This window comes from Ochotona princeps, chromosome 14, assembly GCF_030435755.1.
Source record: "Ochotona princeps isolate mOchPri1 chromosome 14, mOchPri1.hap1, whole genome shotgun sequence".
NCBI lineage: Eukaryota > Metazoa > Chordata > Mammalia > Lagomorpha > Ochotonidae > Ochotona > Ochotona princeps.
The window spans coordinates 10340786-10481426 of NC_080845.1; the positions used below are offsets into that span (position 1 = coordinate 10340786).

The window sequence follows — 140641 nt, forward strand, 5'->3', positions numbered from 1 at the left end:
TTCATGAAGCAGTGGAAGGCTCAGCTGGGCTCTGGCCTGGGGTCCGGGCCCATGGCCTTGGAGCGGAACCTGTCAGACTTGCAACTGCAGGCTGCCGTGGAGGTGGCGGGTGACCTGGAGGTGGACTGCTACCGGGCACCCTGCTCCGAGAGCCAAGAGGAGCTGGCCCTGCAGCACTTCATGAAGGAGAAGCTCCTGACCGAGCTGGAGGGGAAGCTGCGTGTGTTTGAGAACATCGTCGCTGTCCTCAACAAGGAGGTGGAGGCCTCCCACCTGGCACTGGCCGCCTCCATCCACCAGAGCCAGCTGGACCGCGAACGCATCCTGAGCTTGGAGCAGAGGGTGAGTGTGCAAGGCAAGGGCTTCTTCAAGGCTGGCTCACAAGTCTTTCTCCTGATCACTCTCCCTGCTCAGAGTGGGGGCTCCTCCACTGAAACCCAGGTCCCCCTGTTTCCAGAGCTTTCTAGAAGAGTCTTCAGTCAGACACTAGCACCGAGGTCAAACACCCACACTGAGACACTTGGACTGTTTGCTTGAACTTCTGCTGTGATGGGACACCCCTTCTTTTTCCTTGGACAGCTCATTCCATTGCTGGACACTTTTCGCTATTAGTGAACTTTTCCTTATCCCAAGCCACCTGTGTCCCCCTGCATTATTCCTGGTCCTGCCTTTAAGGACAGGCAAGACAAAGCTGACCTCAGGTTCCCACGGCAGCTCCTGAGAGAGGGACAGTCAATGGTCATGTCCATCACTGGGCCAAGCGTCCTGCCTTGCACTTTTGCCCGTGCATCTGAGCATATATCCTGTTGTGCCTGTACAACCAGGCCTGGATTGGCAGGCTTCTGCCTGCCTGCAGTGTGGTACCCCAACTTCCTGAGCCCGCCGGACCCCAGAGGACTTGCTTCTGCAACAGTCCCTGGCACAGAGGATCCACCCCTTCTGGATCTCAGGGCAGACACTGTGTTTAGAGGAGCTGTTCCCATGCCAGTGTTGCTTTTTTTTTTTTTTGCTGCACATTAGATCTCCTACTGCACCAGAGCTGGAGTTCCATTTTGACTCTACTATGAACTTGTTATTAAGGCTCAAGCAAGTCACGTTCCCTCTCAGTCCCCTAGCCTAGCCTTCTGTAGATTCAGGGACTAAATTTTCTTTAAGGACACTCATCCCTTGCTTCCCTACCAGAGCAAGCCTTGATTTCCTTCCATATTTCACTGGGAAAACCTACGAGAAGGGCCAGGCACTGGGCTGGAGTGGCCAAGTCTGGCCTCTGTGACTCCTGACTCAGTGAAAAGCGAGGGTGCGTGCCAGCAGCAACCATGGCAAGGCAAGGATGCCCACAGACAGTGAGCATGGCTCCAGCCCTCAGGGGCCAGGGGTAGAGGGAGCTCCTCAGGCAAAGCAAAAGAATGTAGCTCATGAAATCATTACAAGGTAAGAACTCGGGGGAGGGATACTGGAGCTACATGAGAAGAAGTTGGCCACTCAAGTAGGAAGTACAAGGCATTCCAGGCCAAGGCGGTATGGGCAAGTATGTGAGGAAGGCTTGGTCAGGAAGACTCATCTCCAGACCCTGCCATCCCCACCTCCGCCTCCAGCTGAAAGCTGTGCCCCGCAGGTGGTAGAGCTGCAGCAGACCCTGGCTCAAAAAGACCAGGCCCTGGGCAAGCTGGAGCAGAGCCTGCGTCTCATGGAGGAGGCCTCCTTCGATGGCACCTTCCTGTGGAAGATCACCAACGTCACCAGGCGCTGTCACGAGTCAGCCTGCGGCAGGACCGTCAGCCTCTTCTCCCCAGGTAGCACCTGCCAGGGCCCGGGAGAACAGTGCTGGGCGTGCAGCCATGCTGGGGATGATCACAGAGACCCTAGTTAGGCTGGGATCCTTCTGGTCCCAGTGTGGAGGAGACATGCTGAGGGGCTACTAGGCAAAGCTTGCTGTGCTGTGTGGCTCTGCCTCTGTGGAGGCCTTTGTGCTTAGGCCTCCAGGTGGCTATGCGCTTCCTGTGGACAGGGTTCCCATGAGCCCATGCCGGGTGAATGGCAGCATGCCAGCAGTGAGCGTGCACAGGTGGATATCTGGGCCCCCACTCTCAGGGAGCCAAGGAGCTGGGTAAGCCCAGGAATAGGCTAGACCAGCACGTGCATCGTGTGTGACTGTGGGGAACGACCAGTGGCATTGTGAAAACATGACCGGTTCCTCACCATTGCTGGCTCCCTGGGCTCGGCGCAGTGACTTGTGTAACACGACTACACCTGTGTTTGTACGTAGAAGGTTCCATTTAAGCTGTACCACAAGCAGGCCCTGGGCTGCTGCTGGATTGGAGATGTTTCAATATCATTTCACAGATAAACAAACTGAGGCCAGGCTGGACTCAGATCTGTATGGTTTTCCCCCATCCCGCTCACGTGCATCTATGTGCACCAGTGGGTTTCTGCTGGTTGGGGCTTCGGCCCCAGCTTCACAGCTTTCCTGCTCATCAGCTCCTCTGTGACACCCAGGAGCTATTGTACTGATTCCCCTTCTGCCCTGGACTGTGTGGGGGAGATGCTGGGCAGGGGAGTCCGGGGTCTCCCACAGTCCAGAACATAGCTGGCCCCAAAGCTGAGCCGCTTGCCCCAGGCCCAGGAGCAGCAGTACACAGTCCCGAGGCCTGAACAGCCCTGGGCAGCTCTCCCATCCGACCAGCACGCCTTTGCTCTATGATTCTGTCCCTGGAGGGAAAAACAAGCAATGCCTCTGGCTTCCTGTTCCACAGACATGGAACAGGCAGGCGTGAGTCAGATTGTGAGCCCCGCCCCTCTCCACCCACCTCCTGCTCACCCCTGCACACTGGCCCCACCCAGGGAAGGGTCATTGGAAAATGACGTGCTAGAACCCACACTTGTAAGACAGACTTACTGGGGACAGGGACAGCCTTCAGGGTCCTTGGCCAGCAGTGGCTGCTGGGACTGACAGCTCCCCCTCACCCCCAGCCTCCTGGAGACTCTCACCACTTAGCCTGGGGCAGCAGAAAGAAACCAGTGTTTGGAGGAAAAAAAAAATGTTAAGGAGTTGCCTGCAAGGTTCATATTGGACAGCTAGTTTGAGTCCCAGCTGTTCCACTTCGCATCCAGCTCCGTGCTTATGGACTGGGAAAGCAGCAGAGGATGGCCCAAGCACTCAGGTCCCTGCACCCGTGTGGGAGAATCGTATGGAGTTTCTGGCTCCTGGCTTCAGCCTGGCCCAGCCCCAGCTTTTGTGGTCATTTGAGGAATGAACAAATCAATGGAAGATTCTTTCTGTCTCCTTTTCTCTCTGCCTTCCATATAAAATAAACACCCTTAAAAAAAAAAGGCTGGAGGTAAGAAGGTCCATCTCTAGCCATGTGCCAATGATGCTGTGACATTTCCTGTTACCAGGCTGCGTTTCTATAAGAAGCTTCTGGATAGATCAGGAGTTCTCCAAGTGGTCCGAGGGCCAGTGGCATTGGCAGCTCCTATGAACATAATGGGAATGCAAATTCTGTGTCCTCACCAGTGGGGGGACCAAGTGAGAACCTCTGAGGGTGCTACCCTAAGCTGCGCTTGCACTCAGCAGTTGCCAGCCCCAGGGCTTGCTGACTTCCGACAGCCTTTCCTGTTGGACACCATCACCCCCAGCCTTCCTGGATTTGAGTCTCTGACCTAATGCTGTCTAATGGCTGGACCTTGGCTTTCCCACCAGCCAAGCCCAGCACTGCCCAGCTGACTGTGGCTTCTGTGTTTCAGCTTTCTACACAGCCAAGTATGGCTACAAGTTGTGCCTGCGCCTGTACCTGAACGGAGACGGCACAGGCAAGAGAACCCACCTGTCTCTCTTCATTGTGATCATGAGAGGGGAGTACGACGCTCTGCTGCCGTGGCCCTTCCGGAACAAGGTAGGAGGAGCAGTGGTGACAGACGGAGGGTAGGGTAAGGGATGATGGAATTGAGGTGGGGACATGGTCCTAGTCCTGGTTTAACCTTGAACTTGACCTTGGGACCTGGCAAGTCCCCTACCCTCTTTCATGATCAGTTTCCCTCTTATAAAACAAGAAGCTGAGTTCAGATTCAGTAGCCAGAGCATTCCAGCTCTGTAAGCCCAGGAGTTCAAGTGTCTGGGAACAGACCTCTCCCGAAGGACCTGTACAAATGCAGTTTTTCTGGTGGATTGAATACAGAGAGCTGCCTGGAGGAAGGGCAGTGAGGCCAACCTGCAGTAGCGGCACGCCTACATGCCTGCAGATGCCCAGATCTAGAACCCTGGCAACACTGGGTGCTCTGTAGGAGCACTCTGTCATGGCTGGTGCACCAACTGGTTGGTTCAGCCCTTTGGAAGAGAGCCCAGTCGTACTTGTAAAAACTAGGCACGCCCTTCCCTTGGAACTCAGCAGTTACACTCCTTGCTGTTTTCCCGAAGATATCCATGAGAAAACCTGCACACGGTGCTTATAGCAGCCGTATTCATAACTGCCAGAACTTGGAGAAAACCAAAGATGCCCTTTGGCAGATAAACTGTGAGGCATATGCATGAATAATCATGCAGCACTAAAAAGAAAACAAAACAAAACACTATCAAGGCTTGTAGGAACCTGGAGGACCCAGACATGCATACTGCAAGAAGCCCATCTGAAAAACCAGGCTGATTGTGTGAATCCAACTCTATGACATTCTGGAAGAGGCAGAATATGAGCAAGCAAGTGGCACTGCACATTAGAAACACCAGCATCCCATGTCACAGCGTCTGATTGAACCCAGGCGACACCACTCTCTATTCAGCTTCCTGCTAATGCGCCAGGAAGGGCAGCAGATGATGGTTCGAGTATTTGGGCTCCAACCACTTACATGGCAAACCTAGGTGGAATTTCTCTCAGCTATGGCCTGGCCTAGCGCTGGCTATTACAGCCATTTGGGGAATAGTGGAGCCCAGGGACTTGGGGGAGGAGAAAGTCCTCGCTGTGCTGGCGCCCGGGGGGCCAGATGATGTGATGCGTTCACCCGTGTCCACACATACATCTTGGTTGTTACAGGTGTGCCAGCCTGGGGGCTGGAAGTCTTAACTGGGGAGAAACCTCTCTGGTACAGGGCACCTACCAGAGTTTTATGAGAAATCTCTGTACTTTCTGCTCAGTGTTGTCCTGAATCTAAAACTCCCCTAAAAATAAAGTCTATTTAAATATGTTAAGTGGGGGTGGGGAGCAAGCGGGATCTGGAACACTGAGGCGGGCTAGTGGGGGGGAGGCAGGTGCACCCCACTGGTCAGTGGGAAGTGGTTTTCAAAGGTTCTAGGAGGCTTTTTCTTTTTTAAGATTTATTGCTTATTTTTATTGGAAAAGCATATCGGGCTTACAGAAAGAAAGAGTCCACTCAGTCCACTCCCCAAACAGCCAAAATACCCACAACTGAGCCCATCTGAAGCCAAGAGCCAGGAATTTCCTCCAGGTCTCCCACGTGGGTGCAGGGTCCCAAAGCTTTGGCCATTCTCCACTGCTTTCCCAGGCCACAAGCAGGGAGCTGCATGGGAAGTGGAGCAGCCAGGACATGAACCAGTGCCCCTACGGGATCCCGGCACTTGCAAGGCAAGGATTTAACCATCAAGCTATTGTGCCAGGCCTTCCAGGAGGCTTTTAAAACACCAGCAATGGGGGTACATCCCAGTGAGCCCAAGGCCTGAACATCAGATCTGCAGGCTCTAGGCAGCCAAGGTTAAAACTTGAGGCTCCTGATAGGCAGGCCGGGACTACAGGCCAGGGTGAAAAGGTTCCTCACTTTTGATCATTTTATTTCTTTCAATGATTTCTTTTTATCTACTTGAAAGGTGGAATTACAGATAAAGAAACATCTATGCCCCAGTTCATTCTCCAAATGGCTGCAACGGTTGGGGCGGGGTGCCTCCAAAGCCTGGATTCTGCACCTCCTCTTGGAGTGTCAGGCACCAGTGTGCTCCAGTTATCTGCTGCCTCCTGGGCTGAGTTAGCAGGAAGGTGGATCAGAGGCAGGAGGTGCCAGCACTTGAAGAAACACTCCAATGTGAGATGCAAGCATCCCAAGCCCACCGCGCAGTCCCTAATTTTAAAAATTTTTAAATAACTTTATTTGTTTGAAAGACAGAGAGAGCGAGAGAGAGAGAGATATCTTTCATCTGCTGTTTCACTTCCCAAATTACCACAGCAGCTGGGGCTGGGCCAGGCTGAAGCTAGGAGCCTAGAACACAACCCAGACCTCCCACATGGGTTCCACGTGCTTCCTCCCAGAGTCACATTAGCGGGACATTGGAATCAACAGAAGCAGGTCCTTCCACAGGGCATGTGGGCACCCCAAGCCATGGCTCAACAACTGCCCCACCAAACAGCTGCCCACTCGTGTGTCACTTGCAGATGACCAGCACTGTTTCAGGGCGTTGATTGACAGCCCCTCAATAGAGGACTTACCAGGCCTTACTCTGCTGCCTTGTCCCAAGAGGTTCTGGCTGGAATTGATGCATCAAAACTGAGCCAGAAAGCACACTGAGGTTTTTGAGTCCAGCCTTTTTGTCAGCGCTCCAGCCTCACCTTTAGCCCCCAACAGTCAACCAGCTGTAGATTCTGTTGGGTAGAACATGGGATCCTAAGCTTGGGACAGTCCCAAGACTGCTCAGAATGGCAGGTGCAGGCCTTTTGTCAGCTCTTATTTTATGCTCTGAGTTAAGGATCCAAGGGGCTACCTGGGCAATGGGCACAGAGCTGGCTCTAAGCCAAGCACTTGTTGGTCTGGTCTGAGTGCCACTGTCCAGGCCTAATCTCCTCCCACCTCTCACCCTGCAGGTCACCTTCATGCTGCTCGACCAGAACAACCGGGAACATGCGATTGATGCCTTCCGGCCAGACCTCAGCTCAGCTTCCTTCCAGAGGCCCCAGAGCGAAACAAACGTGGCCAGTGGCTGCCCACTCTTCTTCCCCCTCAACAAGCTACAGTCCCCCAAGCATGCCTATGTGAAGGACGACACCATGTTCCTCAAGTGCATCGTGGAGACCAGTACTTAGGCAGGCGGGCAGGTGGGGCTCCTCGGGGAGTTCAAGAGGATGACTGTGCCATCTGCCCTTGACGTGTAAGATCCTGGAACACAGAACTAAACTGGCACTCACAGGACCAGCAGGTTGACCAGCTGGCCATCTGCTCACCTAAATGGGCAATGCTATTCCTTGTAGTTCTAACCACAGCACTTGGAGGCCTTGGAGCCACCCCAGCCCTGACTGTTGAGCTGGACTTGACCCAAGATGGGGACAGAATGGGACCCAGCCTGGGGCGCAACTAGTGAATCGGAGCTGTAGGGTCTAGGTGGAGAAGCTCCTGGGAAGGCACGTCTCTGTAGGGACTCCAGAGAGAACCAGCCGTGAGTTTGCTCTCTTCCTGCTCAGGGTGCCAGTGTGGCCTCAGTCCATCCAAGCCTGGACCAACTTGTCTGTCCTGGAAGCAAGCAAGCTGATCCAGGGGGCTGCGCTGGGAGGTGGGGAGGCCCTTGCACAGAATTCAGATTTGAAGACCTCCACTGCTCTCTTCAGTCCAGAAAGCTTAACTCAAGGTCTTTGTGCTGCAGGGGTTCTGAACACACACAGGAACCTCAGCCGTTAGGTTCCCCCCTCAATTCCGGGACCACCAGGCAGGCTGAGCTGGGCTGTGGCACACCTGCAACCCCGGGCCTGGCAGCTCAGTTTCCTGAACACAGGGTCCATGCCAGTCCCTGCATCCAGTCCCTCCTGGAGTAGAGCACCTTCGCACATCATCCAGGTGGGACCCAGGAGCTTGTCCAGAGCTCCCGGGAGCTGGAAAGAGGGTGTAGGCAAAGATATGGACTTGTCGCCCACCCTGCTTGGAGGCCCTACCTTTTGTGCTTGCCACAATTCCACATCAGCCATCCACTGAGAACCAGGGCACTCACCTCCCAACCTTGAAAAGCCCATAGCTGAGTTCCAGGCAATGACATCACTTTGGCTGGAGGCATTGGAGCCTGGGGTGCTGGCAGGGACACCCCCCAGCCTGTCTTCCTTTCTCTGTAATGGAGAGATGCTCATATTCTGACACTCAAACGGGCTGCCCTACAAGAAAGCCAGGGACACACACCCTGGGCACTGCTACCTGTTGGGGCTCAGCAGTAGTCCAGACCCATGCTGACAGTCTCTCCCTGATGGCTTCAAGAGTGAAAGTCACTCATCTGGGGCCCAGCGCGGTAGCCTAGTATTTAAAGTCCTCGCCTTGCACGCTCCGGGATACCATATGGGTGCCAGTTGGTGTCCGGACACCCAGCTTCCCATCCAACTGGGGCCTGGGAAGGCAGTTAAGTATGGCCCAAAGCCTTGGGACCCTGCACCCATGTGGGAGATCCGGGCTCCTGGCCTTGGATCGGCTCAGCTCTGGCCATTGTGGCCACTTGGGGAGTGAATCATCAGAAAAAAAGATCTTCCTTTCTATCTCTTCCCCTCTCTATATATCTGCCTTTCCAATAAAAATAAATAAAATTTTTTAAGTCACTCACCTGGTTCATGCAAGTGCCAGAAACCCAGATCAAGTGCCAGAACCAAGATCAGGCTATGTCCAGGGCAAACCTCTAAGTCCATCACTTTTTAAAAAAAGATATGTTTTATCTATTTGAAAGTCAGAGCAAGAGAGAGACATTTTCCATCGCTGATTCACTCTTCAAATGGCTGCATCAACTGGGGTTGGAGGCCTAGGCAATGAGCCCAGAACTCCATCTTGGTCTCTCACATGGGTGGCAGGTGGGCCATGGTCCCCTGGGGACTGAACTCTCGGGTGAGGTGTGGGGTGTGGAGGCAGATCATTTGCAAAGCCAAGTTCATGACTGTAGCACAGAGCCAGAGAAGTCCCAGGCAGAGGCAGCCAGGGGGCCCCAGAAGCGGCTTGGTAGTTTTACAGTGGAGCCTCCCGAGCCAGAGGCCAGAAGCTGAGGAGCATAGGGTCCCCTCGAGTACCCAGAGGGAACACAGCCCTGCCCATCCCCTTGACCTCAGCCTTGCAGCCCCCAGGATCGGAAGGCTGCATGTCTGTGCTGCTTTAGGCCCTGAACCTGCAGCACTGAGCTAGTGCCACCAGAGAAGGCACCTGGCACACTCCAAGGGCAGCTACTGCAGGCAGAGACAAGCTCTAAGTCTAAATCACACACAGATTTGGAAGGTCCCATGCCTCAAAAAAGGAAATTTATTGTGTTCCTGTTTTATATTGATGACATGTTGAAATGGTCAACATGCTGTTAGATTGCATGAAATATATTGTTGACATGTAAGTTCACCTGTTTCTTTTAAAAAAAAAAAGTGACTATTAGAACTCTAGTACTCTGTCACTTACTTTTTATATTCCCCCTGGGCAGCAGAGGACCTTCCTCATTGTTGTGGCCAGATGCATCTGGCACTAACCACCCTTATGTGGTCCCAAGCCAGCATCTCTGTAACAGGAGCTGGGAACTATGTGCTGGGCTAAGGAGCCACCTGCCCTCCCCCACCCACCTAGTCCCCCCCCACACACACACACACACTGCAGGTTGAAGGGGTCCGCGGGGTGAGTGGGTCTCCGCCTCCCCTTGCCCCACTCCCATCTACCTGTGGCCCGGCCCAAGTTCCTGACAGACTTTCATTTTTAGCCCCCCTGCCTCTGCGCAGCTGGCCTTGCGCCCGCCCCAGCACTGCCACCTCCCCGCCAATAGGGGTCTCCGGAGAGCCCAGTTTCCTGGCTCCGGGCACAGCCTAGGCGCAGACTCCCGACATCCCTTGCAAGTAAACAGAATCTTAATGCACTCTGAGGTCGAGGTGAAGCTGGGGAATGGCAGGGCTGGCGCTTGGAAGCCTTTCATCAGCTCGAGCCTTGCTTCCAAAAGCCCAGCCCTTGGCAGGGGCTGTGCGCCACGCCCTGTTAACTGGGGGCGGCTTCTGGCTGCCACGCAGCTTCTCTCTTGGAAAGTGTTCTAAGTGAGAGAGCCGCAGGCGATGGAGTTGGAAGGAAAGCGGAGGGTAGGGGAAGGCTGGCATCAGGGTGTGCAGCTTCGCGGCTCAAAATGATGTGAGTCAGAATAGCAAAGAAGGTGCCCACCAGCTTTGAGCAAAAACTAGTGCAGACGCCAGTGCTTTGGCGATTGGGAAAATCTGGGCTCCAATCCCAGCCTGGTCCTTCAGGGCTCTCTGGCCTGCCACCACCAACAACAACCACCCGCCGCCCCTTGGCTGAGGCCAAAAAGAGTGGTCACCCTACAAGGTCACACAGCGAGTGAGGGGACAATAGGGGGGTTCTGCTAATAACTTCCTTAAGATATAACCTATCCTCTCTACAGTTTATTTATTACTTGCAGCTATGCAGCCATCACCACAGTCAATTCCAAAACATTTCCATACCCCAAAAACAAATCCTGGACCCTGACCCAAACCCTCCCCAGCCACCCCAGTTGCTACCTCATTGGAGCCTTCCAGGCTGCCAGTAGCACCTGGCAAACAGTAGAACCCAAAAATGGAGTATCTGGAGCCCCATTTTCAAAACCTGGACACTCATCATCTGAGTTGAAGGTATAAGTTCAAGATTAGCTATTCTATCAAGAGGCTGTAAAACAGACACAAATTCTCCTAATTCAAGAGGGTTGTTCTCTGGCCAAGTTATATCTGATCAGTCCCCTCCTAACCCTGCCCTTAGGATGGTACTGACCCTCACCCATCCACTCCCAACACCCAACCTCAGCCTCCTTATCCACACCCCATCAAGGCTGTCTCCTTCAGTCACTGGCATGGCACAGTGGACTGGGGAGACCTATGATTTTATGTGTGCCCCCAGGGGTCACTATTAGGGTATATGTGAATAACGTTTATTCATAATCAGTTGGCTTTAAGTGAGAATCAACCCTGCTGGTCTGGGTGGGACTGACCCAGTACCATGCCCACCAAAGCCCCTGGTCCTGCAGCTCACCTGGCAGAGTTCACACCTACCTTACCAGATCCTCCTCCCAACAACCAGGCAAGTAGGCCCTTTCACTCATTTGGATGCAGTCTAGAATGTTCAGTTGGAAGCATTGTCCTGTTTTCTAAACACAAATGGATTTTGAGTGGATGAAATACATAATTAAGTAAAGGCTGCCCATTTCATGGTAAGTAAATGAGTAAATGAGTAAATGTATAACCATTTAAATAAGGTACATGAGGGTCTATAGAGCATTAAGGAGGGTTATAGAAAAAAACTGGGGCCAACATTTGGCCTAGTGGGTAATGCTGCTGCCTGCAATGCCGGCATCCCATACAGATGTGCAAGCTGCTTCATTTCCAGTCCAGCTCCCTGCTAACGGACTGCAGAAAGCAGCGGTAGATGACCCCCGCCACCCACATGGGAGACTTGGATATAGCTCCTGGCTCCTGGCTTCAGCCTGGCTCAGCCCCTGTAGTCATCTTGGGAAGGAACCAGCAGGTGGAAGATCACCCCCCTCCCACTCTATAACTCTGATTTTCAAATAAATGAATACAGGTACTTCGTGAACATCACCGACTCCTCTTAAAGGCGATTTGCTCACCTTCAGCAGCTGCAAACCTCTCAGAAACCTTGTGGAACAAGAGGCTGGCACAGAGTAAAGCTTTCTGGAACTTTCTGTATATTGTTTTCTTACTTTAGGAGTCTTAGTAACCTCCACCCCACTCCAGAGGCAGGGGAAGGGGAGGCGGGGGATTGTCAGCCCTGAGCTGGAATGGAAAGAGTCCTTTACACTGGATTCCTGCTCTGGTGTGCTGCATACCAGCCGCGTGGACTCAGGCCTAGACGGCATCTGCCATGAGCCCACCTGTCATGATGAGCAGAGGATGAAATCCTGCCCAGGAGCTGGCGCTGTGTGGTAGAAGCTTAAGCCTCCGCCTGCAGGATTGACACTCCATATGGACAATGATTCAATCTTGGTTGCTCCACTTCCCATTTAGCTCCCTGCTAATATGTCTGGGAAAGCGGCAGAGGATGGCCCAAGACTTGGGTCCCTGCACCCGCATAGGAAACCCATCAGAAGCTCCTGGCTCCTGGCTCTGGATAGGTCCAGCTCCAGCCCTTGCAACCATTTCAGGGGTGAACCAGCAGATGAAAGATCTCTCCTTTTCTCTCTGTAACTTTTTACCTTTCAAATAAAAAATAAATAAATCTTAAAAAAAATTCCTGGCCAGTGGGTGCTAATGAACCGGCTGACCTCAGGCTGGCCTCAGGCTTAGGAAGGGCTCCCCAGGCACAGGTGGCCACAAAGGGTGGTCAAGGTAGGGCGGGGACTGAGGCTGGGGCTCTGCGGGGATTGGGCTGATTTACTTAAGACAGTCTCTGAAGCGTCCCACCAAGAATCCCGTTTCTCTGATATTGGCTCACGCGGCAGCGCTGGGGCTGCCTTCATGCCGCCCACTGCACCGGTCTTTATCTTCCGTGGGAACCCGCCAAGTCTACAAGCAGGTGAAGCTGAAGTAGACAGCCAGAGGACGCCAGCAGATGGATGTGCCTGGCTGCAGCCAGGCAGCCCAGGAGCCGGAGCGAGCGACTGAGAGCTTCTCTGGCTCCCTGGGGGCGGCCCAGCCGCTCAGCGCCCTCAGCCATCTGGAAGGCATTCGGTGGCGCTAGCCTCCAAGCGCGCTCCCAGGCGCCTGTCCCTGGAACACTCCCAGCCCTCTCTTGGCAGCCAGGACCTCGGCGCCTGATAAGGGGGCCTCTCTTCGGCTCCTTGCCCCGGAGCCTGGCCAAGGCCAGCGCGGTTGCAGGCGGAGCTCACCCTGCATGAGCAACATCTTTCCCCAGCTCTCCAGCACTAGCCCTGGACAGCTTCTCTGACAGCCCCCAGGGGACCGGGAGGTAGCCTGGGGAGAAGGGAGCCACATGCTGCCAGAAAGGCTGCAACCCCAAAGTCCTATAGCAAAGTGTTACAGGCCGAGTAAAAGAAAAAAGTCCTGGGTCAGCGCAGTAGCCTACTTGCTAAAGTCCTTGCCTTGCATGCGCCAGGATCCCATATGGACACCAGTATCCTATGTGGGCACCAGTTCGTGTTCCCAGCAGCCCCGCTTCCCTTCCAGCTCCCTGCTTGCGGCCTAGGAAGGCAGTTTAGGACAGTCCAAAGCCTTGGGACCCTGCACCTGAATGAGAGACCCAGAAGAGGCTCCAGGCTCCTGGCTTCGGATCAGCACAGCTACAGCCATTGTAGCCACTAGGGGAGTGAATCAATGGATGGAAGATCTTTCTTTCTGTCTCCCCTTTTCTCTGTATATGTGCCTTTCCAATAAAAATAAAGTAAATCATAAAAAAAAAAAAAAAGCCCTGGGCCCGGTGATGTGGCCTAGCAGCTAAAGTCCTCGCCTTGAATGCCCCGGGATCCCATATGGGTGCCGGTTCTAATCCCGGCAGCTCCACTTCCCATCCAGCTCCCTGCTTGTGGCCTGGGAAAGCAGTCGAGGACAGCCCAATGCCTTGGGACCCTGCACCCGCGTGGGAGACCCAGAAGAGGTTCCTGGTTCCCGGCTTCGGATTGGCGCACAATGGCCGTTGCAGCTCACTTGGGGAGTGAATCATCGGACGGAAGATCTTCCTCTCTGTCTCTCCTCCTCTTTGTATATCTGGCTTTGTAATAAAATAAATAAATCTTCAAAAAAAAAAGTCCTATGCTTTAATTTCAGGGCCCCGGGCTGGCTTCAGATGGGGTCTGCCTTACCTTTGTTCTAGTTGTCATCCTGGGCCCCCCAGCACCAGTCCTGTGCCAGGAAGAGCTAGTTGGAAGCCCACGTGTTGCCTACAAAAGCCTCTGCTTCTGTGAGTCTGGACCCAGTGGGCAGATGAGACGACTGAGGCCCGGAACTGGAATCTTCCAAGATGCTGCTCTGCAGACTGGCCGCACCCCTTCTCGCGCCTCCCATGGGTGAAACAGTGTGGGCCCCCCTCTGGGTTATTTGATTCATGATTCTGGGGTGCTGCTGGACAATTTGCATCAACCACAGGCTCCCCAGCTGGGACCATACTTTGAGACACCCGCCCCCCCCCCAGCCCTACAGACAGTGCCTTTTTAAAATCAGGGTCTGGCACTGAGGCTGATCTGAAATCCATTGTCCATCCTCTCCCACCACAGGACCTCAGATGGATGGTATCCCGGTTGCCTACCTGGCATCATGTCCTTCAGGGAGGAACCTCAGGCACCCCTGGATGCTCTTCTTGTACCCTGTCTGAAGGTGTACACATCTGTCCATCAGGAAGGTCAAGTTGTCACTCATGATGGATTTGCTCACTTAGGGGATTCCCAGGAGAGGAGCCGCCCTGAGCTAGGGAAAGCCCAAAGCTGGGATTAGAGAGCTGAGGGGTGGCGCAGGCAAGCACTGTCCACAGCAGCTGAGCCTGCAGGAAGGGACAGCCACTCCTGAGTGGGTCGTTCCCTGCTGGCTCTGCTCTGACCTGGGGACCCTAAGGAGGCATGGTGAACCTAGACGTAGGACAAGAGCTTCCAGAACGCCTTTGTGTTTTACTCACCCAGCCAGGATGTGGGACTGCTTTGTCACTCTCTCCAGCTCAGGTGGGAGGCCATGGTCCCCAATCCTGCTACACACTTTGTTGGGTCATTCAATAATGACCTGGGTGTATGAGGATCAAGGTTATTTTTTTTGGGGGGGGGGGGAGAAAGGACAGTTAATCCAAAACCATCTGCCACTTATTAAGTGCAGATGAGACAGCAAACACTTGACCTCCGTGGTCGCATTCGGTCTTCCCCACAACCCTGGGGGAGCAGGTGCTGAGATGATCCCCTGTGCACATGAGGAAAGCGAGGCTAAGAGAGGTGTAAACCACGTAGCTGAGGTCCTGGGCACTAGGAAATGACAGGGCGATTAACTCTAAACCACCGTTTTCCACTCCATCATGCTGCCCTCATTTCCTGAACACCTGTTCTGTGCCGATTGAGCCCAGGGCGGGACCACAAAATGAATCATTCAAGTAGTCACTTATTCAATAATCTTTCTCTTTTTCGAGCACTTACTATTTTTATAGGCTGATTTATTTATAGTTGGCCTCATTCCAGAAAGCACTTAACGTCGTTAGTTGGTACACAAGAGAATACAGTTCTGAAGGAGCAGGCAACGTGACAAGTCACAAATGTAAAAGAGACATTGGCGACATCAGAAGACCCGGGAATGAGAGAGAGGTACACTGCGTGCTGCTGTGGAGAGTACATGCTGTGGGGTCAGGCACCAGAAAGTGTTCTAGCAGGCCAGACTCGATCCCACCCACTTTACACAGACACACTGGTTCCTGGAGTAAAACCAAATTCACAGGGGCCCTGAGACCTCTGAGACCAGAACAATCATTTTCCAGTGAGTTGGCACAAAGAACTCTGCTGCACATAAGCAGCCATGTTCCCACACAGCGTGCTGATGGCACGTGGTGCACACGTCTTGGAGGCTGCCTCCCCAGCCTGCCTCTGTGCTGGCTCAAGTCCCGAACGGCAAAGGCAGCTCTGAGACCATAAAGATGGGTGGCCCGGGGCCAGGGCTGCTCCCAGAGTCCCTGCCCGGGTCTTCAGCAAACGCTTGGTAGAGGTTCCTTGCAGAGCTCAGGTGAGCTCTGGAACCTTTGCGTTAAAAGCATGTTAAAAGTACCAGATGAGCCTGGAACTTTTGCGTTAAATGGTTTGAATAAATTGTCCTGTATCTCACATTTGAATGTACAGATTGTGTGTGTGTGTGTGTGTGTGTGTGTGTGTGTTTGAAAGAGAGTGAGAGAGAAAGATTTTCGAACAAATTAAGATTTCCCAGAAGTCAAGCACTGCCGGGGCCTAACTGGGCACCCTGCAGCCTTCCACACATGCCTTCTGTCCTTCAGCTCTGTGGGGAAGCAGGAGCACGCATCCCTGTTGCTGCTTTGTGCAGCCCACTTACAGAGCAGGTCAAGGGTCGCTGGTGAAGCTCCCTATCTTTGCAGTGGACATGATCACTCTGGACAGCCCCAAGAACTGAAGAGCCCCCTGGGGTCAGCGCCTCCACAGGTTTCTTCCACACATCTTTGGACAAATACAGTGGAGTATGAGTTCAAGGTAAGCACCGCTCCCCTAAGTGGCTGGGTCAGCACTGACGCACATGCTGTAAATTACAGGGGGCCCCACCTTGGCTGGACACAAAAGCCATCTGGCAGGGCTTTGTAAGCCACACTCCCCAACCCAGACCAGAGAAAGCGGAGCCTCCAAGGATGAGAACACGCACAGCCACGGCTGAAGGCTCCCAGGCTGACCCCATGTTCCTGCCAGGAGGGAAGATCTGAGCTTAGGAAGAGTGAGTGGCTGCCCTGGGCCAGGTCCAGAACTGGCTGCAGATTGGGACTGGAGAGGCTGCGGCAGGGGAGGAGCTAGACTGCCAAGGCAGGGGTGATGGGAGGAAATGAGGCAGAAGTTACCCAGTCCAAGGCACCCAAACCCTCCCTGGACAAAAACAAGACCTGAGTCTGGGGGACGAATACCACGCAGCCACACGAAGAAGGGAAGTATGGGACCAGCACTCTGGCATAGTGAGTAAAGCAGCTGTCTGCCTTGCTGGCATCCCACATGAACACTGGTTCGAATTTCAGCTGCTCCACTTCCGATCCAGTTCCCAGCTAATATGGTTGGGAAGGCAGCAGAGGATGGCTCTATACCTTGGGCCACCAAGCCCACTGAAGCGGACCCAGAAGAGGCTCTTGGCTCCTGGATTCAGGTCTGACTATTGGGGCCATTTGGGGAGTGAAGCACTGAGTGGAAGCTCACTGTCTCTCCCTCACTCTTTCTGCAAATCTTCCTTTCAAATAAATACATTTTAAAAAATGAAGATGAGGAAAAAGAAGAGGAGGCAAAAGAAGAAGAGAAAGGCAACCCCAAACAAGGATAGAGTTTAAGGCTTTGAGGCCCAATGTGGGGGGGGGGGGCGGGGTGAGCAGACGGTTGTGGGAAAAGAGCAGGAGGCAGGTAGGAAGGGACTGAATCCCAAGGACCTTGTTTGCTCATTATGCATGAGCAAACCCATGATAGGCTGGGTTAGCAAGGAGGGCTTCCTGGAAGAGGTCCTACTTGAGTTGAGAAAAGGCTAGGATTTAGGAATCTGGCTCCTCCATGAACTACCCCCACCCTTTGAACTGGATTGAATCACAGATTGGCTGTGTGGAAGATGGGCTTGTCTCTGCTTTGAAGCTGTGGTTTCCCTGTAACTAAGTCTGGGCGCCATTCTTGACTAGGAACCAAGAAGAAATGAAGGGCACATCCCCCTGCCCAGAGCTCATTATCGCAGCCCCGCGGGCTGCCCCAGCGCCGTGGTGTCATCAGCCTCTTCCTCCAACGGCTCCTCCTTTCTAATGGGTCCAAGTTTGCAGTACATTTTTATGGCTGCCCCTGAGCCAGCTGGAAGTTCTTTTTCCATAAAACCTCCGGGATACAAGTAGCCAGGTTTCACATTTTAAAGTAAAAATGTCTAAAGGATTGTTTTTTTTTTTTAAAAATGAAGGCACATTTGCAGGGCCTCAATTTGCAAAACTGGGTCTGCCCAGTTCATTTCCTGCAAAGCCAGAGGTCCAGTTAGAAAGGTCAGAACCTTCACTGGTTGTCCATTCACTCCACAAGCAATAACTGGGCATTGCCCGGGGGCTGGTACTGGTGCTAGGTCCTGAGGGGCTGCCTCTGGCACAGTGGCTCCAGCCCCAACACTTTCCCCTAAGAGCAGAATACATCCTAATGTGCAAATGAGTCCCCTGTGGGCCATCCAAAAGTGGATCCCAAGTTCTAGCCGCTTTAACTTGTTCCTTTTTGTTTCTTTAAGGATTGAGTGATTTGAAAGGGGATGACAGAGAAAGGCACCCACCCACCCACAGACACACAAGAAAGAAAGAGAAAGACATTTTTATTAGCTGGTTCACTCCCCAAATGGCTGACACAGCCAGGGCTAGGCTGGGCTATGCCAGCTGCCACCTGAAGCCAGGAACTCCACTGGGTCTCCCACATGGGTGCAGGGGCCCAAACATTTGAGCCATCTTCTGCGGCTCTCCAGGTGTGCTAGCAGAGAGCTGGATCAGAAATGGAATAGCCAGCAACTAAACCAGTATTCATATGGGATGTAGGCATCTCAAATGGTAGTTTAACCCACTGTACCTCAATATTAGTCCCATCTTGCTCATTTTTAAGCAATACCAACACCATCTATTGTTAATAGCTTAAGGTGAACAGCAATTCAGGAAAGTTTAGCTGTGATTTATAATCTGCCCAGAATCTACCCCCACCTTAAAACTGATTTCTCTTTTGGGGTGTTCACATTTGGAGGGAGGAAGAACTAGTTTTCACTTCCCACTGCTGTTATGCAAGCCTGTGGAGTCAAATCTACCTCAGAATCTCTGCCTGCCTGGGTGACAGACAGCGACCCACGAAATCCAACCACAGCCAGTCAGATTCTCCTGTTCAGATCGACTCCCCAACAAGTGCTAAGGGGACTATTGGTGACTAAAGTCCTCAGTAGAGGACCCTGAATCACACGGTTCCTGCCACCCTCCTTTGCCTGGAGCCCAGTGGTTCTGTGACTCTCTTTTGTCCGAGTCTATTCCTCATTATCCTTTACTAAGATCCCCTTTGCTTAAGATGGAGTTGGTCTTGACTGCTCCTAACCCAAAATCCTGTCTGAGAGAAAGGAGGGCCGAGGTCCCCGTCTTACACACAGAGGAAGCAGACAACAGCCAGCTCCCTAGGTGCTATAAATCCTGACACAAAAGTTTCTTGCCAGGAAACCCATTTTAGGATGCTGTAAAAATATGGGCACAACCTGAGACACATCACAGCAGAGAGACTCAGGTGTCCAGGCTGTACCCCCAAAGCCAGGCCCAACCTCCTGTTCGTGGCTGGGTACCAACCCTCCCTGCTCTGCTGGCTGTCACCAGGCTGGTTCCCCTTGCAGTTCCATCCCCATCTGGCCCTTCTGGCCCTTTAAAGGGTCCACGTGTGTGGAGAAGGAGGCTGAAGTCCAAGCTGTGGGTGTGGGCTCTGCTGACAGAGGGACATGTTGGGTCTGTGGACAAAAAGCCAGGGGAGAGGAGGGAGGGAGGAAAAGGAGGTCTAGACTGGCACATGTATCCCTGGGCACTCCGGAGAGGAGCTGGGAAGGGCCAGATCATACTGCCTTCTCAGGACTGTGGAACACAGCCCAGCCTCCAGTCCCCGGGGAAACAACCAATAGGATGTCTGGACAGGCTTGATTATAAAGAGATGTGTTTATTTCAGAGTTGGCTCACAGGAGAGTGAGGATGGCAAGTCTGAAATCTACACAGCAGTCCAGCCATGGAAGCTTGCGCAAGGATTAATGCTCTGTCCTCAGGAAAAGTTATGGGGGATTTAAAAAAAAAGGATTTTTTTTTGGCTAAAAAGCAGAGCAGTAAAAGGAGGAAGAGACAAAAGAGAGAATCATCCATCCGTTGGCTCACTCCTCTAAATATCTCCACCGCTAGGTCTGCGTCAGGCTGAAGCCAGGAACTCGACTAAGTCTCCCACATAGGTGGCAGGGGTCCTGGCATTTAGGCCATCTTCTGCTGCCTTCCCGGGCACATTAGCAGGGAGCTGGATCAGAAGCGGAGCAGCCAAGCCTCAAACTGGCACTCATGCATGAGATGCCAACATCATATTCAGTGGCTTAACGTGCTGTGCCACGATCCCGGCCCACTGAAACCAAACTGTTTTACTCCAGGAAACCTCCATGTTTAAGTCCTTCAACTGATTGGCTGTAGCCCACCCACAGGATGGAGGGTAATTTCCTTAAAGACAGCTGATGGTGGGTGTTAACCACATTATGGGAGGCCTTCACTACAACGCCAGCTTTGGAATTTGATGAGCTCCCTGGGTACGGTAGCCTTGCTGAGTTGACACATCCATCAGCCTTCTCAGATGGGTGAGCACAGGGTGGTAGTACCTGTGCTGGTTGACTGCAGGCTGGTGAAGCAGCTGGGCATGGAGGTGCTGGGCTGCAGTAAGCCTGAACTTCACAGTCACACAGAGGGTGCACTGCCAAGTGCTAGGGTTACCATAAGGGGTGGGTAGTTAGCTGGGGCATCGTTTGAGCCTCTAGCTCTTCTTTGCTCTCTCTCTGTGGCCTGCCCAGACCAAGCCCCTGGCTGTAGAGACCTGTCCTTGGCAATTCTTTATTATCGCCTGCTATTCTTTATTATCGCTCTGGTTTGGCTCCATGTTCACGCACAGCATGCCTTCCATGTCCCACCAGCTCTATCTAACTCTTGGAGATCCTTGCCTGCCTGCTAATGCTCCCTTATATTCTGACAACCCTTCTTCAGCCACTACACACCTACTCTGGGCCTGCCACAGCCTCCCAGGTGGGACTGGGATCCCATTGGGCTGAGCCACATCTGAAATGAAGCACCCCAGCTCATGGACACCTACCCCAAGGCAATCTTCCACTCAAGCCAGGCTCCATGCACACAGCTCTGGCCCAGCTGTTTCCGCTCTATTGTGGCAGGAGGCCGACATGACCTTGATTGTTGGGCTGGGAAGAAGCAACCAACCAGAGACACAGATGTAAGCTTTTCAGACATCAATGCCCCCACAGAGATACAAGGTCGGAACGCAGAACAGACAGCGGAGCAAGAGCAGGCTTACGCATCTCCTCTGGGAGCTGCAGAGGGCCAGAGGTTATCTTGCAGCGGCCGTGGGATTCTAGGGGCAGAATCTCCATGCTCCCAAGACCACGTAGGCTACCTCTCTCACTCAGGCAGAGATTCCTGCTAAGACTCCTGGGAATGTGATATGTAACAGAGTACTCAACCACAAGGCTTTTTAAGTAGATGGTGGCGACCGAAAACTTCAAGAGGACACCTGGGAATCAGCTAAAGCAACCGAACCCACGGCTCTGGATGGGGAGGGCGATCCACCACGTGACCTTGAACAAGTCTGCCAAGCCCTTGGGAGTCCTCTTACAGCTCTCTTCATTCCAGCATTCTAGAATGAAAGTTGGGCGACTTGAAGTCCGTTCCAGCTGTGACCCCAAGTCGTGCACCTGACACTACCTCCCCACCCACCTACACCCGGTAGCTTGGGTGCATCCCTTAGTATCCTCACTCCTAATTTCATCACCCTGCACAGGGAAGGAGCCAGCACCTCACACTGCTCTGTGGGTGAGATGAGAGACACGAGGTTCTTTATTTAAACTCCCAAGAGTTAGTCATACATGAGTTATTGTGACAAGATGTCATATGATATCAAGCTCATTTTAAAATCTGATCTTATTTGTTATTAAACTTGAAGATGTATTTTTATTTGAAATGCAAAGAATAGTTAGAAAGAGAAATGGTTTTTTCATCTGTGTCTCTCCAAATGCCCTTACTAGCCAGGGCTAGGCCAAGACAGAACTCAATCTGCCCATAGGCAGCAGGCTGTCTCCCAAGGTATGTATTAACAGGAAGCCCTGCCACCTGCGAAATGACCCACCATTTCAAACACACAGACAGTAGATTCCACGTTTCCAGCATGGCCAGACCATCACACTGAGCCAGGTGATCCAGACCTCTTCATTTTGCGCTGAGAAAGGAAGCATTGCAAGTGCAATTTAACCCCGAATGTTCTTCTCTGAACCCATTCCCAGTCCTTCCCAGACGCAGCCCCATTCTAAACCCAGCGTATTTCCCCCTGCACTTTTTAATACCTTCACGGCTTAACTCTACTCCTAAAACTATAAACTCAACCAAGCTTCAAATGTTTTTGAAAATTTGTATTGCGAGATAGAAAACGATGTTGGTGTTGCGCCAGAATGTGTCTCTGTGGTGGCGCTACCTGAGTCACTATCACTCCCGTTGCAGGAACACATCACAACTTCTCTATCAAGCTGCTGTCCGTAAGCAGTCTCTCATCTTTTGTCATGATTTGCCATTGGCTGCAGTGGAGTCATTGCATTGTATATATATATGAGCACCTTTAGCATTGCTAGACACTGCCGGCCTGCCCGCCGAAGTTGCCGAGCCTCTTTCTGCATCCAGCAGTGGTGCCCAAGGGTCCCACGAGGCCTCCCCTTGCCGCTCTGCCCCCGAGGGACAGGCTTCTTTCTGTGCCCGTGAGGAGGAGATGCATCTTTGGATCACAGAACTTTTCATTTGCATCTCTCACATGATCAATGAGGCTGAACATCTTTTCCTATATTTGGATGCTTTGGACATTCAGATTTTTTTTCCTTGTTTTGCCAACTGCCTATTGATATTCCTCAGCTGTTTTTAAAAAGTAGGTTGTTTATGACACCACACTCCTTCCCTCTGGAATATCCACCCTCTACATCATCTTCCTGGATAAATGCTGTCTTTTCCATCAACCTTAGCTTCTAAACAAGCGCTAAAGGACACCTTTCTTGTGACATTTATAATTTCCTGTTTTGTAGCATTTTAACTACTTCTCATTTTGCATGCTACTTTTTCGTGTTCAGAACACCTGTTCAAGACCCAACTGCTCCACTTCCTATCCACTTCCTTTCCCTGCTAATACACCATGAAAAGGAATGTAAAATGGGACCAAGTGCTTGAGTTCCTGCACCCATGTGGGAGACCCGGATGGAGTTCTTGGCTCCTGGCTTTAGCCTGGCACAGCTCTGACCATTGTGACCATTTGAGGATAAGATCCGTCTCTCTCTCTCTCTCTCTTTGCCTTTCAAATAAATAAATCATCTTTAAAACACACACACTTGATCTTTTGTGACTGTATTTTAATTATGCAATGATCCAGTAAGATGGTATCCTATCACAACTTGTTTTGAAGAGATGGGAAACATGGCCTCAGCCACCCAGTGTCCACAGCTCTCCGTGGTCACAGTCAGCCCCCTGCACAAACCTCTCCTACTTGTACAAATGTGTGGGGCCACCTGTTTAGCACCCACTTCTCCCCAAGATTGTGGGCTACTTGTCTCCTGCACACCTCGCCCGGATGGTTCAAGCCCTCTGCTCCAGTTCCACATGAGGGAGCATGCAATGGAAACAGACTTTCTTGGTGCAACGGAACCATCACCTTATGGACACCCACTGGGTACCAGGGGCATTAACTCTTGCCTTCCCAACAACTATCTTGAGCTCAGGAAACAGGCTGCAGAGGTGAAGTGACACACTGAGGGTGTCTCCCCAGGAACAGGCGGAGCTGGCCCGGCATGCTCAGAATGGGTGTCCCCAGCATCCCAGAGGCAGATGCTACCAGCCTGGAGCCAAGCAGAGCAATTTGCTCCCCTTCAACAGCGCTGCCCCCCGTTGGACACAGGGTCCTGGCAGAGCCTAATGAAGTAGCACATTCCTGCAGGCCCTTTGGGGACTTGAAGATCTGCCCTGGCAGACTGTGGGACTGCTCCCAGCTTTCTCTCCAGGCTCAGGCCGAGGGCAGGCAGGTCTGTCTTGACAAGAGGGGCAGCAAGACCAAGGGGCACAGGGGAGGGAGGTGAAGGCAAGTCGGGATCTCAGGCTGGGAAAGTGCAGCTCCCTGGCTGGACAGACCACACCCTAAGGCCAGCAGGCTGATGGCCAAGATCAGGCCACTTGACAGCCCTGGGAGGAAGGGAGAGGGGAGAGAGATGTAGCATCTGTGGGATCAAGTGCCATGGGGGTGGAGGTGGGGCCGCAGGGATTGGAGGGGATTCTGCCAGTGTTCACCCCCACTCCCAGCCCCAGAGTGAGTCCGGGGCTGGGATTTGTGAGCTAATCCCACAGCAGCCATGCCCCATTGCCCCCACATGCCCTTTTGGTGCAGCATCTGCTCCCTCTCCTATGCCTCCCGAGAGCGCTCCGTGGGTCCGTGCCACGGGCCCTGTACCTATCGGAGTGTGTATCTGAGACCCCTCCCCGCGCGGAGCGCACTTGCTTCCACCCCACCCACGGTCTGCGTGGTGTACCCGATGTGCTGGGACGCGCGTGTTTGGGCCCCTGGACCTACTCTATGCTTTCCTTACTAGGAAAGGCTGCGGGAAGTGCAAGGTGCTGTGTGGGTTCCCGCCCGGGTCGCACTGAGTTTGCGACTCGGACCTTATGTATGTACATTGGGGCAGCCGAACGCCCCGGTCCGGAGCGCGCTGCCGCTTCCGTGTGTGCCGGGCTCGGGCGCGGGCTCCGCGTCCCAGTGCGCCCGAGGCTGGCGGGCGGGGACCCGGGGGCGGGCGCGGGCGGGAGGCACTGCGGGGCCCGGCGACCGCGGGCTCCAATGGCGAAGCCGGCGCGGCCCCTGCTAATTACATAAGCGGGACGTCAATAATTCGCGGGAAAACGCGAAAAAGATGGCGCCCCGCGCCCGGGGGGCCCCTTCCTGAGCGCCCCGGCCCCTCCCTCCGCCGCCTCCCCCTCCTCCCCGCGGCGCCCCCGCCCCGCCCCGCCCCCGCCGAGACCCCGACCCCGGCCCCACGGGCGGACACTCGGCCAGGCAGCCGCGGGCCGCGCGCAGCCGCCTCCGCCGCCGCCGATGCGCCTGGTGGCCAGACTCCAAGTGGGACCGGCGGACACGCAGCTCCGCGGTAAGTGGCGCTGCCGCGGCCTCCCGGGAGGGGACACCCCGCCGCACCTTCCCCGCCTGCACGCCTCCCACGCTTCGCCGACTCGCGCGCGCTGGAGAGGGCACGGAGCCCAGCGGAGCCTCGCGCGGGACCCAGGGGTGGCTGCGGACGAGGCTCCTCCGGGCCCGAGCTATGGGGGTGGGGGGCGTGGGCTACAGATCCGTTGCTGGCACCCAGCCTCGTCCCTTGCCGGTGAGGGCTGGAGGGGGAGCAGAGAGGGAGACGTTTGGGGTTTCGCTCACGTCCAAAGTACCGCTGCGGCGGACCGGGGCGGGGTGCTGCCTCCGAGGGGAGCGCGTGCACCGCAGGGGGTCCCCCTGAGAGCTGGGGCCCCCGCCCCAACACCCTTTTAAAAAGCCAACGGCCGCCCCGGGAGAGGCCCCGGCGCATGAATCATCCTCGTTTCCTGCCCCCGCCCGGCCCCGCGCTCTGGGCGCCGCGGATTTGAACTGGACGCCGAGGGGAACCCGCAAACAGGCACTGCTTTGCCGATGGGTTTGAATCAGCCAATCACAGCCCGCGGGGGCCCGCTCCAGGAGGACGCGGGCGGGGTGGGGGCCGTCCCCCGGGGGCCCCAGCCTGGCCAGGAGGGCGGCGCGGCGGCCGGGCCGGCTCCCAGGGCGCCGCGGGGGAGGAAGTGTCAGTTTGTGAACCTGCCGCGGCCAGGGCCCCAGGCTCCAGGCCAGGCGGGCGGGGACAGCCAGGTGGCAGGGAAAGAACAGGGGTTCAGACCACGTCGTTTCTAGCCCGGAGCCTGGCGCTGAGCCCTACAGAACAGACAGACCGAGAGGGTGGGGGCTGGGGCCGTGGCCTTGCTGCGGTGCGGGGAGCCTCCCTGGGACTTAACTTTCACACCCGCATCGGCGCCGCTCTGGACAGCGGTCCACACGGGCTCACAGGAGTGCCACAGAGAATGCCAGGTGCCTAGCACCACGGCACAGAAAGGAGACCGCGCAGCACAGCCGGAGGACAGCCAGCGCAGTGGTGCTCTGGCTGTAGCTGGGAGGGCAAACGGGGGGCATGGAGCCAGGTGTACCCAGAAAAGGGAACTGGTGGCCCTGGGTGCCGGCAGTGCCATTCCTGGCCAGTGCAAGGGGAGCGCCAGGCTCAAGCAACAGGTATTGAAGGAGTGAATGAATCCACAGATGAATGAGTGAATGAATGAATAAATGAATGGCCTAAGCCCAAGGATGCCCACACCACCACCTCCCCCCCCCCCCCCCCCCCCGCGCTAGGGCCACGGCAGGAGGATGGCCAAAAAGGCAGGGATGCCAGAAGTCGGTGGGCTCTGGGAGCTCATTGGTTGGGGAAGCCCGAGGTGGGTGGGGTTACAGATGGGAGGACCTGGGGGATGCTGAGATGCTCTGAGCCACAGAGCACTTCTGAGGGCAAGGAGAGAGACAGGCACAGACAGGCTGGCAGGGAAATGACCTAACCACCTGGAGAAAATCTGCATCTGGGTGAAGGCAGCAGCAGGGTTTAATGTCCCAGAATCCCCATTCCCTCATTCTGTACATGAGCGTAGAAAGGGAGATTACTCAAGCCTCAGATGGCCAAGCTGGTATCCAGGGGTTTCTCTTTGAAGGTGAGTTTTCTCTGTCGAGAGATCTCAGGCTAGGGGTGGGAGGGCCTGAGAACTTTCCAGCTGCTGCCCAGGAGATGGCCCTCCTCCCTGAGGCCAGGGTGTGCGTTTGTCTCAGAACTAAAACTTCAGCCTACTGGAACAGGGAGTGTGCTCAGGCCCCCACCAGGGTCTTGGCTGCGTGTGGGTGGAGGGACCTGTTCTCATGGTGGTCTGGGTGAGGAGAAAGCAAGAGGACTCAGAACCTCCCCCAACCGCGAACCATGGCTCTGCCTCTGGCCTGTCAGCCGCTGCTTCTTCTTGCTACACTTCAGTTTCCCCCCTCTGTAAAATGGGAATATTATCTCCCTTGTAGAACTGTCCTGAGGATTTGATGAGATATTATGCAGAATATTCCAGAATCAGCAGTTCCCTTCCTTTCCTTGGGGGTGCTTCCTGCCATGGGGGAAGCAAAAACCAGAAACTCTCTTCCGTTTCTCTCTCAGTGTCAGCAGAAGCTGATGGAGACTCGAGCTCTGGACCCAGGGACTCGGGGTTCCTATGGTGCCACCAGCCACCTCCCCAAAAAGGCGGCCCTGGCAAAGGCCCAAAACAACGTCAAAGATCTGATGTCCAAACTGACCGAGGGCCAGTATGTGCTGTGCCGCTGGACAGATGGCCTGTATTACCTCGGGAAGATCAAGAGGGTAAACTTTTCCTCCCCATGCCCCGTCCACCCCAACCCTCTGCTCCTTCTCTGGCCTGGTCCCCAGAACAGCACTGGGGGGAAAGGGGACTGTTGGGAAATTACCTGGAGCAGGGAAGGGGGGCTTGGTGCCTGAAAACTGGAAAGAGCAGGAGGGCCCAGCCAGAGGCTGGTCTTGCAGGCAGCAGCCTTGATGTCAATATCAACCAACCAAATCTTTGGAAAAGTGCCCCACGTGCTCACAGAACATATCAAGGCCAGGCAGGAGAGGAACATGAATGGCCATCTGCCCTGGTTGCCCCCGTCCCCAGCGCTCCCACAAGTGTCACCCTGCCTCCCCCGTCCCACTGCGACAGTCCTTGGATGCGGGAGCCAGGCACCTCCCTCCAGTGTTGTTCCCCAGCTACCTGCCACACACATGCGCGTGCACACACACACACACACCATATAGCTTCGCTCTGCTCTCTGGAGCACCAAAGAGAAGAAAAAACTTTGTTCCAGACTGGCTTGCCTCATGCTCACACTGCTCCCTCTCTGTACCCCAGGTCAGCAGTTCTAAGCAAAGCTGCCTGGTGACTTTTGAAGATAATTCCAAATACTGGGTCTTGTGGAAGGATATACAGCACGGTAAGTGTGCTTAACTAACTTTTCAGGGACCCACCCCTCCCAAGGCCTTGCCCTGTGTTAGCTTCAGTGTTCTGCTTTCCTCTCCTTCCCCTTCTGATTCGTGGCATCTGCTCTGGTGCATGGACCCCCATCAAGTCTGAGATGGTGGTCAGATGACCAGTGGTGGAGACACCACTGGGAGGTGGGGCCACTGGGCCTGGGTCTTGGGCCTGAGTTGACTTACTGGCTGTACTTGGTCTCTTGCTCTGAGTCAGGCTGGGAACCAGCAGAGAGTTGTGAAACAGAACTCTCAGTCCTCGAGGAACCCGAATGGTCTGCCCGATGACTTTGGGAGAAAAGTAGTGGGGACAGCTCAGTGTGGCAGGGAGCTGGGCATGAGTGAGAGACCAAAAAAAGTAGAGCTGGCCCGAGGAAAGATGGCTGTGCCCAGTAGAGTTGGACCAGTTCCGGATGCAGAGGGAACCTGGGTCAGGCACCATCCCTGCCTGCAGAGAGTCAACAACCTTTTCCAGAGAAGGCACTTGGGGGCATCTGTTCCACCTTCTCCTTTTCCATGCACACGGCAGACACCAGCAGCCATCCAGCACTCCTGGGTACCCGGTGTGGAGCTCCCAGCAGCTGCTGCCAGAGCTGGCATGGGGTCTTGTCTTTCCCCTCTGATGGGTTTCAGGGTCAGAGAGCCCACGGACCAAGTTCCAGAACTGCCACTTTGAGGCTGCAAGTGACATAACCTCTCTGAGTCTTTTTCTTCATCTGGGGATGATTATATGAAATAATCCAAAAAAAGTGCTTAACCCTGTGCTATTGAGTTACTGGGAAGCAGTTTCTCAAGAATGTGTTACCGGAAGAGATGATTCCAGGAATCCTGCCAAGGAGAAGCTGCATAACCCAGCCAGATAGGACAGCTTTCAGACAGTCCTTTCCTCCAGGAGACAGCGGCCAGGGCAGATGGTCATTCTCCAAGCCCCCTTTGCCCACACTTAGGATACGAAGGGTCCCAGTACTGGTTTCCAGCTGGAGAAGTCGTTGGCTCCCTGCAGCAGGCCTTATGTTGAGAGCCCACTGTGTGCCAGACTCCATCGGGGTGTGGGGAAACCAGCTGTTCCACAGTCGCATGCCTGCTCCCCCAGGCAGCTCAGTGGTGCCCTGGCATCTCCCAGGATGAGAGCATGCAGCTGGGCACTGGCCAAGGTGTTGTTCTATCACTTCATGAAGCCAGCCAAGGCTCACCCAGTGCCACTAGCTTCTTGAGGTATTATTCAGGAATAAGAGGAAAGGTTCCTGCCTGGCCATTTATAGAACACACACATCTTGGGCACCTGCTGTGTGCTACAGTGGCTAGAGACATGAGGAAACATCATTCCTGCCCATTAAAGACCTCCAGGCTGCTGGGAATGAACGAATCATGAATTCAAATATATTTGATGTATACTTACAAACTTTTCACATATAGAGACATATTCATTCTTCCCAAAAGAAAGAGAGGAAACCAGTAGACTTAAAACAGTTATAAAAGCAAATCAGCTAGTCACCATGTGTGGGTTTTATTTAGATCTTAATTCAAAATAGAGCTAAAATTGTTAGGATATTTTAAGAGAAAGTTGGAAATGTGAACACTGAATTTGTTGATAATATTAAAAATATGTCAATTTTAGGTACAATAAAGGAATGCAGCTTATAAAAGTCCTTCAGAGAGATACATGCTGGAATATTTACAGGAAAATGACTAGGTATCTGGAACTTGATTCAAAATAATTACAGGAGGGGTAAGAGGAGAAGGATCAAATTGGAACAAGACTGGCCATGAATCTATAATTGTTAATGAGAACATGGGCTTTGATTGTAGTAGCCTATTATCATCCCATTAATACTTTTTAAAAAGACACTTGAGAGGTGGAGTAAGAGAGAGCGCCCCCAGGTGTTGGTGTACCCCCTAAATGCCTGCGATGGCCAGGGCTGGGCAGTGGGAGGATCTGCTTATGTTAGCAATCTACGTTTGGCCAGAAGCTGAAATTGGGAGCTGGAGCTAAGACCCCAAACCCAGTACTCAGGTATGGGGCATGAGTATCAACCACGATGCCGAACACCTCCACAATAAATTTTTAGCATTATTTAATATAGGAACAACACAGTCTGTGCCAAGTTAGGAGAGGAAACATGAGTATAATTGACAACAAAGGATTTGATGGCAAACAGCTGTGGGTTTGAGTCGCACCTCTCCCTCTTATTGTAAAGAAAGGGAATTCGCCTCTCGGAGCCTGGATTTCTGTTGTCAGGATGGCATTCACAGACACCTCCAGGTGGTTGGGGACACTGCACACTGGAGACCGCAGTAACCCCAGAGGCTCTGTTTTCCAGCCGGCGTCCCTGGGGAGGAGCCCACGTGCAACATCTGCCTGGGGAAGACTTCAGGGCCGCTCAATGAGATCCTCATCTGTGGGAAGTGTGGCCTGGGTGAGTGGCCTGCTAGGCATCACTCCAGTCCATGGGGGCCTCAGCCTGCTCCCAGCTTCTGCGGGAATCCAGAGCCAAAGCGGGGGGGGGGGGGGGGTCATGGCTTCAGTGGGGGAGGGGGACACATGGGGGAAAGCATGAAGGAGCGTGTAGGGGGTTCTCCTAGGTGGAGAGGATGAGTAGGAAAGGGGGTGCCAGCTCGGCCTCCTTGGTGGGCATGGTCAGCCAGCAACTGTGCCACAGCCCTGCCAGCTCTGCTGCCTTGGGAGGGACTGGCCTGGAGCTGCCCCTCCCTAGCAGGCACTCACCGGCCCCTCCTCCACTCTAGGTTACCACCAGCAGTGCCACATCCCCATAGCAGGCAGTGCAGACCGGCCCCTGCTCACCCCTTGGTTCTGCCGACGCTGCATCTTCGCACTGGCCGTCCGGGTGAGCCCTCGCCCTTCCCAGCCCCAGCTCCGGGCAGAAGAGCCACAACTGGGGCTTGGGCACAGAGTATGCCTCTGCCCCCTGCCAGGTCCTCGAGCCACCCCATGCCTCCGTTTCCCCTGCTGTAACATGGACACGGGGTGGATGTCAGCCGGAGGTCCTCTCCCAAGCTACACTCAGTCTTGACTTACTACTAATGAACAGTATTTCCAGCAGCGCCTCCCCGGATAGAAAAGGATGGGTTTGGGGTGTGGGAGAAAAACGCTGTTTGCATGGCTGAGCCCCAGAAATGCGCAGCAGCCTTCACCTTGGAGGCCGAGGTTCTGGGACCCTGAGGTGATTCCCGCCCTCGTCTCGCCCCCAGAAAGGCGGCGCACTGAAAAAGGGCGCCATCGCCAGGACGCTGCAGGCCGTGAAGATGGTGCTGTCCTACCAGCCCGAGGAGCTCGAGTGGGATTCGCCCCACCGCACCAACCAGCAGCAGTGCTACTGCTACTGCGGCGGGCCGGGAGAGTAAGGCACCAGGGAGAGAGGCGGGGAGGCTGTGGAGGGCCGGGACGGGGGTAGGCCCGGGTGACAGCCTCGGATGGGGCCCAGAGTGTCAGCCTGGAGGCAGGCCCGGGGTGACAGCCTTTGGTGGGGCCCGGAGTGTCAGCCTGGGGCGGGGTCGGAGTGACAGCCTGGGGTTGGGTCGGAGTGACAGCCTGGGGGCGGGGTCGGAGTGACAGCCTGGGGGCGGGGCCCAGAGTGACAGCTTGGGATGGGACCCGGAGTGACAGCCTGGGGGCGGGGTCGGAGTGTCAACCTGGGGACGGGGCCCGGAGTGACAGCCTGGGGGCGGGGCCAGGAATGTCAGCCTGGGGGCGGGGCCAGGAATGTCAGCCTAGGGGCGGGGTCCGGAGTGTCAGCCTGGGGGCGGAGCCCGGCGTGTCAACCCCGGGCGCGGGGCTCGGTGCGTTAGCTGTGGGGGTGGGGTCTCAAGGAGCGGAGCTCGCAGTTCAGCCTGGGGGCGGGACCGCAAGGGGTGACCCGGAACATCAGCCGAGTGGACGAAACCTCTAAGGGACAGACCTAGAGTTTCAGCCGTGGGGCGGGGTCTCGAGTGGCGGACTCGGCGTGTGGGCTTCGGGGGCCCTGAATGTGGGCCTCCAGGACGCGTCTAAGGAGGCTGGGTCTCCAGGGGTGGGCCCCCAGGGGGTTGGGCTTGGCGCCTGAGGAGACCTGGAAGATGAAAGATCCGAGGACTGGGCTGCAGGGAGCGACAAGGGGCACTCTCAGGCAAAGGGCTGAGAGCCGAGCACTGTGGGGATGGAGATGTTGAGCGGTTATGGTTTGGTCTGGACGTCCAAATCCTGGACCTCGCCATCCTGAGCCTCTGTCACCAGGGCAACTGAGCCTGCTGCCTTGGGCTCCGTGCACCTGCATGCTGGAAGGAATCACACATCGGGAACTGGGGCCCCCTTCAGGAGTCTCCAAGGCCCTAAATTGCAGACCCAAGCTCTGCTGTCGAGGACTTTATAAAGACCCATAGCCCAACTGGGTAAACTTGACCAAATCATCCCAACTTCATCCAACTTCCTGGAGAGACAACAGAGGGAGAAATGCTTACAGGAATATTTCCTTGGCATACTTCTCCCAAGCTTAGATGGCACAGCTGAGAGGCATCCCAAACCTTGACTAGGACCAAGGCATCAACATTTCAGCCTGAACCACACTTAACCACAGTGTGAACAATGCACTGAGTTATTCAGGGAATGCTGTTTTGCACTTGATTTGTACTCAGTATTTGTTGAATGGTCCTAGTTGGATAGGAAACTCAGATGTAGCCCTGCACCCTTGTGGCTTACAGGAGCCATTATTCATTCTCCCATGAAGCCTTTGCCTGCTGTTGATGTCTGGGAGGCAGCGTGTACGACACAGGCCAGACGTGGAGGTTCCAGGGTAGCCTGGGCAGGAAGGAGAGCTTGGACTTAGAAGTTAAGGAGGCCAGAATTTGACTGGCCATCCACTGCTTGGCCTCTGAATGACCTTGAACAAGCCTCTGCCTCATCCTCATGATGGGGGCTTGTCCTTGACCAGATGGTAAGCTCATTGAGGTAGGTCTGTGCCTGGCTCCCTGGCACAGCCCCTGCACTCACACATGGTGGAATTCTCCTCCCTTGCTGCTGGGGGAGGACGACCTAATGACGGGAAAAGGTTGCTGAGACGTGTCTGTGCTCCTGGCTCCGGCTCACCCCTGCCCCTGTCTCCCCAGATGGTACCTGCGGATGCTGCAATGTCACCGGTGCCGGCAGTGGTTCCATGAGGCCTGCACCCAATGCCTCAATGAACCCATGATGTTTGGAGACCGGTAGGTACTGATCACGTCCAGCAGGGCCTCGGAGTGAGGTGCAGGAACAGGGTGGAGGTGGAGATGAGCGACAGTGATGCCCGGTGGTCCCCACGCAGCAGCGGGAGTATAGACCTGTTTCCTGGGGGGGGGGGGGCGGTGGCTCGGGGAGGGGAGGCCTCAGGTGTTCTGGGCCACTTCTCTTGTTGCTATTGCTTTGTGAAATCACAAAGTCATGCCTTCCCAAAGGCCCAGTCTCTTTTAGTGTCTGGGGAGGGAGGAGTGACAGTCCTTTCTTGACACCCCTACTCAGGGTTGTTGTAGAAGCTGCTAGAGAAGTGGATAAGCTTGGTTCAGCTACTCTGTACTGGAGTTAAGAGAAGGGATTCGGCCAGGCAAACCTGATGTTGTGTGTCATTTGGAGAGAAAGGTGGTGACTGCTACAGCCCAGTGTAGCCCAGAACAATGATACCTGGGAAGGGAGGTCCCTGTCCTGCCCTATCCTTACCACTCAAGAAATTACCAGCTCCAAGTGAGGCTACGGACAGTGGGAAATTGGGGAATGGCCCGGGGGCTAGTCTACGGTGGGCTGTCACAGTCCATCCGGCCACAGGACCCCTCTCTGTACCATCCCTCCCCCCATAGGTTCTACTTATTCTTCTGCTCCGTGTGTAACCAGGGCCCAGAATACATTGAGCGGCTCCCCTTGAGATGGTGAGACGGGAGAGGGAGGCAGCCTGGCCACAATCCACCCACATCCACTCGCTGCAACTACCTGCCCCTCTTCCACCTTGCCCCATCCTCCGCTTGCCCCCAGGAGGCAATGGCCCTGGCTGCACAGGCTGCCACCTCACCTGCCTCCTCCTGTTCACCCCCTGCCCAGGGTGGATGTGGTTCACCTGGCCCTCTACAACCTTGGGGTGCAGAGCAAGAAGAAGTACTTTGACTTTGAGGAGATTCTGGCTTTTGTCAACCACCACTGGGAGCTCCTGCAGCTTGGCAAGGTATGCGGGGCTGCGGAGTGCCTGAGGAACAGAGAGGGTTGCCCATGTCACAGGGGGTGGGCCCAGGAGGAGCTGCATCTCAGGAGTACATCACCGCAAGCTGGAGCTTCCCCGAGTCCGGGTCTTGGAGCCTGACCTCAAATGTTCACAGTGGGTAGGGTGGGGCCTCACCAACTCTTCAGGGAGCTGGGCCAATGGGTCAAATCTGGAACAGGCTGTCTGCTGCTGAGGTCTTTGGCCCACTCCAGGGTTCCTGGCCAGGTGGCCAGTGGAGTGGGCCTGCCCCCTGCTGACCCTGTTTGGAATAGTCACCAGGGCAGCCAAGTTAACAGAGCCTTGGACGACTCCCGTGGCAGTGTGGCTGTGGAGCCTCAGGCAGGGCCTCCCTGACCACTCCCACACTGGGGCTGGCCACCCTAATCCCCAGTGACACCCTAAGAACCCTCTCCAGCACATGCGGAGCGTCACATTTGTCTCTACTGTTGCTTCTTCGATGAGACAGACTTTTACAGCAACTTTTATGGTATCTAACGGTTTCAAATGGTATCTCCCTTTATGATGCCTGATCGCTTACAAGGCATTTATATGATATACCCTTGGAACGTAGACAGGGTTGGCATTTTTAACAATGATGTTTTAACTTTTCGTATTGATAAAAAAAAAAAGACCATATATGTTCCTGGATGAAAATACTTAATATACCAAACAACATGAGGCAGTATACTTTAAAAAAATCTGTGTTGTACATCAGAATAATTGCAGAAATAATGAGACATGCACAGGTACGTTTCCTTCCGGCCTTTGCTGTTATGTACATTTCTTTCTTTGTATGTGGATTACTTTATCATTGGAAATGGCCCCTTTCCGAAGTTACATTCTACCAGAACCACTTTATTCAAGAGTCTCTGTAAACTTTCCCAGTGCTGTGTTGCTTTCTGCTGTAGGTTACTGCTCCTTCCTGTGGGGTTCCAAGTTTCTTTCCCATTTGCCCAGTATTAGCCATGGTGCCACTTCGTCCCATGTCACAGTCATGCCAGAATACACACAGCAGCATCAGGGGTCAAGGGCATGGAGAATTTTCTGGCTCTTGGTGCACTTTGGCCAGGAGTTTTTCTCTCCATTTCTAAACAGGAAAGTGAGCTCATCAGAGAGGTGAAAAAACTTCTCTGAGGTCATGGAGTGAGTCAGAGGCCCTCCGCTAGCACTTGGGCACACCAGGAGAGGGAGGGGTCAAGGGAGGGCCTGGGTGCAACCGCCCTGCTGGCCTGCTCCCTGCAGCTCACCAGCACCCCCGTGACAGATCGAGGACCACACCTCCTCAACGCTCTCAACAGTTACAAAAGCCGGTGAGTGAAGCAAGGGGGAAGGAGGCTGGGAGCCCCAGGCAGGTGTGGCTTCAGCCTTCAGTTCTTCCTGCCTCACAGACTAGGCCCCAAATGGGTTCCCTGCCTGGTCTTCCTCCCCTGCTCTCCCCTGTTCTTCAAGATGCAGGATACGATCCAGCTCCTGCCGCTCCTGAGCGGCAGGGCCATGGACACACTGCACCTGCAGCCCTGCTCTCTGAGCGCCCCTCCTGCTCTAACCAGTTGGGGTGCTGGGCCAGGCATGGAGGGATGGAGTCCATCCCTCAGCTGCTCAGCCTTCAGAGGTCTCAGTTTCCTCACCACCCGGGCTTCCAGGGCTGGCACTGAAGGGCATTGTGGTCAGCCTATAGTCTTGCCTGTTGACTCAAGGCACCAGCCCTTTCCAGCCTCTGGCTTCGCACTCACTGTTTTGCTCCCACCCGTCACCTTCACGTTTTGCTTGTATGAATCCCAGACACAGCCCTGCTCCCCTTCCTGCCCTCTCATCCCAGTGCACAGTCCCCTCCATGCCTGGAGGTGCTTTCAGTCCCCTGGTGAAGGAGGCCAGAGAATAGATGAGGTGGGATCCAGCCGTGTGCACCGGTGGTGCACTGTGAGCTGCGAGAGGCCTTCCTGTAGGAAGTGGCCTGGGGGGCGAGGTGCTGGTTGAGGCTGAGGAGAAAGGGGATCAGAGCTGCAGGGACCACATAGGATGCACAGGAACAAAGAACAACGAGAAAGCACCTTCTCCGCCCCTCCCGGACCCCCTCTTCCATGGACCTGGAGGAGGCGGGGGGAAGCAGTAGCTCAGGAGGCCTCTCGGCTTTTGGGCTCTGGGTCCAGAGAGGTGCGTCCTATGCCTGGTCACCCCTCCTCAGGAGGACACACTGACAGGCTCCAGAACTTTCTCCTCACCAGCTTCCTCTGCGGCAAGGAGATCAAGAAGAAGAAATGCATCTTCCGCTTGCGCATCCGAGTCCCACCCAACCCCCCGGGGAAGCTGCTGCCAGACAAGGGGCTGGTACCTGCTGAGACTGGCCGAGCTGCCTCTGAGCTGCGGAAGAGAGGAAAAAGCAAGCCTGGGTCAGCGCTGGGGTCCCAGGGGGGCTGCCCGGTGGGGTACAATGGCACCCAAGTAATCTGGGACTACACCCAGCCTGTTGATCTGAGGCCCATTCCCTGGCTACTTCCCCAGAATCCTTTAGCGTCCCATCCGGGTCCAGGTTTGCTGGATTAAGGGGGTAAAGGGACCTGCACCCTCCCTCTTGTGGCCAGCTGAGCCCTCCTCCTGGGTGCCAGGGCCCAGGGTATTTCTCCTGCTGCCTCCTGGCCAGTCTCCATGCTTGGAGCCCCAGGATTCACCCTTCTCCCCAGAACCCCTTGCAAAGTGCCCACTCCCCAGGGCTGATTCCAGCCCCCAAGCTGCTCCTGATGGCCCTGTCTCTGGGTCACCCTAGCCCTCCAGCTGTGACTGAGCCGCCCTCTCTATTTTCTGTCTTTGCAGTTTATTGCCCCACGAATTCCAACAACAGAAAAGGCGAGTTTATAGAAGAAAAAGATCAAAGTTTTTGCTGGAAGATGCTATTCCCAGTGTTAGTGTCTGTTTTCTTCCTCTCCACTTTGACACACAGGGTCAGCCGCGTTAGGGGCTCCTGTGGTGCCGAAAGCTAAGTGGTACTTCTCAGCCCACCAGGGCACCGGGGCCTGGTAAAGCTCAGCGAGCAAAAGCCAGACACTCCATTCTCCCCCTAACTGTTCCCAAGAACACAAGGTGGGCAGGAGGAGGGCAGGGTGGGCAGTGACCTTCCCGAGGTCACATGTCAAGGCAGTGGTGGAGCCCAACCTAGCACCAAGGTCCGGGGCAGGGGAGCACTTTCTCAGAGTGGGGTGGGGGGCATTCCCCAGGAACCCAGCACTTAATAGTTTACAACAGAGTAAAGCAGGGCAGGGACTGTGGTCCCCAGCTTGCATTTGAGTTAAATGAGGCCCAGAGGAGGAGAGTACATAAAAGCCACCCAAGTTAGGAAGTTGCAGGTTATGACCAGTGTGACCCGGCTCCCTGGTCAGGACTTGGAATAAAGAGGAAGTGGCAGGCCTTACCCCAGGTGGGGCCCAGGCCCTGGCAGAGCTGACTGGACAGCAGACAGCCCGGGTGGTCCTCAGCTGAGGCAGCGCACATATGGGAGGGCAGATCTGACACCTGCTGACAGACCTCCTACCTCCTGCCCCTGTGTCCACAGAGCGACTTCACCTCGGCCTGGAGCACCAACCATCACCTGGCCAGCATCTTTGACTTCACGCTGGATGAAATTCAGAGTTTAAAAAGGTAGCGGTGAGGGAGATGGGGGGGTGGAGGACAAACGAAGAGGCTCCCTTCAGTTCTTGTGGTGCAGGCAGGGGCAATGCCGAGTCCTCAGAGGGAGTGGAAGCCCCCGATTCAAAGTGTCCACATTGCGAGGGCCTGCCTGAAGGGTCTCTACACAGCAGTCTCCAGCCCTTTGTCCTCTGAAACCCCAAGGAGCGGTCTGGGTAGCCTTCCACAGCGTGGCCTCCTCCCTGACACTTTGTCCACAAGTTGCCATGGCTGCCCCATGTGCCCCCTCAGCTCTGCTTCTGCCCTCTGCAAAACCCCTCCTCTGCATCTGACCTCAGACTCGGCTTCTTCCAGGAAGCAGTCCTCCCTGGCTATGTTGCACACAACACTCCTGGCCTGCTCCCCCCAAAGGAGGGGGCGGCATCCTCCATCATTTTGTTTCCAGAATCACTAGGGGTCACTCAGTTCAGCTAAGGCTTGGTAGAGAAAGCAAGGGTAAGAGCTAAGCTTGGGCCCCTACTTACCCCATGACTGTGTGACTTCAGTTAAATTCCCCAACCTCTTGAATCTCATTAGTGTTTTGAAAGCAAGATCCTGCAGTGAAAGTGCTTTTGAAGTGATGTAGTGCCTCAGGCCATACTCATTGTACCCAGTGTGTATTAGCAAGTGGCACCAGGGAAGCCTTTGACTCCTTGAAGACTGGAGGGCTATTATAGGAAATGGACAAGCAGGTGGTGGTATTGGGAAGCTCAGCCTCTGCTGGGATGAATGGTGGTTGTCAAAGGCAAGGATCTAGTGAAGAGGTCCCGAGGGATGCCAAAAGCCAGGCTGGCAGCTTCATTCTCTCCTCCCTCAGTGCCAGCTCAGGGCAGACCTTCTTCTCCGATGTGGACTCCACCGATGCTGCCAGCACCTCTGGCTCTGCTTCCACCAGCCTCTCCTATGACTCCAGGTGAGCTTCCTGGAGCGGTGGCTGCAAAGGCCATCTTCTTCCCCACTTCCCCGGCCCCACCCAGTCCCCCTACTTTCCAATTCCGAAGTATGGCTCATTCTGTACATCACAGTTGCAAGCTGGGGGAAACCTATGTTTTGTGGCTTCTGTCCCAGGGCAAAGCTCTCCGCCTGCCACAGAATGCTGGGACAGCCTCTGCTATGAGATATCTGACCTCAGGTCCTTGGTCTGTTCGTGCTGATTTTGCATGTCCATATCTCCTGGGGTTTGGGAGGGGACAGAGATCTGGGCAGACTCCCAGAGGGTCCAGGCTGTTAGGGAAAGTGCCAGGGAGGGCGGTGTTGCCAACTCAAGGACCCCTTCTGAACCCGGGACTCTGCTAGCTGTTCTTGAGAACACACAGGGCCCTTGCCTAAATGGAATCCAGAGTACAGTGGCCTCAGAGGTGTGCCTCGAGGGCTCTGTCTCCAGACAGCTCTCTATTCCTTTCTCTGCTCTCATCTCTGGATTTGATTTCGTCTGTGTCCATTGCTCTCCTGTGTCTTCTTGTGCGTTCGTGCACAGGCTCTGGGGTACAAGGTCATCACATCTTTAGACCCTCACCCCACCCCCAGTAGACTCATCTGGTGTCAGGTGAGTTCTGGTGGGAAGCATGCAGGGTCTTCAGGAGGCTCTGCCATGCCCCAGCAGCTTAGCTATCCTCTGGCCTCTCAGCTGTCCTCCTCGCGGGGCCTGGAGCTGGCTCAGGGAAGAGGTGCTCATTCTAAAGGTTCCTTCCTGTTCCCCCCGTCTTCCTCTTCCCCTCCAACACAGAAGGACAGTGGGCAGCCGCAAGAGGAAGCTGGCAGCCAAAGCCTACTTGCCACTGCGGGCAAAGCGGCGGGCGGCCGAGCTGGCTGGACGCTGCCCCTCGGACAGCAGTGCGGAGGGGGCTTCAGGCCCCGAGCGGCCGGACGAAGGCATCGACAGCCACACGTTTGAGAGCATCAGTGAGGACGACTCGTCCTTGTCGCACCTCAAGTCCTCCATCACCAACTACTTCGGTGCAGCAGGCCGCTTGGCCTGTGGGGAGAAGTACCAGGTGCTGGCTCGGAGGGTCACCCCCGAGGGCAAGGTGCAGTACCTGGTGGAATGGGAGGGGACCACACCCTACTGACTGGCCCTCGGGGGGTTTCAGGAGCCCTGCAGACCAAAGGAGGGACAGCAGAAGCCATAGGTTCCCCAGTTTTCTGTGGGCTGCGGTGGGGCAGGGAAGCAGGACAGAGCTCCAAGTGCCTGGCTGAGGCTAAGGTGCCCTTCCTGCCTGGCGGAGGCCAACGCTGTGCCAGTCCTGCCCGTGGGCCTCCTCAGGTCTCTGATCCTCTGCCTTGTCTCGATGCCCCACAGCCTGTCAGTGTCTCTACACACTGCTACACCCCTTCAGCTCACTCTATGCTCCTCTGGTGTCCCCCCGGCTCTCTGACTTTCCTCCCAAGGCCTCCGTCTTCTCCAATTCTGAGTCCCTCTTCCTGTCTCACCCCTGTGAGTTTGTTGGTGTGCACATCTGTCCCTCCACTGGATTCCTTCCTGCCTGTTCCAAGCGGCCAGTCCTCCTGTCATAGAGCCCACAAGGGCTGTAGGATGGCTTGTTGTAGCAGACGCCCAGAGCCGAGGAGTCAACAGCACCAGCACCACAGCCCCCACAAAGGCTCCAAGAGCCAGTTTTGGAGTTCACATAAGTCGCCTTTTCCGGCATAAGCCCCCACGCCCCTACCCCATGACTTTGATGCCATGGAATGGACTACGGCTTTGCTGAGGAACCCGGGGGGTTCTTCCACCCTCACACCCACCACAGACAGCCAAACACAGCTAATAAGCATCCATTACTTCACACTGACGCTTCCAGCTGCACTCATCTCCACACAGCCTAACCACCATCTGTCCCTGTTCACAGACATACACACACAACTACCCAGTCCCTCCAGGGTCGGCCTGGCTCCCGTCCTTGGCTTTTTCATGGCCCTTTCCAGGGACCATATGCTGCAATGAAATGTGAAAGCCCAACCCCAGCCTCCATCTCCGTCTTTAGCCCAGGAGCCAACATGCCTGCCCACCCCCTCTACCCCAGGAAGGCCCAGGAGACTCCTGGCCTCTGCCACACCCCCTCCTCGGATGAGACAGCGACAATCACTCTTTGGGATAGAATGGGACTCCTAGAGGGCCTGTATGGTCCAGTCTCCTCAGAGAGGATGCTTCTGTCAACAGGGAACGTTCCACAGGATTCCTACAACTAATGTTCAAACTTGGCCCCATCTGGAGGAACCAAAATTGGAAGGGGAGGGGGAGTTACCTCTCATTTTTGCTGCTTCCAGAGATACTAGAAACTGACTGCCTGATTGGAGAGTGGAAAAAGTGCCTTGACTGGGGACAGGGGCAACCGATGGGAAGCCAATGTCAGCAGCTGCTGCTCTGGCCCCTGGCGTGGCTGGCTTCTGCTGGTCCCCAAAGCCAAGGGGAAGGCCTTGTTCAAAGCCAAGGTGGGTGGGAATAGGCTGCAGGCCGGAGGAGAAGATGGCTTTTCCCTGCTTAGGCCTACCCCCTCCCCACTGTGAGTGGGCAGGAGTCCCTGAGGTAGGTTAGACGCCCCCTGCTTTATACTTCAACTCCTCTAGTGCCTTTGAAGAGACCTCACCTCCTGCACACAGCCCACCTATGGGAAAACTGGGGTTGGGCCTAATGCTCCGCAGCCTCAGCTCCACAGCTGCTACCACTGAGGCCCCCTGCCTGGAGCCTGTGGAAAAGGAATGAGGCCAGCCCCAGGCTCAGCAGGCACGCAGGACCCACATCCAATCTATGGCTTCCTGCTGGCTCTGGGCCTGTTTTCAGGGTATCTGCACAAGCCTGGGTGAGCAGGGCCTATTCCAGTACCTTTCCTATTCAAACTCCCCAGAGGCTATTGAAAGGAGGGAAGCAGGTGCCTTTGCCACTTGGGGAGACAGCCCAAAGCCTATGAAGGTCACCCAGATTCCCACCCCAGCATTTCATTCATGCCAGATAATAGCTGCAATACTGCCAACTGACCTTATAACCCTGTGCACCTTCTAAGATTTATGGTTTTGAATTGCTGCTTTTAATAACATTTGTTATATTAAAGATATAATGAATGTGTGTGGTTTACAGTGATCACTCTCCCTCTCTCTGAGAAACTGCCTTTCTTCCCAGTGGTGGTTTGTGGGCTGCTGGGAGACAGCAGCAACAGGCTCTGGCTCCTGCTCTTGGCTTCCTGGAAGTTAGGTGGCAGAGGCTGGAGTGATCCGGCCACCCTGTCATTCCTCTCACTGAAGGCAACGTTTTTGCCCTTACCATCAGAGTGGTGGATGCCTTCCCTACTGCGAATAGGTACCGAACCCGTGCAGAGAAAAGACATCAGGTGAAGGCGCAGAGGTAAAACACAGGAAATGAACTTGGGCTCAGAACTGACTTGTTCCAGTGCTAAATGGACTTGCGATGCTGGAACTCTGGCCAGAGCCCTTTACCTCTGTTTTCTGAGCCCTCAGTGTCATGTTAGTGCCTGCCAGGCTCCTGATGCTGGGAGGGAACCCTGCACATACAAAGGAACTTTGAGAAGTTTGTGGGAAATGCATACTTTGGAAAGACCACGTATGGGTTTCAAAACAGATGGACTCGGGAAACAGGGCCCTCCAGGCTGAACAGCACACACTGCTCTGTGGTGATTCAGCTCAGTGTCTCCAAGCCCCTGACAACGAGAAACTGCCTACACTTCATTCTTCATGCTCTTCTCCTTGTTATGGGGTCTCTGGGAAAACATTTTTTACTAGACATATTAAAATCTTAGTAGTTTTTACAAAGAACTGTAATATTTAAAGACTGGGGAATGCCACAGAACATTTATTGTGTGGTATTCAAATAATGTAACATTCACGTATCCTAGAAAGGTTAACGGCAACTTTGTCCAAATCGCCAATTCATTTTGTTTTCAAAATGTTTCTTAGAGCACTACTTAAAGAATTTGTATAAAAAGTGTACATAATATATATAAGAGTGTTCAAAACATTAGCTCTGAGTCAAGCACACACATTTATAACATGGCAACAGCCTAAAAACAAGACCAAGTGACAGTTACTGACATTTCTCTCTTACAAGCTCTTGTCTTGGTTCTCTTAACATTCAACTTGCCAAACTGACGTTTCCTGTTCTTGGCTTGCCCATAGTGGCCCAGAGAGCTGGTCAACTTTGACACTACCAAGGCAAACAGTTTTCTGATAACACACAGAATGAGCATAGAAAATGAATCCATCAAGGCCACAATCCCCTTTGAAATCAATCCTACATGAAGACGATCCATGGAAAAGTTGTTGGGTTCTGCCTATCCTACAACTTAAAAGTAACCAGTTCTTGTAAAGATAGCTTTGGTTGTTGACATCCTGGAAACATTAGTTTTGTAGCCAATCACTTTGCAAGAGCTCAAAGATGTTCAGACATGTCTCCGGCCTTGAGCAGCTCACAGCTGGGGAACACAAGCTGACTGTGACACATAAAGATAACAAACTCAAAGGCCAAAAGGATTTCCTCCCTGCAGGGAGCCAGTCAGCCCAGAGAGCAGGTAACACATTTGTGCAGATGGGCATTGCCGGCAGACAGGCCATGAACTTGAATAATATATAAACTGAACTTTATCCCAAAAGCAATAGAGATGGGTCATGGGTCATTTGGGGTCCCTGGGACATTTTAGGTAGGGTTTATTTTTCACCAAAAAAAAATTGTGTATGATTATATGTATCAGAAATTTACCCATTATAAAAAGCAAGAGATCTCACCACCATCACCCTCCTTGCTCTTCCCCTGAGGCAGCGCCCTCCTAAAAGCATGACCCACTGCATACACCCTCTGGAGCTCAGGACCTCAGTCTGAAGTCCCCACAAGATTTTCACACAAGGGTTTTTGGAGACCCAGCCATATGTTATCTGGGTGGGTCAGGAAGGTCTGACAAACGTGACAGGTGTCAAAGCTAGAGCCTGGTCCCACCTTTCCCACATACCTTCCCTTGAGGAGAAACCCGGGAGATCACAGCTGCCTGAGGACCCTTCCCCAAAACTGCCTGCCATCTCCACAGGGCAGAGCTACCTTGTGGCAAGCTCATGTAAGGGGCGTGGGTCCGCTCTCTTGTACCACTTGGCTCTGCAGCTTCCACCTTCCCTGGTCTCTTCCTGCCTGTGCAGCAGGGACAGAGGAGCCCCAGTCCTGAGCTACCTGGGCTGTTCCACCTGCAGCCAACACAACACCATCCTTACACCTCCCTGACATTTGGCTTTCTCCAATATTGCACCCACAGAGAGCAGCCTACAGCAGTAAGCTCACAAAGCCTTCACAAACTTTTTTTATTAAACCATTTTTTAAAATACATTTTAAAAAAGTGTACCTGAACACTGGTAGAAATTTGAGTAGGAGACCTCTGACCTTTACCCCTCTCTAGGCAGTCCCCACTTGGTCAACCCTGGGGCTTTGTGGAACCTGAACAACACTGGCCTAGCGGTTTCCAGGCTCTGCTTCTGTGATTAAGGGAGAAGGCAGCGGAGTGGCTCAGAACTTCCTCACCATCACAATCTCTTGATGGCTCTTGTAGATCAGGAAGGTATCAACTCCCAACTCCCAATATAGGGTGCTGTGTCTCAGTGCTAATATTCCCCCACCCAATCATTCCCAATACCACCTCTGAGATTCAGGAGCTACTAAGCCTCTAGATCAAAGAATAATCTTGAGTCCTGAAATTCTGCCATTAGCAATGCATCCATCAGGATAGAGCAGTTGTCAGTACTCCTGGGAAGAGGCAACCATCCCGCACCTCCAGCAGGAGTAAGGTCCCCAAGCCCATTCCTCCCCAGAAGAACAGGAAGGCAAACATACCCCAGGCACTCAGGGTAAGCCAGGTGACTAAAAAAGGTGAACTCACTCTCCCTGCTTCCTCTGCGCAGTCCCTACATACAACCATCCTTGCCTTTCCACCTTCTGGCCACATTAGAGCATGAAGCACTCACAAACACATTTCCTTGTGCTCCTGGTTGGCCTGACTGACCCAGCCTTCTCTTCTTGCCTCAGGATCTTGGGACCTTCAGCCTCCACAGGATAGGTGGTGCCTCTATGCTGACAGGAACCTGGACTCTGGAGAAGCTGGGAAGCAACAAGAGGCTTCCTTTTCCCAAGATTGCAGCTGATGGAGGCCGAACCAATGAAGTTGGCCACACACGCAGAAGCTTCTCCCACTTAGTCTTCCTCCATACCCTCCTCAAGCCACTTTAAATACCGTACATCTCCATGGTCCATGGGAAGACTGAAGACTTCCGGGATTTCAAAAGGATGGACCAACCTAGGGAAAGAAAGCACACCCCGGCGAGGGATGATGATTAGAACCAACCCATGCTAAACAGCCAGATGGCCAGCTCCCTGGAGGACTCCCTACAGTCTGCTGTGGCCATCCTGTCCTGCGGTGGCTCAGCACCCCCGAGCCCAGGTCTCATCTGTTAACAGGTGGGCCAGATAGCTTTAGGGGCTCACAGATATGGGCTCAAACTCCAAGTCTGCCCTGAGTAACTGTGGGAGAGACTAGGGGAAAGTTACTAAATGTTTTCTTCAAAGGCCCCTGAAATACAAGGAAATAAGAAAAACCACATGATTGGGTTGTTGAGGGTTAAATAAAGCAAGGTATACAGACCACTGACCATTATATCAACTGGCACTGCATGCATTCAATTATCACTCTCCCATAAGATTGCTGTTCCTTTCCCAAACAACCCTCTCCCAACTCTTTTGAGTTCTCTTCCCCACCTAGAAAACTTTCCTTGCTCCTACTGGTCAGTCAGATGTTGCTGTACCCCCTCGAGACCCAGCTTAACCACCAATCTTTTCTAAGGAGCTTTCCCTGAGCTCTCAAGCCTACAGTAACCTCTGTTTCCTCTTCTGTTTATTTCCCCTGGCCCTCATCATGTGGTACAAGTTCCCTTTGCTTTTCTGGGCTGAGGAAACATGAGGACTTGGATCTCAGCTCCCCATCTGTCTAATGAGGGTTCATGTCTGTGCTTCCCATCTGTTAAGTGAAGTACTTCACAGTTCCAACACACATAACAATCTATTAGTATGATCCTGATTTTATAGATGGGGCAGTTGAGACATACAAAGTATTACTATCTTGCAGGCACTTACGCTACAACTAGCAAGTGTGAGGTGGGTGTGTTTTGACATGGGTCAAGCTCTGAACCACGACAGTGTCCACCAGTAAAGCTGTAATTTCTCAACAGTGATGGCTCTACCAGAGGTGTCTCCTTTCCTCCCTTGTGCTGAAGTGGTGCTAGGGGGACCTTTTCCATAGCTAGATATGCACAGAATCCTAGTTCTTCCAGACATGATGTGAAGGAATTTTATCATCCAGATAGATGGCTCACACCCTTGGCTATACGTCAGAAGCAACTCAGTCCCCACTCCAGCCAACATAAATCAGAATGTGTGAGATGGACCTACACTGGTATGTTGGAACATATCACTAAGTGATTGTGATACTTAGCCAGCATTGAGAACCACTGGATCTGACCAGTGCTTCTCTCTCTTTTTTTTTTCTTTCTTTCTGTTTTTTTGGCAATCCTCTAAATTTTTTTTTTTGATGATTTTTACATAGCTAGTTAGGGTGATAAGGGTCAAGAGCTACAGGAAAGTGAGTGAGACCATTATTTCCACATTCTCTTTGTTTCCTTCCTGTATCTGGGGGAAGAGCGGTGATAAGTGGAGAAGCCACACACATCCTCCCAAACGCCTCTGTATGCTTGAATGGAGGACAGTCACAAGGCACTACCCCAGGGTCCCCAATGTGGGGCATGCTCCAAGGGTCTTGCTCAAGAGGTTTTGATAGTTCATCAGTTCTGAATTACTACCGATCTCACCACTCCAAACACGATGAAATCTCTCCAGAATCCATTGGTTGATATAGTCCACCTTAGAATTTTTGCCCAGATATTCAAATTGATCTACTACCCCAGCCAAGTGTTGGCAGTGAATATCTAGACTAGTGGCTTTCAAAGAGAAGGCTGCTGGCCTTAGGAGTTCTTTGAGACTCTTCATGGGGTCCACCAGTCAAACCACTTTTGAAACAATTTTAATTCATCATTTACCGTTGTATTGGGCTGACAGTTGGACTGACGGTAGCTGATGGAATGCAACAATGGGTGAAACTGCAGCCACGTTAGCATGAGCCAAGACAGTGCCATCAACCTGTACTTGGTGTCATCATGTTTTTCCCCAGCACACTTCCACCGCAGTTTCACTTGACATTATGGTCAAGTTATACAAGATTTTATTTGTATTAAATGTCATCCCTTGAAAAAAAATGACCTTTTCAACATTCTGTGTGGTAAAATGGGAAGCACACAGAAAGCATGTCTGCTCTATGCCTAGGTTCACTGGTTGATATAAGCTTGCCGGAGTCACAGACTAGTCACTCTGGGGTGAGCACCATTTCGCTTGCACCCTGAATAAACCAGTCTGCTGTTTTAAACAATTACTTCACTATTGGGGAGAAATTTTCCCAAACACAAAAGTATGATGCTCAGATGAAAACACCGTAGAGCAAAAACTGTTGCCAAGGATGAAATTCCTATTCTTCAGCAAAAACTAAAGTTTTGGAAATTTTGAATTAATCACTATCAGCTTAAAAATCATACCAACATTTAAAGATGCTTTTGAAGAGAGCTCATTGTCTTATTAAGCCAAATTCTACAAAAAAAAAAAGTCAGACACTATCATCCTCACTTAATTCATTTATAGAAAATATGGTTACTTTCCATTAAAATACATTATGTTAGTACATAATGGTCTCAGTTAATTTAAATGAATTAAAAATTTTAAATCTCTCAGCCCTAATGTCTGACATAATAAGCACTAATGCAAACCACAAATAAAATTATTTAGTCTATCAGTCTTTATGCATGTAAAGGCATTCTGAGGCTAATATTTTGAGGCCTACTGGTTTGAACCATCTTATTCTATGAAACCTAATTTACATATGGACAATCTGAGGCTCACAGAGGGACAAGGACTTGTTCAGGGGCATACACAGGTTGGTGGAGAGACCACACATCTCCACTTGGCAAGCTCACTCACTTGGTACCCAGTCCAGCCCAGGCTGGCCCCGTGGTAAACACATGCGAGGAGAGGCAGCCTTACCTGATATAGCTGGACAGCAGAAGGACCTTGGAAGTCTTTGTTTTTATTAACTGTGAGAGAAGAAAACACAGTCACTGCTGGTAGCACCCGGGCCCAGCTCTGCCACCGCACCTTCATCTGGCTGTACAGGAGATAGCACTCCTCCCACCCAGCTCACCAGGCCCTGTCACCAGCAATTTTTTTAAAAAGATCTATTTTATTTTTATTGGAAAATCAGATATACAGAGAGGAGGAGAGACAGAGGAAGATCTTCCATCCACTGATTCACTCCCCAAGCAGACACATGGTTGGAGCTGTGCCTATCCAAAGCCAGGAACCCAGAGCCTATTCTGGTCTCCCACACGGGTGCAGGAACCCAAGGCTTTGGGCCGTCCTTGACTGCTTTCCCAGGCCACAAGCAGGGAGCTGGACGGGAAGCGGAGCTGCCGAGATTAGAACCAGCGTCCATATGGGATCACAGCGTGTGCAAGGCAAGGACTTCAGCCACTAGGCTACTGCGCCAGGCCCTATCACCAGTAATTTTACAGAAAGGCCTTGGTCTCAGCCCGCGATCTCCTTCCCTCACTCTAACCCCATCCTCACTCACCAACAGGATCTCAGTGGCTTCTTCAATTTCTCCTTTCCAAAAGTATCTGGAGGAGAGAACAAAATCCAATTATGATGTTTACAAGAGGAGCCCAGTGGAGTGTCACCTGGCCTAAGTAGGTGATTGAGGAGACACTTAAAAAATCTGTCTAAGTCTACAGAAAGTCTTGAACTGACCAGATCTCCAGAAGTCATTCAGCCCAACCATTCTGATATGGCTGGAACATTCCTGGAGATGGGAGGTTCACCACCACTCAAGGCCTACAAGTGAGATGTTTTACTGTTGTGGTATGCTACCATCTGCCTCTGGCTTTCTTCCTTAACAGGCTGCAGGAAGGCACACCCTAACTCAGCCCAGAAGAAATTTCTGGGTCTTCTCACCTCCAAACTGGGCAGATGAATGCTAAGGCCTTCTAGGCCTTTTGCGCTGTCAGTATGGTTATTTTTTTGTTTTTTTGCTTTATTTTGTTTTTGTTTATAAGATTTTATTTATTTTTACTTGAAAGGCAAATTTTACAGAGAGAAGGAGAGACAACGATCTACCGTCTGTTGGTTCATTCTTCAAATGGCCACAATAGCCAGAGCTGAGGCAATCTGGAGCCAGGAGCTTTTTCTGGGTTTCCCAGGTGGGCACAGGGTCCCAAGGCATTTGGCCATCGTCCAGTGCTTTCCCAGACCACAAGCAAGCAGCTGGATGGGAAGTGCAGCAGCTGGGACATAAATTGGCACCCATGTGGAATTTTGGCACTTCTAGCTGGAAGGATTAGCCAATAATTGAGCCATTGTGCCAAGCCCTCCTCTAATCCTGCCCACCTTCCCCTCCACTGCCACGCACTTGCACTACTTTAACACTGACTCCTAAAGTCAACTGCCCATGTATCCACTGGCAAACAAAAACTCAGTTCATGGGTAAAAGTAAGCTTCATTAAAGGGCCAAAATTTTAGAAGCTGAAAAGTCAGTGAGAATGTTCAGCAGACAGTATGAGAACAGCATCACAGGAGAGGAAAGAAATTTAGCATGGAAAGACCATGGACACTCAGGGCAAACCATGGATGTCAAGGCTATGGGCCTGTCTGTGTCCCAGGACCGTGGTAAAAGGATTGATCACAAGCAAAAAGGAACATGTGGCTGAATGAAATTCCAGCCAAGTCCCCAGACACAGGCTCCTGGATGGGCTGAACATGAATTACCTGTATGTACAACCTTTGTAAACTCAGAAACGTGGACCCCACTTTCACAGAGACTGAGTGGACCTGGGTTGGAGCTCCCAGGTCAAAAATGTGGCCATACCCTGGTGCCATACGCAGCTCTAGATGGTGTCCACCACTCAGCGAATGACAGCATCGGGGGTAAAGGTGGCTTTTACTATATAGCACTTTCTTCTTCTTGTCTACAAAAAGCACATTCTTTCTCTCTCTTTTGGGAGTAGAGAAGGAAAGAGAATGATTAGGTGGAACAAGACATAAAACTCCTGCACAGCCTGTGCTGGGATGCAGAAATACCCTAACAAGGAAAACGGTGAGGCCAGGCTTCTGCAGTCTGAAGGAAAGACAGCCAGCACCTGTGCAGCCATGCACATATGCTGAATTCCAAATTTTTTCCAAGAACCCCAAGGCCACAGAAATCGTTTTCTCTGAGCCTTTCAAGTGCCAGGCTGTACATCGAATACCTGATGACTTCTACCTTCTATCAGGAACCGTTAGATGGACCCCCTACTGCTGTTACTCAACTGCACCCCCTCTCAGCAGGAAGTACCCAATAACGGACAATGACGTCCTGTTTCCCTAAACAGCTGGGGTCCAGTCCTCTGTTTGGAAATATAGGAGCCAGATGGGATGATAGACAGTTAGGGTCTCCAGTTCCTGGTAAAACTGTCTTGTATACATGTAACATCTTAGCACTAAGAGATTCTTGAATGTTGGTATTTTCAACAATGCTTGTACATTGTTAATTGTATTACTAATTAAAGATTTGATTAGTTACTAGAAAGAGGGGGGGAATGAAGAACCTAGGTGTTTTCTGCCTTTTGTAATTCCTGCCCTAATGGCTTGGCTGGGGGCTGTGTGAACTCCAGGCCTGATAGTCTACGTGACACCCGGCAAGACACCTGGCAGGTCACGTAGGCAGACCACTCCTCAAGAAGGAGGTACCAGGTGTTTGATAAGATCCACCACCCTATAGCTCATCGATTTGTACTTTTTGAAAGGTGCTTGCTTCAAACCCACCAATAGAAGCTTGCTAAATCATGACTGTATAATTAATAGCCTGAAATGTATAAGAACTGGGGGCACAGGCTCTCGCTCTCTCTCTGGCTCGCGCGCTCCTTTTTGCTCTCCTTGCAGATCCTGCACCAGCCTTGGCTGTGGCTGCCCTTTCCCCTGCCCAGCCATGCTGGGCTGGGGGAGGTGGCTGGGAGACCAAGGTTAACCTGAATAAACCACCTTTATGCCTTAAAAAAAAAAAAGAAATTGTTTTCTCTGACACCCCTTCTTGGCTTACAAATATGAATATTTATTTGGCTGCTAATTTCTCATTACACAGAAGACAGAGTAGTCAGATTGCAAATTGTATGTAAATAACCTCAAATTACAATATAGGTTACTCCTTCTCTCCCCCCATTCTGCCCCCAACAGATGATCTTGCCTGTCAAAAGCTGTTAGCATCATTCATTTCAGTCTGTTTGTGTATCCGTGAATCTCTATGTTTAGGGGTCTCTATCGTTACAAATTTAATATTTGCTTAGGCGCTACGTCATAAAGACAAAACCTATTTTTTATAATTTCTGTTCATTAATAACTGAATTTTTCTTTCTTGCCCACAGACAATTCTCTGGCCATTTGTTTTCTATCATGTGTATATTAGGATGGAATGCCTAACATGACTTCCTTGCTAACAACAGGTTAACTAATTTGATCAAAAAATGTGCAAAACAAGATTATCTCTAAACTGTAGTGTCCCCCTTCCCTTCTCTACACAAAAGCTACTTTTGCTTCTCTTCAATGACATGAACCCACGAATGGATTCACCTCCTCTAAACATCAGTTGTCAACTGCTGACCGATTAAATGTCACCGAGTTACTTTTTGACAACCCTGGTTGGTTCACTTGCTTCCCACCAGCCAGAACCTGACCCTAGGATTCCCCCTCCCCCCGAGTGACTGTGCAAAACTCACAGTGAAGCAGCTCTGGGCAGGATGTTCACAGAGGCAGCCAGCTTCTTATCCAGTATTGCTCTAAGAAAAAGAGAGAGGATGGCAGTCACAAGGGAAGAGCCATGATCTTCAGCGATGGGGGATTACCCAGGAAACCAGAGTCTAAATGGGCAGCTGCATGGTTTGGGTGTCCCCTTGCCCTCATAGTCATATGTCATAAACATAATCCCTTGATTCCTATATTAATGATATTTGAGGGTGGGATTTTAGGACTTGATTAGGATTAGATGAGGTCCTGAGCATGGGCACTGGTGGCTTCATAAGAGGAGGTGCGCTTGCTCGTAGCTCCAGGCAATACACTCCATGTGTGATGCAGCAGGAGGAAGACCCTTACCATGCTAGTGCCATGCTCTGGGACTTCCCAGGCTGTAGAGCTATATACCAAACACGCTTTTATTATTTGTAAATTAGCCAAATCTGTGATGGTTCTAGCAACGGAGAATGGACATTAGACATCACCTCATGACCCTCCTCCCTCCAAGTAGCATATTCTATAACCATCATACACTGCCCTGAAGACAAAGTAGATTTTGTTTTAGCATTTATTTACTTATTTATTTGAAAAGCAGATTTCCAGAGAGACAAGAGGAGAGAGAGATCTTCATCTACTGGTTCACCCTCTAAATGGTCACAAATAGCCAGGGTTGGGGCAGGCTAAAGCCAGGGTTTCTTCCAGATCTCCCACGTGGGTGCAGGAACCCAAGGACTTGGGCCATCTTCTGCTGCTTTTCTGGGCACATGAAGAGGGAGTTGGATTAGCTCCCTGCCTGTGGCCTGGGAATGCAGTCGAGGATAGCCCAGAGCTTTGGGAGTCTGCACCCACGTGGGGGACCTGGAAGAGGCTCCTGGCCTCGGATTGGCTCAGCTCCAGCCATTGCGGCCGCTAGGGGAGTGAATCATCGGATGGAAGATCTTCCTTTCAGTCTCTCCTCCTCTCTATGTGTCTGCCTTTCCAATAAAAATAAATAAATCTTTTTTTTTAATTATTTATTATTTAACTTCAGTAATTACATTGTATTATGTGACACAGTTACATAGATACTTGGGTTCTCCCCACCCCTCCCCAAACCCTCCCACCATGGTGGATTCCTCCACCTTGTTGCATAACCACAGCTCAAGTTCAGTTGAGATTCCCCCATTGCAAGCGTATACCAAACATAGAGTCCAGCATCTTATTGTCCCGTCAGCGTGGCCTAGTGGCCAAGGTCCTCGCCTTGATCCCATATGGCCGCTGGTTCTAATCCCGGCAGCTCCACTTCCTCTCTATCTCTCCTCCTCTCAGTATATCTGACTTTGTAATAAAAATAAAATAAATCTTTAAAAAAAAAAAAAAAAAAAAAAAAAGGGCTCGGTGGTGTGGCCTGGTGGCTGGGGTCCTCGCCTTGATCCCATGTGGCTGCTGGTTCTGGTCCCGGCAGCTCCACTTCCTCTCTGTCTCTCCTCCTCTCAGTGTGTCTGACTTTGTAATAAAAATAAAATAAATCTTTAAAAAATAAAAAAAAAAAATCTTTTTAAAAATAAAAATAAATAAAAATAAAAATAAAGAGGGAGTTGGATTAAGAGTGGAGCATCCAGGACTTGACCCGGTGTCCACATGGGAGAATGGCATTGCACACTACGACACCAGCTCCAAAACAGACTTGTTTCTAAGTTCTTCTCTGGGTAAAGAGAAATGGAAAAGTACCCAGGAGAAAGCAGTTTTAAGGACAAGCTAAGGCTGCTTAAGAAACGGGGATTAGGGCCCAGCGGCGTGGCCTAGTGGCTAAAGTCCTCGCCTTGAATATGCCGGGATGAGAAATAGGGCGCTGGTTCTAATCCCGGCAGCTCCACTTCCCATCCAGCTCCCTGCTTGTGGCCTGGGAAAGCAGTCGAGGACAGCCCAATACTTTGGGATTTTGCACCCATCTGGGAGACATGGAGGAAGTTCCTGGCTCTTAGCTCCTGGCCCCAGATTGGCACAGCACCAGCCATTGAGCTCACTTGGGGAGTGAATCATCGGATGGAAGATCTTCCTCTCTGTATCTCCTCCTCTCTGTATATCTGACTTTGTAATAAAAATAAATAGATCTTAAAAAAAAAAAAAAGAAACGGGGATTAATCAACAACAGATTAAAAGAAGTCCTGGGGCTGGGCTGGGGTTATAGCACAGGTTAGGCTACCTATTGAGACAACAGCACCCCATATGGACACCACTTTGGTTCCCAGCTGCTCCATTTCCAATTCAACTCCCTGCTAATGTGTCTGGAAAAACAGTCAAAGACAGCCCATGTGTTGGCCCCCTTCACCCACATAGGAGATTCGGAAGAAGCTCCTGGTGCAATCCTAGAGACTGCAGCCACTCACTGAGAAATCAACTGGCAAATGGAATCTTTCTCTCTTTCTCCCTCCTTCCCTCTCTAAACTCTGCATTTTCAAATAAAATAAATGGATCCAAAGAAGGGAAGAGAAGGGGAGGAAAGGAAATGGAAGGAAAAGAAAGGAAGAAGAGAGAGAGAGACAGACAGACCGACCAACAGACCTGGGAATCATTTCCAAGCTGTTTTTCTTTCCCTTCAGTACTCTCTGAGCATCTATTCCAAGGTAGGCACTTCTTCTCCACCTGACGCTCAGGTCCAGGCTGTACAACTAGAGAACTTGTTCAACATTCACCACGTTTCATTATTCTACCTTGTGTTGTTAACTCGGGAAATTCACCTGGCTGATATTCAGTGCTTCTGACCTGAAGATACTCACCAAGTATCTCAAAAGTTTATGGGAACAGTGGAATTCAAAGATGACTTTATTTGGATGCAAAGAAATTGTAGACAAGATAAAACTTTTTCATAATATGCATTTTCCATAAACTTTTTCAAGATTCCTTGTATAGCTGACACAATTCCAAACCAAAACAAAAAGAAAGAAGAAAAGATTATGCAATGATTATCTAGTATTTGTCTTGGCACAAACATTTTTCACCTTTAAGGTTTCCACCAGAGCTCCAAGAAGCCCATCATTCCTTTTGTAGAGTCAAACACTTTTTGCCACAAACCAGGCTGAAATTCCTGGTCAGATGATCTTAAAATTTCATCCAGCTTCCAATCCCGAGGTCTCTGAGTCCCATACAGAGTGCTGGTGAAAACAGCAGGATCACCACCAAGTCTTCAGCAACCGGAGAACCAAGAGTAGCCAAGTAGCCACTCCCAGCAGCTGGGCCCTCAACAATCATGCTCATCTCTCAGAGGGCCAAGGGGGCCCTGCTTGCATTCTCTAAAGTGCTTGGACTCTAACAAACCAACGTTATCTAATCCTTGATCACAACTCCCTCCTTTCCTTGGCTATTGCCAAGAGAACTGCCTTATTTCCTCTTCCCCTGAGTCCCAGGCTGAACAGTACTCTAGTTTAAGGTTCTATATTAATATAACATTACGATCACTGTGGTCTATCTGCCAAGTTCCAGGAGCTAAATCAATCCCTGATTGAAAAGAAAGACATACGGCACAAATTTGTGAAAGTAGCTCCTCCAGATGTCATTCAATTACGTAATGGGAAATTACTTCCTGCTGGGTCTGAAGGTGACAAGCCAACAGAGGGCAGTAACGGCTCTAGAGAAAACAATCGCGTTGCCTTAAAGTCCTTTCCAACCTCTCCCAGAACTTGGAAGAATGTGCAGAATTGTACAGGAAGACTATTACTCACAAAGCCCCCTATGGCCAAAAAAGAGACAGAGAGAAAAGACAGAGGACACTGATAACTCAGTTTTACAACAGGCACCAGCAGTGCAAGTCACACTTAAGCCCAAGGAAGCAGCAGCAGGAAGCACAAAGCTGCCAGGGCTTCTAGAAACTAGCAAGGTCATGGACTAGCTACATGGTATGGCTCTCTCGGCATTTATAATAATTGTGATTCTGCTAGACCCATTTTTAAAAACAGATTTGTTTGTATTTGAAAGGCAGATGTACAGGAAGAGGAGAGACAGAGATCATCTATCTGCTGGTACACTCCCCAGATGCCTACAGCAGCCAGAGCTGACCAGTCTGAAGCCAGAAGCCTGGAGCTTCTTTCATGTCCCCCACGTGGGTACAGAGGCCCCAGAACATGAGTCATTTTTCATTGGTTTTTCAGGCACATTAACAAGGAGCTGGATCAAAAGTGAAACAGCTAGGACTCAAACTGGCTCCCCTATGACATGCCACCACCACAAGTGGACACTTAACCCACTATGTCATGGCGTCAAACTCTAAATTCATTTTTGGTATCATTAATTTCACACTCAAAAATGTGGATTATCGAGCTTCTCAAGCAAAGAAAAAACAGCGAGTCTTACAACATCAGCTGTGCAGTCCTGCAAGCTCACGCGGAGTGGGGGCCGAGCAGCAGCTACTGCCTCTCGGCATGAAGTCTATCAGTGCTCCCCCTACGCTCTCTTTCCTGCTGAGGCCTTGGCAGGAAAGGTCACCATCTACCATCACACTTGGCTGCTACATCCTGGTTCGCCTTGACTCACTGAATGCACCTGCCGGCACCGTCGGCATTTGTGTTTGTGACCTGGGCCCTCCAGTTCCCTCTTCTTTGCGTGAGACTGAAGCCCAGAGAGCAAAGGGAGAGAGCCAAGTCATATCTGGAGGTGGTAACAGGGAATACAGGAAACCAGGTATCTTGACTCAACTTTTTCACCCAAGTATCTACAAGAGGCTCCTCTAGTCAATGGTGACTCTACAGAGAGGCTGAAGAACATTGCCAGGGGCCAGAACTGAGGGGCAGCAGGTCAAATGCAAAAGACTGAAGAAGAAAGGACATCACACTTTTACCAAAAGACCTGGTCCCAGTGCCACTTCTGCAGCTGAGGTGGGGTTCCTGCTGACTCACTCACCTCTGTAGGGCGTTCTCCATCATGCACCCCTTTATGCTCCTTCCACAAGTCTTGGAAACTAAGCCTGGTTGCCTTTCTCCTACTCAAATAATAAATAATAATAATAATAATAATAAAATACTAAACAGAATAACTGGGGAAAGAGTCCCAGAGTTCCGTAACTGTAGATGCTATGTGGGGTTTTAGTTTAACTTAGTGGAACCAAAACATATGTCAGTATTCTGGACCCAACACATATGGCAGTATTCTCACTATACCAGATCCAAGAAATGACAGAGAAGATGTTTCCTCCAGTGTGTGCAAACAGCACTGAGGACACTTCCTGTAACAGCATCAGTGAGGAAGTCCTGGAAAAAACAAGGAAGCCCTGACTGTCCTGAAGCATGTAGGCACAGTGCCCAGGAGATGAGGGCAACAGGCAACCTCCTTCCATAGAAAGTCAGAGACAACCTCAGAGCAGAAGGGCAGGAGTGCAAACGCAGTAGGCCCTATCCCCCAGTCTCCTGAGGGCCACACAGATGAGCTGGGCTGTTCATCTCAATATAGTGAGCATGAGAATCCAGTACAAAGAGGTAAAGCAGTGTGCAAGTGATTAGTGACAGCCAGAGACAAAGACAAGAATACGCTGCTCTGTCCAGGGAAGCCCAGGCAGTAGGACGCCCAAGCCATGCTCTCACTGAAGGCAGTGAAACACAGTGCACACTCCTTGCAGCTGCTCGTGCACCTCCATACAAGATGTGATGAAAAGATGGGAGGTTCAAAGGAAGAATCACAAATCACTTCAGGGAAGACAAAAAAATTTTTTTGAAGATTTGTTTTTATTGCAAAGTCAGATATATACATAGAGGAGCAGAGACAGAGAGGAAGACCTTTCGTCTGCTGATTCACTCCCCAAGTGACTGCAATGGCCAGAGCTGAGCCGATCTGAAGCCAGAAGCCAGTTCTTCCAGGTCTCCCATGTGGGTGCACGGTTCCGAGACTTTGGGTCATCCTCAGATGCTTTTCCAGACCACAAGCAGGGAGCTGGATGGGAAGCGGGGCTGCCAGGATTAGAACCAGTGCTCATATGGGATCCTGGCGCATTCAAGGCGAGGATTTTAGCCACTAGGCCACCGTGCCAGGCCCAACAAACGAAATTTAACAAGCCAAAGAATTTACAGAACACACAGACCAGTTAATAAACCAATTTAAAAAATCAGTATTTTAAAATAAGTATGGGGTTGGACATTTGGCCTACAGTTTCTGACACCTGCATCCCATATCAGAGTTGCCTGGTTCCACTTGAAGCTCTGGCTGCTGATCTCAGCTTCTTGTCATGTGCACCCAGGGAAGCAGCTGATTTCTGCCACCCACACGGGAGACCTGGACTGAATTCCTGGTTCCTGGCTTCCAGGTGGACTGAGCTCCAGACACTTTGGCTGTCTAGGGTTAAACAAGAGGACAGAAGATTCTCTCTCTCTCTCTCTCTCTCTCTCTCTCTCTCTCTCTCGCTAACTGCCTTTCAAATAAATGTGCACCAAAAAAAAAAAAAAAAAAAAAGGGAATTAAAAGAACTTAAAATCATGTGTGTGTGAAGAATGCCGAATCATAAAGCAAGAAGGAACTGAAGTGCCAAATCCACTACCTTCCTGTCCATTAACCTTCAAGGCTGCATCTACAGAGTGGAAAAGGGAGAAAATTCTGACATTTACTAAGTATCTTTTACATTGCCTATAGTGAGTCTACTCTGTATGTATTTCCTATCATTTAATCTCTCAACAATTCTTAAGGCAGGTGGTATTGTACCCCTGCAAATTTAGGAAATTTACACTGAAAGGAGGGAAATGACTTGCCCAAGACCACCCAGTAAGTAGCAGCATCAAGGTTCAAACCCTGGCTTAATTCAAACCAAGTCTAGCCCACCTCTTTCCATCCTCGGTGGCTTCTAGAAAACCTCCTCCTTCTGAGTTGATGACAGTTGAGCTAGCAAGTAGGAGACCGGAATTCCCAACCCACAGGGTGACACTGTTGTCTGACCTTTACACACTGAGTAAGCCACCCAACCCTACAGGTCTCCCATCTGTTTTATCCCATTATGTGTCACTCAGTATCTCTAGGCCCAGCTGTAGCATGAGTCAGGGGAGCATTTAGCTATGTTCCTGTCACCTCAACCAGACAGGTGTGTTTTTGCCACTGGACCAAGGGGGTTGTCAGAACATAGAGAAAGATGCCAAGTAGCTTGTGGAGCATCCCGCACCTCCCTGAGCCATCAGGAGCCCTCTGGCCTCTTCACCTTACCTGGCAATGTCTTTGGCAATTTGCTCATTGGGACAGTTGACAAAGACAATGGAGTGGGTGCCAGAAACATAGCTGCCAGTGATAGCTGAGTGCAGCTGCAGGCTAATGGTTCTGAGCATGGGGTACATCAGGAAGGAAGTGGTCAGGATCTGTGTGGTGGGAAAAGGAGAGGAGGAGTCAGCAGAAACATCCCCAATCCAATGCCTTATAGCTCAGCAAGGCTGCAACCAATGCTGGGACTATCTTTTCATCCCCACTTCCCACCTGGAAAATAATTACCAAGATCTGCATTGAGCTTTAGTGCTTAAATCAAATTTTCCTGCTTCAGTTACCTTCCTCTGTATTATTGCTGACAGGAGAAGAGAATGGAGGCTCAAAAGTCAAGAAATTTGCTCAGAGAGTCTGTCCCCCAACTGGGGAAGCCATGCTCAAGACTCAAGTTTGGATGACTTGAAATCCATTTTTTTAATATATTAGACAAAACTGCTGCTGGAGGAAATACCAACTGGCATCAACTGAACTGCTATGCTCCTGGAGATTACAAATAAGCTCTTAAATCTATTGATGTAATAGAAAGTAACTTCACCTCCATTCATATGGTATATGTACCAGACACTGTCCAGTTTTATGGAAACCACAGGCTTGCAAACAGACTCCTTTTAAAGCAATGAAACCCGTGCTAATCTGAGAACTGCAGGGAGCAAGGCATGCAAAGGCTTCAAAGAGAAGGTGCTGAGTTGGATGTGAAATAATGAGGACTAGAGGAGGAGGGGGCACGTGGTGGGGGAAAAAAGATACTATGTGCGAACTCAACATTTGAGGACGCATGAAATAGTAAATCTGCAGACCCCTCAGCATACAGTGGAGGGTGAGTGTGAGGAAGTCAGGAGGAAATTAGCCAGAATTGAAAGCAAAGGGTCACACCAAGGGGTTTGAGGCCTGTACTCAGGTGAGAGTCTCAGCAGGTGAGTGATAATATGGTCAAACCAAATAGAGAAACAGAAATGGGCAGACTAAGAGTGAGCAGAAGGCAGCCTAGGTAGAAAGGCATTTCAATGACTCATGAAAAAGACATTAAAATCCTTAACCAAGGGAGTAGGTAGTTGGCACCATGATTCAATGCCACTTAGGATGCCAGCATCCCACTGTTGTAGTATCCAACCCAGTCTCCTGCTAAGGCACACACCTTGAAAAGCAGCAAGTAATGGTTCAAGTATTTGGGTCCCTGTTATCCACAGGGAAGATCTGGATAGAATTTCAGGCTCCTGAAGACGACCTGGCCCAGCCCTAGCTGTTGGAGCTGTTTGGGGGAATGAATCAGCAGATCGAAGAACTCTCACTCAGCTGTTCAAATAATTAACATAAACCAAAACAAATTATTGGCTAAGAATCATGTGCAAAGATCAAACTTTTCCTACTATTTTAAGAGAAAACATATAAAATATAGGAAAATGAACATGAGGACACCTTCCATTCCAGGGTTCCCTGCTTCTGGCGGGGACGACAGGAGGAGGGGGTGGGATACAATACAATGGAGCTATTAACGGATAGCAGGAACTTGCAAGGAGTCAGACTGTGGCTTAGGAGAGGCTGAACAAGAGCCTGCTTCTCTCACCTCGGCCCAGGCTCACGCTCTGCTCAAATGCACCTCTGTCCTCCCACTCCTTCACAGTATTGCCTGGGTCCTGGCTCCTCATTCCTGGCATGGCCTGAGAGGTGTTTTTATGTCTTTAGCTTCAGTATGACTGCAGGCCTGTCTGGGTTGGGTTTCGCATTCCTTCCCTCTCTCCCACTCATGTCTCCAATTCAGCACACTACATTAGTCCTCTGAAGTAAAACAGGGATCGTGCAAGAAGGAAAAAAAGAAGAAGAAGAAGAAGAACCAGGCATTTCAGAAAAGTTTTACTGATTTTTTTAAGATGACAATGTGAATCATACCATAACGGGGGGGCGGGGGGGCGGGGAAGCACTATGAAGCAGAATTTTTATAAGATTTATTTACTTTTATTTGGAAAGGCAGATAGAGAGAAGGAGATACAGATAGAAAGATCTTCCATCCTCTGGTTCACTCCCCAAGTGGTTTCAACGGCTAGAGTCGAGCCAATCCGAAGCGAGGAGCCAGAAGCCTCTTCCAGGTCTCCCAAGCGGGTGCAGGGTCCCAAGGCTTTGGGTTGTCCTTGACTGCTTTCCCATGCCACGAGCAGGGACCTGGATGGGAAATGGAGCTGCCTGGACTAGAACTGGCACCGATATGGGATCCCAGCACATTCAAGGCTAGGACTTTAGCTGTTGGGCCACTGCACTGGGCAGAAGCAGAATTGAAACCCTAGGTCCAGGGCAGGCATTTGACATGGCATGAAAGATGCTGCTGTAGGATGGGTACACCCCACCAGAGCACTCAAGTTTGAGTCCTAGCTCTGTTTCTCACGCCAGCTGCTTGCTAACGTGCAGGAGACAGCTCAAGCCATTTGGGCCTTGCTACTCACAAAGGAAACCCAGACTGAGTTTCCAGGCTCTGGCTTTGGCCTGGCCTTGCCTTGTGTGGACATTTGGAAAAGTGAAACGCCAGATAGAAGCCATCTGTCTTTATCTCCTCTACCTTCCAAATAAGTGTAAAAAATAAATAAATAAAAGAATTTGAAAAGTTTTAAATCCTAAGGCCAGTATTGCTAGTTGTCCGTAGCCTTTGGTAAATTACTTCTTCTCTCCCTTCCATAAACATTCAAGATTGGAAATCGTGACACTTGGCTATGTATTTCACCAATGCCAAGGGTTCAAACAAGATAAGGACAGCGACTTGTGATCATTGATTCAAGAAACGGACTGGGCTTTGTTCACCATTGTTCCTTCCAGCACCGTTCATGGCACATGGAAAGGCCTCTGTAAGTACAGACTACAGTCACTCCGGAAAATCTGCTTGGGGAGACTTGACTCCCAGGCACATTCGGCAATGTCTGGATACCGTATCTCCATCGCCAGGACAGCAGGAGAGGTGCTGCCGGCATCAGTGCAGACGGGACTACTGCTAAACGTGCTTCTGACCACACCACAACACATAGTCCCTTTCTATGCCTCCTCCTCCTCATGTGCGTATTTTCAGCATCCTACAGCTCCTGGCAAAGATTATATGCCTGGAAAATGCTTGTGGGCCACGTCAGCAACATGTCAGAAGCAGGAGAGTTCAACATGATATCGTGCTGGTCTACAACAGACTTTATAGTAATGCAAAATCGATGGGAAATGCAAACATCACAACACGCCCTAACCTTTTTCATGACAGGAAAAAGAGTTTCAACAGATTTTAAAGAAAAGTTTCTTTAGGATGGCATTTTTTTTTTTAATTTCTTTTACTACAGGTCTTTCTTTTTTTTAATTTACCCCATCCTTAGAAAACACTTCATGTGTAACTTTGTGATGATTTCCTATTTCATGTGTCTTTCTCTCCCAGCGTGTCTGCATCAGGAGGCTGTGGTGGATCGGACTTCCTGTGGGAAGGCAGAAGTGGCCTCACCAATTTACCTATCCTGGTGGCACAGAACTTTTCAACCACCTAGGATCAAAAAATCTGTAAATGCCTTCAAAATGAATACAACACTGAGTCTGCACATTTCCCTAGAACTTAAAAAAAAAGAGTCCCCTTAAATTTCAAAGGGGGAAATCACCCGCAAAGTGAGCAACAGAGCCAGGCTCCAATCCATGGCTTCTGATTCACCACCACAGAGCTTCCCACCTCTCCCCTCCACTACTGGGATTACTCTGCACCCACCTAACACCTGCCAGTTTAAGGTGGTTCTGAGAGGAGAAAGAGGCCCCAGGAAACCGCAGGCAAGTGAGGTGTAACTGCAGTTTCAAAAGAAAAGGAATCTATCTGGGGCCACTAAGTTCTCACAACTTCCCAGGACTCCCCTTTTCTCCACTCCAGCTGGGAAACCCAATCCAGGCCCCTGTCCCAAGGCAGGGAGGGCAGATGTGTGGGGAACCTTGATAAGTCACTCCCACAATCCCCAGGACACCTAGAAGTGTCTCTAAGCTTTTTCCCTGCTAGCCTCTTGCCTGCCCCCAGTCCTAGCCCAGAAGCAATGCAGACAGACTTTCACCATTATTCCCGCCCCCCACCCACCCACCAGATGAAGCTACAGAGTGCGGTGGCACAGCGTCACAGCACAGGACACTCACCAGCAGGCATAGAAAGACAGAGGGCCTCGGACAGCCTGGCGGAGCGCACCAAGCGCTTGGCTTGTCCATGGCGTCGCTGGTAAATTAGGGATACCACGGCAGCGAATGACGCTCTCGGGCTAGGTGCGGCTGCTGGGCGGGCACCGTCCTTAACGGCCCTCTCTTAGTGCCACCTGTGGCCTGCTCCGCCCCGCCCCAGACCCGCTGCCTGCCCTCGGGCACGCCCCCTCCCCCCCCCCCCCCCTACCCCGCCGGCACCAGCTCACTCCATCCCGCCTCAGCCCTGCAGAAGACTGTAGAGGGAGCCCACAAGAATTTTCACCGGGCACTCCTTACTTTAGAAATTCACAGCTCCGGCGCCACAGGTGTGCCTGCAACCCTGCAAAAATCTATTTTCCCATTCAAACAAAAATCACAGAATTCTCAGAGTCGTACAGGACACAAGACCCTCAGAAACCCACAGACTACATAAGCAACTCAACCACTCAAAACAGCTTCTCTGTTTCCACCCGTCCATCAGGATCTTCCTGCAAGTCTCCCGTGCCTTAAGGCGTGCTTGCTACCTCCTTCTCTCCTCGGTGAACCCACTGCTCTTGCCAGGTTGGCTGCTCCAGGTAGGCTTTCCCAGAGTTCATCCCACAGTCCTCCCCCATAATGCACTTGGCGGCCACTTCAGTTGACACAGTTGGTTAATGTTAACCATGGAGACTTGCAAACAATAAAAGCAGCAAACCAGCTGTGGCGCTTTGGGATTGCACAGCTCACCACTGCCAGGCTTCCAAAAAAAAAGTTTTTTTAAGATTTATTTATTTTTATTGCAAAGTCAGATATACAGAGAGGAGGAAAGACAGAAATATCTTCCGTCCAATGATTCACTCCCCAAATGACCAAACGGCTGCTGCTGTGCCAATCTGAAGCCAGGAGCCAGGAACTTCCTCCATGTCTCCCACACAGGTGCAGGGTTCCAAGGCTTTGGGTCATCCTTGACTGCTTTCTCAGGCCACAAGCAGGGAGCTGGATGGGAAGTGGGGCTGCTGGGATCAGAACCGGCGCCCATATGGGATCCTGGCGCATTGCAGGCGAGGACTTTAGCTGTTAGGACACAGCGCCGAACCCCATGGGCTTCCAAATTCTTCATCCCTTTTCTTAAGGTGAAATAGCCAAACTTAAAAATGGTAGCAGGTGCAGGTGTTTAGTGGTTAGAAGCATGTGGGTTCAATCCCTGGCTCCAGCTTTCCACTGATGAAGACCCTGTGAAATGGTGGTGACAGCTCAAGTAACTGGGTCCCTGTCATTCACACAGGAGACCTGGTTTGAGTCCAGGCTCTAGGCTTTGGTTGGTCACTAGGGGAATGGAGAGGAATGAGTCTGAATAAGGGCAAATAACAAATAAATACTCTAAAAACAACAATGGGGAGACTGCACAAAGACACACACATGCTAAGTGTTCTGTATCTTATGGTGTTGATGACTACATAAGTATTCTGAATTCCAACCAACTGCACACTTTTTTAGACGAATTTCACTATGTAAGAATTAGATCTTATGGGTGCGGTGCAGTAGCCTATTGGCTAAAGTCCTCGTCTTGCACATGTCAGGATCCCATTTGGGTGCCAGTTCATGTCCAGCTCCCTCCTTGTGGCCTCAGAAAGCAGTCGATGACAGCCCAAGCTTTGGGACCCTACATCCACATGGGAGACCCAGAGGAGGTTCCTGGCTCCTGGTTTCAGATTGGCTCAACTCTGGCCATAGCAGCCACTTGGGGAGTGAGCCAGTAGATGGAAGATCTTCCTCTCTGTCTCTCCTCCTTTCTGCACATCTGACTTTCCAATAAAAATAAATATTTGTTAAAAATTGTACTTTAGGACTGGGGCAATGGCTCAATAGCTAAATCCTCACTTTTCAAGTGCCAGGGTCTCATATGGGTGCCAGTTTATGTCCTAGCTGCTCCATTTCCCTGCTTGTAGCCTGGAAAAGCAGTAGATAATGGCCCAAAGCCTTGGAACCCTGCACTCACGTGGGACACCCCATGGAGGCTCCTAGCTCCTGACTTGGGATCAGTTCAATTTCAATTGTCACGGCCACTTGGGAGTCACCCAGTGGATGGAAGATCTTTCTGTCTCTCCTTTCTGTAAACCTGCCTTTCAAATAAAAATAAGTAAATCTTTTTTTAAAAAAATGTGCTTTAAGTCCACTAAGTCAAAATCATACCTTTTTCTCTAAGAATGTGCACTATGAGTGACTATTTACCTTATATCCTGGGATGTCCCCTTTTCACCTAATGTCTGTTGAACGACTGAATGATAACGATGACTGGTTAGTTTAAGAATGATGCTAGTGACGAAGGTGATATTGGGCTAACAAGAAAAGCATGATGAGATGAGTTACTCTCTGGAAGCAATCCTCTTTTATTCAACTCAGGCCCTGCTTCTCTCTCTAGATTCAGTTCCAAGGTTAGAATCCACAAGTCCAATTTTACAATTAAGGATTTCTTTCAGTGAACTTAAAGTGACTTCGACAATTCCTTCAGATACAAGAGTCAGGTGCCGCAGTCTAAGGGCCCAGAGTCATCTTCTGGAAGCTTCTTCATCTTTACAAGTTTCTTCTCAAGTTCTAATTCAGACTGATACCTCCCCTCAGGCTCTACACCTTCTTCTATCATCTGTACCTTCCTTACCTTCCTTCAACGCCTTGGTTTATGCTAAAGACTCAATTGGCTGATTTTTTTTTTTTTCTAAAAGGCCAAACTTCAACCCAGGAAATACCAGTGAACTGCAGCATTCATGAAGTCTGAGCCCCAAACACAGCAATCGACTTCCTTGGGCTTAGCTTGTCTGCGGATGCAGGTCCTCCTGATCTGTGGATACGAATCCTCTCAATGATCACCAAACTGAAACTTGGAGGAGCTCATAAATTCTAATGTGCTTGCTAATGATGAGTTTAAAGTGCATTGGATTCTTTGGTCTTTGAATTTTTCAGATTCTATGATCTTTTCAACTTCTTCACTTGCTCTAGGAAAACACAACTAATCATTCACAGCATCCTCCCAAAGTTTTCACCAGAATTTGTTAAAGCACGCCTCATCTCTTGTATTACTGCCATACCATCAGCAGTGTTGGAATGCTGCCATGTTTCTTTCAAAGTAAGGGTCCCCCCCCACCACCAACCCTCTGCAGTCAGCAAAGTGGTCAAACATATGTGTTGATGTAATACCTCCTGAATGCTTCTGGTATGCCCTGGTCCATGCCATTCCAAGGCAAAAACATAATATCAACATTTAAAGGAACCCAGGAATCCACGTGATTGGGGCCTCTGTCCACAATTAACACTGAGTTAAACAACTTTGGGCTTCATTGGATAAAACTCCTGCGGGGCCAACCCCCAAAGAGGCTAGTGGTTACTGATATTCTCAAGTGTGATTGCCAGAAAGCAGAGACACAGCTTTGGTTACTCCAAAAGACAGGGAGACCAGGGTCTTTATAATGCATTAACTTTTTTTTGTCTTCGGAGGCACTGGGACAACGTTAACCACTTCTAAACTGTTTACGTGTCTATTTTCCTACATTATAAGGAGGCCACACTTCCAAAATTGGCTCATTTTGGCGCTGAAGATCTTGAAGGTGCAGAGCCTTTAGCTCGGGGCAGTCTCGTCAGTGGCTGGTACACCTGGGTGTGGGAATGGCCATTTAACTCTCCCCTCCCCTCCGCTTATTTTGCTGACAGTAACCACTTTCAGACTTCTCAGCCCACCCTGGTTTGCGTTATCTGGAGTGTCCTGGAGAGTGGCTCCAACCATATGGTTACAGTGGGTATTTGATCCAATCGCAAATGGCCGTCAGCTTCAGAAGACTCCCCCTGGGTCTTCTCTTTCCTCCCAGGTTGATGTGGTTCCCATCTTCTTCATGTTTACCTCACAGAAAGTGCACAGCTGAAGCATATGGACCTTTCTCCATCCTGCCCTGAATGGTGTTCAACTCATGAACGCCAAAAAGATGCCCGACTCTGTGCCACCCACGCCTCCGTCCAGCTTTACTAGAATTCCCATCCTGGGTGGCCCAGAGGCGGGATCAACGCTCCCCTCAAGGTCTCCCCACTCCCCACAGCCAAAAGCCGGCTTTGGGGGTCCGGAGGTCTCCCGCGAGGTCGGCTAACTGCCCGTGGGTCCACGCCTCTGCTCCGCTAGCCCGGCACCTGACACGGTGGCAAACATGCAAATCCATTGGCAAGTCTCAGTTGTGTGACCCACGGAGCAGGTTCCCCACAGAGCATGGGCCTCGGCGAGACGAGCAACCTCGCGCGGCTACTGACTGCCGTCACGCACCTCTCGCGGCGTTGGGAGACCCGGCACCACGGTCCAAGCAACCGAGGCCAAAACCCGGAAGGGATGGCGCGCTCCCTACAGTCCTCGCGAGATTCTGGGATGCGCCCGGGAAAAGAGGCAGGCGGGTGGGCGGGCAGAAGCCGGCAAGATGGCGGCGCAGGTGCTGGCGCTGCTGAGGGATGTGGCGCGGCTGGAAGCGCCGCTGGAGGAGCTGCGCGCGCTGCAGTCGATGCTGCAGGCCGTGCCGCTCAGCGAATTTCGTGAGCGAGCAGAGGACCTGCGCCTCGGCCCGCTTTTCTCCCTGCTGAATGACAACCAACGGTGAGAGGACCACGGGCGCCGAAGCAGGGGCTGCGGGCTTCCTCAGGCAGGGAAAGCAAGGGTGGTTGGAAGTCAGGGAGTGCTTTTCGTGGTCTCGGTGAAGGTAGAACATAGACGAAGTTGCCGAAAGGAAAGGACCCTGGGTCAGGTCCTGCCTCCGAGGGGTGCCACTTGGGCGGCTTACCCTTGAAATAGGAATTGGGGTAGGAAAGCGGGGTCACCGACCCGTGAGCGCTCTGCAGCCAGATGCACCGGTTCTGGGCGTCTCTGTTCCCCTTCCAAGAAGATCCCTCCTATCCAGCAACGTTTTAAATTCAGCTGTCTTTTGATCCAGTCATTCCTTTCAGGTGACAGGTAGAATCGCGCAAAACCTGCCTGCCTCTACAAGATGTGTGACAACTAAAAACTGGAACCCACAGTATATAGAAAAGGGAGATTATAATAAATTCTGAGCACCCTAGGTCACACTGTGCAGCTGTTGATTCATGGTAAATAGGTGCACATATGGAAAGGTCTAAATGAAAAAGGAAACTTGCAGAAGTTTATGATTCTGTTACATATAAAATTTTTTGAAAGGAAATATAACCCCTCACCCCCCCAGATAGGTTTATATAACATGGAAATATCTGTTAAAATAAGTGATGATTGTAGAAGTGTGACTTCGAATGGTAGGCCATGCATCTGTGGTGTTTGGTGAAAAATACTGATGATCATTTAAAAGAGTTCTGAAATGAGCTAGAAATCAACTTTCCTGTTTGAAGGCAGTGACCCAGTGGATCTGCATTGAAGGATTCCAGAGGGCTTTCTGGGCTCTGAAATGTCCCTTGTTGAATTGTTGACAGTTTTCAGATCTGCCATGACATTTCTCGCTTGTCTTCTAGGCAAGCTTTCGTTCTCTCCAACTTGCTAGATTTTTTTGTGTGAGGTTGTCTTTTTGTTGACCCCTGAAGTTCTTTTCCTAAGTAGTGCTCTCCCGTGCACCCACAGTGAATGGGGGTCAGTTGTCTCAGCTCTCTTATCCATGGCTTCCCTTTGCCTACGGGAAATCATGACTTCTTTGTCTGGTATTTGGGCCTTTGTAGGAGATTTCCACCGTACTACACCAGCGTCACCTTTTCCTTTACCCGGCATTGATTCTGTCTGTCCCAGCTGCCATGTGACACCACCTCGTTTCCCTGGACCATGACTTGCACTTTGTAGCACTCCTAACTGAAACCAGCCCTCTCTTCTTTCTGTATTCTAGCCATCCTTCAGGGCCCAGCTGATGGGCCAGGCTTCCAAAAAGCCGTTTTTCATTCTTCCTGGTGCAGGTGACTACTCAGACTTCCCAAAGGCCATTCTCATTATCTCTGTTAATGGTACTGGTTGGTAAATTCTTTGAAGGCTGGGGCCATGCTTTGCTGATCTCTATATCCCTTCTAGGATTAAGCATATAATATTATTAATTCCCAGTGTAAGATGCGTCTCACAGAGTTAATAGTTCATGAGAGGCTGATTGCATATAATCACCTGAGATTGTTAATATCCCTGTTATCACTGTTATTACTACCACTCATAGGTAACGATGATCTAGTCCGTACTGCACTCCCGTTTGAACCACACAGGTCATACGCTAGCATTAATTTTTACAGGAAGATACTGGACACTCTTGTACCACCCTACTGTTACATTGACACCCCTGCAACGAGTTTGATAGCACTGTGGCGAGGAAGACTCACCATTTCATTTTATTTAAATCTTTTTCTTCCTTTTTTCCCCTCTCAATCCGAGGGGGACTGTATCTAAGGGGAGCTATAATGGAAGCACAGTGGAAATAAATATGTCCATAGGCAGAAACAGAGAGAAGTATATCCCCGTACTTGCAATACAAGGATGGTCTCACAACAAAACGATAAGCCCCTACATTGTTGGGAGACACCTCAATGGCAGCGTGATGGACTTCTGAGGGTACTGGAAAGACACCTAGTGAAAGACTGGAGAGAAGAACAGTGGGGCAGGGTAGGAAAGGAGAGGGAAACCCCAATGCCTATTAAACTGTCATAGAATAAAGAATTAAAAAAAAAAAAAAAAAGCAGCAGTATAGAACACCTAGAGTTTCTGGCCTCCTGCCTGTCTCAACCTTGGATTTTACACGCCATATAGGGAGTGAACCAGCAGATGAAAGGGGTGTGTATGTATATAAATAATTTGGAGGGAGGGAGCTGGTATGATGGCTCAACTGGCTAATCCCGTATCTTCAAGCACTGGCATCCCATATGGGAACCGGTTCATGCCTCAACTGCTCTATTTCTGATCCAGCTCTCTGCTGGTTGCCTGGAAAAGCAGATGAGGATGGCCCAAAGCCTTGGAGTCCTGCACCCTTGCGGAAGACTTGAAAGAGGCTCCTGGCTGCTGGCTTCAGATCTGCTCAGCTCTGGCTGTTGTGGCCATTTGGGGAGTGAACCAGTAGGTAGAAAGTCTTTCTATTCTCTATAAAATATGCCTTTCAAATAAAAACAAAATAAAATTTTTTAAATTTCACTTGGTACACTCACGTCTTATATTAGAGTATGTGAGTTTGAGTCCCAGCTCCACCTTCAATTTCAGCTTCCTATTAGTGTGCACTCTGGGAGGCAGCAGGTGCTAGCACTGGTCAGGGTCCCTATCGCCTGCATGGGAGACCCAGATTGTCTGTAAATTTCATTATGAGGTTTACAAAATGGTGATTTTACTGAGTTCTTGAAAGCAAGAGGATTTACTGTAACCTTGTTTTTGTAGCCCAGAATAGGTATGGGGTATGTAATAGATGCTCAGCAAGGAGGCTGCTCTTTCAAAGACTCAATTACTAGGTCTTACTTATTCCTATCTGGCAGGATGTGTGAACTAATGAGATCTCTGGTGTTGTCTTCAGGGAACAGACCACTTTGTGTGTATCTATTCTGGAGCGACTGCTTCAAGCTGTGGAGCCAGTTCATGTGGCTCGGAACCTCAAGGCTCACCTGCAGAAGGGACTGGCTCACCCAGACGACTCCGTCAAAATCCTCACTCTGACCCAGGTATGTCTCTCCCTCCCCCGTTCTGCCCCCCTCACCCTTTTCCGCATCCTCTTAAGAAGTTGTGGTCTGTTCTGATGTGTTTATTTCCTGGAAGAGAAAGCTAAAGAAATTCAACTAAGTACCATCTTAATTGCTCATTCATCAAATAGTGAGTTGCTTTTATGTGCCAATCATAGTGCTACATGCATTTAGAATTTCCATAATAGATGAAATCTGTTTATTTCCTTCAAGGAGTTTTCTAACCTGAAGAAAAATTCTCATGTGTTCAAATAGCTATTCTGCCAGCTTGGGTCCCTACAACAGTGGCATTACCCAAATGAGATTGTAAAAGTCTCTAAGCCAACAGATGAGGACATTTTAATTGTTGAAGATCTCTCTCTTTTTTTCCTGATAATCAAAACACTATTGAAGTGTTAAAAGCTGACATTTAGGACCTGGCACGGTAGCCTAGTACCTAAAGTCCCCACCTTGCATGCGCTGAGATCCCATATGGGCGGCAGTTCTAATCCTAGCAGCTCCGCTTCCCATCCAGATCCCTGCCTGTGGCCTGGGAAGGCAGTCGAGGACAGTTGGGATCCTGCCACCTGTGTGGGAGCCCCGGAAGAGGCTCCTGGCTTCAGATCAGCTCAGCTCCAGCCATTGCGGCCACTTGGAGAGTGAATCATCAGATGGAAGATCTTCCTTTCTGTTTCTCCTTCTTTCTGTGTATCTGATTTTCCAATAAAAATAAATAAATATTTTAGAAAAAAGAAGAAGCTGACATTTAGCAACAGCTGGTTACTCAGAAATACACAGAAACTTTTCCTTTTCTTATCCAAAGTGTTTATTCAATAAAAGATGAGAAAATATCCATTCATTGGCCATTTATGTTCCAGACACTGTTTTACTTATTTAGTTTCTTTATAGCTATATTGGTACTGAATATAATATTCCCATATTTTAGAGAAAAAATATTTACAAATAAAAAATTAGGCTCAGAGAATTTCAGCTGATTTGCCCGTGGTCAGTGCAGTTATGATGAACAGAGTGAGAATTTGTATGGTTTTTACTCACTAAGCTATCCCAACTCTTTACTTACTATTTTTTCTTTCCTTTCATAGATATGACTACATGCTGTGTGCACTTGGAGCACTATGTTTTTTTTAATTTTTATTTATTTATTTATTTATTTATTTTAAAGATTTATTCATTTTTATTGGAAAGCCGGATATACAGAGAGGAGGAGAGACAGAGAGGAAGATCCTCCATCCGATGATTCACTCCCCAAGTGAGCCGCAACGGCCGGTGCTGTGTCGATCCGAAGCTGGGAACCCGGAACCTCCTCCAGGCCTCCCACACAGGTGCAGGGTCCCAAAGCTTTGGGCCATCCTCGACTGTCTTCCCAGGCCACAAGCAGGGAGCTGGATGGGAAGTGGAGCTGCCGGGATTAGAACCGGCGCCCATATGGGATCCCGGGGCATTCAAGGCGAGGACTTTAGCCGCCAGGCCACGCCACTGGGCCCTGGAGCACTATGTTTTTAATAACTTAGCTTATGGCTGTAATCTGACTCCTAAATACAAACTCAAATTTGGCCAGTGGAAGACCCAGATTGTCTATAAATTTCATTATGAGGTTTGCAAAATGGTCTTCGCTTTATTGACCTACCTTAGAGAAGAGTTTTTTTGTTTTTTTTTTTCCCCTTCAGGTTGGAAGAATTGTTGAAAATTCTGATGCTGTTACTGAGATTCTGAATAATGCTGAACTACTAAAACAAATAGTTTTTTGCATTGGTGCAGAGAATCTGTCTGTGGCTAAAGCGGTAAGTCTGCCAGAGCCATCAACTGAAACATGCTGAGAGCTTGGTGTCCTGGAAGATCCAAGAAAGACCCGTGACTTAAGAGACAGAGATTTAGGATGGATCACCTGTGTAATGGAATTGGCAACCTCACAGAAATGGTATCAAGCAAATAAATGATTGTCATAAATGCCAGAAAAATCTGTCCTGTTTTCCAGAACACATATTTCCACATTATCCACCATCAGGTTTACATTGAGCAACTTGGTAAACCAAACTTGGGGCTGGTATTTGGCACAGTGGTTAAGTCTCCACTGAAGCTCCCACATATTGATCAGGGTGCGGGGATTCAAGTCATGACTGAGCTTTCCGTTCCAGTTTCCTGCTAACATACTCTGGGAGGCAGCAAGCAACTCCAGTGGTTGGATCCCTGCAAGCCCACATGGGAGACCTGGGTTGAGTTTTGGGTTTTGGCTATTGTAAACATTTGAGGAGTGAGCCAGTAGATGAAAGAGCTCTTTCTCTTTCTGCCTTTCAAATAAAGAAAATTAATTACTTTGAACAGGAAATGAAAGTTTTACAATCTGTGTGCCTGTAGTCTGGTAGAATACCATGTATTTTTTCCCATTATAAATAATAAGAACTAAAATGCGCTTATTGAGCAAAGTGCATTCCAAGTACTTCTTAGAAAGTGCGTATATTTTATCTTTGTAACTTAAGAGGTATCTCCTTTTCTTATCAGGCCATTAAATCCCTGTCAAGAATGTCACTAACCCAAGCTGGGCTGGAGGCATTATTTGAAAGCAGTCTGCTGGATGATTTGAAAAATGTAATGAAAACAAGTGACATTGTTCGATACAGGGTATATGAGGTAAGCCTAAAAGTACACTTTCTAATCGTGCAAAACAAACTTATGTTGGGGAGCAGAATGGTTTATTTACAATATTATTGAGAACACAACCTGTGTTAGGTCCGACACTAGGTGTTGCAGCTGTAAAGATGAACTCTCAGCCTTATATGTAAGGCAGTCATACACAAAATATTCAGGATATACTTGTTGAATGAGGAAATGAATGATTGACAACATGAATGATTTTTTTTTTAATAATCTGCTATTTGTTTATGCCCTGAGTGATGATTGAACATTTCCGTGCCAGAATCATTTCTGAGGTGTCCAGTAAATTTTTCCTAGAAGCAGATGACAGATTTTTTAAATTCAGTCAAATCAGATATCTAGACCTGGTTTTTATTGGAAATGGGATTTAAAACAGGTTTGGAGCCGTGTTGACCTTTTTCTGTTCTTTCAGCTAATTGTGGAGATTTCCTCTGTGTCACCAGAATCTTTAAGCTACTGCACCAGCAGTGGGTTGATAACGCAGCTCCTGAGAGAGCTGACGGGGGAGGATGTGCTGGTCAGGTAGGTTGACATGTTCCTTCAGTGAAACGTGTTCTGCCAGAGGCCCAGGAAGCAACCTGGGGACCGAGCGTGATCTATGCCAAAGTTACAGTCTCATGACTGTCCTTAGTAAGGGAGCTCTAGAAAACGGTTCACGTGGCCTCATGACCACAAATGGGAACTTAGCAAAACCCTGCAAAACAATTGAACTACTTTCAAGCAACTGTATTAGGTTACTTAATGTTTTATACCATGTGTTTATTTGATATTAATTGACATCAAATACTAGTTGACATTAAATATCATGCCAGCACTATGGCATGATAGAAAAAAGCATGGGCTTTTTGAAAAAGAGGAGGACTTGATCTTGCAAGCTTCTCTATTCACTGGCTGAGCATGCTCAGATTATGACTACCTATCATCACTTCAGGTCATCTATGTCTGATGGAATACAGTTCTGTTAAGAAACTATGAAGGTCAACTGAATTGACCATAGAAACCAATATAGGTTCTGACTTAGGTCCTAAGGATTAATTCCAGTCTATGTTTTAAATTTGTTTCAATATGAAATGTGTAAATTACACGTTTGTCACCATACAGCTTGAGAAGCACTGGGATTCCTCCCTCCGCCTCCCTAATCCCAGTCCATTTACCCTCCTGGCTCTATTGTCTGAATGGCCTTTGGTGTGTGCCATGTTTCCTTACTGATATCCTGCAGTTTACTAACATGTCCTCTCTGTTGAACACTTCACATGCTTCAGGTATTTTGTTAAAAGAGAATTAGGTTACTATTTGTTTTAAATGATGTTCTGGTTGTCCTGTGTTCTTTAAATGTGACTGAATTTGTTAACCCATAGACACTTATCACTCACTGGTTAAATTATTTCAAATCATTTGAATGTCCCCTCTCAGTGAGTAAAATTAGTTGGTTTTTTTGTTTTGTTTTGTTTTTTAAAGATTTATTATTATTGGAAAGCTAGATATACACAGAGGAGGAGAGACAGAGAGGAAGATCTTCCATCCGATGTTTCACTCCCCAAGTGAGCCGCAATGGCCGGTGCTGCGCCGATCCGAAGCTGGGAACCTGGAACCTCTTCCAGGTCTCCCACATGGGTGCAGGGTCCCAATGCATTGGGCCGTCCTCAACTGCTTTCCCAGGCCACAAGCAGGGAGCTGGATGGGAAGTGGAGCTGCCGGGATTAGAACCGGTGCTCATATGGGATCCCGGGGCGTTCAAGGCGAGGACTTTAGCCGCTAGGCCACGCCGCCGGACCCAATTAGTTGTTTTTTAATCTCATGTCAAATTTTGTGGTAGAAAAAAAATATACCAGTGGTTGATTAAAAAACCTTAGAATCAACTGTAAAAATGCCATTCTGAGTCATTTGTAATCTGCTCATGGTGGGATATTTGATGATACTTAAGAAGTGCGGTTAATTTGGTAAAAGCATGATGACTGAGGAAGCATTTGTGTCTTTTACAGATGTGTGCTGAAATGGACAGGGTGAATGGCAAGATGGGTAGGGGAGGGGTTTGCTTACAAGTAATGAAGCCAAAAGTTGGAGGAGAGATGAAATAAGTAGGGCAAAGCCTCCATCATTATCAAAATCAGAGTTATGAGTGGATGGTGGCTTATTAAACTGTTCTCTTTTGTGGGTATGTTTATGATTTCAAAATAGAAAGTTTTATATATGTATTACAGTTACATATAACAAAACAATAATAGATTTGAAGATTTAGGATTTAAGTCTAAACTCTACTTTTTTTTTTAAGATTTATTTTTTTTTTATTGGAAAGTTATATATACAGAGAGGAGGAGGAGAGACAGAAAGTTCTTCCATCTGCTGGGTCACTCCCCATGTGGCCGCAATGGCTGGAGCTGAGCTGAGCTGAGCTGAAGCCAGGAGCCTGGAGCTGCTTCCGGGTCTCCCATACAGGTGAAGGGTCCCAGTGGTTTGGGCCATCCTCTATTGCTTTCCCAGGCCACAAGCAGGGATCTGTAAGGGTAGTGGAGCAGCCAGGATACAAACTGGCACCCACATGGGGTCCCGGCGGATCCAAGGTGAAGAGTTTAGCCACTGGACTATTGCGCCAGGCCCTAAACTCTACACTTAATAACAGCGTGGCTCCTGATACATCCCTGCAGTTTCCCAGGTCTTGTATTGTCATCTGAAGAGTAAAGCCAAGAGTGGATCGTTCAGATTTTGTGGGCAGAATTACATAGGAAAACACATAGAAACGTAATTTATAACCTGTACTAATTGTATGTAAAGTCTCCTCATGTTTTTCCTGACATTTTAGAGCCACGTGTATAGAAATGGTGACATCACTGGCATACACACATCATGGGCGACAGTTTCTTGCCCAAGAAGGAGTGATTGACCAGGTTTCTAATATAATTGTTGGGGCAGATTCAGACCCTTTCTCCAGTTTCTACTTACCAGGTAAGAAGCATTGATTACTATGGGAATGATAGTGTAATGATTGATTTCTGACTTGTCACTGACAGGGGAAGCCAGGGATTAAATTCGTTAGAACTGATAACTTTTAGAAGATACCAGAGCCACCAAATTCAGCACATTAAAAGGATTGTTAACCATGGTCAAATAGCATTTATCCCAGAGATAAAAAGGTGGTTATTGTATATTTGCAAACAATAAAAGCCATGTCTGACAAACCCACAGCTAATAATCCCATTCAACAGTGAGTTGGAATCTTCCTCTGTATCAGGACTAGAATAAGAATGCCCACTCTTCCCACTCGTGTTCTGCATCATCCTGGAAGTCTTAGAGCCACTAGATAAGAGAAGGAAAAGCATCCACATCAGTGGGAAGAAGTTACACTGGCTGTGGGCTGATGGCATGATCTTACGTACAGGAAACCTTGCACTCTCCACCAAAAGCAACTTGGGTCATTCTGGCACATTACCAGAGAACTGGAGCAGAAATGGAGCAGCCAGGACTCAAACTGGTGCCTGTATGTGTTGCTGGAACCCCCCGTGGAGGCTTAAACTATCCCACAGTGCCAGCCCTACAAAAAAGTGTATCTATACATTGACTATGAACTATTCAAAACAAAGGAAGTCCAATTTATAGTAGCATAAAAAAGATTAATACTTAGAAATAAATTTCAGTTAGAAACTGAAAGGTGCACACCGAAAACTTGTTACTCAAACAGAATTGAAGACACAGATACGTGGAAATATCTCATGTTTGTGAGCTGGTAGAAGTAATACTATTAAAATGTCCATACTGTACCCATAGCAGTATGCAAATTCATTATACTACCCATCAAAATTATATATCACGTTTTTCACAAAAATATTTTTAAAAATCATGAGGAACCACAAGAGACTGAATAGGCAAAGCAATGTTGAGTAAAAACAGAACTGGAGCCATCACACTACCTGTCTTGAACATCAAAACAGGTGTAATAATCCAAACAACATGAGTATTGCAGAAAAGCATACATAGGCAGTGAGACACAGTCGAAAGTTCAGAAATCCATGCATTTATGTTCCATTGATTTTCATCGAAAATACCAGCAGTATATAGCAAACAAATAATAACTCAGAGTGGATTAAGTATGTAAATGAGAGACATGAAACTACTGGATGAGAATCACCATATTAGAAAAGTTGTACAGGGTTGATCTGGACTTAGTTTTCTTGAACATGACCTCAGAAGCACATGAAAAAAGAACAGAAGAATGTAAATGAGATCCCCAAACAAGTTTCTGCGTGGCAAAATAAGCAGTTCACATATAAAGAGACAGCCTGTGGGCCCGGCGGCATAGCCTAGCAGCTAAAGTTCTCGCCTTGAATGCCCCGGGATCCCATATGGGCGCCGGTTCTAATCCCGGCAGCTCCCCTTCCCATCCAGCTCCCTGCTTGTGGCCTGGGAAAGCAGTTGAGGACGGCCCAATGCTTTGGGATACTGCACCCACATGGGAGACCCGGAAGAGGTTCCTGGTTCCCAGCTTCAGATAGGCACAGTACTGGCCTTTGCGCTCACTTGGGGAGTGAATCATTGGATGGAAGATCTTCCTCTCTGTCTCTCCTCCTCTCTGTATATGTGACTTTGCAATAAAATAAATAAATCTTTAAAAAAAAAGAGACAGCCTATGAAAAAGTGGGAGAAAATATTTATAAACCATGCACCTGAGAAGGAGCTAGCATCAGAATAGGTAAAGAATGCAAACAACTCAGTAGTTAAAAAGTAACCTGTATAAGACAGGCAAGGTCCAGCAGATGTTTAAGTGTTAGTTAAGGTGCCCGTGTCCCACTTCAGAGTGACTTCAGGTCCCAACTGCAACTCCCGACTGGCTTTCCACTGTCCAGACCCGGGGAGACGGAGTGATGGCTCAAATAGGAGAGTTCCTGCTATGCGATTGGAAGGCCTGGATGCAGCTTCCAGCTGCAAACTTCAGCACGGCCCAATCCCAGGCCAGGCCTGCACAGGAACTTAGGGAGAGAGCCAGCATTCAAACTGATCAACCTGTTGTGTTTTTTTTTTTTTAAGATTTGTTTATTTTTATCGGAAAGGCAAGTTTTATAGAGAAGGGGATACAAAAATATCACCCATCCACTGATTTATGCCCCAAGTAGCCATAGTGGCCGGAGCTGAGCCATTCTGAAGCCAAGAGCCGAGAGTTTCTTCTGGGTTTCCCACGTGGGTGCAGGGTCCCAAGGCTTTGGTCTGTCCTCGACTGCTTTCCCAGGCCATGAGTAGGGAGCTGGAGGGGAAGTAGACAGCCAGGATACAAATTGGTGCCGATGTGGGATCCCATTGCATACAAGGCAAGTGAGGGCTTTAGCCACTGAATTACTGTGCGTAGGTCCAAGTTATTTTGTTTTTTTTGGGGGGGGGGTTGTTTGTTTTTTAAAGATTTATTTATTTTTGTATTACAAAGTCAGATATACAGAGAGGAGGAGAGACAGAGAGGAAGATCTTCTGTCCGATGATTCACTCCCCAAGTGAGCACAATGGCTGGTGCTGTGTCAATCCGAAGCCGGGAACCAGGAACCTCTTCCAGGTCTCCCACGCAGGTGCAGGGTCCCAAAGCATTGGGCTGTCCTCAACTGCTTTCCCAGGCCACAAGCAGGGAGCTGGATGGGAAGGGGAGCTGCCGGGATTGGAACCGGCACCCATATGGGATCCCGGGGCATTCAAGGTGAGGACTTCAGCCGCTAGGATATGCTGCCGGGCCCTGTTTTTTGAACATTAAAAAAATTAGAGGCTTAGGGTCCCTCACCTTGCACATGCTGGGATCCAATATGGGTGCTGGCTCTAATTCCAGCAGCCCCACTTCCCATCCAGCTCCCTGCTTGTGGCCTGGGATAGCAGTCGAAGACAGCCCCAAACCTTGGGATCCTGCACCCACGAGGGAGACCTGGAAAAAGCTCCAGGCTCCTGGCTCCTGGTTTCGGATTGGCTCAGATCCGGCTGTTGTAGCCGCTTGGGGAGTGAATCAACGGATGGAAGATCTTCCTCTCTGTCTCCCCTCCTCTCTGTATATCTCGCTTTCCAATAAAAATAAATATTAAAAAAAAATTAAAGGTTTGTTCCTCTTTTAATTTAGCTTATTTTGTTCATGGTGTTTTCCATTAAAAACTTTCTGCCTGGGGCCAGTGCTGTAGCATAGTGATTGGAGCTACTGCCTGCGGCCCTGGGATCCCACTTGGGCTTCAGTTCAAATCCTAGCTGATCCACTTCTGATCTGGCTCCCTGATAGTGTCCCAGCAAAGACAGTGGAGGATGGCCCAGGTGCTTAGGCCCCTGCACACACGCGGAAGACCAAGGAGCTTCTGGCTGCTGACTTTGGACCGTCTGAGCTCCTGCAGTTGCAGCCTTTTGGGGAGTAGACCATTTGCTGAAGGATCTCTTTCTAGCTCTTTCAAATGAAGAGATAAATATTTTTTTAAAAAAACTTTTGCTGAATAAGCCAAAAACTTGCCCTACTCTAATTTGTATCTGTTCTCTGTGCTTACTGTATGTGACAACACTTCAGTGTTTGCACTCAGTTCCAGTAACAGCCTGGGGAACCACACATCCCAGAACTGTCGTGGTCTCCTGCTGGTCTTGGTGATTTCCAGACAACGTACTGCTCCAGCCTTTCTCCACTTTTTGGCCTTCAGTTTATTAGTGTTCCTATTAAAATTAAAGAAAGAAAGACGTCCCACAATTTGTGCTCTCTTGCTCCTCAAGTAAAATATATTTGTAGGGAGTGAGCATGTGGTACAGTAGGTCAGCCGCTGCCGGTGAGGCCTGCATTCCGTATCAGGGTGCCAGCGTTGGAACCCTGCCTTTGTTTGTAATCCAGATAGAGGACACACTTAGAGGCAGTTCTTAAAATGACTTACATATTTGGGTCCCTGCTACCCACACAGGAGATCAGACGGAGTTACTGGGCCTGGCTTTGGCCTGGCCCAGCTATGGCAGTCGGCCAGCATTTGGGACATGTTCCAGTGGGTGGAAGATTTCTCTTTCTGTTTTCAATAAGTGAATATATTTGTGTACATATCCTTAGGATTTGTGAAGTTTTTTGGAAACCTAGCTGTCATGGATAGTCCACAGCAGATCTGTGAGCGCTATCCTGTGTTTGTGGAAAAAGTCTTTGAAATGACAGACAGTCAGGACCCCACCATGATCGGTGTTGCCGTGGACACAGTTGGAATCCTGGGATCCAACGTTGAAGGAAAACAAGTTCTCCACAAAACAGGTTGGTATGACTTGCCGTGGTTTTCTTTGAGGAGTTCTTCATTTTTGACAAGATTTCATTTTTTACTTTTTTTCTTTTTTAATTTTTATTTTTCATGATAAAATTTCATAGGTGCAGGGATTTCCCCTTCCCCCCTCTCCATTCACCTTTACCCCCCTGCTTTCTCCCATATTATTGTAACAGTACAGTCCTTCAGCAACAGTCACAGGTCTGTCATTCTGTCTTTAAGTGTGTCATGACATTGTATGTACAGACAAGGTTTTCCTATTCAGGTTCGTTTGCTGGGATGTTAGCTACAACACAGAATCCACTTTAGGTGACAGTCTTCTTATCCTCTGCCTTGGACCCTTCTGCATCTTCCTTGAATAGAGGACCATGTCATATTCCAGTTGTAACACTGACTTGGCTTTCTGAACTGCCTTTATTCACTTTACTCCTTTAGGCCTCATTTTTCTCAAAAAGGGTACAACAGCCACTTCCCCAGGGTTGTTGTGAATATTTTTTTAATTATATTTTTGACAATCTTTGCATAGTTAATTAGGGTAAAAAGGTGCAAGGGCTATAGGAAAGTGGGTAAGACTGTTATTTCCATATTGCTTCCTTCATATATCTGAGGCAAAGGGGATATTGAGGGAGAAGCCCCACCCAGTTTCCCACCCACCACAGGTCCCAGATGTGGGGCATGCTCTGAGATACTTGCTCAAGTGGTTTTGATAGTTCACCAGTTATGAATCACTGCCAATCTCACCACTCCAAGCACAATGAGGTCGTTGAAGAATCCACTGATTGACATAGTCCATCATAGAGTCTCCGTTTGCCCAGTATTTCGCTGCCAACGTAGAGCTGAGGTGGTTGACTTGTTCTGTCTTCTGTCTGTTTTGAATATTTAATGAAGTTTTGTTTCTTGTAACGTGAAAGAAACAAATATTTGTTACAGGATTTTGTGTTTTAAAAAAAGGTAGGTATGTGGCACATCTGTAAGTACCTTAACAGCATTTGGAATTCTGTACAGAGATAATATGCAGTACTATTATGAAAACTTGTGAAGTGTATTTTGAAAAATTAACAGGCTGTTGTATCATAACTCATGTGTGTGTTGTATGTACTTTTCTGAGTGCTTTTACCTAGGGTATAATGCTTTTTACAGTCCTGCAAAGAGCATAATGATAGTCATTCTCATTTTATTGATGAAGTAGCTGAAACTCAGAGAAGATGAGAAAATTTTCAAAGGCCAAACATCCTGAGGCAGCTCGTGCTCAAATTCAGGCCCTGTGATTCCGGTTCTGTATACTTTGTTGTATGCTGCGTTGCATATAATTGTATATTTTAGGTCTGTCCCTGTGCTGTGCCTGTATTCTGTCCTTGGTGTTCTTTTAACTTGACAGTGTCATAATATATGAAAATATTCTTTTTAAGGGTCATTTTTTTTTACTTCACAACTATTAGGATACTTATTTAAACCAACAAAAAACATAAAAATAGCAAACATTTGGATATGGAGAAATTGTAACCTTTGTGCTTTCTGGTGAGAATATAAAATGTTACAACCAGAAAAGAAATCAGTATGAGAATTCCACAGAAAGTTAAATATGATACAGGAGTTTCACTAGAAGATATATTCCCGAAGAGATTGCAAAGCAGGGACTCAGTCAAATGTTTATATACCTACCCATATTCAGAGTAACATTATGCACAATAACTAGAAAAAGTAGAAGCAACCCAATGTTTGTTAGCAGATGAATAGATAAACAAAATTTAGTATATTCATGCAGTAGGACATTATTCGGCCTTAGGAATGGGAGTTACTGTTACACATGCAGAGTTTTAGTTTCAGTGGGTAGGAAAGCGATGATGGCCGCACAATAATGTAGATGCACTAAAGTGTACTGAGCTGCTTAGAAATAGTTGAAGTGGTGAATTTTGTGTATGTTTTCTGCAAACAATCTTTTTGTCCTTCAAAGGAACTCGCTTTGAACGCTTGCTGATGAGAATAGGCCATCAAGCAAAGAATGCCTCCACAGAGCTGAAAATTAGATGTCTGGATGCCATTTCATCCATTTTGTATTTACCAGTAAGTAGATTTGGAAATTCATGAAGGACTGTAGGGTATGTGTAAGAGACTAGCTCCGTGTGAGTCAGTAAAGTCTTTTTTAACTTCCTGTCAGTGTTGATCAAATGAAAGCCATCTTTCTCACTTTAGTAAATAACAGTAGTAACCCTTATTGTATAACTAGTGACATTTTAAAAACCAAAATAGAATATGGAATATTGGGATCAACCCTCTGCAAAAAAATTCTGGGAAAGGTCTGGGCCAGAATTGACAAAAATGCTCTAGACGTAACCAAGACGTCAAAAGCTGGGCTTTGCAGCTTCTCCAGAGGAGTTAATGAGTTTCTTTCTTGATTCTATAGTCTGAGCAGCAGACAGATGACCTCTTGAGGATGACAGAATCCTGGTTTTCTTCCTTGTCTCGGGACCCACTGGAGCTCTTCCGTGGCATCAGTACTCAGCCCTTCCCTGAACTACACTGTGCTGCCCTGAAAGTGCTCACGGTAGGCACCATCTTCTCTCCCATGGGACTTTGCTGGTTCAGCTCGTGAGTAGTTAGAACGGGCCAGTCTCTGTGCCAGGCTCTAGTTATGCACGGGTGCTTACAGCAGAGTTTCTGCCCTCTACTACCTTGAAAACTAAGGAGGAAGTCAGATGTGAGACAGATTGTTGCAGAAAAGGGAGCAGGTGCCCTTGGAGGTTGGAAGAAGATGTAGTGAGGTCACAGAATAAACTCCGTAGCTGCCACCTCTGTGGACCAGCTTCAGGCTTCCTGCCCAGCCTTGTCTCCTGCTCTTCCCCTTCCAGCGCTTGAGGCTCGAGTGAATCAGACTGCTCTCGCCCTTTCTGGACTTTTCGCTGTACTGGTGGCATTCGACAGTATTCCTTACTTTTGCTCGTTAAGCTTTCATTCCTCCTCAACCTCTCATTTCTTCAGCATGCTGTGCCCCAGCCAATAAGGTTGAGTGTCTTCAGTTTCCCTTTTTTGCTGATTATGGGGATACAGCACTGAACAAAATGTTTAAAGGCCTTGTTTCATGTAGCTTCTTCACATTGAGGAAGTCAGGCAATAAATATAACTGTGTAGTTATTTTCATTTTTAGAGATATGATAAGAACCATATCTCTGAGTTCTGTTTATTACTATGTCATGTTGAAATGTTTATTCTATTGAGCTGTGTGAGCTGTTACACAGTTGGCAGAGAATAGGAACGCTATCTCATTTGTCTTGTAATGCCAGCACTCGCTATGGGGCCCGGGCTTAGAGAAGTGAAGTAATCCCTTTGGTAATTGTATGAGTGCCAGGCTCTTGGGCAGCATCTGTGTGCTCTCTCGAGACAGTTGGTGGAGAATACTTTTTACGAAAAAACTTTGTGGGTTTCAGAATTTTCTGCACTGGGACCAGTTGTCTTTCTAATTCCGTTTCCATTCACTTACTGAAATGTATCCTCATGCTTGGCCTACATGGGGAGGATGGAGGAAACCAAAGAAGGAAGGCTCCCTGAGGATGTGGTCTAAGGTCAGGATCTCCACGGACACAGGATACATTCGCTCCTGACATTGCCAGGAAATTGGCTTTTCAGACTCCTTCCCACTCGCACATGGTCGTTGGATGAGGTGTCCCTTTCGGCACCTGCATTGGTATTCCCTCATCTGTATTGTCCTCTGCTTAGGTGGCCATAAGTATGGAAAGAATTTTATTTACTAGTTGCAATGGCTAGCTTTAGCTCAGCCCACCCTCCCTGCTTAGCTATGGTTGTAGCGGTGTTTCTCAAAGGGACCTTGTTAATTTGTAGGTTCCCAATCAGTAGTTCTGAGATGAAGCTGAGATCCTGTGTTGCTAATGAGCTCCCAGCTGATGCTGGTCTGTGCAACACAGCCCAAAAGGAAGAAAACAGGCTATCACCTGGATGATCTGTTCTTCCTTAAAAAGTAATAGTGTAGTCTTTAAAAGCATTTAGAAAAGTACTTATACATTGTTCACAATTTGGAAAAGACTGAAATGTGGGAAAAATTGTTTACTTTTTAAAATTTGTATTGGAAAGGCAGATTTACAGAGAGAGGAGAGACAGAAAGGAAGATTTTCCACCCAGTGATTCACTCCCCAAGTGGCCACAACAGCCACAGCTGAGCTGATCCGAAGCCAGGAGCTTCTTCCAGGTCTCCCATGTAGGTGCAGGGTCCCAAGGCTTTGGGCCGTGCTCAACTGCTTTTCCAGGTCTCAAGCGGGGAGCTGGATGGGAAATGGGGCCACCAGGACACGAACTGGCACCCAGATTGGATCCCGGCATGTGCAAGGCGAGGACTTTAGCTGCTAGGCCACTGTGCCAGACCCAAAGCAGAAAATTCAAGTCACAGAAAGTTGGACCTGTTTGCCATATTTCCAATAAGTTTTAATATTAGTATTTATTTACTTGAGTGAATATTTCAAATGAAGAAGTACTAAAAAGGTACGTTGTTACCTCTTGTCTCTTCCCCATCTCCCCACCCCACCAAAATAAGCACTTTAGTGAATTCAGGGTTTATAGGCCATCCATCCTGTGTGTCTTCTTATACAAAATGTAATTTTTCATATTTAACAATTCCATAACTTGCTTCTTTAAGGTTGCTTTTTTTTTATCTGCCAACAAATTGTCTTTTGCACGTATCTCTCCCAGTCTTTGCTCTAATTTTTGTCTTCATTCTCCCGATATAATCATGCCTTGGATGTGAGAACAGCATGGCAGATTTGCACATCACATTACCTATTCTTTGTGAGCAGTCTCCAGGTTTTTTTTTTTATTATTACATATCATAATTTACTTAACCATTCCCCCATTATCTGACATTTATATTGTAACTGTGATGCTGTAATGAACATGTTGGCATGCAAAGTTTAAAGTTTTATAATTCTTTTTTTTTTTTTAATACTTTTATAGGGTTATTTTCTTAAGTCAGTTCTCAGAAGGGAATTTATGGGACAAACGGTGACATTTTATGGCTTGTGCTGACACATTTCTATCTAGGTGTGACACCATCCCACTAACAAACTTTCCAAGATCCGGAGGAACTATGTCTTCTCGCCCTCTTTTTCAGGCCATTGCAGATCAGCCCTGGGCTCAGAAGCTGATGTTCAACAGTCCAGGTTTTATAGAGTATGTGATGGACCGGTCCGTGGAGCGTGACAAAGCTTCAAAGGACGCCAAATATGAACTGGTGAAAGCACTTGCCAATTCTAAGACAATTGCAGAGATCTTCGGGAACCCTAATTATTTGAGGCTCAGAGCTTACCTGAGTGAAGGTCCGTACTATGTGAAACCCGTGGCCACAACAGCTGTCGAAGGAGCGGAGTGACTTCTCCCAGAACCCATTAGGGAGGACAGTATTCGGACCAGAACACCTCCTGAAGTGTTTGGCTGCGCCTGTATTTTGCAGACTTTCTTCACCCACGCCCCGACCTCCCACCCTGAATTATCATGACACCTCTGATGTGACTCACCAACATTAGGTTTCTGTATCTAAATACAAAATAGAACCAGGAGTTTGGAAGATATTAAGCTGAGGCAGGCCTGGTCTGGTTAGAGGCAGGCTTTTCCTCGATTCCTTTGACTGCCTTAATCTTGGCCACAAGATGAAAGTTTTGTTCCCTCCAAGTTCTCAGACATTTTCAGGATTTTACTTAAGTATCTAATTCAAAGAAAATGCAACTAAACTATTTCTGGATTCTCTTACAATCTCCCTCCCCACCATTCTGGTTCTTCAGTTCTGATCCAAAGTCTTGGATATATTATTTTAAAAGTGAATAAAATATAATCTTAAAATTATGTTTTCTATATTAAGAATAAATACTTTGAGTAAAGTCTCTTGTGTCTTGTTACTGTTTTTAAACCTGAACATTAATCACTGAATAATGTTCTGGTGTTCTTTTGATGGTTTTTTTGCTGTTGATCAATGAGTGTTACCCCACTGTGCATTTGGGGATGGGGAGAGTGATAACATGGTGACCAGAAAGGCCCCTGAATTGTCATTTATTGGTGGACATTATTGTTGGGGTCCTCATCTTCAGATTTTCAGCTCCATAAGGTCAGTCTTGATAAGTGAGGGGCACAGACTCCTGGTATTTAAAGTCAGAATGGAAGGAAACACACATCCCAGCCTCCTCCATGCCTTCCCATTCATGAAAGGATTAATTGTAAAGGTGATTGTGTTCCTGCAAGTCTGGAATCTCCAAAGAAACACCTGTACCCCATTGAGAAAAACTGCTTCCTGAAATACCAGGAGGAAGACAGGAGATGGGAAGGATCTTGGAGTTTTAGGATTTACGGGAAAGACAACTACCTTCTAGGCGTGCTGTTTTACTACTGTCTGCATTGAAGTGATAGGATCAGAATCCCAAACCTACGCATTGTAAATTTCTCCTTCCTGCTTTCTGCTTTGCTTTACGAAAAAGCCGTAATCATGTATTTGCTCACTGTCACATAGCTTTTGATTTTCACATAGATACTTGCTATAAAAACTCCACACTTATTTTGGCGCACTTCTTGTTCATGGCAAGAGGTAGGTGGTCACCCAACTGGACATTAAAATCATTTCACTCGCCTCAGAGTCTCACAAGATTTCCTTGAACCCCTACACACTCACCTTCAGAGAGTAGTATTTCATTGCACTGACAACAACCATATCTGCCTGTTACCATTATTCTGGCCACCAGATCACCTATCCAGAGAATTTCTTCATGATCATCTTGTCAAAGGGAGAGGTTCAGAATTAAGGGAGATTTTTATCTGAAGCTCTGGTGAAGTTGATAAAGTTGATACTTTGATGAAGCTGAAATTGATACCAGAACTCTGGTTTCCCTGAGTCTTCCTTTTCCATTTTTCCATACTGACTATTCCCCTTCTGTTTGCATCACTAATTGGGCTATCAAGACCACTTGAATGGAGCCCTCAGAGCATGCTCCACATCAGAAACCTTGGGATGGTTGGGAGGCTGGGTGTGGCTTTTCCCCTTATTTCTCCCCTTCCCCCAGATACGGGAAGGAAAAAAAGAAAATGTGAAAGCAATGGTCTTATCCACTTTCCTCTAGCCCTTGACCCTTTGCGTCCTAATCAACCACACAAAAATCATCACCAAAATTAAAGAGGAAAAAAAGAAAAGAAAAGAGGAAGCTGGATCAGAAAGCAGCCAGAACTCTAAATGATACTCTGAGATGGCATGTGGAAGTCCTGAGCTGCAGTATAACTTGCTGTGCCACAAGGCTTGTCCCTGTATCCATTTTTGGTATTTGCTTATATTTGGAAGACAATAATACAGCCATTAAAGGATGTTTACCAGGAAAACATGAAGCTATACTCACACTCCCAGGAATCAGTTACTATTGTTACTGAAATGCACATTTACAGGTAAGACCAAGACAGTGAAGTTCAGGCCACATAGCAAATAAGCGGAGCCAAGATTTCAATCTAGTCTGTTTAACGGAACTGTTTGGCTCCTCCCTCTTTTCCAAATGGCTGCCATCTGTTGGTGCACTCCCCAGATGCTTGCAATGGGCCAGACTGGCCAGGCCTGTATTGGGAGCCAGCGGTGGGGTCTGAGCTCTCGTGGTGTCCCTCACAGGTGACAGGAATGCAGCTACACATGCTGCTCAGGAGGTGTATTAGTAGGAAGCTGGAATAAGGAGCAGAACTGGGACTAGAACCCACACACTCCAACATAGTATGCAGGAGTTCCAACTGATATATATATCTATATATTTTTAATATATTTATTTTTATTGGAAAGTCAGAAATAGAAGGAGAGACAAACAGAAAGATATTCCATCTGCTGGTTCATTCCCCAAGTGGCCACCACAGCCGGAGCCGAGCCAATCTGAAGCCAGGAGCCAGGAGCTTTTTCCAGGTCTTCCATGTGGGTGCAGGTTCCCAAGGCTTTAGACCATCCTCTTCTGCTTTCCCAGGCCACAAGCAGGGAGCTGGAAGGAAAGTGGAGCAGCTGGAACATGAATCAGCATCCATATGGGATCCTGGATCGTGCAAAGTGAGGACTTTAGCCCCTAGGCTACTGCACTGGGCCCCCAACTAATATCTTAGGCACTAGGCAAATGCCTACCCCAGGATACATGTTTATAATGGCTGCCTCTTGCTTTTTTGAGCTCTTACTAGCAGCCAAATCCAAAGCTTCATATAGGCCATGAACCCTGCAATGGTTGACCTTTGTATATAAATTAGGTTCAGTATGGTTTGGTAACATGTCCACAAATGTGATCTAACAAGCAAGGCAGATATTTGCAAGGCATATTACTGTAGGAACACCCCAAATCCCTCAGACTAGAGGCTGCACGGTGGTTCAACATGGTAATCCTCCAACTGCAAGCACTGGCATCACATAAGGCACACTTCCTGTCCCAGCTGCTCCACCTTCAATGAATTTTGCACAAAAGATATATAAGCAGTCAAACAAAGCCATATGGGAAAATGCTCAGTATCATCATTAGAGAAATATAAATTTGAACCACAAGAAATATCTCACATCTGTAGGAACATATCAAAAAGAAAAACTACAGTAAGATTTGATGGGATTGTAGAGAAAAGGAAATCTTTTGCATGCTACTACTCTAAATGTAAGATAGTTCACCCATTGTAGAAAGCAACATGGAGCTTGCCAAAAGAAAAATAACAAAATTGCTACATGACCCTGCAATCTCACTACTGGTGCGGATATGAGATCAGTAATATTGGACAGGTATTCACACTCACATATTTGTTGTTGCATTAATCACATTATCCAAGATAAGTGGAAATACAGAACAACAAGTACCACATGGTGTCATTTATATACAGAATATGAAATATAAAATCACAAATCATAGAAACAAAGTAAAATGGTAATCAGTCTGGGCTGATGTAATTGATGTAGGTCCAAGGGCCAAAACATTCAGTTTGACAAGAGTAACAATTTCAAATCTATTGTACTTCATAGCAATGCCAGTTAGTAGTCAAATATTGCATGCTTGGAAAATTGCTACGAGAGTAGATTTTAAGTGTTCTCATCAGAAAAATAATAGGCATATGAAACAATGCACATATTAAAATAGCAAATAGCTCAATTTAACCATCACAGAATTGATATTACATTTTATTACAATGTATTAGTACGTCAAAACCTCATTTTTCATACCACAAGTATATACAATCTTTGCTTATCAATTTAAAAAAGAGCTGGTTATAATTAAAAGCTCTATTCTCTCTTTTTCTGAAAGAAGGCTTTTATTTGCAAAAGAATCATATCGCACCAACTTAAACTTAACATAAGCTCTCATGAAAATTGAATACATCAGAGCACAAGAATGTTTTGTGTCTTTGCTAAGTAACACTAAATATTCAGAAAATAGCATTAAATAAGGGGTCAGGGGGTTGCTTTCTATACCAGGGGGTTAACTGTAATTCAAAACCAACACCCTTTAAGGAAAACAAAGAAGCTCTAATCATCAACATACAGGACATTGCTTTCTATGGTGCTCATGGAAGAACGTTTAAAGCTATCAAGATACGTCAGAAGTTTGCAGGATATAAGCCCATAGTAAGTCTCCAGCAGTGCACACTCCTTCCCATCATTAATTCCCTTCCATGCCAGGGACATTTCAGTATCTGTAGTTTCTGAGGATGTAAAAATGAACTTGTAGCAACATCTGTTGTATCGGATGTGTCTTTTCCCAGAGAATCTTGAACTGTGCATGGGAATAAGGCCAATGGATTTTGCACACATTCCTATAAACACATCAGCAGGCACCCTAACAGGGACTTCTTTGAAAACTACATACATCATCCGAGCCACTTCTTGGGACACTACAAAGGTCTCTCCACTGCAGTAATCTGGGTAGTATTTTTCCGGATATTCACTAAGAGAGACAAATTCTTGGTGGTGAGGGTCTCTGTTGGGTGCACCCTGATGGATAACACTGCCCACATAGATATCTTCAAGGTGTTCTTTCAGATTGAGAAGGTAATCCACCAGGCCTGGCAGATTAACAAACACCCCTTCGTCAACCTTAAGAATGAAGAGGGCATTAGGACAGAAAGTCACAGCCCACTGTGTCATGGCAATCATCTTCAGAGTTTGGTTTTCAGAACTATCCAAGAAGATCCCTTCAATGATATCATTATCCTCCCAGGACTCTTTATCTATCTCTTTCTGAGTAGTTACCAAAACAGGCATCCCTAAAGCAAACAATGTGACCACAAGGTGCCCTCGGATATTGGTCATGCTACCCCAGGTTTTCCTGATAAGATCCCGTCTTGTTCCATTTCCTGGGCTACTAAAGATAAGAGAGAGCAAGAAAATGTTTTTCCCTTTACACACTTCTGGCTGATTAAGAATGTAATACTTGGAGAGATTACTTTTCTGGGGCTCCATGTTCAATTTTCTTGCCTGGTCCTTGATTTCAAGAATTTTCATATCTACATGAGGCAAAGAATGCAAAAAGTATTCTTCCACAAAATCAGCTCCAAAAAGTAAGGCATGAAATAGGATGACATTAAACAGGATGAAGCACCATTGGTGGGTCCGAAGTCTACAGAATGCCACCTAAGCAAGAAAAGGACACAGGGTCACTTAACATCCAATTCCATTCTTATTTTGGTGCCATTGAAGCCTGTATGTCCCTTTTAGAGCATGTAGCCATCCACTCTATTGTAAATATGCTTTATTACATATTATCTGACTCTTCTGCTAGGTTATCATTTATGGGATGGCAGGCATGTATTTCTTCCCTATGGCTTCTGAATCCACTGACAAGCGAGTAAAATGTTAGTCAGTTGATTTCCTGCAAACGGAATGAATACTTTCTTAATATATACAAGCCACTGTGTTAGACACTGGAGATACAAAGAAAAATCAGATACAGACATGTGGATATGACAAAGTGACATCATTGTGATAAAGTTATATAGGATCATATCTGATGTACTTCCTGGAATTAGAGCACTTGGGTCAGTTTCTTCTCTAATTACATAGGTCAAGGGCGATTTTTCCATGAAGTGGTTACTTTTGTTGGTCACTCAACACTGGTTCCTATCAAACATTTACATACTTCCAGTGTCACTTTCCAATTTAATACTGAATCACAGTCTGTTTTGATGATGTCTCCTCCATCATCTGACCTGTCGAAATGTGCACATACCTGCAGTCTGCAAAGCACTTCTTCTGAGAACTAGCAAGGACACAAACCAGCTTCCCACACCTCATCAAATGAGGTAGAACGTTTCCATGGGGACGTGCTTATGGAATTGGAATATAACAGAGCTGGGGACCAGGAGCTTTGAGCAGTAAAACCTCCTGCAACAGGAGCTATTTCTTACTGAGCACTCACTCTGTGCCAGGCCTTAATTCATTCAGCACTGGCAATATCCCTTGCAGACAGGTTATCTTCAAAATTAAGCTGACCAACTAATTACCAACTAGTAATATTTCCACACCACACAGTGAGTAAGGGTTGGTATAGAGGTGATGATTTGAACCCAGATCGGTCAGATTCCAAAGCTCATTCTGAACTACAAAAGATTCTGACTCCTATCTTTATTTTTTCATACCCATTACATAGAAACAAAACAAAACATAACAAGTTACAACATCATAATCTGAACTCCTTCCACTTTCTCAGTGCTAATAATTTACACACAGAATAAACTTAAAGCCTATTTCAATAGCTATCAAATGTTTCAGTTTTGATCAAAAACCTACCTGCATGTTGTCTGTGAGCAATTTCTGGGCTCCAGGAAGTTCTTGGGCCCAGTGATGTCTCGAGGTATGTCAGGATCACTCCCGAGAACAGCTATTGCAGGAAAGTACCCGGAGCTTCAAACTTTAAGGATAAGGTTTCTTGCCAATCAACCTGAGCTTTTGTCCCAGAATACCTGTTGACCACATGGGAACGTGAGTGCTGATCAAGTTACAGCTCAGTAAATCCAGAACAAAGACTAGAAAAATGGCTTCAAAAGCATTCTGCCTTGTGTATATATATATCATGAAACCGATCCCTTGTCTTTATGCTGAGTTCCTGGTCAGATGGATGACCTCTGCTCTCTTTCAAAGAAAGACAGAAATCTTTAAAAAGAAAAGAAACAGCATTCAGCACATTTTCATGTTCCTGTCACATAAACAGCTATATTGAGCACTTTGTTCTCACACCAGGCTACAGTTCTTTTTCCTTCACATGTTGAACTGCTTGTCAACCATTCACTGCAAGTTTTGTACTTATTTGGATAAGAATAACTCCTTATGTTGAAAGTTGGCTGTTTTCTAAACAATCATCCTTCAAACTTGGAAATGGTTATAAAGTAGAAAAACTTAAACTATAACACGAAGGGATATTTTTGATATATGCTGAAATTAGTCATGAAATGGGTCTTGTAGGTATTTCATTAAATTAAAACATTGATTTTTATGCACAGTTTGCAACTTGCGATTGTCATTTCGATGCTCCCTGAACTTGAAATTACAGTCTGGCTTCTTGGTGTATGAGGGTTCAAACAGCACTACCTCTGGGGGCAGTTCCATCTGGCCTTTTCAGTTTGACTCATCAAATTCCTATACTTCTAGGACCGAGACAGTTTGCTGCAAAGTTCTTGTGCATTCTTCACTGAGTTCTGTTTCATAGAGGTTGTTCTCTCTGAATCTCCGTCTTCCACATTTCTTAGAGTATTTTCATCAGTCTCGCTCTGCCTCTGAAGGGGCTTTCTGGTTGTTTATCAAATCCAATCTGCTCTCTCCAGATCTAATTTTTAAGACACCATACTTGGCTCCACCCCTGATCCCGTTTGTATTTCTAATATTTCAACTCCTCTTGATGAGAGAATCGTGTGCTACCACTAGCTGAAGGTGTGATTCTATATATGCTATGTCCATACATTTAAATTATACTGTCCAATATGGTGAGCCATTAGCCACATTTTGTTAATATTTGGATTTTACTTAAAATCTTTTTTAATCGTGATTACATAGTTGAGGGGAATGCCTACCCATGTTGGCCTCTGATGGGTGGGGAAAGTTGAAGTGTGGAGAAAGGTGGGTGCATGTTTTGTGTTGTTTTTCCCTCCTGTGTCCTCAGGGGTTGGGGCAAGGGATGTCAAACAAACAAAAACCACCACATCAGCACCCCGGGATGGGGAACAATCATTTGATGACACCTTAGAGACTTGGATGAACCATACTTTTAAAAATTAAACTACATGTTTAGTTTCTCAGGTGCATTATGCACTGTCTGGGTGTTTGCGTTTGTGGGTGAGAATGTTTTCCTAAGGCCAGGAGCCCTATTGGACAGTGCTGATGTTAAGGCGTGTGTGTGTGTGTGTATGTGTGAGCCCCCCATAGAGCGGACAAGTAACCTGGGCTCTGAAGGCCCCTTCAGTTATTAGGGCCTAAGGCAAGTAGCCTAAACCTCTGGTCCTATTTTCCCACCTCTAAAAAACAGGGCTGATAATACTATCTCCTAGAATAGCTGTTTGCCCGTTTCATCTTAGAATCAGATGAGGGACTTGCTACACTTGTTAAGAGGGATAACTGGCAGGGCCAGAAGGTCAACATTGGGTTTCAAAGTCTTTGGTCTGTTGTCTGCTGCCCTCTTAACCCCGCCTGGATCACCACCTCCCTAACTTTGCTTTATTTTTCTTCTTAGCATCATAATGGGCTTAAACATGCTTCATGGGGTTTCTTCCAGTCCAATACCCGCCCCCTCGCCCCACGCCGAGTCTGGGATCCAGTAGGCAACCAACAGTATTTGAACTTGGACCCGTTTGTTAATCTGAGTCGTAATCCCCGCTCCACTAAGAAAATTGCAGCTGAGGTGCTTTGGGGGTACCTCGGTCGGGCACCCGCCGGCTCTAATCCACCGTGAGCGGAAGCAGTACCCGCTCCCCGCCGCCCCACAACACCAACCCGACCCTTTCGACCCCAGCAGCCCGCCTCCACCTCCGGCCGGACGTGCGGCCGCTTCCGCCGGGACGCGCGGAGATGACGCAAGCCGCACCGGAAGCCGCTCCCCCGTGAGGCTGCGGATCCCGAAGAGCGGCCGGAGGGCCAGGTCTGTGGACACAAGGCGGGGCGGCAGGGCGGCGGGCAGGTCTCGGGTGGCCGCGGCCCTGCTGACCCGCGGCGCCTCGGGGCTGTTTGTCTTTCTGTCCCTGCAGGCGCCATGGCTGCGGAGCGGACCCGGCCGCTGCGAGGCTCTGGCGGCCCGAGCGCGCCTTGTCGGTGTGAAGCCGGCGCGAGGTCCCGGGCCCCGGGGCGCTCGCTCAGGTCAGTGCGGCGCGGGACACGGCCGCGGGAGCCGCGAAGGCATGGGGAGGGTGGGTCTCGGAGCTGCCCGCCGCCTGGAGAGGCGGGTTAGGAGGTGCTGAGGCGAGGGGGGACCGCGCCGTGATGGTGGGTATGCGTGCGGACAGGTGTGTAGGGCCAAGGCTGTGCACCTTGATGGCGAGTAGTAACGGTAGCTGGCGTCTAGCGTGGCGGGAACGGCGCGAAACGCCTTCCTGCGTTGTCCTGTTGAATCTTCCCTCACCCTCCCCCCCCCCCGAAAAAACTCCTTGTGCCGTGCGTGGCCCCGTTTGCCAAGTGAGGCAAGTGGGACTTGAGATGGCTGGAAGTGTCGGGCTCCAGGTCACCCAGCGGCAAATGGAATTGCCAAACCCCTTGTTTGACGATCAGGACCGCACGTTCATATTCTTTCCATGCATCTTAAAAGTTCCTCCTGAAACCAGAGGGATGTTCTTAAAGCAGGACGCTGACACAGTGTTAAGTGCAGAATAGGGTACAGTTAAAAGGAACCCCGCACCTCTGCTCCTCAGCACTCCCCTCTGGAGGTAACTTGAATATTCCAAATGGATTTTGTGCACTGGTAAATTTGTTAAGTGCATACACATCCTCACATCGGTACTGTGCAGCCTTTTGTGTTTGTTAGGAAAACGTGGGTGAGAGGAAGCCTGCTTCATGATGACTGCTGATGGGTCGGCTTGGTTCTTCACTCGGCCAGGCCCCTTGGTGGAGTCGCAGGGAAAATACATTGATCTGTTTCACTGTGTGTCCTCATTAGCAAGGCCCGGGGTCACAGGGTTGATTGCTGTGCCATCCCATCTTGTAGGCCGCGAGTTTCTCCATCCGTTGGTTAAGGCTGTAATGCCCATCCCTTCTTGAGGGTGAGGTCAGCGAAGTCACGTTGATGAGCAGTACTGCTTTAGAAAAGGAGCCTCCATGGATGTACCAGCAGTTAGCAGGGACCAGACCCAGGCTCCCGTCTCTCCGTCTCTCCATCTGGCACCGCCCACTTCCTTAGCGCTTGGTGATTGTTATTGTTGTTAATGTTTAGTCTGAGATGGAAGAACTGAAGCTCAGCACAGCAGGGACTGTGGGTAAGGTAGGCAGAAAAGGGGGCACCTATTAAATTACAACCAAGGTTGAGTCTGGGAGTTTTCACATAAATATGTTTAAAAGATTAATTTATTTATTGTCTGTCTGAAAGGCAGAGTTGTGGGAAAAGGTGAGACAGGGAAAATCCGAATGCTGGCTCGCTCTCCAAGTGGCTAGAACAGCCGGGGCTGGGCCAGGCTGAAGCCAGGAGCCTGGAGCTTCTAACTTGTCCTCACATGTGGGTGCAGGGCCCCAGGACTTTGTTTGTCTTTTATTGCTTTTCCAGGGATATTATCAGGGAGTTGGATTGGAAGTGGAGCAGCCAGGCCTGGAACCACCATCCACATAGGATGCCAGTGTTACAGGGGCAGGCTTAGCGTGCTATACCGCGGTGCAGACCCCTAGACATTTTTAAGAAAAACTTTGTCATGACATCCTAGGATTGAAAAGGCTCAGCCCAGCCTCAGTGCCACAGAAGGCTTGCAATAACACAGGAAATACTGTGCCGGGTACCTGAGGCTGGAGACTGTGCTGAGCAATATTCCTGCTTTATTTCTGATTCTCATAGTCCTGGAGTGGAGTAGTAGTTCCCATCTTAAAACAGACTGAAGTAGAGCAGCTCAGTGAACTCGTCCATGATCAAACAGGAAGTCTCTTAGTCAGTAAAAGATTCAGCTGACTCCAGTGTGTTTTCATTTGTTCCATTTTGTCTTCCTACCCAACAGTCTTGTCTGCTCATAGAGTGGGAAGTTCACCCTTCTCCAGGCAGCTTTTCCATTGTTGAAAAGCTCTGAAGATTTCAAAGCTCCTCCTCACATTGCATTGAAATCCCATTTCCTGAGCTCTTCCCCTGGGGACCGTGTGCTGTTAGTACATGAGCTTCCTAAAGACTGCCCAACAGGATAGATCTGTGACCGCATAAAAGGCCCTTCCAAAGTTGATTCTTTTACGAAAGTGAAACTTGGTGCCTTTAAAAAAAGTGGTTTTTTTGTTTGTTTTAAACTTGAAAGGAAGCATAGGCTCAGGGCTGATGCTGAGGGAAGGGCACAGTCCAGGTCTGCCATGTGAGTGGGGGAAACTCAGTTGCATGAGCCCTCACCAGTGCCTCGAAGGGGGTGTGTTAGTGGGAAGCTGGACCTGGGCATTGAACCCAGATACTCTGGCATCTTAATTGCTAATCTAAGTATCAGCTCTCCAAACTGTTATTTATTAGTGCATTGTTGAAAGTTGTGGGACTTATTATTATTATTATTATTGCTATTTTAAAGGTACCCTTTTCAAAATAATTAGAGTTGAAGGACTGGAGAGCTACCCCTAGGATTTAGGAGAATTCTCAGAATTGGCTAGTGACCACGGAGAAGTTTGTCCTGTAATTTTCAGAAGTGAAATGCCATGCGCACATGTTGTAGGGTGTCTCTTAGATATTAGTGAATGATGGGAACCTGATAATGTTGTATGGGTATTTTAAATTTGCTTTGTGGCTATTGGTATACCTAAATATTTTGGTGACAGATATGTGACATAATGAGTAAGTGTATGTGTTAAGAAACAGCAAATGCTTCTCACACTTTACTCTGTAAAACAATAGGATTTCAGGGCAGGTGTTTTGGTTTGTGTCTTTAATTGGCCAGTATAAATTAATTGTCAAGAAATTGTGCAGATGGCCACAGAAAATTGTTCTGTCTGGTTCTATCTCTTGTGATTGTCTTAAAAGACTGTCCAAAATGCTGTCTTATCTGGAGAGTTGGTAGGATTGAGGAAGGAGCGAACTTGAGAAAACTTTTAGTGAATTAATTTTTTTGTCAGCCAAGTAAATCCTTCATATAAACTTACAGATCTCTCTAGTCCAAACCTTTTGGTCTCCAGAATATATATATTTTTTAAAGATTTATTTTTATTGGGAATTCAGATAGAGAGGAGGAGAGAGAAAAAGATCTTCCATCCGCCGACTCACTCCCCAAGTGGCCACAACGTCTAGAGCTGATTCGATCCAAAGCCAGGAGCTGGGAGCCTCCTCCGGTTTTTCCATGTGGGTGCAGGGCCTCAAAGCTTTGGGCCATCCTCAACTGCTTTCCCAGGCCACAAACAGGGAGCTGGGAAGCGGGGTTGCCGGGATTAGAACCAGCACCCATAAGGGGTCCCAGCACACGCAAGGCTAGGACTTTAGGTGCTAAGCCACCACACCAGCCCCTGGCCTCCAGAATATTTTGAAATCCAGTCATAGTTCCAGAAACCAGAACAGTTAAACAGCAGCTGATACGACTGAATGGTCTGGTTACCTGTGCAGCCAAATCAATGCCTTTTGTCCAAGAATGTTCTTGTCAAATTTGATATTAGAAACTAAGTGATTTTTTTTTTCTCCCTTACTTTAACAAAGGGTGAGCCATTGTTTTCAGTGGGAAACCTAGATGACAGGTCTGGAAAGGAATTTCTTTCCCTCGTTCACATTAACTTGAGTGTAAAATCTTAAGATCATTATGACAGTCTTGTAAAACACTATATAATCTGATTGGAAGAAATTTTGTTTTTTAATCATGGAGGTGTCTGAACGTAAGGAAACAACCCTTGTGTGCCCATCACCCATCACTAACATCCATCATCACATGACCAATCTTGGGAAAGAGGTTTTTACTGGCTTGATGTATTTTTTGTTCCTTTTCCATTCATTTACTCTCTTCCCATTAGTTCCTGTTGCTAACAGTGAATTGATACTTAATGACAGTAATGCAGGATACTTGTTCTGCTTAGTTCTGGAGCCATTTGTCATTCTTCTGAGAGGGAAGATGGTATAATCACATAGACACATTACCCCCAGATCTGTCAGCAGCTTCTGCTGCTCCCTGGGGCCACTGACTTCAGAGACGGACATTGTTGTGTGTTGATCTTTTAAGAGTGCTGGTCTGCTGAATTTGCCTTGCCCGTGTAGAGTTTTGGGACCCTGGTGGCTCTCTGGGACACATGGATGAGAGTTGTCACCAGTCCATGAAAGGCTTATCAAAATGAGCCATGTGTAAGCCATGTAAGGTCTTTGGTAATTGATGTTCTGATAGGCAGTGTTGTCATGGAGGCGGGAGGACCAGAATACCTGAGGTGCATAACTTACCTCACCTGCCTGTTCTTTCCCAAGCCTTGTCATTTGAGCATCTGTTCTAGAAACCAAGTAGTCAGCTCTGTGATTGTGGTGATGGGTCAGGCCATGGCCACCAGGATAACTAATATCTTAGATGATTGGTTCAGATTTGATTTCTCTGTTTGCACATCCCAGAACTTATTTTTGTAGTTTTAATGCCCAATAGTAATTGCTAATGAATCCATTAAGGAAATGGTTTTGTAAGGTTTTGATGGGGGAAGGTGTATTATTGGTACTATTTATGATGAATGCGTATTTTGAAACATCACTGTGAAGATGCATGTAGCATGTGCTAGGCTTTTAAAGGAACAAGTCATACACATCACTGAAGTTGTACAGATTGATGTTTTGAAGATCATGATTTGTCAAAGTGTATTTTCTCAAATGTATTTTATATGCATGGGAGATGTTCAGATAAATATAATGTATTAACCATAAAATTGTAATGTAACTAAGCATAGAGTTGTAATGTCAAGTTTATTTTAACACTAATTTTTAATACTTCGTTTGTTAGCAGTCTTGCTTGAATGGTCTTTTTTTGAGCAGAACTAATACAATATTTTGATGTGCCACAGGTAAATTTTTCCATAACCTTATGGAGAGAAAGGACTTTGAGACATGGCTTGATAACATTTCTGTTACATTTCTTTCTCTGACGGACTTGCAGAAAAATGAAACTCTGGATCACCTGATTAGTCTGAGTGGGGCAGTCCAGCTCAGGCATCTCTCCAATAACCTGGAGACTCTCCTCAAGCGGGACTTCCTCAAACTCCTTCCCCTGGAGCTCAGTTTTTATTTGTTAAAATGGCTCGATCCTCAGACTTTACTCACGTGCTGCCTCGTCTCTAAACAGTGGAATAAGGTGATAAGTGCCTGTACAGAGGTGTGGCAGACTGCGTGTAAAAATTTGGGCTGGCAGATAGATGATTCTGTTCAGGACGCTTTGCACTGGAAGAAGGTTTATCTGAAGGCTATTTTGAGAATGAAGCAACTGGAGGACCATGAAGCCTTTGAGACCTCATCGTTAATTGGACACAGTGCCAGAGTGTATGCACTTTACTACAAAGATGGACTTCTCTGTACAGGTGAGAGCTGCTGCAGCATTTGCTGTTTGACTTCATAGAGTGTACTCTTAAAGGCAAACATTGTATACCGTGTGTGACTATTGAAATTCAGAATTCAATATGGGATCTTGCAATTAGGATGGACGCATGTTTTCTGTGTGTCATCTGGGCACATTCTGGGCAGTGTATTTTTGCAGGCAGTGTAACTCATAAGTAATATTTAGAATAGTGCTAGGCTGTTCTTGTCAGTGAGCCCAAAGTCTGTTTACTTACTTTACATCTGATCTACAGAGATACATAGTAGTTTCTAGTAAATATTTGTGTGTTACCTAAGAATTCTGGAGTTGTCATTTAGAATTTCTATGCTTATGCATACTCACATTATTTTTATGAATATCTTTGTTATCATTACCTTCCCCCGCTTGAGCTGTTTATTTGATACACAAATCGGAAAGTAGACTCAGGAGATCGAGAAGTGAGAATAGCTCCCTGTGAGGCGTGCTCTCCAAGTAGATTGTGTTGACATCATGCCCACAGGCAGCTCAGACTTGCCTCGATTCTCCTTCAGGATGTCCCACTAGTCGATGAGTTCTTCTAAGAGTTAAGAGAAAGATGATTTCTGAAAAACTGCATTTCCTTATTCATAAAGGATGCACATTTTCCCAAATGGTAATATATTCTCTGAAATGCTATATACATTTTGGCAGTTTTATAAAATAAACATTTGCTTAAGACATTGCATAATTTTTTTTTTTTTTTAAAGATTTATTCATTTTATTACAGCCAGATATACACAGAGGAGGAGAGACAGAGAGGAAGATCTTCCGTCCGATGATTCACTCCCCAAGTGAGCCGCAACGGGCCGATGCGCGCCGATCTGAAGCCGGGAACCTGGAACCTCTTCCGGGTCTCCCACGCGGGTGCAGTGTCCCAATGCATTGGGCCGTCCTCAACTGCTTTCCCAGGCCACAAGCAGGGAGCTGGATGGGAAGTGGAGCTGCCGGGATTAGAACCGGCGCCCATATGGGATCCCGGGGCTTTCAAGGCGAGGACTTTAGCCGCTAGACCACGCCGCCGGGCCCGACATTGCATAATTTGATTCATCACCCTGATTTCCTTTCACACTTAGATTATTTTCCCTGATTTACATGCCTGGTTATCGACACAGCAGCAGTTCACGCTTCAATGCACCTTCCCAGTTTCCATGTCCTTTTTGTCTCAGGATCCGTAGCAGGCTTATTATTATTATTATTATTATTATTATTGTAACATTAGCATGCAGTATTACTTTAGAGCTTAGGGTTCTTTCTGCTGTAGGTAAATATTGGCAGTTTGCTCCATGTTTATGAAACCACCTCTACTTTTTGTTTTCTTTATTCAAACCTTATTTTTTTGAGATACAGTGCAGTGTAATTACTCAGAGCAGAAGTAAATTGGAAATATTTATTGAATTCTCTACCTGGAAAGTTAGTATCTGTAATAAGTAGACTTAACCCTGAATCATTCTCTAGGTGGACCTGCATGTTATTTATGTTCTGATTAAATTTACCAGCTTTTCATATTGAAAATTATACTGTGGCTGTTGAAGATGAGCCAGAGCACTGCTTTGGTTTTTCAAACAGCAACAACCCTAACACGGCTTGTGAGGAAGGAACTTGTTATACAATTATACTTGTGTTTGTGTCATCTTGATACTTGAGAACTTGAAATTTCACTGTGGTTGGATTGTGAAATCCTGGATTTGGCAGTAAGCTTACAGTGATTCTGATTAGTACCTTGAACAGGCAGTAACGAAGTATTACCAGAGACAGCGATGGCTAATGCTGATGATTGATAAGGTTGGATCGAGCTAGTTGTCCTCTTCTACAGTTGATGAAATGTTAAGAAAAGAGCCCAGCGTTCTTTGTGATGTTCAATGCGTATGAAATGCCTGCCGTTTGAAAGGCAGCATGAGGGCACACGTAGATGTGTGCAGTAGAGAACATGGCACGGTGAGATCAGGGTGCTGACCTTCTTTGGGTAAAAGTCTGTGTGGACTGTAGCAGTTCAGGGAACACCTGTTTTTTAAAGAGTATTGCTGCTATCACATTGTAGTGAATTATTGTCATGTGGGATTCAGATTTGCAATTGCCAGTTTTGGAGGATCTGAGTCTCCCGCATGGGTGCCAGGGCCCAAGGACTTGGGTCATCCTCTGCTACTTTCCTAGGCCCATTAGCAAGGAGCTGGTTTGGAAGTAGAACAGTCAAGACACAAACCAGCTTCCATATGGGATGCCTGAGTAGCAGGCTACAGCTTTACCCACTGTATCACACACTGGCTCCCAGTTCTAAATTTTCAAGAAAAGCTTCAGATTAAAATGTTTTAATAGTCTAATTTTTTTAAAGTACTAATCTTCAGAAGGTTCATATAAAATGGACATAGATTAAAAAAATTTTTTTTTGCACCAAAATAAGATTTTTTAATACCTTCTCCACAACATTTTGAGGTAGTCTTACATTGATTTTACCTTAAAAATACTGTTATTGGGTCATATTCAACCTGTAAATTGCTCTGTTATGTTTGAGTATTAAAATAAGGAGTTAGAGCTAAAATGACACAGTAAAATTATATAGATAAAAGCTATGCCATGATCAGAGGATGGAATAATTTCTTCTAGTTGGAAAATGTGAGCAGTGTTTATGTTGGGCCTGAGGAATTGGGTAGATTTTAGAGAGCTGAGATAGCAGGGTATTGGCTTTTTTTTTTTTTAAAGATACATTTATTTTAATTGGAAAGGCAGATATACAGAGAGGAGGAGAGACAGAGAGGAAGATCTTCCGTCTGATGGTTCACTCCCCAAGTGACCACAACGGCCGATGCTGTGCCGATCCGGAGCCAGGAGCCAGGAACTTCCTCCAGGTCTCCCACGTGGGTGCAGGGTCTGTCCTTGACTGTCCTTGACTGCTTTCCCAGGCCACAAGCAGGGAGCTGGATGGGAAGTGGAGTTGCAGGGATTAGAACCGGCGCCCATATGGAATCCCGGCGTGTTCAAGGGCCCGGTTTTGGCTTTTTGAAAGGGAGGAAAACATCAGTAAAGGCTTCGAAAGGGCTGAGAGGCATGGAACATGTAGGTAAAAGGTAGAACTCATTTTAGTGGGATTATTTGGATATAAAGGAGTCCTAGAATATAATCTGAAAAAGTAGGGCTAGGCTGTTTCTGAAGTACTTTCTTAGGAGATGCCTTACTCCTGTGGAGACCTGTTGACAGGGATCTCAAACCTTTTCATCTGAGATTAGGAATTTCAGCCTGATAAAGAGGTGTGGGGTTAGGATAGTACGGATGGAGGTTTGAAATGGGAACAATTGAATACAAGGGCAGTCATTAAAGTAGATTGGACAGGATTTGGCTGTGGATTAGCTATGTGGAAATCAGAAGAGAGATTTCAGAAATGGTTAAGGTTTTGTCTAGGAAGATGATAGTTCTAATAGGAACACTAGGAAATGAGTACATTGGAGTAGGTAGAAAGTTCAGTCTGGGATGAACTGAATCCAGTTGCCTGTTGTGTGTGTGAGCGGAGATGCCACAGTGTTTGGAAATACCAGGTCAGAGCTTTGAAAACTCAGGATTAGAAAGCTTCAAGAGGCAGTCATATCACAGCTGTGGTCGAAACAGTCAGGTTTTAGAAGATTTAGTGAGGGAAACAGAGGCAGGAGTACAGCCTTGAGGAGCATACTTAGACAAGGGAGAGAGGGGAAGGAAGTAGGGCAGCGAGGAAGGGTTTCAGGGAGGCCAGCCTGACTGAAAGAGGTGTGGCTAAGTGCTTAGTTGGTCAGCAGAAGCTGCTGCCTCCAAGAGGGAGTTGAGAATCGAGATCTGATTCTAATTAAATATTTAAACTTAACTTGATAAGATAGTTTATTCCATTTGGGTTACAGCTCATTTTTCCTGCCTATCTTTGTTACGTATTCATCTTTTCTTTTCGTTCTGTTTTCTAAATGACGAGGATTTGTTTTTCATGAAATGTAAGAGTCCACATTTATTTAATCCTCTTTTAGCTTGAACCTACACCAGTGTCTTTGAAAACATGTTGAGTTAGCTGTTGCAGCAAGTGGGAGTCAGGAGGGAAGGCCGACATAAGGCCAGAAAGTGGCGAACAGTGGCTCCTGAGTGATTACCAATTAGGAGTAGATTTGTAAAACAGAACTAACTCAACCTTATTATTAAGATTTATTTATTTATTTGAAAGGCAGAGTTGCAGAGAGGGAGACACAAAGATCTCTTCATTCACTGATCTACTCCCCAAATGCTGCAGTGACTGGTGCTGAGTCAGTCCAAAGCCAGGTGTCAGGAGCTTCTTCCAGGTCTCCCACATGGGTGTAGGGGCCCATTGACTTGGGCCATCCTCTGCTGTTTTCCCAAGCACATTAGCAGGGAGCTGGATTGGGAGTAGAGCAGCAGCAGGGACTAGGATTGGCACACATAGGATGATAGGATTATAGGCTCTATTTACTATACCACAGTGCCAGCTGTTGTTATTATTTTAAATGACTAATGTATTTATTTGTTATTTGAAAGAGTTACAGAGAGGGAGTTGCAGGAGAGACTGATAGATCAATCAGCCGATCGATTGATTGAATGATTGATTTTCCCTGAATTGATTCTTACCACAGATGGTCAGAACAGCTAGGCTGGGCAATGCCGAATCCAGGAGCCATGAGTTTCTTCCAAGCCTCCCACGTGGGTGCAGAACTGAAACTCTTGGCCGTTCTCTGCTGCTTCTCAGGCCATTAGTAAGAAACTACACTAGAAGCGAAATATCCAGGACTCAAAGTGATAATTATATGGGATGCTTGCATGCAGATGGTGGCTTTACCCACTGCGCTACAACAGTGGCTCCAACGTGATGATGATAAGGATGATTATTTTAAGATTTATTTTATTTGGGCCTGACATGATAACCTAGTCACTTTGTACCCTTGGGGATCCCAAATGGGTGCCTTTTCATGTCCCTGCTGCTCCACTTGCCATCCAGCTCCCTGCTTGTGGCCTGGGAAAGCACTTGAGGATGTCCTAAAGCCTTTGGATCCTACACCCACGTGGGAAGGAAGAGGTTCCTGGCTTCAGATTGGCTCAACCCCGGCTGTTGTGGCCACTTGTGGAGTGAACCAACGACTGGAAGATCTTTCTGTCTCTCCTGTTTGTAAATCTGACTTTTTTTTTTTAAAGATTTATTTTATTTTATTACAAAGTCAGATATACAGAGAGGAGGAGAGACAGAGAGGAAGATCTGCCGTCCGATGATTCACTCCCCAAGTGAGCCGCAACGGGCCGGTGCTGCGCCGATCCGAAGCCGGGAACCTGGAACCTCCTCCGGGTCTCCCACGCAGGTGCAGTGTCCCAGTGTATTGGACAGTCCTCGACTGCCCTCCCAGGCCACAAGCAGGGAGCTGGATGGGAAGTGGAGCTTCCCGGATTAGAACCGGCGCCCATATGGGATCCTGGGCGTTCAAGGCGAGGACTTTAGCCACTAGTCCACGCCGCCGGGCCTGTAAATCTGACTTTTTATTTATATGACGGGCAAGGTGACACAGATGGGAAGAGATAAGGGAGAGACCTTTCACTCGCTAAATGGCCACAGTGCCTACGTTGAGCCAAAGCAAAGCCAAGAGCCACAGAACTCATCCCAGTGGGTGCAGGGGCACAAGGACTTGGGCCACCCTTTTGCTGCCTTTTCCAGGAGCATCAGCAGGGAGCTACATTGCAGGTGGAGCATCTGGAATTCGAATTGGTGCCTACATAGATTGCAGGCATTGCCAGCTTTACCTTAAGCTACTGTACCACAATGTTGATACCCTCATTATTTTTGATCCAACATTTTCCTATATTTCTTAGTTAAATTGTTAGTTTGCAAAAATCTTTGCCTTGTGTTTTTCCCCCCCAAAATGCGATAAAACATAGGTAGTAAATTTGGCTTTTTCGCAGTTTTAAATGTACTGTTTTATGTTAAGTACATTGTTGTATAACTATTACTACCAACTGTCTTGAGCCAAACTGGAATTTTGTGGCGTGAACACCTAACAGGCTGGTCCCCCTGCCCTGGGCAGTGATCACCCGCATTCTGCTCTCCGTGCATTTCACTATTCCAGTAGCCTCATGCTGGCGGAGTAATGCAGTTTTCTTTTGTGACTGGCCTATTTCACTTAGTTTGATGTAATCAGGGTTTTTCTTTATTACCCCATGTGTTAGGATTTCATACTTTTTTTTTTTTTAATTTTATTTTAAATTCATTAATTACATTGTATTATGTGACACAGTTTCATAGGTACTGGGATTCTCCCCACCCCTCCCCAAACCCTCCCACCATGGTGGATTCCTCCACCTTGTTGCATAACCACAGTTCAAGTTCAGTTGAGATTCCCCCATTGCAAGCATATACCAAACATAGAGTCCAGCATCTTATTGTCCAGTCAAGTTCAACGGCTTCTTAGGTATACACTCTCTGGTCTGAAGACAGAGCCAGCAGACTATCATCCCGATCAATTAAAAGCTCCAACATACCATCAGCAAAAATTTACATCACCATGGAATTAATTGACATAGTAATGAGTAACCAATATAGAATTTCATACTTTTTTAAGACTGCGTAATGTTGCATTGTGCAAATAGATGTATCTCACATTTATTTCTCCTTTCCCCAGCTCATCTAGCTATTTTACCTCCAGTTTCACCATCTCCTAAGTCATCTTCCATGATGCAAGTGATCTTTCGGAAATACAAATAAAGTTATGGTTAAATATCCCCTTGACCCAGTTCTTCAGCCTGACCTTGCTGCTGTTTCCCAAGGGAGACTGAACTGTTTTTATAACCAGTGTCAATAATATAACCAACCTTGTTAATAATCCTTGGAAGTGCTATATTAATTGGCCTCAGTGCCTACTCACATAGATTTTTGTCATCTATAAGGCTACATAATAAGGGTGTTAGCAGGTGTTCCCCAGGGATTGGCAAAGTATGGATTATAGGCCAAGTGCAGCAAAACAAAGTACTTGCAACAGTGATTGGGGCTGAAAAAGCCTTAAAATATTTGCTTTTTGGTTTTCTGTAGAAAAAGTTTTGCTGACCTCTGGTGTATACTGTTTCGTTTCCTTTTTTGAAAACATAAAACCCCTCCTTCAAACAAGCCCATGCTAAAACTCAACTCAAGAGCAAAGAAGCAGTGTAGCTGAAGAGCCCTTCATGCTGGCCTCCATGTCTGCTTGAGGAACACATGTGTGAGGGACACGGTTATAAACTCAGTGAGCTTTTCTGAGCAGTTAGGACTTGAATCAGTGCCTGTCCGGAACACTAGCGTCAGAAGTAGCTCCAAACTTACTTTTCCTGTGGATATATTTTTTTTAATATTTATTATTTTTATTGGAAAGGCAAATTTACAGAGAGAAGGAGAGACAAAGATCTTCCATTGGCTAGTTCACTCCCCAAGTGGCTGCAGTGGCTGGAGCTGAGCTGAGCTGAGCTGATCCAAAGCAAAGAGTCAAGAACTTGAGCCATCCTTTACTGCTTTCCCAGGCCACAAGCAGGAGCTGGAGAAGAAATGGAGCAGCTGGGACATTACCCAATGCCCAAAGGGATGCCAGCGCTTGCATGGGGAGATTAGCTAGTTGAGCCATCATGCCATCATGCTGGGTGTCTTTCTTGTAGATTTTTAAGAAAAAAAAATTTTTCTTATTGAGTTGCTGTGAATATCTAGGAATAATTTATCTCTGGTTTCCTTCTGGCTTCCTGCAGAGGAAATTAGTGATTAGATTTTACAGGATGTAGCCCAAGATCAGAGGTTTATGTTTGACAAGTCTTAGAGTGGAATAGGTTCCAACAGAAGGTTTTATTATTCAGTATTTCTTACTACTAGTTCAGGACCGTGAAGTTAGGTTTGGTGTGTACTTGGAAATATACAACGATAGGTTAGTATCCATCTACTTCAAAATCAGAGCAAGTGGTAACCCAGCGAGTTTTAAGTGGGAGCAGCAAGGAATGATTATTCATGATATCCTGTTTATAGCCTGGGAACTTAAGGGAAAAGGACTGGACCAAAAGGTGCGGTTTCCATCACAGTGTGTCTGACACTGGATGACTGAGAGAGTCTTCTTCGGTTGGTTTTCTCATAAAGTGCAAGTGTTGGAAAAGGTGACCGTGAAGGTTCGCTTTTAAGAATACTTTGGTTTGGAGATTGATTTTGCCTTTTTAATATGTCTTTTCTCATTAACCTCCTTGTTTTTCTCTTGAAGGGTCAGATGACTTGTCTGCAAAGCTCTGGGATGTGAGCACAGGGCAGTGTGTCTATGGCATCCAGACCCACACTTGTGCGGCAGTGAAGTTTGATGAGCAGAAGCTCGTGACAGGCTCCTTTGACAACACTGTGGCCTGCTGGGAATGGAGTTCTGGAGCCCGGACCCAGCACTTCCGGGGGCACACAGGGGCGGGTGGGTTGCCCTTTTTCAAGGGTTTTCAAAATTACTCTAACCTCATCTTTAAAAGCCAGAAGCCAAGAATGGGAAACCCTTTTCTTTTTAATTTATACTGCCTTTCCCCACTTTTTTTTTCTTAGTCACTATAGTTGTTTCTCTTTATTCTAGATAGTCATATTTGGAACGTTTTCCCCAGCTTTGCTTTTCCCTGCTTGGCCCATTTAAAAGCTCTTCTATGTACTCTTAGCTGGGAAGGCTAGTTCTCCCTTCTTGCTGTTTCACTTACATCTGCTTTTATCAGATCTTGTCTCTCCATATTTGAGTAAGGCCTGTACTTGAGATTCAGGCCACTTGATTTGTAGAATTAAGGCTGAAAATCTGTTGTAGTGATGATGGTTTCTGGGTTGTATGGCCTGTTCAGATTACATCTGATTGGAGCTTGATTGACATCTTGATGAAAACAAGCAACCACCTAGAGATAAAATGAAACACACACTTGAATAGCTTCTAAGGAAGTATGCAGGAGCCTTGTTTTGCAGAAAACTGAACTTTTTAATGTAGTCTTAAGCTTCTCCCTCTACTGAATTTATTTTGGAGTTGTGTGTGGAAACTGTTTAAAGCTATTTCTGAGACTTTTGTGCCACACTACCTTATTTCTTTCATGTTTACCCAGTGCTTAGTCACTCCACTCTTAAGCATGTGTCAGAACGGCTTGGAGCCCTCTGCTGTACGATGCCCACACTCATCCTGCAAATAAGGATGACAGCCTTACTTCCTCCCTAGACTGCCGGCTCTGGTGGACAAGGGTCCTGCTTGCCTCATTCACCCTGTGTCGAGTTTGTTGCATTGAACGTACCTAATGCTCAGTACTCTTTAATGTAAACCCAACTTTGATCTTTGCTGCCAGTTGCTTGCTTTAGATATTGATATTTGAAGGCGTGTGTTAAACTGAGTGATGTTTTCCACAACGGCAAAATGTACCAAGACTTCTCGGTAATTTTATTCCTGATCAAACTTTGATCTAAAAGAATTTCCTACTTAATGTTCCCTGGACATGGCTGTCGCTTATCTTAACTCCCTGCTTTTGCTGACCCCGCTACCTGCAGTATTCTTTCTTGATAAACTCTACTCATCCTTCAGGGCTCATCACCATTATCGCCTCTTCCCTGAAGTCTTCCCTGATACCCCTGGGCAGAGTTAGTCATTCTCCTTGGTGTTCCCCTAGCAAGAGGTAAACATTTATTTTTTTCTGGACTCCCTCCTCAGTTCCCAACTGTGACCGAGTTCCCTGCTGAAAGGAAGGGCTGTGTTGGCCTCTCTGGATCTGCAGTGTACCTCTAAAGCCTCCTGATACATTTAAAAACAGATATTTGAGTATAAGCTATATTGAAGGCACTGTTTGAGGTGTTCGGGGTGTACCTGTAAAGAAATTTAGACACTGTTTTGTGTGACTGTCTTAGTTTGACTTTTGAGACTGCCTCTCACCCCTCCTTAATCTCGTTAAGCCACATTGGCTTGTTTTGAGTCTGAATACTGTTTTGAATGTACATTCTTTCCTCTTTTCTTATTATCAGTACAAATCTGAATAAAGCCAGTTATGTTCTGTTTTCCTGTGTGAGGTAGATAGAGTTTTATGCAGTACCAGGCAGGCAAACCTAAGTGAAAGCAGTTATAAATACAAAAAATTATTTCTAGAATGATCATGTTTAGAATAAAAAGTTGTAGTAATAACAATTTTTTTTCTTTAAAAAGATTTATTTGTTTGAAGACCGAGTTACAAATACATAAGGAGGGAGAAGGGGGGAGAGAAAACATGAGTGAGCAAGCATGATTTTCCCTCTTCTGGTTCACTTTACAAATGGCTGCTTGGCCAGGGTTGGACCAAGCTGAAGCCAGGAACCTGGAACCCCATTATCTCCCAAATGGGCCATCTTCCACTGCCTTCCCAGGCATATTAGCAGGGAGCTGGATCTGAGGTGGAGCACCTGGGACTTGAACCAGTGTCCATATGGATGCCATTATCATAGACAGTACCTTAACCCACTGTGCTACAATGCCAGACCAGTAACAGTGGATTTTTGAAATCATAAAATTACTGATTGAGTAGTCCCATTCTTGCAGTAGCTTTGGTTGGGAAATTATATGATTGGGCAGCTAGCAAGACTGTTAATGAAGTCTTACTGACAGAGACATGTGTTTCAACTTTGTGTATGTTGTGTGTACTAGTGTTTAGTGTGGACTACAATGATGAACTGGATATCTTGGTGAGTGGCTCTGCAGACTTCACTGTGAAAGTATGGGCTTTATCTGCTGGGACATGCCTGAACACACTCACGGGGCACACGGAGTGGGTCACTAAGGTAGGAGGACGGAGAAGACATCACTGGGTTGGTGGGCTTGTTGAGAGTGGTGGGGAGTGGGGCATGTGGTTACACATCTGTGAGTGGCAGGTGAACTGTAAGATAGGATAGACATAAAGCTCAGTGGTACCCCAGTGAGCAGTGTTTAGAAGGTGTCAGCAACAGTGTTACCAGTGAGTGACTTCCGGACAGGGAAAAATGCTCAGGACATATGTGTGTTCTCAATGGTGTTTATGCACCAGTATGTTGAAGGTGATTATTTATGAGGGATTGTGGGTACTTTTCAGGAAGAACATATTTGTCTTAATCGGAAAAACAATTTCCACTTTGAAAAAAATGCTTTTCAGTCTGAAAAAGTGAAGCAAAAAAAAAAATTTATAAGACCTTCAGCAAAATACTGTGTTTTCTAGTTTCCAAACAAAATTGTTGTGAGAATCACACGCAGTGTTAATAAGATCTTGAGGGCGTAGGGTTACAGGGGTCAGAAAAATAGACACAGGCTCTCCTCTTGGATGTTGGTCTAGTAGGATTTTTTTTTTTTTTTTTTTTTTTTTTTGGTAACAGATCACAAGTATAATTTTTTTTTAAATTTTGGACAATCTTTACATAGTTAATTAGGGTTAAAAAGGTTCAAGGGCTATAGGAAAGTGGGTAAGACTATTATTTCCATATTGTTTCCTTCATGTTTAAAGGGGGGTATTAAGGGAGAAGGCCCACCCAATTTCCCACGTAGGATATTTTTACAAATGATGTCATTAAGTTTGTGTTTGTTTCTGAGAAGGAAAAGTGAAAGTAGCCAGGCCAGGGAGAGCTTTCTGAGAAGGTGCAAACACAGACAGTAGATGATAGCTGTGGGCAGCGCGCCTCAGAGTGAAGTATATGCACGAGCTTGGGTACAGCAAAGAACTTTGGACATTTGATGAGCCGGAGGAATGCTCGGGGAGCTGTTCTCTGGTTGGAGGAGATGCCGATGAGATGTTAACTTACTAGGCCATAATGAAAGTGGTGGAAATTGCAAGTGTACTAGGAAGCAATTGACAAGTTCTGAGGGAGAATCTGTATGATACATATATTTAAAGTAACTGCTGGGACCAGGTTAGTGTTTGCATGGACTAAGCAGAAGATGCCTGTAACTGGGGCTTGGGTGGCAATAGAGAGAGGTGAGCATACAGGCAGGTGTAGGGCCCCAGACTATCAGCGCTGACCAGTGTTTTTGGATTGCATGAGTGACTGTCTTTTTCTCTAATCAGTGGAGCTAAGGGAGAACAGTTTGTGAGAAATCAATAATTATGTATTAGATACTCGAAGTAGTTTTTTTTAAAGATGTATTTGTGTTAATTGAAAAGGCAGATTTATAGAGAAGAGACACAGAAACAAAAAAAACTCTCTCAGTTTTGCTGCTTCACTCCCCAAATGGCTACTACGGCTGGAGCTGAGCTGATCTGAAGCCAGGAGCCTCCCGCATGGCTCTAGGGTTCCAAGGCTTTGGGTCATCCTCGACTACTTTGGCAGGCCTCAAGCAGGGTGCTGGATGGCAAGTGGAGCAGCTGGGACACAATCGGTGTCCATATGAGATGCCGCACTTGGAGGTGGAGTATTAGCCAGTTGAGCCATTGTGCTGGCCCCTGACACTTCAAATTTTTAAGTAGGAAAGTTATAAGGCAACTTGATATTTTAGAAAACCCAGTAGACTTGAGACCTGACTCCCTGTGGTCTGTTGGACAGTTAATCTTCCTTTTAGATATAGAACCTGGGTTTAATCTTCTGCTGAATGTTTCTGTGACTATAAGTAAGATGCTGGAACAGCACTCAGCAAGGTGCCTGATACTTGATGGCACATCCGTCCATCGCAGTTGAATGTGCGGTGTAGGCTTCAGAGTGAAATTTGCCTCTTCTCTCATGCTGATTTACTACAAAAATACCTAGAGCTTAGGCTTTATAGATTATTCCAAGCGTTGATGAAATGTTAGCAGTATTACTGTTATGTTCATTTACATTGTTTCTTTTATCTTCATTGTGTAAGATAAGATGATTGGCCCCTTGCCCTCTATGTAGAGATGAGTAACAGAAACGAAGAAATGATAGGTTTCACTTGTGTGCAAAGCCAGTATATGATTGGTCCCAAGTTCAGTGCTTAAAATCAATTCTAGTGCTTGTTTGCAGACTGCAGTTAAGGTTAAATGCTGCCAGTCCTGGATACTTTTAGATACTGCTAGTAACAGAAATTTGGTACAAATCGTAATGGATAATATAGCTTAGGTATTCTAGAATACTGTGTCATTTTAAGTTCATTTTAACATTTTAATTTAAAAAAGTGAAAACCACTGTAGAAAAAACATTAAAGCTGTTTTTTTGTAACATGGATATTTTTATTTTACAGGTAGTTTTACAGAAGTGCAAAGTCAAATCTCTGTTGCACAGCCCTGGGGACTACATCCTGTTAAGTGCAGACAAGTACGAGATCAAGGTGAGGTTTTTTCCCCCTCTATCCCTCTGCCTGATTAAGAAAAACTGGCAACTTAAGAAAATGAAAATGATAGCAGAGGGAGAATACTCCAAGGGAAAGATGCAAATGCCTTAGTCTGACATCTTTAACTCGTTAGGAAAGGGCCTGACTGGGCCGTGTTAAGTCACCGCTGGGATGTTTGCATGCCCTGTCGTAATGCCAGTTTGAGTCCTGACTGCTCAGCTTCTAATGCAGCTCTCTGCTTGCGCACCTGGAAGCATCAGGCCGTGGTCCTTGAGTGTCTACCACCCATTTGGAAGACATGAATGAGCTCCTGTCTTCCACCTGGCCCAGACCCTGTGCTACAGCATGTGGAGAGTGAAGCAGCAAGTGAGAGATTGTTTCTCACACTCACTCAGTCACTTATTCCTGCTATCACTCTTGCCTTTCAAATAAGTAAATCTTTTTTTATTGGAAAGGCGGATATACAGAGAGGAGAGGAGAGACAGGAAGATCTTCCGTCCAATGATTCACTCCCCAGGTGAGCACAATGGCTGGTGCTGTGCCGAGCCAAAGCCAGGAGCCAGGAACCTCCTCCAGGTCTCCCACGTGGGTGCAGGGTCCCAAAGCTTTGGGCCGTCCTCGACTGCTTTCCCAGGCCACAGGCAGGGAGCTGGATGGGAAGGGGAGCTGCCGGGATTAGAACCACCACCCGTATGGGATCCCGATGTGTTCAAGGCAAGGACTTTAGCCGCTTGGCCACTGCGCCGGGCCCTCAAATAAGTAAATCTTAAAAAAAACAAACAAAAAGCCACAAGTAGGGCACAGTTTACTAATTCTGTGTCCTATGCAGTTTCTAACTGATTTGTAAGTAAAAGAGAAATCCACAGAGATTTGTTTTCAGTCCATTCTTAAGAGACATAACTCCCATCCTCAATTCTTAGATCTAAGTATCCATTATTACAATAGTTTGCGAAGCATTTACACAATGCATGTATATGTTCTTATTACATCTTATGTTTAAAATCTTTTAATTTATCTGAAAGGTACGAAGAGAGAGAATGTGAATCACAGAGGGCGATCTTCCATCCGCTAGTTTACTTCCCACATGCTGGCACCCACAGGCTGGGCCAGGCCAAAGCCAGGACCCTGGAGCATAATCCAGGTCTCCCGCCCGCATGGCAGAGACCCAGGTGCTGAGCCACCACCTGCCGCCCCCAGGGTGTTCAGTAGAATGCTGGGACTAGAAGCAGAACTAAGGAGATCTGAAACCCAGGCACTCTGACAAGTGGTGGGTGTATTACAAGTGCCAGCTGTACGACTAGGGCAAATGGCCACCTGGTTTTGCACGTTTTGAAACATTCCATGTGATAAGTTCACTGTGCTCACTAAGCTTCAGAGATGTTAAGTCTTTTATTCAAATCACCCAGAACAGTCAAGACTTGAATATGTGATCTTTAGCTTTAAAACCCCTGATCTTTCTAGTTCATTGAACTTTGTGTCTGACATCAGCAAATGCAGGCCACTTTATTTAAGGCAAGCTTTTCTATGGTCATGGGATCTGTTATCTTTTCTCATTTTCTTTTTTCTGTAGATTTGGCCAATTGGAAGAGAAATCAACTGTAAGTGCTTGAAGACATTGTCTGTGTCTGAGGATAGAAGTATCTGCCTTCAGCCAAGACTTCATTTTGATGGCAAATACATTGTTTGCAGTTCAGCACTGGGACTCTACCAATGGGACTTTGCCAGTTATGACATCCTCAGGTAGTGTTCCTTGGGCCTTCTGCCTCGTCGCTGAGAGTCTGCTGCAGTTCAGTAGGGAAGGAAAGACTGCATGTTTGCATGTGTCACCCAGCAGCTTGCTTTTAGAAAGCGTTTACTATTATCAGTTACAAACAAGGCTAACAAAATATTTTTGAGGCAGTAAGCAAATGAGAGAGGCTTATATTCTAGAAGCTAAATATCTGTGTTCTAATATAATAAATATCTAGATTCCTTCCCTCTTGTGAGCCACAAGCCACTTTCCATTTCAGGATTTAACTTGCTTTTCTGGAGGTTGAGGGCCTGGGTGAAAGATCTTCATGATCTTCGCTTCTTTTATTTTTTATAAATGCATATGTGTGTGTCTATACACACACATATATTGAAGTTCTACTTCACAATTAGTTTTTTTCTTTTTTAAGATTTATTTTTGTTGGAAAATCAGATAAAAAGAGAGTAGGGAAGACAGAGAGGACTATCTTCCGTCCGATGGTTCACTCCCCAAGCAGCCGCAACAGCCAGAGCTGAACCAGGATTCCAGAGCCTCTTCTGCGTCTCCCACGCGGGTGCAGGGTCCCAGGACTTTGGGCCTTCCTCTACTGCTTTCCCAGGCCACAAGCAGGGAGCTGGATCGGGAAGGGGGCTGCCGGGATTGGAACAGGTGTCCATATGGGACCCCGGCGTGTGCACGGTGAGGACTTTAGCCGCTAGGCTATTGCACCATGCCCAGTTTTTTTTTTTTTTTTTTTAGATTTATTAATTTTTAATGAAAAGTCAGATATTTGGAGAAGAGGAGATAGAGAGAGGAAGGTCTTCTGTCCAGTGATTCACTCCACAAGTGGCTGCAATAGCTGAGGCTGAGCCAGTCCAAAGCCAGGAACTTCTTCCAGGCCTCCCACACAGGTGCAGGATCCCAAGGCTTTGTGCCGTTCTTGACTGCTTTCCCAGGCCATGACCAAGGAGCTGGATGGGAAGTGGAGCGGCCGGGATACGTACTGGCACTTGTATGGGATCCTGGCAAGTGCAAGGCGAGGACTTTAGCCACTAGGCTGCTGCACTGGGCTCTCTACTTTACAATTAGTTAAAATTCTACAACGTTACACAAGCCTGGTCAACCTCAGTGGGAGTCTAGAGATCAAGTGACTTTCTGTTTACTAATTGCAGGCAGTGCTGTTGGATTTGTTAAGAAATAAAAGGTCGCTGTAAAAATGCTTGTGTGGTTCATGGCGCAGCATAGATCCCTCTTGAAGAATGGCAGTGTTTGCTGGCATGTGATGGTTTAATGCCTGATGCCATCTCTTATAAGATGTATGATTCTTAATTCTGTTATGCATCAACTTCCTCTTCTATAGAGTCTTAAATGCTTGTATGACAGCCTGGTAAAGCACCTGATAGATCATTAGTAAAACTGCATGAAGCCTTTTATAAAGAAATCTGTACTTGCCTGTGGTACATATTGTGGGAAGAACTCAGAGTTAGTGTTTCACAGCATGAAATTCCTCCTCCCCCTTTTTTAAAATGACTATTTGAGGTCAACTTGAATGGGATCTGATTAGTGAGCATAATTTTGGCAGGGCCCATCTGTCAGTTGACAGAGTTAGAACTCCATTCATGTCTTCCTCGAGTCAGACCAATCTTTATAAGTAGCTTCCAGAGCTGTCAGAACAATTTCTAGGAATGATTGATGATTATGATTTGAAAAAGGACAAACAGATCCTAGAACTAAATAAAGATTTATTTCAAAATCTTTATTTTTTTTTAATGGGAGATTGTTTCTTGGCTTCTTGGCTAAAATCAAGTATATTTTATAGATAGAAAACTGAAGCCAAGATAAGGCCATGGCCTTGCCCAGAATTGCACAACAGCTAGTCTAATACTGCTCCATGCCTGGCTAGGTAATCCAAGAAGTGTGTGCTTGGGATCCCAGGAAGTTAGGGCCCCAAAGTCTAAGGCAAGAAGTTCTTAGAATAATGGTATTTTTCAAATAAAACAATCGTAAGTAATTCCCACAGGGGGAAAAAATTACATCTCTTATATCTTTTTTCTTTTAAGATTTATTTATTTATTTGGAAGGCAGACTTACAGAGAGAACAAGAAAGAGAGTCTTCATCTGCTATTTCATTCCCCAAACAACTGCAGTGTCAGAGCTGGGCCAATCTGAAGCCAGAACCTTCTGTCATGACTCCCACGTGGATGCAAGGACCCAAGTATTTGGCCCATCTTGTGCTACATTCCAGGAAAATTAGAAATTATCAGAGAACTGTATCAGAAATGGAGCAGCTGTGACTCAGATTGGCACCCATATGGAATGCCAGTGTCACAGGTGGAAATTTTACCTACTGTGCCACAGTGCCAATCCCCTCTTACATACTTTTAAAAAAAGATTTATTTGGAGGACAGAATTAGAATGAGAGCAGTCTTGTAACCAGTGATTTGCTCCACAAATGGCTCATTGGGGGTCTGTTCCCAGACCAGAGCCAGAAGCCTGGAGCTTCATCCAGGTCTTCCCACGTGGTTTCAGGGGCCCCAATCACTTGTGCCATCCTCTGCTGCTTTCCCAGGCACATTAACAGGGAGCTGGATTAGAAATGTAGCAGCTGGGACCCGGTATGGTAGCCTAGTGGCTTAAGTCCTCACCTTTAAAAAAGAGAAAGAAATGCAGCAGCTAGGACTCAAATGAGCACCCACCCGTATGGAATGCTGGTATCTCAGAAGGCAGCCTAACCCTCTGCACCACAATCCTGGCCCTGATTTAGGTTTCCTTAGTACACATGCAAGGTTGCTGAAGTTCACGAGCCTGGGCTGCACAGCTTGGTGGTTTTCTGGTCAAAGACATAGGACTCAAAAGCCTATCAAGGGTCCGGCGCAATAGCATAGTGGTTTAAGTCCTCACCTTGCATGTGCCAGGATCCCATATGGGCGCTGGTTCTAATCCCGGCAGCCCTGCTTCGCATCCAATTCCCTGCTTGTGGCCTGGGAAAGCAGTCGAGAACAGCCTAAAGCTTTGGGACCCTGCACCCACGTGGGAGACCTGGAAGAGGTTCCTGGCTCCTGGCATTAGCTCGGCTCAGCTCCAGCCGTTGGGCTCACTTGGGGAGTGAATCATTGGACGGAAGATCTTCCTCTCTGTCTCTCCTCTCTGTATATCCACCTTTCCAATAAAAATAAATAAATCTTAAAAAAAAAAAACCGCCTATCAAGACTAACGTGTGTTTCAGTGTTCGGAAGGGGTTTGTCCTGACTGTCTGAAGCTCTGTACCCACAGCCAGTGTTCTTTGCTTCCCGTTATCCCCTGCATTAAAGAGGCAGTGTGGGGCTTACCAGACCTTCTGATTGTTCTTCCCAGTGTCCTTGGTTTCGCGTAGGAATTTATATTTGCATTGTGCATTGTGCAAGTGCTCTGTGTAGTAGTCAGTGCTGGGGACCCACCTATGCGTCTGCGTTTCTGAAGTGGTGGAAATACTTGCCAGGAACCTCATGGAACTGACTGACCAGCAGGAAGGAAGACTGGCATTAAACAGCTAATTCTGCTAATGCTGTTTACTGTTTCCAGTGGGTGGGATGGAAGGCACCTAGTGCGATATGCGGAGTCCCGTATCATTTGTGGAGTAAGATAATGCTTCCTTTAGGAAGGGCTGTCTACAAGGGAGCACTTAGTTGAGGAAGAGGCATTTAAGTTGACCTCTAAGTGCGTGCCTTTATGGAGTGTGGCAGTGAGGCTGTTCCGTTCACAGATCCTGAGCTGGAAGGGTCTGGTGTGTGAGGAAGTCACCAGTTGTAGCTAGAGATGAGGGGACAAAATGGAGTCATCAATGAGTTTAGAAGTTCAAAGTCCACGGTGATCCATCAGATTCTAGTGTCAGGGTAACCAGTTGAAATCCCTTAAGAGTAGCTGGGGAGAACACTGTCGACAATATTGTAAGCAAAAGATGATGTCTTGGGCTAGATCTGTGCTATAAGAAAGAAATGATTACATCAGAAAAACTCAAGAGGGAAGGTCAGCAGAGCATGGTCATTGAATTTAGGAGTTAAGTCTGGAAAAGAGCTGGATGGTGGCCATGTTTCCCAGCAGGAGCAGGTTAGGTGAGAGTGGAAATAGCGAATCAGATTTGGGGTAGACTGTTTTTGACAGTTTGTGTGATAAGCTGCGCTTCTTCACTTCCTAATGCTGATACCAGCAAGGACCGGCGCACTTCAGGTTTCCAGTAATGGAGTGAATGAACGTGCGTCATGCAGGCGGAGAGGGATGAGGGCGCTGCTGACTGGGAACGCACTGGGAAGGCACTGGCTGGAGCCTGTCCCAGCCTGGCGCCTCTCTGCACTCAGGGGGCTTCGATGATTGGCTTAGGATTGGCATCAGTCTGAGCATGCCCATCTGCCTCCCTTAGGGGGAGTTTATTTTCAGTCTAGGAAGATGAGGTCTTTCTCTGATGTGCTTTTCAAGTCCTCGTTATCTATTTTCTTAGTTTCCTGTTGCTCTTGATATGCTTGATACCACTGAACTAAGAGAGACACAAGCTAGTGGTGGAGAGTTTGTATAGTTTAGAGAGAGGCCTGTAGTATTCTTTGAGTCTGGAATATGTCGGTCCGTTTCTTCTTCTAGAAGAAGTACCCCAGGTCCGGCTGATCTGAGGTAATGCCGTGCTCACTCAGTCTTCCCGCCCATCTCGGGTTGTGAGCGTGTTCTTACTTCCAGCAGTCACGTGCTTGACCCACCGCACTGTAAGGGAGAGCAGCTCTCTGCCGGCTCTCAGCATGTGTGAATCTCAGAAGCAGTGTGCTTAGTTGACATGCGTTTGCACTTGTCCCTTCACTCGGGGAAAGACTTTTGCTTCTCATCTGGAGGTGCTTGCTGCTGCCTTCCAGAAAGCACTAGGGGCCCGGCGCAATAACATAGTGGTTAAAGTCCTCACCTTGCACGTGCTGGAATCCCATATGGGCGCCAGTTCTAATCCTGGCTGCCAGCTCCCTGATTGTGGGAAAGCAGTCGAGGACGGCCCAAAGCCTTGGCACCCTGTACCCACGTGGGAGACCCGGAAAGAAGTTCCTGGCTCCTGGCTTCAGATCGGCGCAGTACTGGCCATTGTAGTCACTTGGGGAGTGAATCATCGAACAGAAGATCCTCTCTGTCTCTCCTCCTCTCTGTGCATCTGCCTTTCCAATAAAAATAAATAAATCTTGAAAAGAAGAAGAAAGCACTGGAGTGTGGAGAGCAAAGTATATGTATGTCCTGGACGGAGTCAGACACAACTGACTCATCTGCTCGGTCTGTTTCCTGTTAGCTGTGTGACCAGGGCGTGGCGTTTTACTGCCCTCTCAGATTGTTCACTAGTTACCATGGATAAATGCCTGTTGCCTCGCTGTGTTGAGAGTATTGAGAGAACTTGTTAGCTATGGTGTTCTGTGCCTGACACATTAGGTGAATGTGTGATGAAGAACAGGTCACGTTCCTTGCTACTGTCAGGCTGATATGTGTGTCTACCTATGATCAGATTCAGTGGCTGTTCATCCCCCTGCCTCGATTTGTGAGGAGTTAATCCCTCTGTCCTCATTCGCCTTTTCCTCAAAAACTGTCATTTAATTCTGACTTTTCTTGAGTTTTGTATTGATTTTAAATGTCTTCACAAAAGATTACCGAGACACAAGCAGAAGCAGAATTGCCTTCTGGTTCCTGATCCCTCTCTCTCCTCCCTGTAGGGTCATCAAGACTCCTGAGATAGCAAACCTGGCCCTGCTTGGCTTCGGAGACATCTTTGCCCTGCTGTTTGACAACCGCTACCTGTACATCATGGACTTGCGGACAGAGAGTCTGATTAGCCGCTGGCCTCTGCCTGAGTACAGGAAGTCCAAGAGAGGCTCCAGCTTTCTGGCAGGCGAAGCATCCTGGCTGAACGGACTAGACGGGCACAATGACACAGGCTTGGTCTTTGCCACCAGCATGCCCGACCACAGTATTCACCTGGTGTTGTGGAAGGAGCACGGCTGACCCATGAGCCACCAGCACCGGCAGACTTCGGGTGCCAGGCTGTGCGTTTCCGGTGCAGCCTCCGTGGCAGCCGACTGCATGAACCAAAGTTCTCACCTGATGGTATCGTCACGCAGTGCACAATCATTTATCTCTGTTTGCCAGGGGCCAGGGCTTGGGGCGGGGGAGGGCTTGTTTTATGGGCAAACAACGCAGCATGCTAATGGGACACACTGTTGACTTCATTTGTACTTAATTACGTTGGTCAGCGAAAGAGGATGCATTTTGGATTCATCTTTATTGAGTGGAATATTGGTTTTAAGTAAAGAAAGTTAAATGGTTCATTAATTTGCTAATTGGTTGCCTATAAAATCACATGTGATCTGATATGAAAGCTTTTTACCATAGCCTTTTTTCTTTTGAAATTGAAGCAAAGGTGCTATGATGTTACAACTTCTCTCACAAGAGGCTTAGCTTTTATAAGGGCCGGTGTGTGAAAGACCACCAAGTCCTGTGGCATTCATAAACTTCCCAGTCCATATCAAGTTCAACAGCTTGGTTATTAACAGCTCATTCTAAACTCCAGTTATTGCCGGGCAGAGTTAGTTACTGTTTCCATAGGAACAGCCTGGGTGGCAGCACAGAGGTGACAGGCACAGTGGAAAGAGTGCGGAGCTGGGGATTGGAGACTTGACTGTTATCTGGGGCCTCTACAGCCTCAGGTGTGTCACTGCTCTAGGCCCCGCGCCCTGTCTCTTGGCTGCATGCTAAGCTCAGGAGCTCCAAGATTCCCCCCAGCTCTGCATCTGCAGAAGTTGCAGAAGCTGATCATGCAGCTTGATCTCATCTCCAATGGACTGGGGACAGGATTTAAATAGAATCACAGATCCAAAGCCGCCATCTTGTAAGGACATCAGGCCTACAAGCAAAGGTGAAGAGGAATTTAAGGACTATAATAGATATCACTTCAAAAACATAAGCAGCTGGCAGGAAGGAAGTGCCCACGGGTCTAGAGGGAAGCTGCCTGATCCTGCTTCACATGCCACCTTCGGCTCTAACTTTTCTAAGGCAACTATTCATCTTCATGGTTCTGACTTAGGATTCACAGACTTGCCTGAAGAGCCAGGCAGGGGTGAGTGAGTGGAAGGTGCCGGGCCCTGGCAGAAGTGCTGTCCTCAGCTGTCGGTGTTTATCACTGGCCAGAACCAGTCCAGTGCTTACGGGTCTTCTGGGTTTGTTTCAGAAGGAGCTAAAAACCTGGATTTTTATTTGAAATATCTTTATTTTAAATGTGTTGACAACTGACTAAAGATAATTTAAAGTAAGCCAAGGAAAACATGGTGGCGGGTGACCAGCTTGTGTCCTCCACGCTCTCATTGTAAAATTAGGTAATTTGGGGCCAGTGTTGTGGCACCATGGGTCTAGCTGCTGCTTGCAATAGTGGCATCCCACCCTGGCGCACCTGTTTAAGTCCTGGTGCTTCATTTCTGGTCTAGCTCCCTGTTGCTGTGTCTGGGAAAGCAGTGGAAGATGACCCAGGTGCTTGGAGCCCTGCCATCCACATGGGAGACCCAGATGGGGGTCTAGGTTCCTGACTTCACCCTGGCTCAGTCCTGGCTGTGGCTGCCATTTGGAGAGTGACCAACAGAACATCTCTTTCTCTCAATTTTCTTTTCAAATATATATATTTATAGTTATTTTAAAAGTTAGGCAATTGTGAGTACAACAGTGGAAATGTAATAAACATTAGGAGGGAGGGGGGAGCAGCAGTGGACGCAGTGTCCTCTTGTGCAGGGGCAGGTAAGGGGACAGGCATTTTTCATTCATAGTTCAACAGAAGAGCAGTTGGAAGATGAACATGAGGATCAGAAGGCCTGGACAGGGTTCATCGGGGTGGGAACGACTCCTGCTTGCTGTCTCCATGCACCCTGTTGCTGTTGGGAGAAGGGGCTATGGACGTCTCAAGTGGGAACCCGACTCTCCCAGCATCTGCCTTTGCCTGCTGCCTGCTGGTGGACCCCTGCTTGCCACGTAGCTAATAGAGAATAATGGGCTGCTAATTCATGTCCTTATTGAAACCCCAGAGGCGGAGGTGATGGGTGGATGAGAGATCTGGCTTTACTCCTCATTCATTTTGTGAAGGAGCTCTGCCTAGTCCTCTGAGGAGGAGCCATTGGGGCTGGTGTTTTGGCACAGCAGCTTAGGCTGCTGTTTGCAAAGCTGGCATCTCATATTGCAGAGCTGGTTAGAGTCTGTCACTCCTATCCAGCCTGCTGCTGGTGCAACTGGAAAGGTAGCAGAAGATGGCCCAAGTACCGCCTTCCACATGGGAGAGGAGGATGGTGCTCCTGGCTGCTTGTTTTGACCTGGTTGTTACGGACTTTGAGGAAGTGAACCAGCGCATGAAGATTCTCTGTCTCTCTCAATCTTTAAAGGAAAAAGAATTGGAACCAGCTCGAATGTATCTGGCAGGAATCTTAGGCGACCTCAGGCACTGATGAGGATACATGACTCATTCCCCCTAGCCTGAAGATGTACCTGTGATTATCACTGCTCTAATGGCCACATAACTGTGTCTTTCAGGTGTGTCTAGCTTCCAAGGGCAAATGGTTATATAATCATTTGTGGAAAAGATTTTATGTAAAGTGGCTATCTTGAGACCTGTATGATGTATCCCGTTTGAGTTTCGATGGTACAGTCAGGGAGTGCTGACATGGCAGGATTTAGACAGCAGTTCGTGAGGCGGTGGTCAGACTCCTAACTAATTCTTTGCACAGGCCTTCATTTCATTGTATGTAATTGCTTTAGAAATGCTGGAGTTACTTCTACTCTTGCCAGATTTAAAAAAGAAAAAAAAAAGGAAAAGAAAAACTGGGTCATTTCTTAGAAATTACAGCGAAGTGAGGAGCCGGAGGAGCGTGTGGGGATCATGAAGCAGGTGCTTCTTAGTCTCCTTGTGATTTGGGGAGCTCTGGTGTACCCCGACCTCGGCTCCCTCAGCTCAGGGTGGGGGTGTTGCCTTTGCCTCTCATGAATAGTCTCATTTCTGCAAAGGTCGGTCTTGAGCACTTAGTGACACGTTTGCGAGGGTTGGATTTCTCGGGTGCGTTCTGGTGCGGTGGACATGCAGGGCTTTCCCCTCTCGGGTTCATAAAGGATGCCCTCACTGCTTCGGGTCCTGTTAGGTCGGAGGTGCAGGAACCCCAGGTAGGCCTGGGGTTTTTAGTATTTTGTTCCTGCTGCAAAGGAGGGTAGTTTCGTCCAGCTCTGTTAACTGGGGAAGGAGCAGTGAATCTGGCCGTGCCCTGACCGTGTCGGCCCGCCTGAGGGATGGGGGAGAAAGGCCTCTGGAAGGGCCGTGCCCGGAGGTCTTCCCACGGGGCTTTGCAGAAGTGCTGGTGGAGAGTATCACCGTCAAGTGGTAGGGTCTGGACTGATTTAACAATCCAAAGAGTACTCTGTTCTGGCCAGTAAAGTTGGAAGATTTTTGTCATCACTCTAGTATTTGCTCCTAGGAGGATGATAACCCCTGCGTTTGTAAAGCAGAAAGGGCACATTTTTAGGAGCAGAGTGTTATTTTGGATGTGAGGAAATTGTTTCTATTAGGTGAGGCGTGTTGACCTAACAGCTGAAGATGATGGAGCCTGACTTTACACGTTGCTGCGACAGGCCCGGCCACCTCCTTGAGCTGTGTGTCCTGGCGTTGTGGAGCCCAGACGTAAATCCTGGCCACCATCTCTGTTACAGCTTTCCAGGGTCCCCCACTCTCCTCTCTCTGTAGGGAAGCTAGTGGTGTCACTCCGGGGCAGAGCACACCATCCCCTGTGCCCTTCAAGACCACAAGAGTCGTCGGGGGAATGACCCCATGCCACACCCTTCCAGCCTGGCAGTGATGCTGGGGCCTCAGAATGCCCATGAAAAGACGGGTCAGTGTGCTTGACCAGCACCACCCGCTGGCTCAGTGTCTCCCATCGGAGGGTTTTTGTCCCTATTCTTGGCAAGTGACATCCTTCCAGAATGTATGCTCCGATGCTTCCTGCATAGTCTCCCATGAGCCTAACAAAACTGAGGGATCATGCTCGGTGCCAAAGGGATTTTGCTTTCCTGCTGTTTCTGTGTTTTCCGTCTTCCCTGGAACCACTCTGTTGCTTGGAATGCTCAGTTTTCACCTGTGTGAACTCGTGTAGTTCTTACAGCCGATAGGATCCTGCCGCTGCTCATCAGGAATGTGCCCAGATCAAAATGTGCTTTTGCATAGTCAGACCTGGCAAATGACTGCCGATCAATGCTCCCAGCTGTTGGCTGTCCTTGTTACATCGTCAACAAACCTGTCTCAGTGATGCAGCCTTTGTGTATTAATGAGCATGCTGAGGTTGAAAAAGCTGGTCTCAGCATCCTAGCATCTTAACAACATGGTAAAAAGTCGTCAGCTTAGGCCTCACAAACCTGATGGAGGGCAAGTTCACAGTTGAACTGAGTTGAGTGGGAGGGAGAGGGGATCGCTTAGGCAAATAGTGGAGTGGTTGTGGTAAGTTTTTTTCATGCATCCTAGAAGCATTCTTTACCCATGAGTGATTGTGCTAACATTAAATCGTATCTGTATTTTAAACCAGGTTCCTTAAATTGGGCAACATGGGTTAGCCAAGCCCGAGTTTATTGTTTGTACTTGAAAGTAATAAAAGTTCATTTCCTTAACAATATATTCTGTAGTTAAGACTTTTTCCTACTTTTTTTCCCCCTCAACCAATTCAGAACCAAAGTACCATTCCCCCATAGCCAATTTAGGAAGTTTCGGAAGCACGCGTGTTTGGGATGTCACGCGTGTTTGGGATGTATTCTTGGAATTGCCCCTCTGTGATTTAAAGTCTCAGTGTCTGTGTAAGAATATCTGCAGGAGACCCAAGAGAAGGCAGTACATTTGCAAGCACAAAGCTACGGAAGAAATGTTGGCAAATTCACCAAGCACCTTAGTGAGCAGATGCAAAGCGATGGGGGTGGGAGGTTGCAGAGCTCGGGCTGGCCTTCCCTCCTCACCTCTGTTCACATCCATAAGGAGGTTCTTTTTTTTTGATTCGGTGACCATGCTGGTACATTGTCATAGTTAACACAAATTTGGCATTGCCCAGGCTCAGAATGCAGCAGCAATTAGCTGTTTTTCTCTGAGCAGTGTAACCCTTGCCTAGGTACAGTGCAACCTTAAAGTCAATAGTTTTTTTTTCTAAGATTTGTTTTTATTTTATTGGAAAGGCAAATTTGTAGAGAGAAAGATGTTCTGTCTGCTGATTCACTCTTCCAAGTGGCCACAATGACCAGAGCTGAGCTGAGCTGAACCAAACCGATCTGAAGCCAGAAGCCTGGAGCTTCTTCTAGGTCTCCCATGTGGGTGCAGGGTCCCAAGGTTTTGGGCTGTCATGTACTGCTTTGCTAGTCCACAGGCAGGGAGCTGGATGGGAAGTGGAGGAGCCGGGATATGAACCAGCGCCGTATGGAATCCAGCAGATGCAAGGCGAGGATTTAGCCATGAGGCTACCACACTGTTCCTAGTTCCTCCCTTCCTTATGTATTTACAGCACAGGGTAGGGCAGATCATCATTCCTATTGTAGACATAAGGAAATTGAGGCTTGGAGGAGCGTGGTCAGCTGAGAGTTCGACAGCCCTGCCTTTGCAGACTCCCTTCCCGTTCCCCCATCTCACTGCTCTGCATACTTGGACCGCCTGCCACCCTCACTGTGTGGCTGCACCTTTCCATCTGCCTGATGTGTCGTCTAGGAGGCCTCCCGGCCACTGCCCCAAGCAGCCCTTGACTCCTGAGCCAGCGGATGTGGGCGTGGCTAGCTTCCTTCCCCTGACTCTGGTCTGCGGACAGTTCTTGCTGTCTCTCCCTTGCCCTTGTGCTTTGGCATGCACTCTCCCCTCTTCAGAGGAAACCCTCTGAGGCCCCTCCCACGAGTGCTAGAATCCCAGTGAACTCCTTTGTCCAAAACTTCTGTGGACCCTTGTCCCCTGCTTCCCTGGACCAAAGAATGTTGTCTAAGATGGTGAGTTTTATGATTTATTCAGCAATACATCCTATACTACTTTTTTTTTTTTAAAGATTTATTCATTTTATTACAGCCGGATATACACAGAGGAGGAGAGACAGAGAGGAAGATCTTCCATCCGATGATTCACTCCCCAAGTGAGCCACAACGGGCCGATGTGCGCCGATCCGATGCCGGGAACCTGGAACCTCTTCCGGGTCTCCCACGCGGGTGCAGTGTCCCAAAGCATTGGGCCGTCCTCAACTGCCTTCCCAGGCCACAAGCAGGGAGCTGGATGGGAAGTGGAGCTGCCGGGATTAGAACCGGCGCCCATATGGGATCCCGGGGCTTTCAAGGCGAGGACTTTAGCCGCTAGGCCACGCCGCCGGGCCCCTATACTACTTTTTGCAGTTTATGCACTATTAACTTTCACCCTTGACCTGTAAACTTTCCAGAGTTCAGGATAATGCTTGATTTTCCCACAGTAACATTACCGGATTGAGAATAGGTGTTCCATGATGCTCAGTAAATTTTTTTTTTTAATTCCACAGGCTATCTTAAGGGATGTGTAGATGGGAAGAAAAATCATTTATGGGAGTGTCAGAAGGTTGAGAATGAGACTGTAGCAGATGCAGAGTTAAGGACTAGCTCCACACAGCCCCTCCTCTCAGCTTGCTGTGTCCTGTGTGCATCTGGGGAGAAGGTTCGATGATCACGTTGTGATGAGACACGAGGAGTCTTTGGCAGTGGGATGTTCCTGTTCTTTGCCTTTTGCTACATGTTCTGTTCTCTTCGTGGTGAAGATAACCTAGCAATAATAAAGACTTAGGTGGAAAATTACCCAGAGCTCCCTCATCACGATGTTTGTTACGTTCTTTCAATCCTTAGGCACATGTGTGTATAGTTAGGGGACTGCAAATTGTTGCTGTGTATTATGCTGTCAGAAATGTGCTTGAAGTCTTTTCAATTACCAAAACACTTCATAATATTCTTCCCTTACTGTAATTTGCTAAACCGTTCCTGTTTGGGTGGATAATTAGGTAGTTTCCAGTTCTGTTTTTTGTATCAGGCTGCAGAGAACTGTGTGTGCATTTCTTTAGAACACATTCTCAATAGAGGATTTAGTGGAAAAGCAAAGAATTTATCTTTTGTGTTACAGAGTATATAAAACAGTCTGTAGAATAAAGGGTACAACTGTCCAACTGAGGCCAGAATTGAGACAGAATATTCCGGTGCCCCAGGATGCCCCTCTGTGCCCCAGGAGGGGCCTTGCGGCCTTGACCTCAGGGTTTATCTTTTTTTTTATTATTTATTTTTTATTACAAAGTCAGATATACACAGAGGAGGAGAGACAGAGAGGAAGATCTTCTGTCCGATGATTCACTCCCCAAGTGAGCCGCAATGGCCGGTGCGCCAATCCGATGCCAGGAACCAGGAATCTCTTCCAGGTCTCCCACACGGGTGCAGGGTCCCAGGACTTTGGGCCTTCCTCTACTGCTTTCCCAGGCCACAAGCAGGGAGCTGGATGGGAAGTAGAGCTGCCGGGATTAGAACCGGCGCCCATATGGGATCCCGGGGCATTCAAGGCGAGGACTTTAGCCGCTAGGCTACGCTGCCGGGCCCAGGGTTTATCTTTTCACAACATTGATTAAGTGTGTGCTTTTGATCATGGCACTATCAGTTTTGAGTGGCTTATTATTTATGGATTTTAATATATATTGGTTTGAGAGGTACTCTCCAGATGCCTACAACAGCCAGAATTGTGCTGGAGCAAAGCCAGGAGCTGAGGACACAGTGCAGGTCAAGGATGCAGGTTCCTGGCCCATCCCTGCTGCCACGTGTGCCTGCATGAGCAGCGAGTGGGACAGCACCTGCTGCCAGGGGTTGGAGCCAGGCTCTTGGCTATGGGATGTGAGGAGCTCCATTAAATAAATAAATATATATATATACATATATATGTATGTAGATTTTTTTTTAATTGGAAAGGCAGATTTACGGAGAGAAGGAGAGACAGAGAAAGATCCTCTATCAGCTGGTTCACTCAAGTGTCTGCAACTGCCAGAACTGAGCCAATTCGAAGCCAGGAGCCAGGAGCTTCTTCTGGGTCTCCCACACAGGTGCAGGGTCCTAAACGTTTGTGCTGTCCTCTACGGTTTCCCAGCTGGATTGGAAGTAGAGCAGCTGGGATACGAACCGGCATCCATGTGGGATCCTGGTGCTTGAAGGGGGCAGATCAGCCAATTGAGACGCTGTGTCAGGTCCCTGCCCCCACCCCACAACTGGCATCTTAACCACTAAGTTAAATGCCCTTCCACTGTGTTGTCATTTATTATTATTCTTTGCCAATTTAATAGGTTTAAAAATATCTCAAGATAGCCTTCGTGATATTCAACATTTGTATGCTTGTTTTAATTTCTTCTGCACTTTGCATCTTTTACTCAGTTGTTACATTTTCAAATCCTATGAAAACATTGGTTTAGATGCATTATGGTCATACATAAAATTTTACCAATCTAGAAAATAGCAATTTAGAAATGATAATTCAACCCGAGGCACATGTTGTAGTTTCCTTCCGTGACCTAAAAACAATGTGCATCAAACCTATTGGCAGTTGCTGTTTACATTCTGTAGGTTAACACAGTATGCTGCAGCCTGTGCATTAACTGCTTAAATAGTTACAGAACGATTCAGTCCTAAGGAGATAGTCAGCGATGATGAATATGTTGGATGTCCTAAAAGTTTTCCTAGTGGAACTGTCTCACAAAGGGTGGATAATGTTTAAGGGAAAGTATGCATGGTCCTGAATCAAGATTCCCCAAATTAGCCATAGCATAAAAATATAGAATAAGTTAACCCAGAAGGGAACCTCCTGCATCCCAAAACCGTAATCCTGGAGTTTTGTCTTTATTCAGTTATGCAGATCAGGGAGGAATTGTCATGGGAACTTACAGAGAGGAGAGATGGTGGTTCCGTTCGTAAATGATCGCAGTAGCTGGAGCTGAGCTGATCAGGAGCCAGGAGTGTCTTCCAGGTCTTTCACGTGACTGAAGGGGCACAAGCACTTGAGCCATTCTCCACTGCTCTCCCAGATCTTCAGCAGGGAGCTGGATCAGAAGTGGAACAGACAGGACTTGAACTGGCACCCTTAAGGGATGCCAGTGCTGCCAGTGGAGGCTTAGCCTGCCGCAGTGCTGGCTCCAGGGTTGCTTTTATATCTTAGGGCTGTGTTCAGAAAGATTTTCCATTTGGAAAGCATTCCTACATTTGTTAATGTCACAGATTTAACCAGTTGAGGTGACTGGCACATTGTTAAGCCAGTTGGTAACTGGTTAGGTTAGACAAAAAATAATAATAATAATAGTAAAATAAAATAAAAGGAAAAGAAACTACACCTTTCTCAGCCTTAACCTTAAGGTTATGCCATTGAGGTCCCCCTACAGTTCCTTAGTGTGGGGTCGCTCTGCCTGTGGCACCTGCAACCCATATGGGCACTGGTTCAAGTCTCAGCTGCTGCACTTCCGGCCCAGTTCCCTGCTGATGGCCTGAGAATGTAGGGGAGGCGGCCAAAGCACAGGGCTTGAACTCTATTTGAGGAAAAACGAAGTTAAAGTGGATACAGTCGTGTCTAAGGAAATGGAAGGTCAGAAGCACTAAACTAAGCTTTTTTTTTTTTTAAGTTTTGTCCACTGGACTACCCTTGTCCTAGTCCATATATACATATATATATATGTACATATATGTCTTGGAAGAGAAGGTTTTGACTAAGCGTGTGTTGACATCCTGGAATCCAGTGTTCTGGAGATGTGGTTCCCTTTCTGCACATGAGCATTACCTGGAAACTTGTTAGAGATGCGAATTATTGCCAAGTGGACTGAACCAAACTTTGGAACTGGAGCCCTCCTAGTAATTGTGGTGCACTGTCAGGGTGAGAACCACCAGTGTTACCTAAACTCTGCTGCCATCTAGTGGAACTCAAGGAAGTTGTATTTGGTGATGGAGCTGGATTCTTTGCTGTTGAAAATGTTAATTATACCAAGAATATTCCCTTTATTTTTGTTTTTAAAATTGTATTTGAAGGCAAAGTTGCAAAGAGAGAATATCTATTTTTTAAAAGATATGCTTATTTTTATTGAAAAGACAGATTTACAGAGTAGGAAAAGCAGCGAGGAAAATCTTCCATCAACTGGTTCACTCCTCAAGTAGCCGCAACAAACAGAACTGAATCTATCTGAAGGCAGAAGCCAGGAGCTTCTTCCTGGTCTCCCATGTGGGTGCAGGGTCCCAAGGCTTTGGGCCATCCTTGACTGCTTTTCCAGGCCACATGCAGAGAGCTGGAAGGAAAGTGGAGCAGCTGGGATACAAACTGGCGCCAATACAGGATCCTGGCGGATGCAGGGCAAGGATTTTGGCTACTAGGCTACTGTGCCAGGCCCAAGAGAGACTATCTTCCATCCACTGGTTTACTCCCCAAATGACTACAGTGAACAGGAATAAGCCAACCGAAGCCAGGAACTTCATCCAGGTTTCACATGGGTGCAGTGGCCCAGGTGCTTGGGCCGTCTTCTGGTTTCCCAAATGCAGCAGCAGAGAGCTGAATTTGTGGAGCAGTCTGGACTCAAATCATTGCCCATATGGGATGCTGGTACTGTAGGCAGTGACTTTGTCTGTGTGCCAACTCCGTTATTGCACTGAAGACTATAGTCTGCTCTGACTGTGTTCCAGGATTACACTTGTCTCCCAACCTGACAGTTATCACAAGACATGTCTTGTCAGGACATCAGCAGGTAGTTCCCAGTCAATTCATGCTCATTGTTTTAGAATTGTTCAGCTTTCTGTTGCAATCATTTCCTTATTCTGTGGAATCATACACACCTTCTAAGTCATGCTACTGTAGAATAATCATCGAAAATGGAGAACATTAGTAAAAAAAAATAGGGTTAAAAATGGCACACAGCGTTCCCCATCCCCGGGTACTGAGGCGGTTGGGAGGCTGGTTGTTCCCTCTCCCCTTTTCTCCCCTTTCCCCCCAGAAATAGGAAGACGAAAAAACAAAAAGTTGAAACAATGGTTTCACCCACTTTCTCCTAACCTTCAACCCTCCCACCCTAGTTAATATGTTAACATCACCAAAAACAAAATATTTTTAAAAGGCACAGAGAGGTTGAGACTGGCGTATCAGGCTGCCCCACTCCCATCCAGCTCCCTGCCGAGCACGCCTGAGAAAGCAGTGGAGGACGGCCCACCTGTTCGAGTCCTTACACCTTTGAGGCCATTTGGGGAATGAATTGGCAGATGGAAGATCTGTGTTTATCTCTCTCTCTTTCTCTGACTTTCAAAAAAAAGATAGAGTACATCTTTAAAAAAAAACAAAGTAGAGATCTGGGATCTTCCCCGACCTTTCCCTGGCTAATTCATGTTCACAAGAAAGTGAGGAGCAGCGTGGCAGGGGACCTGGGCAGCCGTCACGGTGTGGCTGAGGTCGCTTCTCTCAGCGCTTCGGCTTCTTCGTCTGTGAAGCAGAAGTGACACTTGTTTTGTGGAGTCTGTAAGGTGAAGGTGCCGAATCTTGTAGCCAGACAGATGAAAGCCAAAACTCTCTGAAAGTGTGTGCACATCCTATAAGGTGACTTGTCCATAGGGAGCCCACTGAGGGGTGTCTGCAACCCATCTGAGTTGCTCCAAGTTTACCAGGTCCACCGCAGAGCCTGCCTGAAAGTGCAGTGTCTGAGTGGAGCGAGCCCAGGCTCAGGGAGAGGGACGCCGCGTCTTGGTGACCAGTTTCTCATTCCACCTGGATGAAGAAGCCCTGAATTTTGGATCGATTCTGTGCCTACCATTCAACCCTCTGGCCATACGTTTGGACTGAGGGAAAATCTGTTCTTCCAATCCATCTTAGAATCTAATCAACTCTGGGTTCTACACCTGCAGCACTGAGCCCGGGCTGGAGCATACAGTTCCGGCTGCGGTCCTGCCCCCTGCCATCCAGACCCCTGGCAAAAACATCAGCTGGAAATGAGATCTGCTACCGTGATGCTTTGAAGTTAAAGAGCACTTTAAGTTGAAAGTCATACTCGCTTTGTAAGGTGGGTGTTTGGCCTGGTAGTGAAGACTCTGGTTAAGACCTCTGCGTCCTGTATCCCTGGGTCTGCGTTTGCCACCTGCCTCCTGCTCTGGAATCCATCTTCTACCGGTGCAGATGCTGAAAAGCAATGCTGATGGCTGCGGTTGTTGGGTGCGTGCCACCCACAGGGGAGATGTGGACGGAAAGCTCAGTGTTGGCCAGCTTGGGCCTTGGCCCAGCCCTGGCCAGCAAGGCCATGTGGGGAGTGGACCAGGGCAGGGGAGCTCTCTGTACATATATTCTACTCTCTTTGTGTCTCTCTGGCTGTCCAAGAAATAAGTAAGCAGACTTTAAAAATACAGCCATGTCCAAAAATCAAAACAGAAATGCTTTTTTTTTAGTTTTGTGGATCCAGCTTCTCTTGTTATTTGTTTGGGACCAAGCCGAGTCTTTGTGCTTTCCCGTGGAGCATTCTTTTCCTTCTCCTACCCCCCTGAACAGCCCCCGCCTCCTCATGCTGCAGTGCCAGCTGAACAGGCCTTCACAGGGCCACCTTCCTGGCCCCGTCAGCTCCTTGAGCCGCAGCACCCCACAGCACCTTCCCGCATGCCACTTTCTGGTGTCTGTACCAGACTCCACTGTGAGTTCCCTCCAGGGGCTCTGCCTTTCTGTTTCATGTCCTTGTCCCAGCACCTGACAATAGCTCCTGCAGGTGGCTCCCCTCAGGATCCCAGCCATTGGACTGTTCTGTGCCCAGGCACAGCAATCCTCTATTTCCTGAAATGCGCAAGATATTCCAGAAGAGCCAAAACCCACCCAACATCAGCAGCACCTCCCTAGGGAAATATTGTGAAACCCTTTACAAAAGAAAAAAAAAAAGCTTTCAAAAATACACACAGTTTTTCCAGTAGATATCACTTAACTGCTCACAAACATCTAGTGTTTTAAGCACCAAAAAGTTTTAATAGTTTTAATAGTAGTTTTCAGATCTTTGAGTAGAGCAAAGCTTTCCTACAGAAAGATTTCATGTTCAAATGGAGGATTTTTGCTGTCACACACACACACACACACGTACAAATTCAAAAGACAAAAAGAGGAGCAGTGTAAAATACTTTCAGTCGAATGTTTTTGGGAACATGTCCCTGGAATGGTTATAAATAAATGTAGTGGAGGCTGTAGGGGCCTGTGGAAGCCCAGTGTCACCTCTTCCTGCAGCGGAAGCCGTGGAAGCTGCTGCCGGGAGGGTGCTCCAGTCGCTGACTTCCTAGGCTTTTATGGAGAGTTTTCCACTCCCAGGTCAATGTATTTGAAAAGATCCACTGGACATGGGTTTATTGTGTTAAGCGACTTGGAGCTGGGTAGCCCTGGCAACACTTGGACCTGACTTAGGATCTCCTGTCGAAGTTCAGGTTCACCTTACTCGGTCAAAGAGGAAATTGGGGCTTTTTTGGTGTTGAGGCCAACTTGATCATTATAAGACCCAGACTTTGATTTAGGATTTGCTCAAGTGCCGAGTTGTCAGAGGCCTCTGCAGAGGCTTTCTGACGTAGCCAAGGAAAGGTTAGCCCATCCTAGGAGGGAACTGTGTGCCTGGAATAGGCACAACCTTCTTTGGCTCCAACAACATTTTCTTTGGTTTCAATGAGTTTGGTGGATCTTGCTGTATGGAAGGAGACCGAGACACAACTATCCCAGGAAGATCTCAAAGGATGTATAGGGAAGGTTTGGCACCGTGGAGTAGTAAGCTAAATCTCCACTTCAGCGCTGGCATCCTATATGGGCAGCAGTTCAAGTGCCTGGTGACGCCAATCAATCCAGATCCCTGCCTAAGACCTGGGAAAGCAGTGGAGGATAGCTCAAGTCCTTGGGTCCCTTCACCCACATGGGAGACCTGGAAGAAGCTCCTGGCTCCTGATTGGCTCAGCTGTGGCTGTTGTGGTTACTTGGGGAGTGAACCAGCAGATGAAATTACTGTCTCTGTCTCTCCTTCTCTTTGTATGCTGCCTTTCAAATAAAAATAAAACCAATCTTAGAAAAAAAGATCTATAGAGAAACAGTGCTGGGAAGACATATTTTTCATCGGGAAAATCGCACCATACAATTATAAATGCCTGAGATCCCTAGCCAGGAGCTTGCGGTCTTGGTGCCTGAGCTGCAACACGGTTTCCATGCCATTCAGCCACTCATGGTGGCTCCCTTGCACGTTTCCATGGATTCAGGCATTGAGAGTAGGTCATGGGGTTACTCATCCTGGCAATGTCACCTTTCTTTGGGAAGTGTCAGCATGGAGAAGAAGCTTACGAAGGGCCATGGAGTGACCCCCTACTGAGCCTTTCGTGGGAGGATGTGCCACTACAGGATTCTTCCCTAGACAATTCCTGCAGCCAAGAGGTGCCTGCCCAGAGATTGGCATCTCTCTGGGCTTTGGATAAATTGTAAGGTATTTTTGTAATTTCTCCCCCCTGAGAGGTGACATGCACACAGTAAACTCAGAGGAAGGATCCAAGAAGGAACTTGGGTTCCAATTTCAGATGCAAGTAATGCTGCCTGCCTTGGCTCAGAGAGTTGGACAGACGCATCCTCAAGCCCACAATTCAGAGGAGACTTGCACAGCACATCCAGCAGCCGTGAGCAAACTTATTCTGCCCTGATCGGCAGCTGGGCACTTCCTCAGCACTTCTCCGTGGTGGATGCCTCCAGCAGGCTGGCTGAAATGTGGGGGACATCAGTGGTCCAAGCACAGTGCTCTAAGTACACTCCTGTGCTCTCTGAGAAATGTGCCGTCTGCACATCCCCACAACCTTGGTCCTTTCTTCTTCCTCCTCCTCCTCCTGCTCCTCTTCCTCTTCTTCCTTTTGAGGGTTTTATTTAGAGCAGTTTTAGTTTCACAGCAAAATTGAGAGCATCCTTATTTGTTCTGTTTTTACATGAAGAACTGTATGAGGTGTAGGATCCAAACGGCATATGAGAGGCACACATGGAGAAAGACTTTCCACCTGCTGTTACTCCCCAAGTGACCACATGGCTAGATCTGAGCTGAACTGAAGCCAGGAGCTGCTTTCCAGTCTCCCACATGGGTACAGGAGTTCAAGGACTTGAGCTATATTCTCTGCTGCTTTTCCAAGCCATAAGCAGGGAACTGAATCAGAAATGGAATAGCTGAGACACAAGCTGGCGCCCACACGGGATGTCTATATACCACAGATAGAGGCTAAGCCTACCATGCCACCATGCCATCCCCACTCCAAGCATTATATCTTAAAAAATTAGACGTGGAAGGGGACTGGCATGATGGCTCATTTGCCTAATCCTCCATCTATAAGTGTCAGCATCCCATATGGGCACCGATTCATGTCCTAGCTGCTCTGGTTCCCATCTAGCCACTTGCTCATAGGCTGGGAAAACAGTGGAGGGTGGCCCAAAGCCTTGGAACCTAGCCCCTACGTGGGGTACTTGGAGGAGGCTCCTGACTTCAGATCAGCTCAGCTCTAGCTATTGCAGCCATTTGGGGAATAAACTAGCAGATGGAACATCTGTCTCCCATCCTCTGTGTAAAATCTGCCTTTCCAATAAAAATAAATAAATCTTAAAAAAAATCAGGGGCATTTGGACCTCATGGATAAATATCAGAGAGAAGAGGAAGAGAGACAGAGATCTTCCATCTGCTGATTTACTCCCCGAATGACTACAGTAGCTGAGATTATACCAGCTGGAAGCCAGGAGCCAGGAGCCTCCTCTGGATCTCCCATATGGGTGCAGGGTCCCAAGACTTTGGGCCTTCCTCCATTGTTTTTACAGGTCACAAGCAGGGAGCTAAATGGAGCTCAAACTGGCACCCATAACGGGATGCCAGTACTGTAGGCATTGGCTTACCCTGTTATACCACAGTGCTACCCGCCACCCCCTAGAACATTCTATGAGCTCTTAGAATCTGGAGCTTCTGAACAACATTACACTTACCACTATATTCACTGTGTCTGGTAGATTTCCTGCACAATAATATTTATAAAAAGAATTAATGAGCTAGAACAATATTTTCAAAAACTTTGTTATTCAAATACCACCATGTATTTCTTATCATTTCTGCATACTTAATACTTGTGTTTTCTTTTGAAACCACTATTCTTTTTATGAACTTATTTTAAAGGGAAATGACCGCTCCTTAAAAATACAGAAATATTTTCATGAATCTCTTACCTAGCCCCTTATTAAACATCAAAAACTGTGTACTCCCCGGCATGTGTTTAATAATCTGTTCCCGTTCCTTGGGAGTCAACTGTGGTTGTTCTCAAACCAAAATAGAGGAGTGCCCTTTGGGACAGATAGGTTGGACCTTATCACAAGCAATGGGCCGTCGGGGGGCTGGCAAGGTTTCTGAGGAGGTTAGCCCCCAAATGGTGCCTTCTTACTTTCTGGAGCTGCTGCCGAAGAGCCTGAGGGAAAGTCAAGGAATGCTTGCTGGGATTTGTCTCTGCCTCAGAAGATGTCCCCAGAATGGGTCAGGATACCTGCTCCCCAATTCTGAAGCAGATTACAAAGAAAACTGGCTTTCCTTCCCAAAGTAGCAAGGGCCCCCCAGGCTGCTCCAACATGGTTTTAAAACAGAACAACCCTTTTCTGGAACAGAGAGCTAAACCAAGGAGGACACACTTGTAAAACTCCATGTGTAGAGAGTATAGGGCAATAGAAGATGCTTCCCTTGACCATTTGGCCTCATGCTCATAGTATTTCTACTCCCTTGCTTATTTTTTTTTGTTATTACTGCTATTTAATATGCAACTACTATAGAGATGGAGCTTTAAAGGTTGACTTAGATAATACTTTCTTTTTCATATAACATAGATATGCCATTTTGCTGTAAAATGCAAGCTGTATATTTTTTACTTTAACCTGAATTTGGACCATAAAATTTTCAAATGTGAACATATATTTAGATATTTATAGTATACCCATACTTGTGAATATCTCCAAACTTAGAATCACAGCTAAGCCTACAATCAGATCATACCATACATTGAAATATACATTAGTATTATTATCTATTTCATAACTATTATCTACTATTATCTACTTCCCCCTCAGTTGTTTTTTTATTAATTATTTTGCATTATGTGACAGTTTCATAGGCTCTGGGAATCCCCCACCCCTCCCCACGCCCCTCCCCCCTGGTGGATTCCTCCACCTTGATGCAGCATTACAGTTCAAATTCAATCAAGATTCTTTCCTTGCAAATGTATCCCAAGCATAGAGTCCAGCTACTTATTGTCCAGATGGGTTGAACAGGTTCTTGGGGAGACCATCTCTGGTCCGAAGTTAGAGCTGGTAGAATATCATCCCAGTCAATTAAGAGTCCCAATATAACATCAACAGCAATTTGCAACATTATGGAATTGACATGGTTTTGAGTAACCAGTATGTTTAAAAAAAAAAAAAAAGCAAGTTCTTAACCACAACCTCTGATTAGCTCATTGACATTTCAATTTTAGTTTATATACAGGACCGGCTGCTATATACCTTAAAATGGCTATAAGGTACCATTCAGCTGTCTCATGTCTATTTCATTTTAGTATTTAGCCATTTGTTGTGTTGAAGTATAATTTTGCTGATCTTGGCAGATTTTAGGATAATCTAGACTGGCTTGTAACTCTAACAAGACATTTGTCGACAATTAAGGTGCAGAACATTTTTTTGGGGGGGTCCCTTGCTTATTTTTTAAGAAGTAAAATTAGATCCAGCCTAGAGAAAGTAAATCTGATTTTGGCAAGTGCCAATATTAATTATCATTAAAAAGAAGTAGAAGAACCATGTAGGACTATTACTGCTTTTTTTTTTTTAAGATTTATTTATTTTTTTTGGAAAGTCAGATGAACAGATAGAAGGACAGACAGAATGGTCTTCCATCTGCTGGTTCACTCCCCAAGTGTTTGCAATGGCCAGAGCTGAGCTGATCCAAAGCCAAGAGCTTCTTCTGGGTCTCCCACATGGGTGCAGGGTCCCAAGGCTTTGAGCCATCTTCTGCTTTCCCAGGCCACAAGCAGGGAGCTGGAAGGGAAGTGGAGTAGCCAGAATACTAACCAGTGTCCATATGGAATCCTGGCTCAAGCAAAGGGAGGACTTTAGCCTCTAGACTACCATCCTGGGCCTGAATATTAGGTGTTTTTTTTGTAAGATTTATTTAATTTTATTTGAAAGGCAGAGTTAAAACAGAGAGGAGAGAGAAAGAGATGTTGCATCACTAGTTCACTTCCCAAATGGTTGTAATGGCCCAGGCTGTGCCAGGCCAACACCAAGAGCCAGGAACTCCATGTGGGTATCCCACATGAGTGGCAAGGACCCAAGTGTATGGACCATCACCCACAGACTTCCCAGGAGCGCTAGCAGGGAGTGGGATCAGAAGCAAGGCAGCGGGCTCAACGGCGTGGCCTAGTGGCTAAGGTCCTCGCCTTGATCCCATATGGCCGCTGGTTCTAATCCCGGCAGCTCCACTTCCTCTCTATCTCTCCTCTCAGTATTTCTGACTTTGTAATAAAAATAAAATAAATCTAAAAAAAAAAAAAAAAAAGAAGAAGCAAGGTAGCTAAGACGCAAACTGGCGCTTGGTTATGGCACCACAACGCTGGACTGGGGTTATTGATTTTCCAAGTTAAAAAATGTTAAATTCCCGTGAAGTACTAGTGATAATAAACAAAAGTGCATACCTAATAAATCAATGCCTGAAGAGGAAATTAGAGCTATTTATGATCAGTTCAAATTAGGAAAATATTCACTTTGACATTGATTCTTTTTAAAGATCAGCATAAGGTTCTTTGTCCGTAACGCAATTCCAAATTTAAGTTTTGATGCTAACTAGACAGGAGGATCCCAGCTGACAGACATGTATCTTCAACAAGAACAAGATATGTAGCTGCCATCACAGATTGGGCTGGAGATCCAGAGCTCATTACTGACCAAAGATGGAGTCAGTAGCAATGCCCCCCCCCCAATACTGTGCTCCAAGAAGATGCCACTCTGCAAGGGGGCTCCCGTGAGAAAGCAGTGATCTCTGAAGCAGCTGGCCTCACCAGGCACCTTGATTTCAGACTGCTCAGCTTCCAGAACTGGGAGACGCAGGATTCTGTGGGTACCAGGCCACCTGCCCTCTGGTGTCCTGTTACAAAGTGGCAGGAGGAAGCTTTGGGTAACTGAGAGGTTCATGATCTTGATCGTAGCAGGGACTTCCCAGAGATACACTTGGTCAAAACTTACCAAGTTGAACACTTAGTGACAAGGAGCTTAGTGCACACTTAAGGTTGTCAGCGATGATTTCTCACTCCTTGCTGTGCCAAGTTTACTCACCATGCATATTCTTGACTGGTCCATGTTTTGGCTCCAGATGGCCCTCCTTGCGCCCTGTTGTGTTCCTTGGGGGGCTAATTAGATTGGTCTGGAAGCCTAGGTTCCTCTGTGGTAGTAGCTGCTCTGTTTGGAGGCAGGGTGCAGGAGAGGAGGGAGAAGAACTGGTCCGTAGCTCTCCCACTGGGTGCAGGAAAAGCCCACTGGGTGCAGGGGAAGCCCACTGGGTGCAGGGGAAGCCCACTGGGTGCAGGGAAAGCCCACTGGGTGCAGGGGAAGAGGAGAGAATAAGCCCAGGGTCTTGGGCTTCCAGGTTCTACGAAATCATCTTCCATGCTTCCAGGCTAATGCCACCTTTCTGGCCAGGGAGTGGCCCTTGAGTTCCTAAGGACAGCAACACTGAGAGGAGCAACTCTCTCTCTCTCTCTGGGGAATCATCCCGGTCTTTTTCCTGTGTCTCTTCAGTAGGGCTGCTTCCTTTCCTGCTCAGCTGACCCGTGAGACCTGCTTGTGCTGCCGATGGCTTAAAG

At 47.8% G+C, this 140641-nt stretch overlaps 6 protein-coding genes across 11 annotated transcripts in view; 4 read left to right on the plus strand and 2 right to left on the minus strand.

Annotated features, from left to right (window-relative positions):
- The window catches only part of TRAF1 (TNF receptor associated factor 1), a 16695-nt gene extending 8776 nt beyond the window's left edge, over window positions 1-7919 (plus strand). Inside the window, exons 4-7 of the mRNA XM_004594963.2 lie at window positions 1-342; window positions 1616-1793; window positions 3745-3893; window positions 6798-7919. The exon at window positions 1-342 is cut by the window's left edge and continues 69 nt beyond it. Coding sequence (XP_004595020.1) covers window positions 1-342; window positions 1616-1793; window positions 3745-3893; window positions 6798-7016 — 888 coding nt within the window. The 3' untranslated portion in view covers window positions 7017-7919. The remainder of the gene's footprint in view (window positions 343-1615; window positions 1794-3744; window positions 3894-6797) is intronic.
- A 16200-nt stretch (window positions 7920-24119) lies between these two features.
- PHF19 (PHD finger protein 19) lies at window positions 24120-44900 on the plus strand. Of its 3 annotated transcripts, XM_058672237.1 has the most exons (16): window positions 24120-24473; window positions 26580-26780; window positions 27325-27406; window positions 29765-29860; window positions 30189-30289; window positions 30654-30802; window positions 32544-32639; window positions 33264-33332; window positions 33502-33622; window positions 34901-34968; window positions 35884-36048; window positions 36470-36557; window positions 37206-37291; window positions 38136-38231; window positions 39045-39312; window positions 44328-44900. In XM_058672237.1, exons 2-16 carry the CDS (start codon window positions 26595-26597, stop codon window positions 44526-44528), a joined length of 1872 nt encoding a protein of 623 aa, XP_058528220.1. In that variant the 5' UTR covers window positions 24120-24473; window positions 26580-26594; the 3' UTR covers window positions 44529-44900. The 3 variants fall into 3 exon arrangements, with proteins under 3 accessions (XP_058528220.1, XP_004595018.2, XP_058528221.1); XM_004594961.3 differs by lacking the exon at window positions 44328-44900 and having other exon boundaries at window positions 39045-41393; XM_058672238.1 differs by lacking the exons at window positions 24120-24473; window positions 44328-44900 and adding an exon at window positions 25280-25630 and having other exon boundaries at window positions 39045-39427.
- LOC101531466 (protein CutA homolog) lies at window positions 44466-66872 on the minus strand. Of its 2 annotated transcripts, none has more exons than XM_058672240.1 (6): window positions 66448-66872; window positions 58362-58510; window positions 51197-51256; window positions 48025-48070; window positions 47439-47488; window positions 44466-44595 (listed from the first exon to the last, which is right to left on the minus strand). In XM_058672240.1, exons 1-6 carry the CDS (start codon window positions 66472-66474, stop codon window positions 44493-44495), a joined length of 435 nt encoding a protein of 144 aa, XP_058528223.1. In that variant the 5' UTR covers window positions 66475-66872; the 3' UTR covers window positions 44466-44492. The 2 variants fall into 2 exon arrangements, with proteins under 2 accessions (XP_058528223.1, XP_004595017.2); XM_004594960.2 differs by lacking the exon at window positions 66448-66872 and adding an exon at window positions 62538-62698.
- Window positions 66873-66975: 103 nt separating this feature from the next.
- Window positions 66976-85847, plus strand: PSMD5 (proteasome 26S subunit, non-ATPase 5). Its single transcript, XM_058672239.1, has 10 exons — window positions 66976-67179; window positions 70070-70214; window positions 71900-72013; window positions 72732-72860; window positions 73297-73406; window positions 75685-75827; window positions 79912-80103; window positions 82065-82174; window positions 82515-82655; window positions 85227-85847. Exons 1-10 carry the CDS (start codon window positions 67007-67009, stop codon window positions 85482-85484), a joined length of 1515 nt encoding a protein of 504 aa, XP_058528222.1. The 5' UTR covers window positions 66976-67006; the 3' UTR covers window positions 85485-85847.
- Window positions 85848-88768: 2921 nt separating this feature from the next.
- B3GALT9 (beta-1,3-galactosyltransferase 9) lies at window positions 88769-92749 on the minus strand. Of its 2 annotated transcripts, none has more exons than XM_058672582.1 (3): window positions 92667-92749; window positions 91869-92210; window positions 88769-90713 (listed from the first exon to the last, which is right to left on the minus strand). In XM_058672582.1, exons 2-3 carry the CDS (start codon window positions 91872-91874, stop codon window positions 89610-89612), a joined length of 1110 nt encoding a protein of 369 aa, XP_058528565.1. In that variant the 5' UTR covers window positions 91875-92210; window positions 92667-92749; the 3' UTR covers window positions 88769-89609. The 2 variants fall into 2 exon arrangements, with proteins under 2 accessions (XP_058528565.1, XP_058528564.1); XM_058672581.1 differs by having other exon boundaries at window positions 91869-92231.
- A 1395-nt stretch (window positions 92750-94144) lies between these two features.
- On the plus strand, window positions 94145-121104 carry FBXW2 (F-box and WD repeat domain containing 2). 2 transcript variants are annotated; one of them, XM_004594957.3, is made up of 8 exons: window positions 94145-94206; window positions 94313-94421; window positions 99234-99743; window positions 107986-108180; window positions 110392-110525; window positions 112906-112992; window positions 114566-114735; window positions 120430-121104. In XM_004594957.3, exons 3-8 carry the CDS (start codon window positions 99254-99256, stop codon window positions 120716-120718), a joined length of 1365 nt encoding a protein of 454 aa, XP_004595014.1. In that variant the 5' UTR covers window positions 94145-94206; window positions 94313-94421; window positions 99234-99253; the 3' UTR covers window positions 120719-121104. The 2 variants fall into 2 exon arrangements, with proteins under 2 accessions (XP_004595014.1, XP_004595016.1); XM_004594959.3 differs by having other exon boundaries at window positions 94190-94206; window positions 99326-99743.
- The last annotated feature ends 19537 nt before the right edge of the window (window positions 121105-140641 follow it).

Bases quoted from the DNA above. Each gene is read 5' to 3' on its own strand.
- PHF19 (XM_058672237.1), top strand. From the start codon at position 26,595: ATGGAGACTCGAGCTCTGGACCCAGGGACTCGGGGTTCCTATGGTGCC. The intron at 34,969-35,883 runs GTGAGTGAAGCA...TCTCCTCACCAG, and splicing joins CTCAACAGTTACAAAAGCCG to CTTCCTCTGCGGCAAGGAGA. The intron at 39,313-44,327 runs GTGCTGGCTCGG...TTCTTGCCTCAG, and splicing joins CCTGTGGGGAGAAGTACCAG to GATCTTGGGACCTTCAGCCT.
- PSMD5 (XM_058672239.1), top strand. From the start codon at position 67,007: ATGGCGGCGCAGGTGCTGGCGCTGCTGAGGGATGTGGCGCGGCTGGAA. The intron at 67,180-70,069 runs GTGAGAGGACCA...TGTTGTCTTCAG, and splicing joins CTGCTGAATGACAACCAACG to GGAACAGACCACTTTGTGTG. The intron at 70,215-71,899 runs GTATGTCTCTCC...TTTCCCCTTCAG, and splicing joins AAATCCTCACTCTGACCCAG to GTTGGAAGAATTGTTGAAAA.
- FBXW2 (XM_004594957.3), top strand. From the start codon at position 99,254: ATGGAGAGAAAGGACTTTGAGACATGGCTTGATAACATTTCTGTTACA. The intron at 108,181-110,391 runs GTGGGTTGCCCT...TGTGTGTACTAG, and splicing joins CCGGGGGCACACAGGGGCGG to TGTTTAGTGTGGACTACAAT. The intron at 110,526-112,905 runs GTAGGAGGACGG...TTTATTTTACAG, and splicing joins ACACGGAGTGGGTCACTAAG to GTAGTTTTACAGAAGTGCAA.
- LOC101531466 (XM_004594960.2), bottom strand. From the start codon at position 62,606: ATGGACAAGCCAAGCGCTTGGTGCGCTCCGCCAGGCTGTCCGAGGCCC. The intron at 58,511-62,537 runs GTGAGTGTCCTG...CCCACCACACAG, and splicing joins CTGTCTTTCTATGCCTGCTG to ATCCTGACCACTTCCTTCCT. The intron at 51,257-58,361 runs GTAAGGTGAAGA...TCTTTTTCTTAG, and splicing joins ATTGCCAAAGACATTGCCAG to AGCAATACTGGATAAGAAGC.